At 42.8% G+C, this 143,811-nt stretch overlaps 10 protein-coding genes across 12 annotated transcripts in view; 7 read left to right on the top strand and 3 right to left on the bottom strand.

Moving 5' to 3' along the window:
* Positions 1-42,724, top strand: part of asic1b (acid-sensing (proton-gated) ion channel 1b) — a gene marked incomplete at its 5' end in the record, with an annotated part of 159,771 nt that extends 117,047 nt beyond the window's left edge. For 2 of the 3 annotated variants that reach the window (XM_084464509.1, XM_084464507.1), the window contains 9 exons: positions 10,605-10,755; positions 13,584-13,711; positions 27,690-27,840; positions 31,446-31,502; positions 33,039-33,192; positions 34,994-35,085; positions 35,470-35,549; positions 37,700-37,801; positions 39,919-42,724. In XM_084464509.1, the coding sequence (XP_084320635.1) occupies positions 10,605-10,755; positions 13,584-13,711; positions 27,690-27,840; positions 31,446-31,502; positions 33,039-33,192; positions 34,994-35,085; positions 35,470-35,549; positions 37,700-37,801; positions 39,919-40,014 (1,011 nt within the window). In that variant the 3' untranslated portion in view covers positions 40,015-42,724. Of the gene's footprint in view, positions 1-4,776; positions 5,392-10,604; positions 10,756-13,583; positions 13,712-27,689; positions 27,841-31,445; positions 31,503-33,038; positions 33,193-34,993; positions 35,086-35,469; positions 35,550-37,699; positions 37,802-39,918 lie in introns of those variants that run through there. The other variant, XM_084464508.1, reaches the window with a different exon arrangement.
* A 6,570-nt stretch (positions 42,725-49,294) lies between these two features.
* Positions 49,295-61,803, top strand: smarcd1 (SWI/SNF related BAF chromatin remodeling complex subunit D1). Its single transcript, XM_084464057.1, has 13 exons — positions 49,295-49,485; positions 52,111-52,286; positions 52,521-52,563; positions 52,911-53,033; positions 54,423-54,545; positions 54,723-54,839; positions 54,982-55,083; positions 56,858-57,019; positions 57,556-57,653; positions 58,486-58,621; positions 59,602-59,724; positions 60,364-60,465; positions 60,642-61,803. Exons 1-13 carry the CDS (start codon positions 49,303-49,305, stop codon positions 60,693-60,695), a joined length of 1,542 nt encoding a protein of 513 aa, XP_084320183.1. The 5' UTR covers positions 49,295-49,302; the 3' UTR covers positions 60,696-61,803.
* Positions 61,804-62,196: 393 nt separating this feature from the next.
* On the top strand, positions 62,197-66,187 carry LOC311338441 (glycerol-3-phosphate dehydrogenase [NAD(+)], cytoplasmic-like). Its single transcript, XM_084463713.1, has 8 exons — positions 62,197-62,316; positions 62,946-63,123; positions 63,363-63,503; positions 63,962-64,100; positions 64,245-64,357; positions 64,689-64,925; positions 65,050-65,156; positions 65,342-66,187. Exons 1-8 carry the CDS (start codon positions 62,273-62,275, stop codon positions 65,436-65,438), a joined length of 1,056 nt encoding a protein of 351 aa, XP_084319839.1. The 5' UTR covers positions 62,197-62,272; the 3' UTR covers positions 65,439-66,187.
* Positions 66,188-67,593: 1,406 nt separating this feature from the next.
* cers5 (ceramide synthase 5) lies at positions 67,594-85,591 on the top strand. Its single transcript, XM_084464444.1, has 10 exons — positions 67,594-67,845; positions 74,343-74,448; positions 76,048-76,178; positions 76,362-76,419; positions 76,578-76,628; positions 77,698-77,790; positions 79,613-79,741; positions 80,298-80,404; positions 82,165-82,321; positions 84,819-85,591. The coding sequence occupies exons 1-10, from the start codon at positions 67,673-67,675 to the stop codon at positions 84,975-84,977; spliced, it is 1,164 nt and encodes a 387-aa protein (XP_084320570.1). The 5' UTR covers positions 67,594-67,672; the 3' UTR covers positions 84,978-85,591.
* A 4-nt stretch (positions 85,592-85,595) lies between these two features.
* Positions 85,596-87,538, bottom strand: cox14 (cytochrome c oxidase assembly factor COX14). The gene is made up of 2 exons (XM_084464445.1): positions 87,457-87,538; positions 85,596-86,075 (listed from the first exon to the last, which is right to left on the bottom strand). The coding sequence occupies exon 2, from the start codon at positions 86,060-86,062 to the stop codon at positions 85,886-85,888; it is 177 nt and encodes a 58-aa protein (XP_084320571.1). The 5' UTR covers positions 86,063-86,075; positions 87,457-87,538; the 3' UTR covers positions 85,596-85,885.
* A 69-nt stretch (positions 87,539-87,607) lies between these two features.
* Positions 87,608-88,466, top strand: bcdin3d (BCDIN3 domain containing; the record flags this gene model as incomplete). Its single annotated transcript, XM_084463940.1, has 2 exons — positions 87,608-87,808; positions 87,906-88,466. 2 exons carry the CDS (start codon positions 87,608-87,610, stop codon positions 88,464-88,466), a joined length of 762 nt encoding a protein of 253 aa, XP_084320066.1.
* A 5,426-nt stretch (positions 88,467-93,892) lies between these two features.
* On the bottom strand, positions 93,893-106,332 carry ppp4r1l (protein phosphatase 4, regulatory subunit 1-like). Its single transcript, XM_084463630.1, has 20 exons — positions 106,132-106,332; positions 104,949-104,993; positions 103,953-104,091; positions 103,287-103,393; positions 102,976-103,118; positions 102,667-102,813; positions 102,445-102,552; positions 101,388-101,453; positions 100,915-101,073; positions 100,576-100,700; positions 99,925-100,445; positions 99,437-99,771; positions 99,247-99,330; positions 98,944-99,129; positions 98,591-98,752; positions 98,224-98,324; positions 97,913-98,033; positions 97,345-97,479; positions 96,331-96,472; positions 93,893-96,234 (listed from the first exon to the last, which is right to left on the bottom strand). The coding sequence occupies exons 1-20, from the start codon at positions 106,136-106,138 to the stop codon at positions 96,089-96,091; spliced, it is 2,979 nt and encodes a 992-aa protein (XP_084319756.1). The 5' UTR covers positions 106,139-106,332; the 3' UTR covers positions 93,893-96,088.
* Positions 106,325-116,463, top strand: rab22a (RAB22A, member RAS oncogene family). Its single transcript, XM_084463631.1, has 7 exons — positions 106,325-106,677; positions 107,172-107,251; positions 107,837-107,918; positions 111,751-111,822; positions 111,942-112,048; positions 112,758-112,867; positions 113,680-116,463. The coding sequence occupies exons 1-7, from the start codon at positions 106,642-106,644 to the stop codon at positions 113,775-113,777; spliced, it is 585 nt and encodes a 194-aa protein (XP_084319757.1). The 5' UTR covers positions 106,325-106,641; the 3' UTR covers positions 113,778-116,463.
* Positions 116,464-117,207: 744 nt separating this feature from the next.
* Positions 117,208-130,227, top strand: vapb (VAMP (vesicle-associated membrane protein)-associated protein B and C). Its single transcript, XM_084463667.1, has 6 exons — positions 117,208-117,427; positions 119,813-119,965; positions 123,648-123,751; positions 124,965-125,045; positions 126,071-126,250; positions 127,283-130,227. Exons 1-6 carry the CDS (start codon positions 117,370-117,372, stop codon positions 127,433-127,435), a joined length of 729 nt encoding a protein of 242 aa, XP_084319793.1. The 5' UTR covers positions 117,208-117,369; the 3' UTR covers positions 127,436-130,227.
* A 6,966-nt stretch (positions 130,228-137,193) lies between these two features.
* apcdd1l (adenomatosis polyposis coli down-regulated 1-like) overlaps positions 137,194-143,811 on the bottom strand; it is a 10,816-nt gene continuing 4,198 nt past the window's right edge. The window contains exons 2-4 of the mRNA XM_084464281.1: positions 139,352-139,535; positions 138,504-139,032; positions 137,194-138,034 (exon numbers count right to left, since the gene is read on the bottom strand). Of these exons, the coding sequence (XP_084320407.1) occupies positions 137,249-138,034; positions 138,504-139,032; positions 139,352-139,535 (1,499 nt within the window). The 3' untranslated portion in view covers positions 137,194-137,248. The remainder of the gene's footprint in view (positions 138,035-138,503; positions 139,033-139,351; positions 139,536-143,811) is intronic.

Below are 143,811 nucleotides of genomic sequence, written 5' to 3'. Positions count from 1 at the left end.
TTGAGAATTTTCGCATCAGTGACCATCTAGTTCTCCACTAGACCACAAATAGGTAATATGATATAACAGTTGCCTTATGGCATCTGAGACCATAAATAACAGTGAATATAATATAATGTGTGTTATATGGCATCAGAGACCATGTGAAACAGGTGATATGATGTAATGTGTGCACTATGGTATCAGAGACCATGTGTGTTAAAGGACGTTGCTGCTTCATGTTGAATCTACTGATGGTTTCCTGTCTCCACATAGTTTTCTAGCAATTTCAGTAGTGGAACGGAGTAAATCTAGTGTTTCTGAGTCTTATATATATATTTCTTAAATGAATTGGACTCATCCAATTTGATTCCTAGACCAAAACCAAGGTTTTCTCAGTGATAAACTGGTTGAAAACCAAAATTACCAAATATGTTGGCATCTATTGGCATATAAAGGGATGGAAAGTTTTGCGGAATACCATATTTATGATTCATATCACAAGTAAACCTAATTCAAACCAGTTGAGCCAATGCCAAAAAATATATCACATCCACATGGATCGCTTCCTTGTAAAAAATATAATCCCATATGTTCTCCACTAGCCATAATTGTTTTATCCAAATATTGTGTTTCTCACAGTTGTGGCTATAGGTGTATATTTTGTATTCATGGTGAAGAATGGTTTGTCAGTGCAACTGGTTGTTGTGTTTTATAGATTTTTATGAAAAGCTATGAAAGTCAGGTACAGGTCAGGTACAGTTCAAATGTAGCACTCTGACATCTCTCTTGTAAAATGAAAAGTCAAACACTTTCGTCACAAATGCCTTGTTAGCCATCCTGAAAGAATGTGTCCTTGTTGATATGTTCCTGCTCAAGAGTTGTTTCTTTTCAAGGCGACTTTTGCCCGAGTTTTCTCGTTATAAGTTTAGTGTTATGAAGTGCTGTCAAATCACTCAAGCGCCATGCGACTCTAAACGAAGGGTTCTATAAATAGACAGGATTTGACTGGACTTGGCTTGACTGTCAGGACCATTGTCCTGACCGACAATGTGTGAAGAAGGACAGGGGTTTTGATTTAGCGTCCCAACAACTGCAAAGTCTTCAACGACCCTTGGCTGAGGAGCTGAATGATGGCGTAGTTAACACTGTCAGCTAGCCTAGAGAAAGGGCCCACTTTGTTGTTCTGGCCCCTGGTTGATTTGTGTCTGAAGTGCATAGGTAGGTGATTGCATGTCTCTGCCACACTTTGAGACATGCTATTGCAGTAATACAAGTCATCATACTAAAAGCTCTTGAGTGAAAAAAGCCTTACCATCTTGCTTGATTGCTTACATCACTCAAGAACGGAAGGATATAACGTCAGTTCAAGCGTTGCAACTGAGATTATTGTTTGGAGATTGGGATGCAGAGAGACATATATATATATATATATTTATATATATATATATATATATATATATATTTATATATAGGTATGATGCTATGCAAATTAGAATCATACCACATCGCCACTGGTAGGTGTGTGGGTATTATGCAAGCTGTGCTTAACTCGACGACTAAGCTGCTACTGGAGGATTTACATATCTGAGTAGTCTCATATGGGTTTGTTTGATGGTCATACACACTAAAAGATTATGCATGCAACTATAATTGATTGATTGGTTGATTGATTGAGCGATTGCTTAAGGGTTGCTGACAGGTCATTTAAGACCGTAAACAATCTACTAGTGAAATGCCACTCGTGCTGTTGGTAGCTTTCCACGATTCACTGTCACTCCAACTGATCCGGTCTTTTTCTTTGGTTTGGGTCCCATTCTAAGTAAAACTATAAAATACTGGAAAGACAGCATTGTCATGCTTTTTTCTACGATGGATTTTGGTAGAGAGGCTAAATAGCTTTTTGAAATGCCTGTGCATTTTTGCACAGGCTCTTTTATAGACTCTGAGCATGTTCTATTGGAGAATACGCAGCCCTGGAAAATCAATAGGCTTTTAGTCAAAGCCTTCTTTCTCTACTTCCAGCCAATACTAATCAAGGAAATGGCTTAATTTCTGTGTCTTTATTTGTCTTTTTTCGCTCTTTATTGAATAAATAAAGAGAGTGTTGGGAATGTTGTATTCATTAGTTACCTCAGCCTTTATTCATAAGTTGTTGCCGGTCCCAGTGAAGCAGTACATAGTCCATGTTCCCCAATCCTGGAATTGCTAGGGGAAGAGCCCCTTACTAATGGCTCTCCCTGTTTTCTCCCATTCTCAGTGGGAATGAAAGCAAAGGGATGGATTAACGCAAGTCTTTAACTGGGGTTTCGTAGCACCACATAGCGGTTTATTTCATTTAATTGTAGCAGTTGCAGAGGGATTGTGTTTGAGTATAATTATCCCATTGCCCGGACAAATTAGCTTGTTGGAGCTCCCGCCTACAACGTGCTTTCAGCACAGCAGCCTTTAAGAGGGATTGAACTATTGTGATTTAAAGTTATATATAGGTTATCTATCATGGCCACATACAACAAGTATATGGGAGACATCTTATATTATATTCTTTTGCACAATTGTCCAAACATATCTCACATATCCTTGTCTCCACCACCCACATGGGTAACTATGATATCAAATATATTTCATTAATGTCAGTTTTTTTCTATACCCTATATGTAAACATTTGCTACATAAGGCTCCTCTCCAGTGGAGAAGTAATACCTTCAAAAAGTATATTTCTGTACTCCTGCCTTTGCAGTCGTGCTCTTCAGAGGCATGACCAGAGGAGTGTACTGGTTTGAATTAATTGGATTGAATGTCATCACAAACCCTAAATGTCCAGACATGTTCTACAAAAGGGAAACAGTGAAAAGGTCAGATGAGCGGCCAGATCTCTCATGTCAAAACGTGTCCGCCCAACGGGGTCTGCTCTGCACGCTGCCTGGTGACTCACTGCCGCTGGTCAGACGCCCCTCCCGGCAAACAGCCCCGAAAGAAAGGAACCATGGTGTTCAAAGGCTAAACAGTGACTCAACGCCCTGGTAAATATCCCTGCGGTAACTCCTGATGTGCTCCTAATGGGGCTTAACCGGTGCATCATACATGGGATCACGTGGAAATGGGAAAGCAGAATGGGGTAGAGGGAGTCGTATCCACCAGAGATGGGCGGGACGTGGGGGGAGAATTTCTGCTTCACATGCATGATTTTCCATGCTCTATTTGCACTGCCGACTGTGATTCCCTATGGAAAAAAAGACACAAACACACACACACACACACACACACACACACACAGCAAAGGTGTCCTCAATTGGTGCCCACCCCTTTATTCACCAACCATTTCGTTCCCTCCCTAACCCTAACCTCTACCTCACTCACATTATGCACACACACACACACACACACACACACACACACACACACACACACACACACACACATAAGCAGAAGCAGAACACACAAAGTGTAGTGTAGAAGACGGAAGCCTACCTGCAGCTCTGAGCCTCTGAGCGGGGGCATGGTATGCAGGGATGAGCCAGCGGACCACAGCCAGGCGTTACTCAGGACTAGAACTCTGCTATGCGGATGATGATGTTGATGATGATGGCCAACAGGGCATACATCTCCACTTAACCAACCTCCTGAAGGGGTTGATGTGGTGGTGGCATGTTTCTTTTTTTCATCCGGTTGGAAGCCGATTTCCCGGATGACCCAGAAAGCAGTGCAGCTGGAGGTTACAGAACCTATTTAAAATAAGTTATGCCGCAGCTGTCTCCAGGGACGTGTTAACGATGTGCGGATGCTGTATTTGCATTCGTTTACCGGAGGCACTGCATCGTTTTATTAGCACGCTTTAACATGGCATTTAGGAGACAACAACTTGCGTTGTTTATGTATGGATAATATATAGAGATCATTTAAGTGTTGGGCTTGTGGAATGTTACGCATATAGGCTACGTCTTTAACAACCTGCATTTGTGGTGTGCAGCTGCTATTAGAGACCCTCCAATCGGAGCTACAAGTAGACTACACAGCGTTTAGTTTCCAGGAAGAATGCAAATCGTGGGGCTAGGGAGGGAATATAGTGTCTGTGTATGTGTGTAGGGCGGGTGTGGAGATCCGTGTGACAGGCCAGAAAAGGAAGACAAATCGTCTGAAGCCACTGGAGGCGATGATTTCAGTCAACTACGCAGCAGACGATACTCCCAAGGAATGAGTCTTAAATGGTGTGTGACTGGGAACGAGTGAGTGAGTGAAAGGAAAAAAGTACAACTAGAATAAAAAAAAAAATTGATTGACTTGTCTTAGACACTCGTGTTTAACGATCGTTTAAACCGTTTTCACCCCTCGTCACTCAAAACGGCTTGGGGAAGATTAAAAAAACACAGCGCCCGGAGGAAATCTTCCACGGGGTAGTAGCCTACCATACCCAACTACCGCTGCAGCTGGCTGGCTGCGGTCTAAATCATTTGGAATAACTTGGCGCCCCCCGGGCAAGCTGCGGGAGGGAGCGCTCCGCTCTGCGACTAACAAAACCCCGTCACCAGCAGCAGCAGCACTCACCCCACGCGCTCTCTCAGAGCCCGCGAAGAGCGAGGCGAGCGCGCGCCCTGTGCGCTCCACTCGCGCCCTCTCCCTTCAAAATAAACCAGCGAGGAGACAGCGGCGACCATCCGGGAGACGCTTGGACTCTCCCCCCCCCCCCCCCATCCCCACCCCCTCCCCCAATTCACTGTGATCATGCTGTTAGTTCGGTAAAAGGTTCGGTAAAGGTGCTAAAGGTTTCACCTTTAGCAATCTGTTTTTGCGGCGAAAATGTGCCAGGGGGACGCTACTGGATCAAGCCCAAGACCGGGCTCCCTCGCCGAAGCCGGTAAGCTTTTTTTAAAATACACCACGCTGCACGGTCTGAGGCACGTCTTCCTCAGCGGCTCCTACCCGCGGAGGGTCGCCTGGCTGCTGGCTTTCCTTGCCGCGCTCGCGCTCCTTTTCACCTGGTCCTCGAACCGCGTGCGCTACCTGCTGTCGTCGCCCGTGCACACCAAGGCGCACATGGTTTACGCCAAGCGGCTCGTTTTCCCTGCCGTGACCATCTGCAACCAGAACCTACTGCTGCCGCGGCGGATGAAGAAGACGGACATATTCAGCGCGGGCAGGTGGCTGGGGCTCCTGGGGAAGAACTGGCAGGTGTCCGCCGCGGCGCGAGAAGCTCTGGCGCCGCGGAGCGGGGAGGGCGAAAGCCCGAGCGGCGCCGAGCCCCCCTGGTCTCCCCTCGCCAGGATCCTGGACTTCAACCACTTTCTCCCTCCGCCGCGGGAGTCCCAGCCGTCCATGAGGCAGTTGCTCGACCGCCTGGGACACCAGCTGGAGGAGATGCTGCTGTACTGCCGGTACCAAGGAGAGCTCTGCGGGCCGCGTAATTTCAGCACCGTGAGTGTGTGGACAGCGGCAAAGTTTTTTATTTTGGATGTTGGCATTCAGGCGAGGCTAGTGCGTTAAAGTTGGGTTTATCCAGGCCGTCACAGGGTGAAGCCTGCAGCTTTGGGTCTCTCGTCACCCTGCGGTGAGCGTGTACACGCGCCGTCTGTATTTATTTGGTGTTTCGTCTTTTGTGCTGAATGCTCTTTTCCGTTACATTTTCTGTTTAGCATCATCGCCCTTAAGCTCCTTCCTAGATTCTCTCCCTCTCTCTTATTCTCATTTCCTTTCTTTCTGTGTTCTCTCTCAATCGCTTTTCCTCTCTTTCTCTCTTTCCTCTCTTTCTCTCTTTCCTCTCACTCGTTATTTGTTATTCTCTATCCACACTCAAACATACTCACACATACAAACGCGAAAGAGAGGGGCAAAAATAAAGCTCATGCCGCCAGCATCGGTATGAGTGCACTAGTCCTTTCATCCGGCTCGGTTGAGTAACCCACCCTGGCCTCTCTCTCCTGGTTCATACAGTGCCCTCTTCGCGCGTCCATTACAGCTAAATCAATGTCTGTACAACCCCATGGTCTCTGGAGACCAGTCAGTGCCTAATGAAGACTTTAAATTCATTTAGCGGCGCTTTATGGCACACTCTGACACCCTGATGAAGAGCCTTAAGTGCCGGCCTCGTCGGAAAGCTCTAGCTCTACTGATTATATCTGATCACAAAGCAGGGTGAAATGGGACGCGGTTTCAGTGGATCATACTGGTGGAAAGGCAGCAATAATTAAAGTAGGACTATAAAGGGATCAGTGCATATCGCTCAATCCTTTTTATAAGCTTTTTATATTTTGAAAAAGACCCAAGCCTACTCCCAGGCCAGGGTGATTTGACAACGGCATAAAAGGAGTGTTTAAGTAGTCAAAGCATTGATGCGTATATTTGGCTGAGCCTGACATCCTAGCATGAAAGTTTAATTACTGCTACCATTAGACAGCACTATGTATATTCAGTTATTTTTGGTCGGGGTTCATAATAAGGCGGCCCTTGTATATCCATGGCTATGTGAGTGTGACAGGTCAGCATCAGCTAGTGCTACACAGCTACAGTGTAGCTGTGTAGCACTGTGGTGAGCTAAGCCACCTTTACCTTTGTCATTTTCCCTTTTCATAGCGGTGTCATCGTAGGGCAACAACAAGTGTCACTGAAACACTTCCTATGGATCTGCTCCTATATTTACTGAGGCATAGTAGATAATAATACACCCGCCTGTGTTTTTCCTTCCATGACACCTGTGGAAAGGGCCTACAGCAACCTTGTAGTCCCTGTAGCTATGTCTGTCTCGTACAGATCTACAGATACGTTTAGTACAGCCCAGAATAGTCACAGTAACTGCTGACATTTGTTTTGGACAAATTCTGGAAAGTATGTCTAAGCACTGCTTACGTTATATGTTGTTTGTTGTGTATCTCTCTTTTTCAAACGGAATAATTTGACCCTCACAAATCACCTTGGCAAATGCACAAATCAGGCAGCCAATATTGAAACCGTAATACAGAAAGATTATTCTTTGATAAAGCATGACGAATGTTGAACACTTCTTGAACATCTTTGCAGCAACAATGTTTACGGAGAATTTTCCGTAGCGTGTCTTGGCATATTTGCCGGAAAGTATTGGCCAGAACCATGAAGCTGTTAGTGTTACCACTTCAAAGCAAAAAACATGGCACAGTGTTTTGGCCTGTGTGTGTGTGTGTGTGTATGTGTGTGTGTGTGTGTGTGAGTGACCCACTTGCCTGGCCTCCAGCTAGATGAGGTAAAGCTGCTGGAGTGAATTAAACCAATGGTGTTTGTTCACAGCAGAGAACTGTGGCAGGGAGGCATAACAAGCACCTGTCCGCTGAACAATTCCTCACCAAACAACAGATGGACATTTATATGCAGGACCTCTCTCTCTCTATGTAAATTTGATCCAATGGTGACAATCTCCTCCCTTCCTCCACCCAACCCCTCACTCCGCTTTATCCCAGTCAACAGTCAACACTGAAGACAGTTTCCCTCCTGGTGTTCACCCTTGGGAGGCCTGTTGATTGCAGTTGCCCCAACCAATTTTGGTACAAAAGATTATGCTCTTCCCCCTGGTGTTTGGCTTATTGAACCACAGTTATATTTCCTTTAGCCTGTAAAAGAAAAGAGAGGTGGCAGTCTTACTGCTTCCCGTTGGGAGTCTTCATCAAAGAACAATAGATTTGTCAGCATTGGGAGGAATCGGAAATACCTCCGCTGATCAGAGGTGGCACCACATATTGAGTGGCATCAAGGATCTCCTTAACGGGAATATATCCCTTTTTAACACAGGACATTCGCCCTCAGCTCTATGCTCTCCTCAATGTGCATGCATAAATAATGTTGATAAAATCAACCCTCATTTGTTGCTTTCAAATACATAAAAGAAAATACCCCAAGTAAAAAAAAGTACCGTGAAACAATTATTTGGTCCCTTACAGCAATATCAACAAGGAGCACTTGTGGAAAGCTTTAGTTGGCAGCCAACCAACACTTGTGTGCAGTTACCCTTTAAAGTATCTAGCCTTTGAAGAATTGTGGAAATTACCTGAGTAAACATTGTGTGCACGCTCGTCTCGCTTTGAAACATCCGGACACGGTGGTTCTCCCCCCTCTGATCTCAGACTTCATCGAACGAGCGAGCGAGAGTGTGTGTTTTCCTGGCCCCGTTTTCATGGAGCAGCTTGTGAACTCTTGTCACGTCGTCATGTGAAAGATAGCCCAAGGCAGGCTCTACATTCTCTGGCTGTCCCTGGGTGAATTATTCATCTCAGATAGACAGTGACATCTCGGTACTGTGTGACAGCGGCCAAAGGTGATGTCTGAATCCCTGCTCTGTGTGATCTGTGCGTGACTTCTTTGAGGGATCGTTTCTCTGTTTAAAGGTGTGGACATTTATATAGTGGTAGTTGTAGATGGCTTACTACTACTGCAGGAGAGTAGAGGAAGCAGATACAACTCCAGTGCTGTTTTTTTGTCACCTTTTCATTAAAACTGCAAAGTTGAGTTAAATGTGTTGAATCCAAAATGAGGCACACATAATCTTCCCACCTCTTATGTCTTTGTTTGGAAGGAATGGTAATCATTATTTTTTCCCATTTACTCAACTCCTGTGTATGTTGGTGGTGGTGGTGGTGTGTGTGTGTGTGTGTGTGTGTGTGTGTGTAAGTGTGTGTGTATGTGTATGTGTGTGTGTGTGTGTGTGTGTGTGTGTGTGGGGTGAATGTGTGACTTCATGTGTGTGTGTGTGTGTGTGTGTGTATCCGTCTGTCATGTTGTGTGTGTGCGCATATGTCTGTGTGTGAGTGACGTGAGCTGTGCAAGCGGGTCCTTGCACGAGAAGGGCTATGAAGAGACAGTTGTGTCGTGGCAGAATAGATCTAGCAATGTTCGATTTAACGCCACATAATGAAGAGAGTGGCGTGCGCGTTAAGATCTTCAGAACCCAAATAATGGCTACCAGGCACTGCCGTCAACGCAAAGCCACAAAGGAAATCCAGAGCGCCCCAAGGTCACCGGCCGATTCCCCGCTCCCAGTCTGTGTCGTTCAGCACAAGCTACTGGTTACCACAGCAACGTTAACGACAATCTCCTCCCTCCTCCCCCCTACATTCATACCATTTAATCAATCTCCGCGCTTTCAAAACGCAGCCGTTGGCATGTGCATAGGCTATCGGGAGGTATGTCCGTAAACATCTTAACACACACATTAACACCCACCCACGCTCATACACAGACAGACACACCTTCTCGTCTGAAAAGTCTGAAAAGAGAATGGTTTGTAAGGATTCGATGCGCTCAGCTAATCAAGAATTTCTTAGAAAATCTTATTTAAAAGATTTTATGATAATAGCCTGTTCTTAAGTGAACCTAATCTTTTTTTCTCTTGAGTCCTACTCAGTAGATTCAGAGATGGAGTTAACTGAGTTAAAAATTGCTGGCGACCTAAAATAATGTGCAATGTATCACAAAAGCTTAGAATATCCCATTTGCCCTTTGGCCTGTATGCTTCAGTCTGCCATGAATGTGCCACAAAACCACTCACTTTCTATTGTGTTGCATTCCATTGATTTGTCTCTCCCTGTCCATTTCCCTATTGTGTGACTTTTTCATTTGTCACAAACTGCAAAGGATGGAGTCATCAGTTAACCCGAAAACATCCTTCTGCACTCAAAAGTATTGACATTGCATCCAGAAATAAATAACTGCACGAATCAGCTCAACAAATAGCTCTGCTTTAATATAATGAAGTGACCTATTCAACTATTAAACTCTGTTTCTTCATACATACTGGTTACCTTGTCCTCCCCTTGCTCTTTCAGCTAGAACATTTAATTTCTCCCTACGTCATAGTTAATGAGATGTATGTATTCATTGATTTGGTAAATACATTGTGCACCATTAAGCCTGCCCTTTCTAAGCAAGATACTTAAGCTGTTTTTCTCATCCAGTCCAAGGTCGACAGGCATGGACACAAAGGAAGAGGAAGATTTTTGGCTTTGTCCACTGCAAACAATTCTCTGATCCTAGATTTGATTACATTTCCATTAGTTCATAGCCAATCATATGTTGTTGTTCTTGTAATGTGCCCATAGGTCATTCAGTCTCATAGGCATGTTGTTCCTAATAGCTACTCACTATTGTCAGCGACATGGTGAACCCTCTAATAGGACAGGAGCTCACCAAGGGATGTCAATGGGGACAGTCACTGTTTATGGCTGAACAACTGTGTGGTTCCCCTTGTGTAAGTAAAAGGTTACATCAGGAATAATGACCGTCTCTCCGATTTATAGAAGTCTTTCAAAAGACCATTAGCACTGTTCCCCTTCTGTCATGGCACTTTTTTGATGAACAAAGGCCTGTTTTCCCCAGAAAATAACCATAGCGACATGATAGATATACTTACTTTAGTTGCTGGCATCGTTTTTTGTTATTTTTCCTTTTCTTAACCGTTATCAACCATTTTCGAAAAACAAGAAGGTCTAATGCTTAACATTGACAGGCAGAGGTGATGATGAGATGTTAATATAAATATATAAAGTTGGTATACCGTGCTAAAAAATTATATTGATGTGACAGTATGAGTTATTCATTAGAAATTGTAAAAAGCATGTATTATTGAATACCCCTTTAATGTGTCTCTTCATGTTTTTGCTATATTCCAGATATTCACACGCTACGGGAAATGCTACACCTTCAATTCAGGCCAGGATGGCCGCCCTCTAATGGTGACGATGAAGGGTGGAATGGGAAATGGCTTGGAGCTGATGCTGGACATCCAACAGGATGAGTATCTGCCAGTCTGGGGAGAGACCGGTAAGGCCCACAATGCATTGCTTACGCTTTCATTTTCCATTTGAGGTTAAATGATAGGACTCAAGAAGCAGGCTTGCATAATGCACCGGTCTCTTTGAAGTCAACGTGATTATCCCTTTCTAGCATCCCTAGTGGCAATGTAACTCATCAAAGTAAGTGAACTGTTTATTTACCGCATGCAGCTTAAAAAAAAAGAATACAAACAAATATTGAAGTATTTCTTTTTTGCTCATTGAGTTGAATATTGACATAGTGCCTTCCCCTTACCCTTCCACAAGGTTATGTCCCATTATTATCTTGTCAAAAAAGCAGAAGCCAAATGACTTATAACCAGGTAGCAAAATGGTTTTGCATATTTTTTATATCAATGCTGCATGCTTTTCATTTTGAAACAGAAACATAAAAAAACTACTTTTTGAAACAGCCAACCCGATAGACTTAGATTTGATTTGCTGAGTGGACCATGCAATAAGCAATTATGTGTATACCAACCTTACCTGACTGCCAGCCAAGTTACTCGCAAATTGGCTTGAATCTCCACAAAGTGTGACTGTCAAAGTTCAAGAAATCAGCTTTGTTGGTACTGGATGAGGCTTTTATTCACTGTATTTTCTTATCATTGAACTCCTAAATTGGCACATCATTAGCGGGATACAAATCTGCAAATATGTAAATGTATGTACAATACATGAGCTACAAGAGATCCTATCATACCTTTTATCATTATTGTAAAATGTGAGCAAGCCAGAAATGCAGAAAATACTCACTTTGCCCTTTTGAAACCCACGTCACGTCCACTATATATTAGCAACAATTTAATGTCATGACGAATGGATATTGACTTTGATACATTTGAAATGTTTTGTTCTCATATTAAACTGTGGTCTGTGTGCTTTAGTTTCCTCATCAATCAAATAATGAATCTCCACTGAGAATGGAATGGGTTTTCTGTTCTTGGTGGACCCTCCTAACACTTCTTCTTACTCCTAATCCTACTGGATACCACTTGACTTTGCTTGTGCTTTCTCAGATCAGTAAATGTGTCTTTGAAATCATTTGTTTATGTTTGGGATTTACAATGAAATAAAAGATAAACTGTGGAACTACACAGGTCTGACGCAGATGCATAATATACCGTTGTAATCTACCTACAAACAATTTGGTCAATATTGACGTGAGAGCACATAAACACACACAAGTGCACACACACACACACACACACACACACACACACACTCATTTTCTCTTACGCACACACACACACACACATACACACACAAGCTAATACAAACACATACACACACTCAGTAAAATTAATATCTACATGTTCGTATTTTTTAATGGCCTGAGTAAAGCTATTTTTTCTTGCCAGTGCTGGCCCGTTTTGAAAGGCCATTCAACTGTATATCATTAGATGTAAAATGGAGGAAGAAATGGTGGCAAACCAAAGCAACAAAGAGAGAAGGTTCTCCAGAGTGTGTCTGTTTGGCTGCACTGCTTGGTTGCACTACCTTTGTAAAATTAGAATGGAGATACAGAGAAAAGATTAATATTGCTGGGTTCATGTTAGACAGGCTTTTATTCTGCAGCCAATTACTCTAGATTAGGTTTCTAAATAACACAGCAGTGTACAGAGTGATCAGTATTAATAAGGCCATTGGAATACCAGGCCCCTCTCAGACCACCATCATTAATTTTCAGGCGTCACTGGCTGGCAACATCCTAGAATGGCAAGTGTATTTCTGTTCGATGATCCATTTGACTCAAGGTTAGGGACAAATATCATTCTAACTTTATAACACTGACAGATGGACCATGACATAAAGGAGGCCTCAGCCCATCTAAGTGGCTCTTGAGTGGTAGTTATGTATATGAGGTAATCAAAGGAATGGAAGGTCTCTTCCTGGAATAGCCATTAAAAGCTTTGTGACCGACACCACACCGTCACACTGCAACCCCTTAAGGCAAAGGAGGGAGGGAAGGAAGGAAGAAGGGATATGAGGGAGGGAAGGAGGGAGGAAGAAGGAAGGAAGAAGGGATACAGGGTGAGGGAGGAAGGCAGACCGAAGGAAAAATAAATCAACCAAGACACGAATGTGAGTCATAGTCAGAGATAGAGTGTGACGACCTGGAAGATGCTCAGAGACAAGAACAGACATTACATATGACCCTGCCTCCTCAAAGACAATCGCTCGGAGCCAGCCGCGGCATTGCTGGCACGATAAGCAGTTTGGCGATCCCCACAAACGTGATAAAAATAATGTGGGTTCTCGTTGAAGCCCTTGGCCAGAGCCGCATGTTCTTTTGTGATGTGTGCTGATCTCAGTATCAAGGAGGCCCATCTGCCACATGGGCCGTCAAATCCATAGAGCCACAGTGCTGCAGTCAAACTGTCAGTGCCATTGATTTTCCCTTTAATTCCTTTTTATAATTTGTTCATACATTTCTCCCTTTCCTCTGATTTCACCCCCATGGTAAATAAATCTCCTGGCGGCAAAATGGCACTTCAACAGGGGGTTGAATTACTCCCTCAGCTGGGTCATACCAGCTCCTTACGACAGTGTAGGACTCCTTCAGATATGTGGATGTTCTCATTTTGTAAACATTGTGTGGACCTAACATAATCCTGATATAAGCCATAAGCCTGATTTCTCATGTCATTTACCATGAAATGATATTCCACCCACAATATGTAATTTATTTTGTAGGTAATAACACATTTACGGTTCATGGATGTGGTCTATATGCATGCACACGTGTGTGGATATGTGCAGGGTTTGTCTGCTGTCTCCTGCTGCAGCCCTTGTCTCTCTGGTCTCTCTCCACAGACGAAACATCATTTGAGGCCGGTATCAAAGTTCAGATCCACACCCAGGATGAGCCTCCTTTCATTGACCAGCTGGGCTTCGGGGTGGCGCCCGGCTTCCAGACCTTTGTCTCCTGTCAGGAACAACGGGTAGGTCTCCATTCTCACACATGACTTATTTTAGGATACATGAAGCCTGATTGTCAATTCTAAACTACACTGTAAATTACTGCTGTCATAGTCAGGTTCCGCAAGAATTTCATTTTGAAAGAAGAAGATCATACAAAAGTAAATAATTCAGTAAATAAAACTAGTCAAATAAAGTTAGTAGGAAAATACACATTTCTTCAAACTAGTTGTTCAAGTTTTGGTTTGGTTCAGGGTTCCTCATTGCAAATTATTTAGTTAGTTCCTCTCTTTTGATTGATGCTCCAACATCAGTATAATATTCCTGCTACTCCTGGGAGGTTTATGCTCCATGTACATATAATTGTCAATGTCAGACCTTCTTCAGGCACGTATTTGGTTTCTGAACTGTTTAGTTTGCTGAGTCATGTTGCTGCAGTAAAAATGAAACAAAGCCAGAGACATATTTATTGAATGGTGCAGATTGCAGACTTGTAGTAATACTAGTAAGGCTCCCATTCCACTACATCTCACTGACCACCCATCCATCAACCCATCTTCCTCCATCAAGGTCACAATGGTAAGTGGGCAATCAGGAAAGGCCAAATGCCTCTTTCAATGGCAACTCCAATCGGAACCCTTGTAATGACTTGGTTTTGTGTCATTTTATGTTGTTTATTTTGTCACTTTTGGTCCAGAAACTGAAACCTTTGTCTTTGCCAACAAAGTCTGAAAAGAAAACGGGTTGATCCCAATGTAGGCCTACCAGAGTTACTCTTTTTGCTGACCAGCTTTGCCATGTTGTCATGGTAATATCAGTGTCACAGACAGGGGTTATTAATGAACATTTTTTACTCTGGCAGTAGTCTGATTAATGGTGCTTAGTGTTGCTGATCTATTGTGGTCCTGGATGAATGGCCTCAAGCTATTTTGCTGCACAGGCAAAGATTATTTAACAGGCTGAACTAGTTGTTCTGGTTTTGCTAGCATCTTCAAAGCAGACCAACACTGTGTTCCAATATGGTGTATTCAAAACGGTCAAACCGCAGAGTGTGAATTGATGCACACTTTTCGTACTCAACGGCAGCCATCTTAGCTATGTAGCGGAAGAGGCGGAGCCTGGCTGAGCCAACGTCGGCGCATTTTCCACATAGCCTGCATTAATGGAGTGATTTTGTAGCTTTTATAGCTTTCATAGCTTTTTAAAGCAACTATGCGTAAAGAGTTCACCGTTCAAAGCGGGATGTTTATTGCGGGGGAGGAGCCGCGGCGGCAGTCGCGATCGTAATTTCCAGTTAGTGCACCACAGAGTATTCAATTTGGAACGACACTGACATCTGAATATCAGCGCACTCAGTGAGAGCGGATAGTGTACTATGTTTAAGTGTACTCATGGAAGTATGGATATCGGAACACAGCACAGAACATGGTCACCCTTGTGGGACCAAGCTGGTGTTTATGTGTGTCTATGTCATCAGTGCTGGAAATGATCAATCCCAGCTGACTGTTGTCTCTGGGTGTGGATAACATCAGGTTAATCTCACAGAGCCTGCCTTTCAATAATAAAAAAAAAGTCTGGGACACGGCATTGATTAACTTTGTCAAAACAGCATAATTATCACCACGCATGATCATAACAGGCAGTACGCTCGGACAGTTTGAGAACAACAATGGCTAAGCTCTATTAAAAAAAGGATATACCAGTTTACTGAATAAACCCATGGATGTAAATACAACAATAAACTTTACCTGTGTCACGTCTGAGCTAAGTCTCCATTTATGTTGGTGATGATGTTGGCAGCCAATGAGAAGTTGAGTTTCTTCAGGACGCTGCATGGTTTAACTTGCTCTGTATCAGATGTTCTGGCCAAGTCGCATGGTGACTTATAGTGCAAATGAATAGAAGAGGCTGAGATTAACGTCAGTTCTAACGCCTACTCTGTCAGGGTGGCTAGATCCTAGGCTAATGGAGTCAAAGGCTTTCACAAAGAGTCACCATCATGGTTTCACTTGATACCCCCCACCACTAGAGCCACAATGCCAGAACCACAGTGCATTGGTAATCCGTGGCATTGCTGTAGAGCTGCAGAGAGCCGTCGGGATCTGAGCGAGAGCAGCGGATGTGGTGCTTGAAGAAATTACCATTCCTGCTGAGGCAGCTGTTGACAGTGGAGGACTGTTTAGTGTGAGGAGGGACAAGCCAAGGATTCGACTGTGAAGAGATGGCGCTACACCACGGGCGTTCGTCTGTAGAACAGAGGACGTAGTGGTGGGATAAACCTTGATTCAGATCAATTGATATTGATAGAGATGGAATGTGTGTTAGAATGCATTCATTTGCTTTTATTGCAGGGGCGCCAATTAGGTGTGGCAAGGTATGGCAGCGGCCACACCTTGACCTGGGGTGGGTCTGTATTTCTGATGTGCACATCATATCAATTAATAGGAAATATGTTATTATTTCTGTATTAGGCTGTGCTACACATTTTTACCATTCCATTTACACAAATACAATTATTAATAAAATTGGTTAAAGCGGGCTGTTGCGACGCCCACTTGTCAGGCAACGATATACGACTGCTAGTCAAATATTTTATGAAAAATTAGATGAATGCAGTCACATGCAGAAGCCCAACAGGATTAAAAAAAAGGCGGTATTTTGAATTTTTTTGAGTTAAACCGGCTTTTCACAGAGAATGAGGAACTGATGGACACAGTCAAGGTATTTGTGAATTACTCTCCCACCCTTAAAGTGATGTGTGCAGGACCCAACCTTTTGTAAAAGTGCTGGAAAAACACACAGACATTGCTTGAAGCCCAGTGTCAAACAGCAACAACATTTAAAGGAGTGATCACTTTATTCCAAACTGCTGCCACAGTGCCCAATTCCCAAAGGTTATGTGTGCAGTGTGATTGCTTAACACATAGCTTGGTGTGGTTGTCTTAACTTAAAGATCCCATGGCATGCTACTTTATGGATGCTTATATATAGGTGTTAGTGGGCCCCTAATACAGTATTTGAAGACGTTCAAGAAATTCAGCCTTGGTGCAGAATTACAGCTACTACGAGCCAGTCCCACAATGAGCTCTCCACAAACGTGCCGTTTTTCTCAACCATGGCCGAGATAACCCCCACTACGAATCTCGTTATGGAAATACCAGAGACCTCAGAGAACCCAACGCAATCTAGTTTTTTCACCAAATGGGAGCTTTATGCAAGCTTGCGTTATTGTGTTGCGTGTAGGGGTGTGAACGGTTACAAAAAATTGTAAACGGTTACACGACCCCTTTTTATTTGTGTACACGGTTAACCTATTTTTTTTTAAGTGAACCGCAGTCGCGCTATATGACCAATGGACCACCACAGGCATGTGCACACATAGGGCCATAGGGGTGCTTGAGCCCCTGCCCTTTTTGCCTCGTATTAAAAAGTGCCCTCTGAGTGTTCTTTAACAATCGCACCCGCAATAGTGCTCGTCCGCGATCGAACGCCCCCCCCGTCAACAATCGCGCCTGCAATAGCGCTCGTCCGCGATCCAACCCCCCGTTAACAATAGCGCTCGTCCGCGATCCAACCCCCCCCCCCCCCCCCGTCAACAATTCGACAATTCGGCACCTGCCCCTCAAAACTCCTGTGCACGTCCCTGGACCACCACCTCAATTATTGTGCGTCTTAGTTCATGGATTCACCTCAGACGGTTGCGTGGTTCCTCCTCAAGCATTCGCATGCACATTAACGTTGTCAAAGTGGAACATTTGTAGCTTTATTAATCTCTAAATAAATAGTATGTGTTAATTTTGATTGTTTGATTGTTTGATTGTTAATTTTGATTGACCGGTTACACGTGTACACGTGTACCCGTTCACACCCCTAGTTGCTTGTTATGCGCCATAACACCAACAGCAGAACGGTTATCCAAATAACAAAGAACACTTGCATTACAGTGTGTGTATTCACACACACACATGTGGCGCTCGCACGGTCCTAGCTCATTGTCTCATTAGCGGGCAAAATTCTCTGGGCGGGTCAAGCAGAGAAAGGGGAGGTAACCTGGCCCCATATGACGACATATGGGGCCAGGTCCCAAATCGGCGCATTTGAGCGTTCATTTTTTCAAAGACGGAGCAAGATACCTACTGCTTGTTTTACACCTAATGCAATTTTTTAAGCTACTGGGGGCCCATAGGCAGGCTAGGGGAACTCATATTAATGTTAGAAAACCTCATAAAGTGAAAATTTCATGCCATGGGACCTTTAAGTCCATTTGCTTTGTCATCTGTCCACAAAGTTCTGATGTGTTTTTGCCAAATAAACAATATAACATATACTCTTGAGGGACTTTATTTGATATCGTCTGATGATGAGTTCACATTGTTCTCAGACGCTGTGGCCACACCTTGACTTCTGATGAATTAAGGCCAATGTGTTTTATTAAAACTCTCGGTTTTCAGAACCTAATCAAGGATCTTGGGCGTTTAAACCACGCCCGTTTTAGAACTCAATGGCTCATGGGTGCTTTAAACTTTATTCTACAGACTAATCTTTAGGTCAGATTGAATATAATGGGCCAGAGATGATATGGGCTCAAGGATTTTTGTCAAAGTCAAAACACCTGGGATCATTAGGCAATTTACTGTTTTTAACTAAATTCAAAATGGCGGAAAATCTGGGAACCGGAAGTCATAGGTTCTTGAGGCATATTTATTCAGCATGTGGATATGCATGTGTGAGCAAAGTTTCATGGGTGTAGGTCAAACCGGTTACGAGATATGCTTGTGCAAAGTTTGGATTTTTGGACAGTTGGTATAGTGCCACCTTTGGGCCAATCAGTGTAATATTTGCTGTCTGCTAGTTTTGGGTCAACCTCTATAGGTCTAGTAAGTTTCATAAAAAGCGTGCAATCGGTGTAGTCTGTGTAAGTCATACACGTCGGAATAAAAACATTGAGAATTACAATAGGTTGCCTTCGCACACTTTGTGCTTGGCACCTAATTATAATGATCATATTATTAAATAGACCCACAGTTGCAGCCGCAGGACCACGTCCGCATATCATATGTGTTAAGTTGTCTTTGCCGCAATTTACATGACGACTCAGTGTTTCTGAAGTTGTAGAAGAAAACGCTATTCCATGTGTGAATTAGGCCTATTATTTTATGGCAACACATTAGTGCCATAAAGCACTAATGTGATAAAACATGCATTCGGGCATATTGTATTATTTCACACGCGTAGATATTAACTGCGAGCGCGCAAATTATCTCTGCGCGCGAGCGAGGAAAACAGCTCCTCGAGAGCATTACCTCGTTGCAAGCGAGAGGGGGAAATAACTTTGGTCGCACAAAACAGCCTCTCGCGCCTAAAACAGCCTCTCGCGAATGATGTTCTGCTCTCGCCCAAATTTAATTTTGGCACTATGGGGGAGGGAACCAAGGCAGGGCGGGCTCTCCTGTGATTGGCCGTTTCTGAAGCGAACAACAAGCGAAGCAACTAGGACGGCAAGTTTGTTTTGTAGTTTTTCATACGTGTACAATGAGTGTATTTACAGTTGAAGAACGGCGACTTGCTTACCAAAAGGTACGAAATTCAGCGCTCCATTGTTGTGTGCCAAAATGCACAAATTTGCGATACAATAGGGAAATAAAGTTTCCTTCAGTCCCTGTTGATCCCGCGGTATGGGCTGAGTGGATGGGGAAGATCCAGAGAGAAGACTTCAACCCTACCTAAAACACCTGGGTCTGTAGTAGGCATTTTAATGTCACTAATGTTGCCGTACACCAGGTTTGCGTCCTACTCACATTTCCTGGCATTTTGGAGATTGATTGAGCCTGCCGTGAACAGCAAGATGGTGAGGATTACCAGCGCCAAGACTGCCTCTGCCAGCAGCAGCACAGTTTCTCGCCCAACAACGGTATGCATCTGTCTCAGCAGAGAATGCAAACGCACTGTCAAAATATCAACTCGTCAAGTCAAATGCGCTGGCTCTTAAAGGGGATGGGAGATGGCATTCTCATTGGTTTATTGCACGTTACGCCCAAAACACACCTACAGGTTTCAGACCAACCCATTTTAGATTTGCGTCGGGCGCAAAGCTCATTTATCTTGCCATCATAATAGCAACAGCGCCATAGAACCGCCCACAAAGCTACTTGGAGAGGATGGAAATAACCTGTTAATGGTTTTCTTTCAACATTCGCTCTGTATCTCAATATGGGACACGCCCCTCGCGCTGTCTCCCAGAAGCAATTTTACACTACGCCAGTCGTGACTGGCCAACAGACGTGAAGTCTGCTTGCAGGGGAGGGACTCCCTCCTACTACATAAGTCCCGTCGTCACGTCATCTCTTCAGTCTTTAACCTCTTCTCGCTCCTAGAAGCACCTCTCACAGAAGGAAATTGTAGATGGCATAGCAAACTGCCCAAAGAGTGAGCTAACCCTTCGGTCGCCGAGAGCTAGCCTATCGCTACTTCAAGCCCCTGAAGAGAGAAAGAGACTGTAGACACAGTAGCTGCTAGTACCCATACTAGTTTGCACCCATTTGTTCTAGTTGGCCTGTTACCAAACAGCGACTGTTCATATACGGAGAACATGCAGTCGGAGTCAGTACCTACCCTAACTGAGGGCTCAGGGAAGCCTCTGACAAAGTCTGTTTGCGGGAACAAAATGTCGGGAGCGGATAGCCACTCTGTTTGCATCCACTGCCTCGGGCTGGAACATGCCAAGGCAGCCCTTGCATCCCGACTACCTGCGAACACTGCACACGTTTCTCCAATAAAACCCACAAGCGTCGGCTGAGCAAGCAGGCGAAGCTCTTCGCAGCAGATTCCGCGATGGGGGTAACCGACCCACCACTGCCAGAGCTAGCGGGAGTCTCCCGGGGACTCGGTGCCCCACCGGGCACCAGCTGGGGATCGGACGTGGACCTCACCGAAGCTTCCCAGCCCCCAGAGTTGACTCAACTCGACGCTATCGAAGCTAGCCTGCTGGCGGAGCCTGACGACGCCAAGGGCGGTTACTCCGAGTCGGGAGAAGACTCCATTAGCCTCGGCTCTGATGAGGAAGAGGAGGATGATTCCTATTCCCCCCGCACCGCATCACCTATGGTGGTGGGTGGCGCGTGCGCCAGCTCCCTGAACCCGGCAGTCAGCGTGGACCTCCACGAGGCCTGCAGGAGGGCAGCTGCGAGGCTTAACACTGAGTGGCCTGAGCCCCCGGTGGAGACCGCCATGTCTCGCTACGAGGGCAAGCGGCTCCTGAAGACGAAGGCTTCGACCAGCCTGCTGATCCCGGCCTTTCCCGAGTGCCTGGAGGAAGCGACCCAGTCCTGGAACAAGCCTCTCTTGCCCAAGACCCCTGTCCAGGGTATGGCATGGAGGAAAAGGGGTTCTAATAATATTTCAAGAAAGCAAGGACAGCACTCTCAGTTATATTCAATCAAAACTTTTTAGTCGCCAACAATGGATGTTTTGGGCCGTGCGCCCTTCTTCAGTGTATATACACTGAAGAAGGGTGCAGTCCTTGCTTTCTTGAAATATTATTATGACCTGGGGGATTCAGCACCCAGTTTAAGTTACCGGCTTATTGCATCCCAAAACGTCAGCCCCAACCGGCACACGGGGCTTGTCTGGCGCCCCCCCGGCTGGGGCCAGAACAATCCGCCGGAGCACGGAGGTGCATGGGTGCCACCCGCACCCGTGGCGCTGCCAGGAGGCCGTGCGGCCCCTCCGGTCACTCAGGGGGCCATGAAGAAGCGGCGTGCTACCTAGGGCGCTGCAGCCAGGGGGGTACGGCAGGCCCAGGCAGACACCGTCACCGTCCCCCCTAGATGTTCTGTTCCGAACCCGGTCCCAGGACGAGTCACCGAGGGCATGTTCAGGGCCCTGCAAGCGGCGTGGAGAAGCCCATTCGGTGCTCTCAGTTCACGACCGGACAAAGAGAAGAAGGGTCAGCCCAGCAGAGAGCTCGGTGGAGCCGCAGCTGTTTCCCTTGGACACATGCAAGTGCAAAAGCACACACCAGTGCCCAGAATCACACGTGTCCCCCATCTCCGCATCCAGGCTCCGAGACAGTACAGTTTCAGAATGCTGACGCACGCCGCTCTTCTACACGTGCGCCCAGGACACTGGTTCACGAGCGTAGATTTAACAGACTCTTATTTCCATATCCCCATTCATCCCCGAAATATCTCAGGTTCGCCTTCCAGGGCGTAACGTACGAGTATTTGGTCCTCCTGTTCAGCCTTTTGTTAAGTCCACGGGTGTTTGTGAAATGCACAGAGGCTGCTATCGCGCCCCTCAGGGAGAAGGGGATGCGTTTGGCGACGTACATAGATGACTGGATTCTAGCCACACGGTCACCCCAAGAGGCTCAGGCGCAGACCAGCTTGCTCGTGTCACACCTAATGTCCCTGGGTTTCACGATAACCGTGAAAAAGAGTGTTTTGGTTCCTACCCGAAACATAACGTTCATAGGCTTGTGCCTCGATTCAGTAACGTTCAAAGCACGTCTATCCGCGGAGAGGGTGGAAGCCTTTCAGGCTTGTCTGGCGCTTTTTCGCAGGGGGACGATGTTGAAGTTCAAAACGTGCCTCAGACTACTCGGTCTGATGGCTTCGGTGCTGGTAGTAGTCCTGCTTGGCCGCCTACATATGAGGCCAGTTCAGCGATGGGTTGCGTCACTCGGAAATGAACCCGATGCGCCATGGCCATCGCCGAGTGTTGGTCTCCATGGCGTGCGCCTTGGCGTAGCACGTCCTTTTTGACTACGGGCATTACCATGGGAACTGTCCTGGCGAGGGTGGTCCTCTCGACGGACGCCTCTCGAGCAGGATGGGGTGCCGTATACGAGGGCAGAGCGATAAATGGCACGTGGAGTTCACATATGCAGTTTGTTCACATAAACTGCCTGGAACTTCAGGCTGTGTCGCTGGCGCTGAAACATTTTCTTCCCTTTATGAGGGGGCGGCATGTTCTAGTCAGGACGGACAACACCACGGTGGTGGCGTATATAAACCGACAAGAGGGGCTGCGCTCTCGAGCGGATTTAATGTCCAGGGGCGACCCTCGCTACAAGAATTGGGAACTCCACGGCAAGGTTGTGAACCAGATATGGGAGAGATACGGTCGGGTGGAGATTGATCTCTTCGCATCAGAGGGGAACACTCACTGCCCTCTGTTCTATTCCCTAGCCGGTCGGGGCGTCTCAATGGGGCTGGATGCTTTGGCACACGAGTGGCCACGCGTCCTCCTGTACGCTTTCCCCCCGTTGGTACTGATCATTCCTACTCTCGCCAGAGTGCGGGTGGGGGGTCATGCTCTGATCCTTATAGCCCCCCGTTGGTCAGGGAAATATTGGTTGGCAGAAATAGTCCAGTTGCTGTGCAGCCAGCCTTGGCCTTTGCCTTTACGCAGGGATCTCCTGACGCAAGCGCACAGAGAGATCTTCCACCCTCATCCAGAGCGAATAGCTCTGTGGGCTTGGCCCGTGAGAGGATGAACCTGACGATTGCTGGACTCCCACGAAATGTCATTACGATTATCCAGGGCTCCAGGGCTTCCTCATTACACATTACACATATGATGGAAAATGGCGTGCGTTCGAGGAATGGTGCATGAAGGCTGGGGAGATGGCTTTCCAGAGTCCCATACCTGTTATTCTGATGTTTCTACAAGACTTGCTGGATAAAGGCAGGGCTTTCTCCACTGTCAAAGTGTACTTGGCCGCTATCTCGGCTTGTCACATAGGTTTTGGAGACAAGACGGCAGGCCAGCATCCTATCGTTTATGAAGGGTGCACGCCGTCTTCGGCCGGTGTCGTGGAACTGGACGGCTCCCTGGGATTTGTCTATGGTGCTTGATGCGCTGTCGCGCCCACCATTTGAGCCCCTACAACAAATAGAGCTTAGGACGCTCTTGTTTAAGACAGCTTTGTTGCTTGCGTTGGCCTCGGCTAAACACGTAAGTGACATCCATGCGCTGTCGGTGAACCAGGCGTGTATGCTGTTTTTACAGGGGAACTCAAGGGTTTGGTTAAAGCTGAATCCTGCTTTTGTTCCCAAGGTATTTGACTCTGCGTTATCATACCGCCCTATTGAGCTGTTGGCTTTCCATTCTCCTCCTTTCTGCTCCAAGGAGTAGGAGCAGGAGTGGCTGACTGCACTCTGCCCAGTACGGGCTTTACGCATCTATGTTGATAGGACAGCTGGATTCAGGAAGTCTGAGCAGCTGTTTGTATTGTGCACTACGTCACACTTGGGGAAGCCTCTTTCGAAGCAGGGTTTGTCACACTGGATCGTGGAGGCCATAGCCATGGCCTATAATAGCGAGGGTTTGGAGCCCCCTATTGGCCTGCACGCACATTCAACTCGCGGCATGGCCGCGTCCTGGGCACTGTTTCAGGGGGTTTCAGTGGGAGAGATATGTGTGGCTGCCAGCTGGGCGATGCCTCACACTTTCACTAGACTCTACAGGTTGGATGTTACTGCGCCTAATCTGTCTCACGCAGTCTTGAGCGTTGGATCAGTAACCATGCCTGTTTGACTGGTTTTTTGTGCTGATACTTCTTTGGCAATACAGGAGTTACTATATCCCATAGTGAGATAGCGAGCGAATGTTGAAAGAAAACTTAAGGTTAAGAAGTTAACCAAGGTTTTCTGATACATGAGTGAGGTATCTCACCTGACCACCCTCCTTGCCCGGAGCGAGGAAGAGGTGTTTGCCTATAGACTGAGGAGATGACGTGACGACGGGACTTACGTAGTAGGAGGGAGTCCCTCCCCTGCAAGCAGACATCACGTCTGTTGGCCAGTCACGACTGGCGTAGTGTAAAATTGCTTCTGGGGGACAGTGGGCGGGGCGTGTCCCATAGTGAGATACCTCACTCATGTATCAGAAAACCTTGGTTAACTTCTTAACTTATCTTAAGGCTTAAGCCTTAAGATATGTGCTAGCCTCAGAGAGCCAATCAAGAGCCAGCCTCAGTCAGCAGGGATGTAGCTAACTGGATTGGTGTTTGCAGCATCATAACGGCACGGAATCTATTCCGGTGGTCGTCCAGTGCAATTGATCGCAGTTAGACTAGTATTTTCCTATCTAAGTCGCCATGTAAATGCTGTGCGTATGTTAATCCTTTTTCATAGATAGTCTCCTGCAACACATATGTTTATATGCAGCTTAGTGAGCAATAATTCCCAGCCTGCAGCTGCTTTGAAAGGTACTTTAATATCTTATCTGTGGTTTCTGACAGCTCCCAACTTCATTTAGTGTGTGTGCCCCCCCCCCAAGCCCCCTGGGCCAGCACGGCACTCGCTCGCAACGTGCCCTCTATCAATCAGAATGCTCAAAGCTGCTGTCTTGTGGGAAATAAAAAGAACTGCATGTGGATTTTATCTCGACTGTAAATAATTCCTACGGGTTCAAATGGGTGAGCACATCAGCGTAACGGAAATTACTCCTCCCAACCCTATCATTTGGCTCCTGGGAATCATACATAATGAATATAGGGGCAGGAAGCGATGGAGTTAGGAGGAAAGAGCTCAGTTTCTTCTCCCCTGCAATGTGTTACACTGTGTTGGGCAGAGGCGGGGGTTATGCACACGGACAATGTCATGTTTACGGAAGACCCAATCCCCATGCATATCTGTATGCGGTCCTCTCACATTCATTCCACACCAGAATGTACGGCCTCTCTACGGGTGGACTTGTTGACTACTTTCCCCTCAACACTTTTCTCCAAAAGGGTCAATTGTATTGAATTATTTCGGCCTGATCAGCGTTGCCCACAAAAGGGGACAGTCCACAAAGGGAGGCTATTGAGGAAGCCCTGGTTGGATTTGCTTCTTGCTTTTTTTAAACAAGCTACAAGCTTAATGCAGTCTTGAACATTTTCCGAAAGCACCTGTTCCCCGCTTCAGCTTCTGCCTGCTCTGCACTCTCTCCACAGTCTGACTCGGCGGACTGCATGTTCCAGACAGGGACCTCGGGTAGGCAGGCAGTAGATGGTTTCTGGTTGAATAGAGGCAGTTTTTTCTGCGCTTTATCATGGTGAATGAGAGCTCAGACTTATGGGAGGGCCTTGGAGCGTGAGGGAACCATTAGTCAGTGGAATGGTTGTCCTCTGTCAGGGTACGCTCCACACAAAGAGCCGCACAAATACAGAGAATGTGCGCCGGTGGATGGAGCGCAGAGAGCACATTCTAGCTCTGTGGGATTTAATGGACACTTTGACTTTGGCAGGGCATCCAGAGTGTGTCAACAGAGAGAGAGAAACCCTTTTTATAATCCCGATTTGATTTTGTGATTCCTTGAGAGGGTTATGATCATTGCATACTGTAGTTGTTTGTGTGTGTGAGTCAGTGTGTGTCAGTGTGTGTGTTTACCCATGCTGAATTTAATAAGGCACAGGGTTAATGGTAGCCGAATGCTATTTGTGAGCCTCATCATTGCACTTCAATAGGAATTGAGGAATGCAAGTCCTCAAACAGCGACAGTGGCTTTTAATTTATCGCTATTCAAGCACCCAGCGATGCAATGTCTGAGGACATAGCTAAAGAGAGAGAGGCTCGCAAGATACCCACCTGCTTACCTGAAGCTTATATGAACGACTTGGTGTGTGCACCTCAGGTTGTAGAGGGTATTTATATTGTTGGAAATACATATTAAGTGTTTTCACTAAGAAATCATTGCGTCATAATCCTGCCTGTTTATTATTCCCGCCTGGTGTACACAACAAATCTGAGGGATTTTACTCTGACACAACAGCAGAATATTAGTAAAGTGACTGAAAATTAACAAGATGATGGATCCACTGTAAAACTCACTGTATTCATATTTGTAAGTATACATTTGCATGGATATTTGATTGCCCCTTTATTTTTTATTCACATAGTTTTTAATAAAAATAGTCCTGGTAGTGATGGTATCAGATTCCATTATGTAACATTAATAAGGTATCTTCCACCCCCTCCTCCTTTTACTGATAGAACACTGTTATTTGTGAGCGGTCACAAGAGTAGAAACAAGCCCTGTTTTAGCCATCCTCCCCAAACCATTCTCCCCTTCATCCCCTCCTGTCCACTCTGTCTTTGTGACGTGCTTCCTTCGCCTATGTCCGTGGGGATCCATGGTCATAGCAGGACCAAACACACACACACACACACACACTCAGCTGGACGTGCAGCTCCTGCTGGATGGTGGATCCACTGTTCACAGGCCATCTGAACTACTGCTGCGCGCAGTCCCCATCGAAGCAACATTCTTCCACTCCAGTACATGGGCAGAAATGGAATGACGGAGCAGTGCTGATATCATGAATGTTACATCATAATGGCCAGCCAGGATACTTTGGTTTCTTGGTGTCTTGTAGCTGTCGTGAGGATCTTTGACTCTGGTGTGGAGATGTATTGGTCTATGTACATTTGAACAGTGTGAGTACGAGAACAACGTTTTATTTAGGACAAGATTAACTTGAAAACAGGTACAGGGCCAAAGGAGGTAGTCAAATAATCAAAAGAAATCTCATTCAGGTGTAGGTTCAAGCAACAAGTTTGAACATAATTGCGGTCTATTGCTTTGTATTCTTTTATTCCTTGGCCATATCAGATTTTTATTTTAGTTATGTATCTCTGTAAAGTCCTCTAGAGAAGGCATTTTGTGAACATCAAACTTCTCAAAATAACAATATTCATATTTAATGAATGATGGGAAATGTGTTTGATGTCTTGAACCAGTTCAAACTGCTTGAGGATGGTGAGTTGGCCCGTGGTGGCTATATTCAGAACAGCGCTTTAGTCTTGGGTGGTCTTGTAACACTGTACATTTTGAGTAACATTGAGTATCTGTTCTCTGTCCATAATGTATAAGATATATCTGTTGATGTGTGTTGTTTCTCAATCCACACAGATCACCGGTGAACTGAAGGCATCACACTAAAAACCTTGTAATCACTCATATATAATGACACATCAATGATGGTCAAATGGTGTTCTTCTCTCCATCTCCCAGCTGACCTACCTGCCCCCACCATGGGGGGACTGCAAGGCCTCAGCCATGGACTCAGACTTCTTCAACACCTACAGCCTCACGGCCTGCCGCATAGACTGTGAGACGCGCTACCTGGTGGAGAACTGCAACTGCAGGATGGTTCATATGCCCGGTAGGCACTGTCAGACACAAACAACTTCCTGCCAACCTCTTTGGCTGTTCAATACAAACCCCTGCAGCTATGTACATATCGTATTGACTCAAGGTACTTTAAAGAGTCGGCCTCCCCGATGTACTTACTACTAAATCAACACTGGCACGTTCCCAAAGGCTGTAGAATCTAGCAATTTCAGCAGGGTGCAAGATAGTCACTGTGCTGTGTGGGCAGGTGAATTACTCTAGGAGTTCCCAACCATCCCCATTTTAGTCCCTGCTCGAATGGTCATACAGATGCATACATTACCTCACAATCTCGCACTGGTTCATGTTGAAATGGGGCGTAAAACTAGTTTGACAGATGCTGTATACTAACAGATACCAGACACTGGCATAATCATTACCATGGTATTGTGACCAGGAGGGGGGGGTCAACAATACCAAGTTGTAATAGACTATTACAACTTAACTAAGGTTGGGTATCGTCTGAAATATTTAGATTCTGGTTAGATTTTGATTCCTGTAAACCGATGCCGGTTCCTAAACGGTTCCGAAATCAATACTTTTTTCTTTTTTTATAGAAATGCCATGCCAACACTGATTTTTTGAAAAGGTACCAGTTCCTAACAGTGCCAGAACCAATATGACACCTTCTTTAAAATAAAGACCAAACAACTGATTCAATTGTTGAAATTCTTCCATTTTTAATGGTAACTTATTTGGTAAGACATGAGAAACTTATGCTTTGCGAAAAGGTATAGACCTATTTAAACAAATAAAATTGTCACTGTAGGTTATAAAAAAATAGTCGCTTTGTTTATAGTTTCATACACTGCTTTGGTGTGAAGCACTTTCTGCTTAGAGGTACCTTGGCTAACATAGTGTACTGTTACTGTGATGTAGTGATCTTGGGCCAGGCTGGTCCACCCATCACATATAATTTCAGCCTTTTTTACTAGTGCTGCGAACTCAGTATATTGTATTATATTATATTATAAGTATATTGTGTTGGGAACGTTACTTTTAAAAAGTAATTAGTTATAGTTACTCACTACTTGTTCCAAAAAGTACTAACTGAGTTAGTAACTGAATTACTTCATAATAAAAGTAACTAGTTACCAGGGAAACTAACTATTTGCGTTACTGTAAAAAAAAAAAAAAGTTGCTATATGTCAATGAAATGAAAGTAGTGCTTATATCTCCACCTTGAAAATGCCAACTTTTCATCGGATCACTCTGGACTCGCCATCTCTGCTGCTTCTTCGAATCTGTTGTGGAGTGTGTGTGTGTGTGTGGTGTGCGTGGCCTGGCTTGTGTGTAAAAACACTGACTCAGATTGGCTACCATGAAACATGACTGCCTTAGCCAATCATAATCGCTTATCTCGTTGTTAACCCACCCAGTCTCCTCACTAGCAGTTTGTGTATGGAGCCAGGGGTGCGTTCGGATTACGCAGTTTATTCAATCAATTCATAGTAACGCACCGCATTTAACGTTCAGTAACGATAACGGCGTTGTAACGACGGAAACAGTAATTAGTGCGTTATTCCAAACACTTATCAAATTGAAGGTATTTCCCCCCTTACACAAAATAGTTGTATTGCACTTACATGTGCTGCTCATTTTTTGTCATTTTTTGTTTTAGTAAAGTAAACCGAGAGCGTTTTACTTTGGACATGATGGCTGCAGCTGGGCAGCAGGAGAGGAAAGTGCTCTGCAATTTTTCCGACCACAAGAGGGCGAGAGGATCGTTGCGTCACCGAAATGAGGCACCGAAAGAAATGTAATCATTCGGTCCGGGTAGAACCGACCATGTTGCCACCGGTACCACTCGGTACTCGGTCCTCGGTACCCAACCCTAAACTTAACCCATTGTGGTGAGGGAAGCCCAATGTGCGTTTTGGTTGCAAACCAGCCATTTCGTCTGTGCCAACCCACCATTTCTATTTAGTTTGAAATATATCAGGGCCTTCACACTATAGCATTTTAAGGAACATCGCCTTCGCTGCTCAAACACACTCTCAACCTTTTGTGATTGGAACTGAGTGGGTGTGGTAGTGGTCTCTTTAGGGCCGTCCCAGAGCTGCTCTTGAGTGTTTGGATAGTGCATGCTTTCTTGCTCTTCGGTGAGGCTAACTGAATTGAGCTTCACTAAGAGGTGAGCCGTACTAAAGGGGCCATCAATTGTAATGCAGCACGGCATCTCCAGATGCCAAAATAACAAGTAATATTTTAATTGCTTTAGTAAATGAGATGGTGCATAACTAACAGCCTTGAGGCAATTATTGCTGGATTGTATTTCCAATGTCTCTAAGAACAGGCACCCATGTACTCATGTATGTTCAGCAAACAATTCCGCAAAGTGCTGAGAGACTTGTGCAGTTGTATTGTGGTGATACCTAGCATTATCACATACTGTATCTAGGAAGCATCTTAGTAACAAAGAAAGAGCCACGGTATTTTACTGCAGCAACAAAAAATAAAGTCTAATGGCCAGACAGTTTTATCCCAAAGTGCTCACATTGTTGGAAATTGGAGATCTCACACAGTTTTCCTCTGTCCACTGCCGTTTAATCAGTCTGTGGCATCTCAGGCGGTGGATTGAACATGAAAATTGGCCCAGAGGAAACGTTTTGATTGACCCCAACGTTAACCCTGCCTCATCTGTCCAATAATTGCCAAGCTATTGGCTGTCTCCTACTGGATTCAGTCTCTCTTTTTGTTTTTTTTGTGTGAATGCAACTGTGTGTGTGTGTGTGTGTGTGTGTGTGTGTGTGTGTGTGTGTGTGTGTGTGTGTGTGTGTGTGTGTGCGGCAGGCCTGTGTGTGTGTGTGTGTGTGTGTGTGTGTGTGTGTGTGTGTGTGTGTGCTGTGCTGGCAGGCCTCTGTGTGTGTGTGTGTGTGTGTGTGTGTGTGTGTGTGTGTGTGTGTGTGTGTGTGTGTGTGTGTGTGTGTGTGTGTGTGTGTGTGTGTGTGTGTGTACCCGGTCCTGTGGATAATTCAGACAAGCTGTCCGTATAATGAGTTGGATTAGCAGTTAGCTAACAGTGATCGTGGGTGTGATTAATGTGGTCCAGAGAACCCTGCCTTCCCCATGGTCGCAGGTGGAGCACTGATCCTATTAGTCCTCTCATTTGTCCCAATCATCTAGCTCACTTTGTCAAACGAATAGCCACCAGATTGCAAACGCTACCCCCCAATGAATATTTGTGGATCATGCTGTGAATGATCTGCACCTTTGAGCTAGTGTTCTCCCAGCCCATCCAGGAGAGTTAAATCACCATGGGGGGTGGGGGGTGTTGGGGGTGGGGGGTGTTGGCAGATGCGGGGAGACAGAAAAACCACTCGGTGAGACACTGAAAGCTAATAATATAATAAAAAGATAAACTCAAAGAGAAGTTAATGGATTCAATTAGGAGATGAGATCAAGCTGGGGGAGTATCTCCAGCGCTGATAAGACCTGTAATGGCAGTCTGACACCCACATTAATTACCGGTCCTTACTTGTCCTTACTTCTTCACTGACAGTGCTTAAGAAGACCCCCCCCCCCCCCCCTTCTCCCCGGCCTCTCTGCTTATAGTCACAATAACAACATGCTGTCTGTCCTCTGTCTGGTGTTCAGGAGATGCCCCCTACTGCACCCCAGAGCAGTACAAGGAGTGTGCCGATCCAGCCCTGGGTAAGAAGATGACACTGTCTGGCTTCCTGTCTGTGTCTTCCTGCCTGTCTACCTGTCTTTCCTCTGGTCTGTGTCTACTTGTCTGTCCGCCTGCCTGTCTCTCTGTGTCCCTACCTGTGTGTCTATGTCTAGCTGATGGTCTATCTGTGTCTACTTGTCTGTCTGTCTGTCTGTGTCTGTCTGTCTGTGTTTACCTGTCTTTCATGTATAAATCCATGTGCCTGTGCACGTCTTTTGACATCTTTAACCTTGTTAAATTGTTTTATTGAATTTTTTCAAGTTTGTTCTCCACCTCAAAGTGGATATGTGATCGTCTCACTTTGCATCCTGACACACTTGTTCACTCGTGTTTTGTGTGCGAAGAGAGGGAGAATCGATTAAGTAGGCGCCTTCTATCACTATATATTTAGAGACTGTTGAATCGATTCCAGTGATTCATTATGTAATTTTAAATGGCAACATCCATTATTGCTAATGGATAATGCATAGCAGTGCATAGCAGGGCCCAACAGTGGCAGGAAATTAGAAGGTGGAGTAATGTTGTGTCTGTGTGTTATGTCATACAGGCACAGTCAAACCATGATTTGTAGCCATGGCTGGTTCTAGTAATTCTCATTTGAAGGTTTATGGGCCACTGGTTTAGTGTCTGAGTGGTCTGTGCAGCCCAAACCGTCCGCAAACCTATTTTCTGATACAGATGTTTCAGGTACCTCAGCCCCAACTTTACAACCACACACCCATAACGGCTAAAATCCTCCTTCATTAGCGCTTGCTGTCGACCAATTGATGGATTACAGGAAGCACGCACAAGAGATCCATTAAAAGTTATTGCGCCAAAGCTTATTCCTGTGTCAACTTTGTTTGAAGAACTTCGTTTTCACCTTTAATGCAGAGCACAGCATCTGTCAGTGTTTTTCAGCAATGTATATTCATATATATAGAAATATATTCTTTTCATACATGTCCAGTTCTACATCATATCTAAAGTGCTGTTCTGAATATAGCCACCACAGGCCAACTCACCATCCTCATTGCTGTGTTAGTAGGTGTTTTTACCACACTCAAACAGTTACATCCCCCACACACCGAACCTGGGAATACCTGACTCTTACAACAGCCCAGCTTATCTTTCTTTCTAATCCTGTGAGACATGTATTATGAGAGCCTTCTCTCACACTCTTTTTGTGTTTGCTTTATCCTCCGTCCATCTTTCTTTCATTCCTCACGAGTCGGCCATCGCCGTCTTTGAGGGCGTCCTCTGTGTGCTTCCTAGTGTGCTGCTGTGATGTTGTCTCGCATTCATTGTTCAAGTATTATCTGGTCCGTCTTCCGTGCTCTGCTCCTGCGTGAATCTGAATCTGTGTATTCATGAATCATGCGTATTCATGAATGAGGTGTGCATGCGCATGCAGTGCAGTACAAGTCAGAGATAGAATGTGTGTGTACTCATGTGCAAGCCCCCACTCATCACGCGTTGGTTTATGATTGGTTTTTAAACCAACGTTTTTAACCTCCCTCCACCCCACCCCCATGTAGACTTCCTGGTGGAACGGGACAATGATTACTGCGTTTGCGAGACGCCATGCAACATGACGCGCTATGGTAAAGAGATGTCGTTTGTCAAGATCCCCAGCAAGGCATCAGCCAAGTACCTCGCCAAGAAATACAACAAGACGGAGCAGTACATTGCGTAAGTATCATCCTGTTTTCAAGCGGGGATCAATACAGAGGAGCGCAGCATCGCTAAATTAAGATCATCCCGATGGTGCTAGAGGGGAACGGAGCTGACAGGCCTCTAAGTGTCCCAGCTCCTTCTTAAATCCACAACACATGCCAGACCACCCAAATAAACCCATCGTTTGGTATGTCTTTGTCCAACAAACGAGGGAGATCAGAGAGATCAAGAGAGATGTACATTTTGAGTCTCGGAGCTGTCACAGAAAGTTGTCACAGACTAGAGACAGATCATCCTCTCATTCAGCCCTCACTTCTCTCTTTGAGAAGTTTGATTTTTTTTCCTTTTTAATTCCCTGTGGGCAGCGATATGAAATTCCTCAGAGAGAGCCATTTCAGCTGGCCATATGTGTGCATTTTCGCCCTGATACACACCATAAGACAGAGATATGGTTTGTCTGGCTATAGTTGTGTTTATGGGCGTGAAACTAAATCCAGAGACAAAGAGCAGACACACTTCCCCTGTCCTGGCATTGGAACAGGTGGCAAATGCAGCTGGATTATCTCTGTGTTATCCCTGTGTTTTGCACCGGTACGCTTGTCACAATATGATGTTAAGCACATGCACAACATTGTATTTATCACAAATGTAAATAAGCAGTTAAAACATAGGGGGGTTGTTGGATTTGACATTTGGAGAAAAGACACCCATGAGATGCACACACCCAAAGCCAGACAGTCTTATCTTTCCTTGGATTAAACACCATTCGAGCTGCTGCAGCAGATGATAACCTGCGCATGTGTACACATTATTCACAGTGCAGACTGGCATGCTCGACAGGTACTGCATATCAAGAGGCTCTGCCCGGATATGGGGATGGCTCTGGGGATGATAATAATATACAAATATGGTATTTGTTGCGTCTTCCTGAGTGCAAAAATATTACAAACACGGAATAGCTTGTGAATGTTACATTCACAATTCATTGAGGTAATCATTTACACTTTTCTGTACACTGAACATTTAAATAAGGATGAAAATAGGTTTTGTTTGAAGAAATGCAGTTTTTCAACGGCTCTTTTCTGATTGTCTGGAACAGGGACATTTTCTTTTTTGTGCTGGCTTACGTTTCTCTTAAAAACACACATATATAGAGTTAAATTAGGCGGGTAAAGACCAGATGTGTTTATTGTTATCATAATGTATTCCAACTTGCAAAAAAACATGCAACATTACCATTACCATGAAAAAGCCTTCAAATGTGGTCCCCTCCTCATTATCTTTATTTCCCGCATATTCGTCACACTTTTTTCCTATCTTTAGAGGAAATCTGTCATCGGGCGGAGGGAGAATGACAAAAAAAAAAAAGTAATTCACTGCTAATATCACATAAAAACATCCTCTGTGACAAATAGGCAATAATAGAGGAAAGCAACATGATATCTCAAACTTCCTCTCACTCGCGGTCACAGCCACAAAAACGTCAATGAGGCAGTAGTCAGATACATTTTCCTTGAGATGCACGAGTTGAGAGTATATATTATACGGGTCATTACTTGGCCTATCCAATAACAAACCACAAAGATTCTCTACATTCTTCCTTCAATATATAACCTCTAAATAAAAATAGAAATCATACGACAATATTGGTTCTCAAGTTGCTTTCCTGAATCGCTTGGGAGATGGAGGTGGAGGTGGTGGTGGTGGTGGTAGTGTAGGAGTGCAGCTTTCAGAATTACACAACAGCATGTCTTTGTAAAGTGGATACAGTGGAGCTGTCGATAGCTGAGAGGTTGATTTTCCTGTGTGTTCCCAGTGACAACATCCTGGTGCTGGATATCTTCTTTGAGGCTCTGAACTATGAAACCATCGAACAGAAGAAGGCGTACGAGCTGGCAGGGCTGCTGGGTAAGTCAGACCACGACGACTTATGAATAATTCATCTACGATTGTGATGGATCTTTTATTTATTTATTTTAAAGAAATACTGTGACATATTCAAACTGACATTGATGCACACAACACAATTTCCATACGAGGCCACGGAAAGCCAGCTGTCAAATTCTATAATGTCTTGTACTTTTTAATAGTTTTTACCCTATATGTATGTAAACTGTACGATTTTAATTTCACACATTATACCGGCCTACGCCTCCAATGCTGTCTGACCTGCAGTTAGTGATTTATTGAGTACGACACTCCCTCCCTCTGGGGGTCAAATGCATGGACCGATCCTATTACACTCTTAGCAGGCTTGTGATGTGACGGCACCGTTTTGATTTGTCTTTCCAGGTGACATTGGGGGTCAAATGGGCCTTTTTATCGGGGCCAGCATCCTCACCATCCTGGAGCTCTTTGACTATCTGTATGAGGTAAGGGTCTCTCTCTCTCTCTCTCTCTCTCTCTCTCTCTCTCTCTCTCTCTCTCTCTCTCTCTCTCTCTACTATCTGTCCAAGGTAAAGGTTTCTGTCTGTTGGACTCTCTCTCTCTTTACCCAAACATCTACTCCTTTTAAATTTATGGCTTCGGGAGCATTTAGATTATTGAAAAATAACTCTTGCCAAAGTGGGCTTGTAAGTTATTTTGTTTTTAAAGCAACACATCAGTATTGTTATTTATTTGCAAGTTATTTGTGCCGGCACAAAGTCAAATCCATTTCAGTCTGAACGAAAGTAAATTACAAAATGAAAAGGTTACGCAGAAGTACTGCATGGGTTGCTAAGGAAAACTTGGGAAAACTTAGGAAAACTAAAAATACTATACTACCATTTTTTCACCTGGGCCCTATTCTCGAAAAACGGGCTGCATGTAATCCTTTGGGGCAAAATAGGCCCGACAATATACATCCTCTAAAGTGTGTGTTTTTGCCACTGACGGGCTCAGACTGTGTTCTAACAGTATGGAAAGGATCCCTACAGAGAAGTACAACTTTGTTCTTTACCTATCAGTTTGTTTGATACATTGTCCAACCAAATCTTGCTAAGACAGGAAGAGAACGGTGGAAACATCAATTAGAGCCAGAGAGACAAGGGTTTGTTTTGTCGGGCAACAGAAAGCATTCCTTAGTGTTATATAAAAGGTTTGGGTGAAGGAGAGTTGACTTTAAAGACAGTGGGGAAATGTACTACGCAACAACAGGATTTCAGAGCAAGCCAAACAGACGGGATCAAGAGAAAGCCAAATAGAAACTTGTGTTTCTCTGTAGAGATCCTTTCAATTAAATGACATGCTGATGCTACCAGGTAGCATGACATGCTACCAGGTGTGATTAGCCGTTAATTAAGCCGTTTTGAAAATCTGGCTAAATGTACACTGGATAGATCAGTCTACCAGCCTACCCAGTGGACTGTAGCAAACTTTGCTCATCTATCCATCACACATCTAAGTGTGATGTCAGAAGAGCCAGATTTTCAAAACGGCTTGTAACGGCTAATCACACTCAAACCTGGTGGCATGTCATGGGACCTTTAAGTAATTCGAGCATGTGAGTGGCAAAGACAAGAACTTTAGAGTACTTACTTCAACAGGGCATTATTCACCAAAACAGATACACATTGCAGATCTTGTTCAGGTTATACTGGACCAATTCCAAATATTGTTGTCTGCATTAGTCCCTTACATCTAAAATGATCAGAAAACAGGGTTGAAAAATCCTTGAATTCGCCTTTAACTGTTTAAGGATAATTTTGCTTTGGACCCATGGGCCTATCCACAGATTGTTTAGCCTGATTCCAGTGTGTTGACATCATTATATCCACAGATTGTCTAGCATAATTGTAGTGTGTAGACACCATTATTTAGCGCAATGACAATCCACGGATGTAATTGAGTCTACACTCTAGAATCATGCTACCGTAATACTAATCTATAATCTAATAATCTACTTTTAACCAGAGGTTATTGAACAGAAAGGTGTGTGCTCTGTTCTTTGTGTTATGCTTTCTAAATTATGCATTGATAAAGGATATATTAAGATATAGAGTAAATAATGATGATAAGCTGTCTGTATACAAAAGAACTGGGCTTGAAGAAAGTGGAGTTGCTATGGAGTCCCCCACTCCAAAAACTGACACATCATTACTGCTGAATACATTAACATTTTGGATGTATTCTATTTTAGATGAATCAGGTTCTGTCAGTCCATTCTTTTGAAGGAATCTCTTTGCTGAGTTGCATGATTGTTTAACGATTAACAACGGAGATTAATTTATCCTTTGTCGGGCCTTGGTTTCAGTGGGTGTGTGCGCGTGGGCATTGGTTTGATCATGTGTGCGTGTGTATGTGTGGGTCGGTGCCCACGCGATCTCCAATCACATAATAGATCGCTAGCCTCGTATTTATAGAAGTGTGAAATCCATGTCATCCTAACCGGAGCTATGGCGAGCGGGGGCGTGTGACATTTTCGCAAAGCCGTGTGGCGGTGTGTGTTCACACACAACATTAAAACATGGCCATGTCGAGGGCTATAGGCCGATGTGAAGTCTTCACTCTCTGGTGACGCTCTGGGTGCCGTCTGTTCCAGGTGATCAAGTACAAGCTGTGCCACTGCTCGAAGAAGAAGCACAAGCGGAGCAGCAACAATGACCGGGGAGCCGTGTTGAGCCTGGATGACGTCAAGCACCATGTCAGTGAGCGAGTTCCTACCCCATCGCACGCTCCTCCGCTCCGTGCCCTGTCCCGGCACAGCCTGGCTTAAACCGGGGGGGGGGGGGGGGGGGGGAGAACAATCATAATGCGATGTCCGTTCGTTATGATTACATGTCTGGGAACAGATGCGACCGCTTTTCGCCTAGTTGTTTGAATTATGTTTGGCAATGTGTTTTCTCGTCAGTCTGGTCCACCTGGAATTCAGCATTTATTGAGAGACTTTTTGTATTATAACCACCGGCTGGTTCTTGCCTGGATTCATTTGAATTGGAAGGTGATTAGTGAAACACAAACATCAGAGACTCAGTTGGCAGTGTTTCTAATAGAAAACCAAAACAAGTTCTATCGATTTTTGGGGGAGGATTTTTCTCAATTAAATAGTAGACAGCAAAACACCTAGGAAAAGCCTGTTTTACGACACTTTAAGATTCTGGGTCTGAATCAAATCATTCCCATAGTCACATTGAAGTAGAATGAGATGCAGGTTAGGGTCGAGAGAGAGAGAGAGAGAGAGAGCTAAATTGTGAGAAAGAGAGAGTGGGAGATGAGGTGGAGAAGCAAGTGGAAGAGAATTTGATAGATTTGCCATTGAAAGAAATATTGGGCTACAGAAAATGTAGACGTATAGGTAGGAGCAGCGGCAAACAAGTGAAAATTGTTTGAATTGAATTAACGGTGTGAGGACCAGACTAGGCCATTATAGTGAGGGGGGTTGGGGCTAGGGCCTGGGAAGGTTTGACAGCTCAACTGATTACCAACCCTAAAGAAGCCGTTGCACTTTATGTCATTCAAGCTTTCGCTCGTCAACATCAACAGGGGAGCAGCTGTGCTCGTTGCTTGATCACCACAGTAACTTAGGCCTTGTCCACACTAACCCGGGTAAATATAAAAACGCACATTCGCAATGAAAACAATCTCCGTCCACACTATCGTTTTCATATAGTTTACGGAATGTTTTGCATCCACGTTCCACACTGAAATGATTTTGATAAACAGTTGTCAAAACAGTTGTCGTGGTAACGCGACTCCCGCCACGCCTCTCTGTTTAGATTACAGGCACGCGATCAGCTGATAGTTGCAGTTGATCAGCTGGCTTATCATTTTCACTTTCTCTTTCTTCAATTTCATTTTCTCACAAGCAAAAATATGGCTCAAACCAAAAGCTCAAAGGCAAAAGATTTTTTATTTTAGAAACCCCGCTCCAAGTACGGTTTGAACTGGCGTCTTTGCGTTTTTTTTCCCATCGCTTAAGCACAGCAAGTACAGTGCTCGCCTTCGGTGTTGGAGTAACGAATATGTGTGAGACAGTATGCCCAGTTGTAACTGAAGATACATAAGTACGTTGCACAGAGAAATCATCATTTCCATTTCACCTGCCATTTTTGTTTAGATGAGCGTCTCTGTCTCGAGCGCAAGCATGTGGCAGCGTCATGGCAACCGAACGTCATCGTCTCTGAAAGCCTTCGTCTACCCTGACCACACTACAACGCAAACCCAGAGTTTTCACATTTATCCACCTCAGCGATCGTTTTTGAAAAGCATTGTTTTCAGTGTCGGAATTCGCCGTTCTAATGTGGACAGAAGGGCTAAACGGATAAATATTCATGCGTTTATAGATTTACCCGGGTTAGTGTGGACAGGGCCTAAGTAATCGGTTTTCTGTAGTATTTTCTTTCATTAATTAACCCCAACCCAATTTTCTCTACCTAAAGAGTTTTTCCACCATTACTCAGATTTCCATCCCTTCTAGGCACTTATTTCTGTATTTCTTTCTCACTTTGCAACACAATGCTTGTCTGACTTATTTATTAATTGGCATCACTAATGAATGCCTTTTCTTCATGCTGCCAACCAGAACAAAAACTCTTTTTTTTTCATTTTAAATAAACAGGTAGAACAGAAAATGCTGCCATGCCATCAAAATACCAAAAACTGAAAACCTGTTAACATGCAATTAATGAACGTGTTGGAACCAACTTTCCGTACGTGGTGGTTCAAATGAAAAATGTGTTCCAGTGTGTTTAATTTCCCTCTCTCTCTGTCTCTCTATCTCCCCCCCCCCCCCCGCTTGTTGCTCGTCCTCCTCCATCTCAGGCTCCGTGTGAGAACCTGCGCACGCCATCCACGTATCCCGCCAACATGCTACCTCACCACCCTGGCCAGGGCAACTTTGAAGACTTCACATGTTGAGCGCAGCGCCCGTGCGCTCAGGGAACGAAGGCTGGCATCGTGTCAACCAAAGCCAGAACCACAGAATAACAAAAACAGACTTTAAAGTCTCGAACAAGGGAGGCCAAGATAAATGATACGAAACCATATTCAAAACAAAGACAGATTTTTTTTTTTTAAAGAACTACACAAACAAAAAAAGGAATTCAAATAAAAACTTTTTTTTTTTAAACAGAGGCTTGAAAGGGAGGGAGGACATAATTGCGACCTGACGTAGATATCTGTCATGAAAAAAACGCAGAAGGAGACAGTGTGTCGTTTGGCATCGCCCACCAACCCCCCCCCCAGGGGAACGCCCGTCTGCGTGGATGTGAAATACTGCCGATCACAGAGAAAAGCTCGTCAAAACACGGACACCCGTTTCCCACAGCAGACGACAGGCGGTGCAGTGTACTGCCGCTCCACCGTAGACGACAGCTGATGAAGAGCCACATGCCTTTATATCCCCCTGACTGTCGACAGCACCACCACCACCACCACCACCACCTCTGACTCTGTTAGAGCTGGGGATGGGGGGATGGGGGGGGGGTGTATATAAAAAATACAAAACAAAGCAAAATTGCTTATTCCATTGTACGTATGTAGCAAGATGAGTACCTGTGGCAATTGTAGGAAGAAGATTATTTAACACATGGAGGAAAAACAGGACGGACACGGTGTAGTGGGTGGCGCTTGGCTCTTGAATGTATCTGTCTGTGATTACAAGGTTCAGATCAAAGCATGAAGGGGGGACTAGCTGTTTGGGGGGCTGACAGGTTCTGGTTTAGGTCTGCAGTGGTGGTCGTAGACACATCCTCCACCGTTGAATTCGAAACATATGCTGGTGGATATTTCAGGTCTCATCTTGTAAATGCATGCTTGTATTCGTCCTGTGCATGCATTTCATTGTTTTATTATTTTTTATGTTTTTATAGATATAAATATATACATTTGCCAAATTTGCCTAAGTGATAAACCGCAACAGGAAGATGGTTTTGTGTGTGGGTGTGAGAGTGTGTGTATGCCTGTGCGCAAGCACATGTGTGTTCACGCATGCATGTGTGTTTGTGCGTGTGTGTCTTGTGTAGTGATTAGTGAATCACGTAGCCACATGCTCTTTGGTTTTATAATGTTTATTTTGATTACAGACAAACAAGCTGAAATCTATTTCAATCTGGTCTTTTCAATTCTCAATTCAATGTTTGCCCGGTGAGCCAGAAAACGTGTGAGTGTATGACTTCCTCTGCCCAACTTAATTTCCTGTTATCTCGGCTCTTGGGATAGGCTGAGATTGCCACGCTCACTGGATTGGTCTATTCCTTGGAGTACTGTTGGCCTGTTAAAAGTTCTTTATCTGTGTGTTCTAGTTGCAAACGTCTTATCAAAGCACAATACCGCCAATATGTAGAGGTAATGTAAAAGAAATGTACTCTTCTTATTGATATATTGTCATATTGTCAACATCATTATTTCTGTGTTGATCAGAAGTTTTTTTTGTTTTTTTGTATTATTTTTGCTTTTCTTTTTTTCTTTTATACAAAAACAAATGTTGCCTGATAATCAAATTTCCATTTTCCAGGTAATGGGCTATTCTATTTAGCTAACGAAACATAAATATATAAAAATCATTAATGGTATTAATGTTGATATTATCATTAACATTAATGTCAATGTTCATTTTAATGTACTGTATATACGTATCATTTTGCAAATTACTATTCTATGGAGATTTTATTCCTAAACCTCAATACACTATGAAAGATTTAATTGCAAGCTGCTGTATGATAGGTGAACAGTTGCAAAGACACTCTATTTGTATTTTTCAAATGAAGATACTGTGCAAACGTTCATTTTTAATCACATGAAGTAGCTCTAAAAAACGATTAAGAATGCTATAATTCATCCAGTACATTTTGCTTGTGTGTTTCCCCAAGTGCAACCTTATCAATTTTTTTCCCTTTAATTTACTTTCTCTGTAACAATTTTGCTAATGGCTTTGGGGGAAGGAGGCTAATCTTTTAATAAGTCAGATATTTCTTATCTTTACTTAAACAGGTTACCTGAGGTGGATATGAACAGCCTTTAGCCCCAACACTACCCATGTTGCTCTAAAATATAATTACGCTTCCAATTGATGTGCGACAAGTGGATGGATGAAAAATATCCTGTGAAGCCTTTTATCAACCTTGTCTGTCAGAAACCTACATGGTGTTAAAGCTTCCTTAATGTTCCACAGAACACCTGCCACTACCAACTGGCCCAGTTGAAATGGGAAAGTAGCTAAGTAATGCATTGAGGTATGCATGTGCTCAGACCTAGGCCTACTCCTAAAAAGCCAGCTATGCCTCCACTAATGTTGCTTGAAACAGCTTCTGGCTTGCTGCTCACAGACAGTTTATTTGGGGTTATCCAAGGACAAGGAGGGAACTTCCATTCGTCCATGAAAACTTTTATTTTAGCTGGAAATGAAACATCAACGTTTTACATCTGATGCGAGCACACATTCCCTTTCATTATTCAATATGTTAACCTCACGGTCACCATCCATTAATATGTTAGTATAAGGCAGTCCTGCAGGATAACTGCCGAGTCCTACATGCATTTTTCTCTTATGAATTTATACGACATGATTCTATCAGTGATTAGTATTTTTTTCTCTGTTGTACCTGCCAAGAAGTCAAATTAACCAAGAATAAAATATGATGCAGTTAATTTCCTGTTGTTATTACTTATTGTGTCTTTGTCTGAGTCGCAGTTGGCTGCTTTGTGGATCGATTTAAAGATTGCACCGCACAAGAGCTGCCTACCAAACATAGACAGTCCACACCCCCATTCCCTAGAGATAAAGATGTATATATATTCTGTAAATACATATATATACTTTCCTCTGTCCTGTAACTGTGGAGAATGTGCTCAATTTGGTCCAACCATGCATCATAAGACCTGTCGTCAATACAGTGCACTCACTTTTTCTTTCTACAGAATGAATCTCCAGCTAGACATATATTATATGAATAAGATCATTCTCATTGATAAGAGTAACGCAAGTATATAATCTTAGTTGTGTTGTCTCAATAGAAGAGAAACAACCACATTCAGTTCATCAGATGAATGATAACAGATTGCCACCCTCCCACTCCCACCCTTGCTGGAACGTGGCATGTGGCTCCATTTAGCTGGTGCTGCCCCCTCCTGCGGAGCCTCCCAGACCTGGCACAAGAAGCTCTGCAGCCTCAACACTTTCTTGTGTTGGTCTCCATGAGGTCGTACAGAGCCCACAGGCGAGTGTCTGGCCCGATCTTATTGATGGCACCCCTTTGGTTCCTGGGTGGCCGTTAATGGATTCCTACCGTCTGTTGCTCAGAGCCTTCTTGTTTCAAGGAAAGCCCAATTGTGGAATACCAGGAGCCAGAAATTGTGATTAACTTGAGGGGTGCCACATTGAGAATGGTTTGCTATCGTCTCCTGCAGTTTATTGCCAGTATAATGCAGATTTAGATTCAAGGCATTTTTGACCCTGACTTGGACTTGGATGAGGTTCAATAATAATGAGGGAAGGGAGCAGGTATCCTTTCTGTTTCAGACAGTGCCAATCTCAACTGGTTTCTTGAGTTTCTATTGTTATTTAATACTCCCTGGATTTGGTTTTGCCCTCCTGAACCCAATCAAAATAGCCACCGTGCCCATATACAGGTACAATACAATATTTTTATACAAATATATTTTCCTTATTTATTTGTTTATTTATTTTTGCATATATAATTAATTGTAATTAAAGACAAATGCCATATTGAACAATGCCCAATTAAGACTTCTTATTTTAAAAGCTATTGGCACGTGTTCAAACATCTCTGCGTCTCAGAGTCCATTTTTGTCCCAAGTCTAATACTGAAACTCCTTGCATTTACTAACAAAAAACACACTTAATATTTTACTTAACGCTGGTCTTGGTCTGAACAATCTTATGCAACGTTACCCCCAATTTCCATTTGGTTTTGTGCTCTCATCATTCAAGACCCCAGGGGAATAAGGGAATATATCAGACTTTAAGGCATGAAGGCGTTCTATAGTGCACCCCCACGATGGGAAGCGTCAAAGAAGAGAATGACACATAGCCTCACGTGTGCTTGTGTATTTTTCATCCCTCAATGCAATGTCAAAGATGAGAACTTTTGATTTATTTTTTCGGTCCTACTTTCAATGTGTCCTGTCACATCTCACAATGCAATTTAAAAATTATAGCCACTCGTCAAGGATGAGGCTGAACCAGAAGATTCCTGTGGGCTTGACTCAGCACGCCTCTCATTAGGAGGATTAAACAAATGTCATTCAAACTGGTGTCTCTGGGAAGCTGTGTTGTGCTTGTACTGTTGCCCCAACGGCTTCAGAGTACTTCACCATTCCCTTAATGATATTTAAGCTGTCATCACTTGGCCCTAATTGACCAATTTATGTTTTGTAGCGATGGGGGAAGACATCTGTCCAGGGAGTTTCATGAAGCATCAAGTGGATGAGATAGCATGAAAACTTGTACATGACTCTTGTACTCTCATGTACATGTGACCGCACCTTGACCGCACACACAGGTAGCGCTGGTTCATTCTAACAAGGATTTATTCATGCCTCATCATTTATTTGGTCAAACACTTAATGCAAATGTTTTATTCTGTTTTATTCTGTTTTTATAAACACATGTAGAAGATAGTAGTATCTAATTATGATACTTAGATAGATTTCCCATAACTAAGAAAAAAAATTTCGCATAAAGTTTAATAGGCTTTCTCCACACTACACAAATACGTTTTTTTATGATTCAACCATTACAAAAACAATATTGTGGGGCACCAGGCTAATCTTATGATGAATTTCCTGCGTTGATTTTCTACCTTATCCTTCATTGAATGGATCAGCAATGCAGATCAAATGGAAGAATGTGTTCATTGATGTAATTGGACTTGCTTGACTAAAGTGACTGAATTGTTTCTCTCAGTTCAATGACAACATTGACCTTAAGTTCACTCTTGCATAAAAAGTAGAAAAGTAGAAAAAATAAAGTTTTGATTTGACTTCAAGTATTATCACTTCAAGAAGGTACATTAAGTGGAAATTCAAGGTACTCATCTGAAGGTTTTTAATGTAACATTAGAGCATTTTCCAGTGTTCAATTTCCTGACGGTAAGACGTGTCATTTGTTAGAAATTACAGGTATTGTCAGGTAGGCTATTAGTGAGTGAAATGCTCTCTGAGACTATCTGTCTGGGTTGATGTCATATCTCTGTATGAGACCATTCTGATTTTCCAATCAGGACATCTCTGCCCTGACTGCATTTGCACAAATGGATCTATAGTATAAATAATGCTAACAAGGGGACAGTCAACACCTTGTAGAGAGAATCCACTCAAAACTTCCTTTAAAATGTATTTACAGCATTATATCACAACTGTGCTGCGTGCATGTTCAGATTGGCTTAGAATCGCACAATTCCATTCAAATCATTACAATATTATAAACTTTTTAAGATATTCTACTTTTAAAATATTATTCTTAACTTCAACTACTTCAGACTTTGTAACTTTAACAAATCAACACACTTGTATCTTCAATTAAATCTTAAATCTTAAAACAGAATTTCGATATGATTTATACTTTTTTCAGTTTAATTTCATACCCGCTTCAGCGTGTGACGTGTGATGTCACACGCTTGTGCTAGCTGGCTATCACAAACCTCACTATTTCGGACGTCGGGAGCCTAATTAACGTCAATATTTAAGCTAGGAACACAATGTTAAGCTTAAACAGTTACGTTATTTCTTGTTACACTGCTATTGTTCATTGTTATATATCGGGCGTTTGTCTGTGGACACACACACACACACACACACACACACACACACACACACACACACACACACACACACACACACACTGTATCACTTTAGCTATGTGCTATAACTCTTTATTTGTTTTCAACCATTTAAAATATTTTAAATGGAAGGAAATTGGAAGGAAATTATTTTTGTATTCTGAAATGTTATTGTGCTATATGTTATTGGTATATATGGTAAATTGTGGAGAACCTCAGCTCCCCCAAAGGGCTGAGGACGGACAGCGCAGGCTGGCAGGTAGAATGCAGTTGGGAAAGGTGATTGACAATCACTATTATCACTCGCAGCTGCTGCGGTCCTGGGAACAACAATCAACTCCCGGCCTACTTAAGCCTGCTGGTGGCTACCCTGATGTGAGTCGTGGTTATCATGGGTGTACGTTTGCCCCCTAAAGTCTAGATGGTTTGGCTAGTGTGAGCACGCCATCCGTACTCAAGTACAGTTAAATTCTGTGGCCTCAGTACACTTCGGAGAGGTGTTTTCAGGCCACGGTACAGATGCTAATGAGCCAACACGCGCACACACATGGATACGCAACCTATATGTACAAGAGGCAACCAGACTTAGGCCCAGGTGAGATTGCCTAGTGTGAGCACAGGCCAGCGGCACAGTGGGGGGGCAATTGTACTTTAGTACGGTACAGGGACACTTTGCTTAGTGTGAATGCACCCTAAGCACGGCCAGTGGCCTCTGGCCCTCTGGCTGAACATTTTGTATGGAAGGACCTCATTGATTAAATGAAGACTCCCAAAAGACAAGAGGAGCTAAGAAGGCTTGCTACAACTAACCAATTTTCCCTGGGTTTGCAGCTGATCTGCTCAGGTCTGCTGTCTTGAGTGTCCCCCTCCCCAGGCCCTGTCCAAGGAGTGATTCCCTGAAGTGGCGATATCCCAGTCCATGAAGAACCTTTGTTACCTTTTTATCCCCAACCCCTTTGTTCCTTTTGCAGTGGTTTCAATAAAATATGCCCCGAATTGGTTTAAGCCACAGCCGTTTCCTTGATGTTTACTGACTATCCTGTCTGGGGTGCCAGAATATGTACACATAACATTTTGTACATATATTTAAACACATGTATGATTGCTAAATAGCTGGAGGTCTCACAGAAGACAGATGGTTCGGGTTTGTCAAGTCACCATCACCTACAGAAAGGATTCAGTTCAAGTGTCTATGATCGATGATATTAAGTTGTGATTAATGAGTTATATGCTATGGGTTAAAGGATATATGTATATGTTGTGTGATGTGTTATTTAGTGTATAAAATGCAGTTGAACTGAATCCATTCCGCAGGTGATGGTGAATTGACACACCCGAACCATCTGTCTTCTGTGAGATGGTCAAAATCTATACCTCCAGCTATTGAGCATTCATACATGTGTTTACATGTTTCAGTCACTTGAAACAATGTGTGTGACTGTGTTGCAACTTTCATACTGCTTGCTATTCTGGTCTTTGTTTTCCATCATCGCCATTTTATTTAATAAGGTTGCAATGAACAATTGCAATGATTCAATAATCTGCTGGGTACGAACATGCCAAAGATAGTTGGCTGTGGATTGTGGCCTGACAGGACAGAGAGACAGCTCTTTTACAATTGTAAATGATCATCCTCGATTCCCCATGGTAACCGAACTGTGACCTCATTCTTGCAATGCTGTGATTCATGTGACTTAACTAAGTGCTGTTCTATTAATCAATACCTCCTTCAAATCATTTTAATCATAAAACCGACATGACTGTTTTGTTCGTCAAGGCTGTAAGTCAAATTAATAATTGAATACTCACTTTTCCTTTAGCATTTCTGTTGAGCTGTATGGCTAATACATATAATAGAAACCATTCAGCTGGCTGGCTCAATATGACACAGGCACAAGGAAAATGGATTATTATCAGTTAACTAGTATAATGTTTAGTGCCAGAAGAAAATAGGAGGATTTTTTTATTTTTTTACATGTGGTCATTAAGTTTGAATCCATACTTCAATCAGTGGTAAAAAAAAAGAAAGAAAAAAAAAAGCATGCTTTCCTCCCTCCCATCTCCATGGAGACGGAGCGGAGCTGCCCAGAATAACAAATGGGCGATTCCTCCACTATAAAACTCTGTTGCTATTATTTTAACTGTGAGAGTGACTTTGCTGCACCGATGTGGTTCTGACCCGAAAGGACAGAATCCAGGTAATCTTAAAAATTCTCTCCTGTGATTAAATGTTCTCCAGGTCGGACTGGTTGGAGGAAGAAAAGAAGATGAACCCAAAAATATAGAAAATGTGCCTCACATGCACGGTAGATTCCTTTGGATTATTTCATACATATATTGCATTTATCAGTTTGCTGCAAGGCTGACCTCATAAATAAAGGAATGGCTAAATCTATGTGTTGGTTGGATGTGATGACATCTACAACTAGCCTGCTGCCTTCTTATAAATAAAGTCCATATAACGGTTTAAATTGGGGCAACGCCAACAGATGATTCTCCTTGTATTAAGCAACTGTGTAGGCCTACTTGCAGTTCTGAGTGCTTGGGATATGAGATGTATTGTGAAACGTAAAATTCACATTATATCTCTTTAGTATAGGTTGCCTAGTAAACAGAAGGTTGCTAGTTCGATCCCCAGCTCCTCTTAGGTGAGTGCCCTAACTGCTCCCGACGAGCTGGCTGTCGCCTTGCATGGTTGACTCCACCGTTGAAGTGTTAATGTGTTTATGAACCGTTGTAAGTCACTTTCGATGAAAACGACCTGAACGTATAAGTGAGTACCAAGGCCACATTAGCAGCAATGGCAACCGGGATGTCAATTATGTATTGGATTCAAAATACCTGATACCACAGAATATGATTCCAGCTCACTGGCCAAGAGCACTCACTATAATTATTAACACATTCTCTTTGGAAGACAATATGACCATTTTGGTTAATTACTTAATGGGGGGCTTTATGAGAGGCTTGAAAATCAAATTATAAAAATGTGAGTAAATGTGGACAAGCCCCGTTCCTTTATTATTATCTACATTATTTACAGTATCACTTAATGTAGATACATGTAAGTAACATATGCCATAAACCAAATGTTACAATTGATTTTATGTATTTACTTTGAGTCAAAACTACATAATATGCATCTTACCTCTTAATTGAGACATTCTAAAACATACTGGCCTAAAAGGAGGTGGATTCCAGAACTTTTGTATGAGATTTATATGATGAAAGCCTTTAGCCCGTTGCTTCGTTAGATAGCTAACATGACCCACTGACTCAACATTAATTGTAATGCACATCCTATACAGCAGGGGTAGATATTGCATCACGTAAATTACTTAGCGTTCTTTACACACACTTCCTCTCGCGGTACTTCCACACCACCACAGGCGGCGGATTTCAGGAGATGGCGGCCAGAGGTGGTTTTCAGTCGGCACCGACAGGAGGTGGCGGTGGAGGAATGGGCCCTGGACCACCGGTACCGGGTGGAGGACCAGGAATGGGCCCTGGGACACCTGGAAGGATGGGACCCTCGCCAGGGGCGCAAAATCATATGTACCGTTCCCCGATGCCCGGGCCTGGATACCCGGTAAGAGTCCCACCGTCGCTGGTGCTGACGCGTTAGCGTGTCAGCTAGAACAAAGCCTTTAGCCCGTTGCTTTGTTAGATAGCTAACTGAGCTAGTTGTGTTTATGTTATCAACGCGGACACTTAACCATGTTATCATAAGGCCATGACCAAAATGTGGTTAAACTGTAGTCGCATATGTGCACGAGGTGTTGCATGCATACACCACTTTGTTGTGTGATTTGTTGTGTGAGGTAGCTAACGCGCTGCTAACAGCGGTAGCGTTAGCCACTTCTATTAGCTTTTGCTAACTTGTACGTCCGCTCATGTCAACATATGGATATCTTGACTCTACAAATATTTCTGTGTATTTGTATTCTTGTTAAAAATAAAAATTAAGTTGAAGGTATCACTTCAATAGCTAGGATACAACTAACGGTAAAGTAGTCTATTGGAGATGTCGCGCCTTGAGTTTAATTCAAACCAATAGCATCGCCCTCTTACCTCTGCGTTGCTCCAGCTGCGTCTATGTAGGTTGTGCACTGACATGACAACGTTGATGTCTCTAAATGCAACTGCTGTACTTATGATTTTGTATCCTGGTAATCTGTGGCCAATCTATGGCCGTGTGTGTGTACATATTATGAACTAAGACGAACTTTTAAGATCGATACATATCTTTCGTTGACCACTTTTTGTCTCTTGATACACCATTTTCCAATTCTTTGTTTTAGTTTGAAGTAAACGTACGTACATCTTCTACTTCTCAAATCAGTTCCATTTAACGTACCGTACAAGTATAATTTTTATATATTTCGTCAATCTGAAACGCTCTGCCGTCTGAAGGTTGGCAATATAGCTTCCAACAACCTGTAATCGGTCCAAGGCCGTGCAGCTTGCTCCTACGGTGAACAAATACATTTCCTGTGAAAGGATGCTCCACTTCTCTCCCCCCCATATCCTTGACTACACACACACACACACACACACACACACACACACACACACACACACACACACACACACACACACGCGCTTTCAGAATGTTATAAAGAACATTCAGCAGAACACTCAGAATCTGTTTGTTGAAAACCAAGGTTGCAATGATGAATGGTGATAATAGAGTGTGGAATTTCTATTCCACCCACACATTCTGATTTCAATCCTATAAGAATCTACCCTTTTGCACACTTTGTTTGTAAAAAAAAAAAAAATGTATTGGCCAATATAATGCAATGATGTGCACCATTGTGGCTGCACATCAATTAAGGGCTTATGTGTCACCTCTGTTTTTCTACATAAGATTCCAATCTTGAATGGGCTTACATTTATTTAAGTAGGTGAATCCAATCATAACATTGACTGATTTGATATTTTTGACATTAAATCAACCATCAGTCACTGGAAATGTATTGAGTAACTAAAAACTTTATTTATTATTATTATTCTTTATCTTCTTAGCAAATTCTTTAATTGCTAATATCAATATACACATTTACTTTAAGCCATTGAGATGTGCTTACAGGACAGCAGTGTTTCCCGCTTCAGGCTTAAATATAAAGCGAAGGAGATGAGGAGATTGTATCTCGCCCTGCTTGGCTCCACCCGAGTCTGTTCAGAGAGAGGGAGGGCTGTAGCATTGCTGTTGCTGGAGAGCGCTTGACAATCATAGTACTTGTAGCAGAGCTGAAAAGAGTGGGGAAAAAGAGGAGCTAGGTGACTTGTCCCTTATCCGAACGCATGCAGTCTAATACCCGGAGCCGCCTATTTGAGTTCTTATCACATGGCTTGGTGAGTCGCCAGGATATTTAGTTTCATAGTTTTTTATACATTTGGCAGGATCGCCATGTAGAGTTGCATTGAGACGCATTTCATGTTTGCTATTTGCTTTTCAATCCAGGGTAAATGTACATTTACCCTTTTAGTCAAAGCTGAATGTTATTTCTTATTCAGATCATACAAATATTTGGTTTGATCTGTTGCATCTAGTCTAAACTTAAGTTTGTTTACTGATTGCATGATATAATTATTTTGCAGAGCTTATGCATTTATAAAATATGTGTGCCAGCAAACCCTTTTGAATTCACATTTCATATTACGATTTTAATAGGCTACCTTGTGTAGAGATAGTGTGATAATCAAAAGCACTGAAGAGCTTTGATTTATTTAATTTGTCCATAACTCGTCAGCACACGCTGTCCTTGAAAATGAATTTTGCTTGACTGAATTGGAATCCTGGGCTTTTAGCATTCATTTTTGTTCTCCCTCCCACAATTACTCCACACAGATTTTTTTTTTTTTACAAAGACTGCTGAAATGTTGGGATTACACAAATGCAAGGGCTTGGTTTTTTTCCCATCATTTAGGTGCCTCCTCATCCAAAGTGAAGAGATATCCCTCATCCACTACAGTATGTCCAATATGTGACAATACAACTATGACTTTAGGGAAATGTCTTGGGTTAAGAACCAGCCAAAGAATTCTTATCACCATGACGACAAACCCTTACAGGAATTAATTGCAGGTGCTGGCTGATGGCGTTGCTAAACTCACTCCAATGCAACTGCAGTATTTTACTGTAAGCAGGATTCCATACAGACTGTATTCGCCAGTGGTGAACCAGAAACCTCTGGTCTTCCCTCCACAGAGACCTGGTATGCCCCCATCCAATCGGATGACTCCGCAGGGCCCTGCCATGGGGCCCCCAGGATATGGTAACAGTCCAGTATCGCGGCCCGGCATGCCTGGCGGCATGGACCCGTCTCGGAAACGCCCCGCTCCCCAGCAGATCCAACCAGTGCAGCAGCAGAACCGCAACCAGCAGTAAATATTACCCATGGTGGAGAGTGGTCTAGTCGCAGGCCTACATGTTTGGGATTCACACTAATGAATAAACAAGTTCACATTCTTTAATTTCATATACTTTCATATTGTAGTTTATTTACTCTGTTTATCAATCATTTACACGATTTAAACTGAAAGCCTGATCTTGCTACAAACCAATACTGGCTTACCTAATTTAACCAGAACCATTTCTTTATCTTGTTTTTAACACAGCACAAAGAAGAAGAAGATGGCTGATAAAATTCTACCTCAAAGGGTATGTATAAACAGAAAAACCACAACCTTCTGAAGGCCTGCTGCTATGGTCTAGTTAATTTGATTTGAGGCACTTGTCTAACTTCTACCAGCAATTAAATAATTTCCCTATCATAAAGATGCTAGTGCCTTGACCACCGGCCCCTTAAGCTTGTTATGAATGCAGTGCCTTTCTCTGTTGTTGCTTCCACAGGGCCATACTTCAGATACTGGGCACCTTCTAAATAAAATCACAGCATTACACAGATGCTTTATTGATGCAGTGACTGTTATCATAAGTAATTAATGCTAATTACCTCTCTGGCTCCACTAATGTCCTCCTGGTTTTTTGTGTGTGTTCTGTCTCAGATCCGAGAGCTGGTGCCAGAGTCTCAGGCCTACATGGATCTGCTTGCCTTCGAGAGGAAGCTGGACCAGACCATCATGCGTAAGAGGCTAGACATCCAGGAGGCACTCAAGAGGCCCATTAAGGTATTCCATTCAATTGATTGTACAGCATTCCATGGATGCGTCCTCAAATCTCACCCCATAGCAGACATTTAACCGAATGCTTAATTAATTTTTTTGCCATCTCTGGTATTTTATATATGTATATTTGTTATTTAGATGGCTTTACTTCACTTAAATTCTGCTCCTCTATTGTAGTTGAATGAATATGAATATCCTCTATTCAACAGCATTGTTATATACATGGTCCTGATTTGTCAAAAACATTCCAATGGTGTGTATTATAATTTGCTACAAATCCAATATTAAAAATAAAGATCAAATAGAACTAGCCTATATATGTTGCTTTACAATGCAAAAACAATATCCTCAAAGCGCTGTGGAAGAATATTGAAATTTCAGTTAATCAAAGTCGTAATGAAAAATAAATAATATAGAGCCACGCTGCTGGTTATACAAGTCATTGTAGCGGGTATGACATTGTCTAGCTGACAATGCTGTGTGTCTCCTATGCAATTAGCCTACTTCGACAAGTCTTGCTGGGGTTTAAAACTTTTGGCCCATAGAATTTTTGTACAGTTTTGTACAAATCTCAATTAATAATCTTTTTTGTGATTATCTCCAATGTACTCGTATTGAAAGTTAGTTGAACAAACCTCTATTATAATATCAATGTGTGTTACATATACACTGGTGCTCCACTGGTACTGTGGCGCTTGAGGGATACAGTTCTAAACAGCCATTTTAATGTAGCCATGAGTACCTTTTGAAATGTGGGACGTCTCCTGTATAATTGCCTTTTAGTTAGGCTATTGTTTAGCTTATCAATACTACGGTCTTCAATAATTCTGCCCCAGAGCCAGTTTAATAACGTGTTTCGGTACCCATTTCTAATAAACATAATAAAAAATGTAATTCATAAGATGTCTTAAAAAGATAAATGGAAAGAGGAGCATCTGTACTTTTGAATTTATTGAATCATACTTTGGTATTTCTGCATACCCTGATATCCCGTGATACCACCCAAGCCTTCTGGTCAGCCCGTACCTCTTTGATTTATTTTTGATGATTATCTTGATTTTAACTCCCGAAGCTAGACAACCCCCACCAATTGACTACATACTGAATTTTAATTGCTTTTTGATAAAAGGCAGGGCAAGACCAGTTGCACTGATTATCATTTGTAGACTAGATTGTTATTCAATGGTAAATTGATTTTTTTTGTAGCAATTAGTTTTGTTGGGAGCCATGACCCATATCCATAGACACTCTCAATGACGATAAAACCCCTCGAACCGTCACCACCACTTGCTTCTTTGGAACCAATTATATTTAAAGGTTCAAAGTAGAGTTCCCTTTATATTCAAATGATAGTACAGTTAACATAATGATTTACGTTTTGTCCCTTTTCAGCAAAAGAGAAAGCTGCGCATTTTCATTTCCAATACATTCAACCCTGCCAAGCCTGACGCTGAGGACGGGGAGGGCACCGTGGCCTCCTGGGAGCTACGCGTCGAGGGGCGGCTGCTGGAGGACGTAAGACGTTTCTCTTAAGTTTTCCCATTGATCTGTTCCCACTGAGCCATCCAGATGTAAACCTTTAGTTGGCTCTTTTTTTTTGCTTGCCCAAAACGCAATGTCCAGTGGGAATGCCTCAACGTACCCAGTACAGGGCGTCCCAGTGGTAAATTGTGTTTTTATCCATTTCTTCAGACGGCTGTGTCCAAGTATGAAGCCACCAAGCAGAAGAGAAAGTTCTCCTCCTTCTTCAAGTCTCTGGTCATCGAGTTGGACAAGGACCTGTATGGTCCTGATAACCACCTGGTTGAAGTAAGACCAGACCCCACCTCCATTCCATGAATGTATTGCACTTAATAAAAATACTATACATTTTCCATACATAGTATACCCATCTATAGTTAATTGTACTCAGTTCTTCATCTTCAGTGAGGTAATTGTTATGGTTTTGCAGTGGCACAGGACGGCCACCACACAGGAGACGGATGGTTTCCAGGTGAAGAGGCCAGGGGATGTGGGTGTCCGCTGCACTGTCCTGCTCATGCTGGACTACCAGGTGAGTCCCCCTGGAGCTTGTGTCATTATAGAGATTAGTTTTTTTATAACGTGTACGAGGGGTGTAGCACTTCCCGTCAATTAACAAACCCGTACGGGACGACACTATGAATGTGACGATCTAAACATTTCATGTCACGTTATCCTGGCAACAATAAAAACAATCCTCAATATGCTTAAAACTCTTAAAATGGTTCTAACACAAACTGGAATCACTTTATGTGGCAGTAATGCAGGAAAAGTCATGACTATCCTGATTCACAATAACTATAATTGATATTCATCATGATTAGCTTATTGTGAATTGAAATACTGTATGGCTGAGAGAAATATAGATGCCTGATAATATAAAGGTGGAGGATGGCGATTGGAGAAAGCTAGCTGTTTGATCAGTGGTTTCATTTAAGTCTGGTGATGAGGATTCCGTGTGAAAATATGCTATGCCAAAACTCTGCCACAGGCAACAATTTTCAACCCCTCAGATTGATTAAATTACTGGGTGTTTACAATTTTTTTAAAACCAAAACCGTGAAACTAACCAACCTTGACTTACCTGGACTGTTACACCCCTAATGTCTACTGCATCAAGATTGAACCCAATTAATTCATATTTTTGTATCAATTTATCCAGAGAACCTGCTTTGTCTGATTAGTTTTGCAGTTAAATGGTGGTGGACATTAATCAGCAATGAGGCAAAAACTAATTGTGCTTGACAATTACCGTTTGAATTCATACGTGTACCTGCAGGATGGAGAAGAGTTTGTCACGTCTAACAATGTACAGTAAAAACATTTGGCTGAGCCCTTCTTGGCTGACCCCTTATGTTTATCTGTAAATATTAGTTTTTCTCTTTGTTAATAAAGGTTCAGGTTTGAACTATAAACAAGGCCAGTATTTCTCGTGTACTGCTGTATGTTCTGCAGTACGGGCAGTAGAATGTGGAGACCAGCCTCATGGGCAAACCAGCTCAGTACAGAGCAGTCCTGGTAGAAGATGATTGCGTCTGTCAAATGTGCACCCATTGAACTGTTTGCTCTCAAGTCAATTTTATTTCTATAGCCCTTAATCACAGTTGCAGACTCAACAGTCTTTAGAGGCCGTTTATTTATGACACTAACTCAAACCCTCAAAGGGCAGTTAAAACCTCCATAATTCTCAAGTAAGAACTGTTGGGAAGGAACGCAGAGTGGGGGATCCCTCCTTCTAGGGATAATGGGGAGTGCAATGGGTGCCATCATTTACATACTAAAGCCACGTTTCCAAACCCTGGAAATCCAGAGTTCTTGCCAGAGCACAATTTGAATTTGCTCAGCGAGTCAATCTTGGAACGAGAAATACACTCACTCCCCAATTCCCCTGGATCCGAACATTAACCAATCACATCGGTGTATCTGATATAGGCAGGCCAAAAGCGTTGTTGTTTTACCGACCGGATACAGCAAGAGTCTTATCTATTGGTTAGCTCTGCTGGTCTGGATACGTCACCCCTTGTATTCTTCTGATTGGTCAGTGTTATCCAATTGCATGCAGTGATATTTTCAAATGCATGCTTGGTGCCGCCCCTCAAGTTGGGCCATTTTCATTACTCGTTGCTTTCAAACTTTTAGTCATGTATAAGTTACTAATACTGGGGTAAAGTTTATACGGTGGAAACGCGGCTATAGTAGTGAAACAAGCAAAACATTTTAAAAACCTCTTTCCAACGCTGAAATATGTGGTCAGATTTTGTTCTGGATTTTGTCTCATCTCCCTTTCTTTCTGTGTGCTCCCGCAGCCCCCACAGTTCAAGCTGGACCCCAGACTGGCTCGTATGCTGGGGATTCACACCCAGACCAGGCCCGTCATCATCCAGGCCCTCTGGCAGTACGTCAAGACCCACAAGCTCCAGGACCCCCACGAGCGCGAGTTCATCAACTGTGACAAGTACCTGCAGCAGGTCAGGAAGAATACTCTTTATATGATGCATTTATTTATATATATATATATATATATATATATATGGAGTGCAATTTAGGTAGTGTGTGGAGTGCAATTTAGGTAGTGTGTAGTCAACTGAAGCTCTGACGTGACTGCCAAAGCATGATGATCGCATGCAGTATGCTTACACAGCACACTCTTAAACTCTCACTTAACCTACAGGAATGTATTGACATTTTTTGTCATTTACTTACTTTGTCATTCCAGAGATGCTTTCAATTGTGCCCTCCAGTTGTTGCTGGCCGCTAACTGGCTGCTTTTAGTGTGAAAATAGCACAAATGTTGTGGTATTATTTTCCTATGGTTTTTTCTTGATTAGGGCATGTTCCTTTTTACTTATTACTACCTTATTCGCATGATCGCAATGGTGACATGGCAATGGTTTAAAATATGTCTTTCTTTTTCTAACACTATATTAATATTGGGTATAAAAAGATATTGCTCAGGTCCTGAAGCCCCACCCATTTGGACTTTTTTTGTTTTTGTGTCATGTAGATCTTTGAGACTCAGCGCATGAAGTTCTCTGAGATCCCGCAGCGTCTGCATGCCCTCCTGATGCCCCCAGAGCCAATCATCATCAACCATGTCATCAGGTGACTATAGCCACGTTTCTTTGAGAACCTGATGTGTGTCTATGGCAGAAGTTCGAGAAGGATTTTATTTTGCATGACAGAATGTATTGTATACCCCTATGAAATTATTTTTTCACCTGAATAGTCATTTGCTGTAACCCAACATTTACAATGAATGAACTCAAAATATTTGCAAAAATATTGTCTGTCCATTACCTTTTTAAAGCCATAGGCCTTCAAACATATTTAAATAAAATTACATCAGTGAAAGTTAGTGTTTGAACAAATATTTTCTTTTTACATTTTTGATATTGAATGGAAAATTCTTGAGATTCTTAAGAGCTTTTCAGACGGGTCTGTAGGACAAATGGGTAACGGCATGTCGCCATAGCAATGAGTCAGCAGGGACAACAGAAACCAGTTTGTATTCAGTGTTTTCACTTTATTTCACTCAAATGCAATCAACTTAATTGGAATTTAACGTGCCTGTGTGTTTTTGAAAGGCATTTATAAAATCGAGAGCTTTCGAAAGGCCCTGAATGAACCTTTTTTTCAATGGCAGAATAACCACCGGGGTACCACAAAATATGTAAACCATTAATGGTTGGTTTGTCTGATTGTTAGTAAAGGAGGCGACCCTGCCCCAGGCTGTCAGAAGTGGGACAAAACGCAACTGTGGTCAAGGTAGTGAGTGGGTGCATGAGTTAAATAGTGATGCTGCCCCAACTCCATTCTATGCTTGCCTCATTAGAGTTGAGTGCAGAGACTATATTTTTGTTCTATATTTTACAAAGTTTGGTTTTGCTGCAAAACGAAATACCAGACCTAATGTCTCATTTTGTTCCTTTCCCAGTGTCGACCCCAATGACCAAAAGAAGACTGCATGCTATGACATCGACGTGGAGGTGGATGACACGCTGAAGACTCAGATGAACTCCTTCCTGCTATCTACTGCCAGCCAGCAGGAGATAGCAGGCCTGGACAACAAGGTATGCACCGTTGACCCACCAGCAAAGCAAGAGTTCTGTATTGATAGGATGTCTTCCTTTTCAACTAATTTCAAACATGTTAAGGGAACATATGTTAACTCAATGAGATTTGCAGATTATCTTCCATTTTGTTTTTCCTTCAGAATTTTTGTGTTTCTGCCATCCACTACAGTGTTACATTGAGTACTATGGAGATCGAGGGCAGATTGTTTCTAAGCCGTTAAAGGCCAGTTACTCAGCAAGCGCAGTAGCGGTAGCGCCACACCTTGACATCAAACCTGTCAGTGGTCTGTGACACCCTCACTTTGAGGTAATGCCAACAGGCAATTTCTGCCAGGCCATCATGTCACAGTAATCTGTGTGCGCGCTCACTCCTCCTCCCATCCCTATTTGTGATGGTAAAATTGTAGCCCAGTGTTTCTTCAACGGTTTGCCAATCATGAAGTGGACCAGGGTCATGTTAACCTGGCTGCAAGCGCACTGTAATCACATTGTTGAGCCTTTGTCAGATACTCCCTGGCTGTGTAGTCTCCGCTCCCAGACAGGGGGAAAAGTAAAAAGCACTACCACTGCTTGTTTTTAGTTTAGTGGCACCTGTTGCCTTCTATGGCTCCATGCTGCCTGTTAAGATGGCAGCCAACACAACAAAATAGATTTATTTGTATGTACAATATTAAGTAATATCTGGTAATTTACCCATTATTTATTCCTCCATTTCTATAAGCTGGGAAAGCACTTCATATCCTTGTTAGTATATAGTATAAGCTATTGTAAATTTATTTGGATTTAAGCACCTAAATAAGGAAATGCAGTACAACCAAAGCCATTACCTATTGGTTCCCAACGGTCTATGTACAGTTCAACGTGTAGCAAAGCAAATTAACATTTCTCCCTGACAAGTGGTGACTAATCCCTTGCCATGGTTGAGTTGAAATGACTACATGAATTAACATTGTACACACGCCCTTCTTCCGCCTCAGATCCACGAGACCATCGAGACCATAAACCAACTGAAGACCCAGAGGGAGTTCATGCTGAGCTTCGCCAGGGACCCCCAGGGCTTCATCAATGACTGGCTGCAGTCCCAGTGCAGGGACCTCAAGGTGAGCGTTGGAGGTTGAATTATTGTGGTGCTGTTTATATTCCGTTAAGTAACTAAGGGCTCCACATGAATACGATGCCGGACAACTCTAAACGTCAAATACATTGACTGTAGTTTAAACAGAATGTAGCATTTCAGTGGAAAACGAGAAAACATGTTATCATAGTAAGTGATTTATTATGGAAAGACCACCCCACCCAAAGGAATGGGTTTGTTTTTGAAGTTTGTATGATTAAGGCTCTGTGATGCACTTAATGTGTTTCTGCAGCAGTTGTGTAAGGTTAATAATGTTAGTCTGAGCTGTGCCTTGTCATTGGGACATCGTCAACGTGACATGGGTAACAGTGAGTGTCCCGTGTTCCTCCTCCAAGGAGACATGGTCACTTTGTTACTAAATATACAGAAGCACTTGACCGATTCAAAACGGAACACGAAAATATTAAGCCATCCTCTGAAGAAGAAAATTGTCCTCCTTCCATACATACAGAGTAAATCATTTGTGGGGAAGGAAGACATCAGTCATTGAACTGTTTAGAGAAGACGCCAAAGAAGCTTACATTGGCGGGACTAGCCTAGCTTGTGTCTAGACTGCCTCTTATTATCCTTATTGTATTATGTCTTCCTCCCTGTCCCCTATCAGACCATGACGGACGTGGTGGGCAACCCAGAGGAGGAGCGGAGGGCAGAGTTCTACTTCCAGCCTTGGGCCCAGGAAGCCGTGTGCCGTTACTTCTACTCCAAGGTAAAACCGCTTTCCTCCTCCCCTCCTTTTTCCCCTGTTTACATTCCCCATGCTATCTCATGGGCTGGTGAATGGCCTCCACTTACTTGATAGATAACTCCACATAATGGAAATTCTGTGTTATTTTGTAACGGTGCCTCAGGTGACTAAAGTCCCTCTATGGTATTCTCTTCCAGGTCCAGCAGAGAAGACAGGAGCTGGAGCAGGCTCTGGGCATCAGGAACACCTAGGCTGTTGTTCTCTTGATTCAGGTTTTTCCTCCATTATGACCAGGCGTTATGAAAAGAAACATTGCTGGTCTCTCAGCGATTTGTGTGTGTGGTGCGGGGAGGGGGGAGAACTGGTGGTTACTTGGTATGTATGAATGAAAATCATGAGGTTTTTATTTTTCGGGAATTAAAACCTAGAAAGAAAATGCATCTCAGGATGGATGTTTCCATCAAATCAACCCAATGATGTAACTACTATTGATACTTGCTTGAGCCTGTCCCGGAAGCATTCCTTTATTTTATAATGGACTGTGTCCTTGTGTCGGACAACTTTTAATACACCGGTTCCCACACAAGGTATATCCAGGTACAATGACTTAGTTGTGAGGTTCCTGTGTTTTCCCTGCCATCACCCCTGTGCGAATCAGCTGTACACGCCTCTATCTAAGAACCGCCAGTTCCCAATCCTGTAGTAGTAGTGGTGGTGGATGCCTTTGTGATTGATGATGCTACTAAACTATCAGAATGTCACCTGTCATGACTAATTAACTGGTTTGTGTAGATTGTCTTTTTTTTTTCGACCCTGAATTCCCCTCTACTTTAACTTCTAATGCTTGACCACTTCCGTGAAAATTGGTTTTTGTATTGGGTATGAAAGTTACTTATTTTGTTTTTTCTTGGCTTTTTATTTTATTTTATATTGATTATATTAAATGTATTGTTAGCTAGTACACAATTATCAAACAATTAGCTTGTATACCTCTAGGCTTGTTTTGTAAAATGCAAAGCAGGAAAAAAAAAAAAGATATATAAAGTAAACTTGTTCTAGGTTTTTTTTCCAGCTGAAACATTCTTGAATCATTTAGTACTAAAGCTCCCAGATGGATATCGGTGAATCATTTGCTTTTTTGAATTAATTTTTAATCATGAGCAGAGAAACCATATAAGACAGATCTAGCCTGGCTCATTGGTCACTGATTCTGCCTGGCCTCTTTATTACATTTTCGGTTGATTTAATATCTCTGGCAGCCATTTTATGTTGTAGTGTTCATTGTATGCAACATTGTTTGCGTCACTGAAGTTTGGTCTGTGGAACCGACAAGCTGGGTCATTCTATGTTCAGAGTTGTCTAAATACACTAATGTAGTTTGGGGGGGGGGGGGGGGGATATTAAGAATGTGGGGGTACCGTTAGGGCTGAAATTATTACAGTGAGGAATCGGGACTATGACTATTTGGAAATTTAGATATTTTCATGGACCAAGCCTATTTTTCTGTATGTTATCTTATGTTATAATAAAGGATATGTGAAAGTAAGTTTGGTATTTTGTCGTCATTCAATGCTGCGCCATTTTACAATTATTAAATTATTTATTTTACCTTGATCCGATCAAATGTTCTTCCTTTACTGAAGAATGGATTTACTTAACTTGGTTACTTTCTGGGTTTGCCCCGGGCCACCATGACTGATCAACCAATGAGATGGGGCGGTCCTCAACTGTGGGGAGTCATAGCTGCGATGGTATAAATACACCATCTACAACTGGAGCCGCTCTCCGCACCCGTAGCTGAGACACCGAGACGAACGAAACCAACATAATGGCAGTGGGAAAGAAAGTATGCATCATTGGATCTGGTAACTGGTGAGTATTTAATTGGCATTTCTCTTGTTAGAACAGCGCTCGAGTTATTATGTACCTGGAACCCCTTTACCAACCTATTTAAATGGGTCAATGTCTTTCACGGTGGCTTTTCGGTAGACCGCTTAGCTATCAACTTATATGGTGAGTCGAAAGTTGAGTTGCTGAAGGTATTGTCACTCACCCGCTGCTGTGAGGCGATATTTTCCTCGGTGCCTGGCGGTTTGTGGGGACCCTCATGTGGGTTAATTTGTAGGATATGTGATATGGGAAAGACCTTGGTGGTGTCTATGAAGAATGGGTGATGGATTTTGTCAAACTGTTCGGCAATAAGTTTTTCTCTAGATCGATTTCTACGACTGAAAGCCATTGTTCCTTCCTATATAGCAATGTATTGTATCACATGTGTACTTACGGTAGATCTATATTTCCAATATATGAATAGCCAATAACGCATGGGCTATTCTTCCAATTGAATAATGTATCAAATTGTACGTAGCCCGTGTTATTGAATAAAATACATTCTACTTCGCTAACCATTTTAATATTTACACATTTAATGTTATGGTTCTCGTCGAATCAGTAGCCTTACTTTCATGAAATCATGGTAAATCGCACTGCCCTGTCTCCAGGGGGTCTGCCATCGCTAAGATAGTGGGTGCCAATGCAGCCAAGTCTGACCAGTTCGACACGACGGTGAACATGTGGGTTTTTGAGGAGATGATCGAGAACAGAAAACTCACGGAAATCATCAACATTGACCATGAAAATGTTAAATATTTGCCCGGTCACAAGATTCCCTCAAATGTGGTGAGCAGTACCTACTATAATATTTTAAAACATTTTCATACACTATTTGAATCTTGATTAATATAAGGTTTCTCGGCTATTTATAGTCCAAGAGAATGTCAAATTCACGACGATGATGAATATTTACTGTTTTAAGTAGGTTCATAAATTAATACTTAAACAAGCTCGACAATAATAGGCCTATAGCTTCACTATTATCTCCTTTTGAAAAACATTATTTTCTAATTTCCGTCTTCAAGGTGGCAGTCCCCGACTTGGCGGAGGCAGCCAAGGGAGCCGACATCCTGATCTTCGTGGTACCCCACCAGTTCATTCTCCGAGTGTGCGACACCATCAAGGACCATATCAAAAAGGAGGCCGTCGGCATGTCTCTCATCAAGGTGCAATGCCGCGCTGGGCATGGAAGTGACATCATTTCGAGTGCTTAAAAGTTTTATAAAATAATCTAAAACTCATTTGTGGCTATGAAATAAGTATTTTGAGGCCACAAATGAGTGATTCATGGCCACGACTTAATATTTCGTGGCCACAAACAATCCTCTGTCATATGCAAATATGATATTGATATTTGTTACAGAAAAAATGTGTAGAATTCCACCAAAACTAGTAGGAATTGATAAAAACAAGAAAATCACAATTCATTCAATTAGCCGTCGTCCATTTTGTTCAAAACGGTGCAGTGTAATGTCTCTAAAGCTACTGGCATCAAGTTGAACAACCTAGATGAATCAACAACATCAAGCCACTCACCTGTGTTTCTCAAAAGGCCCATAGTGATGATTCGATTTGTATTAAGTTGGTATGTTGATGTCTTCCTGTTTGTGATTGCATCTTGCAGGGTGTAGATGAGGGCCCAGAGGGACTGAAGCTGATCTCGGAGGTGATCAAAGGAAAGCTGGGCATCACAATGACTGTCCTTATGGGCGCAAACATAGCCAATGAGGTCGCTGAGGAGAAGTTCTGTGAAACCACCATTGGTACGGACCACAGATTTAATAGGAAAGTTACTCAGAAATTACGTGATTTATCTAAATTGTTCAAAGCTACATCAAGTCACGCTTTTATATCTTGAGCCCTTTGATGGACGAACTTGCCGAACAAACAGTGATGGTTTTGTTCAGGTTGCAAGGACAAAGTGAATGGACCCATTCTGAAGGAATTGATGCAGACCACTAACTTCCGTGTGACTGTGGTGGCGGAGGCGGACGTAGTGGAGATCTGTGGAGCGCTCAAGGTCAGAGGGCCTCCTTTTGTCTTAAATATAACTATTTTGGTCTGCTAGACATAACATGTCGGACCCATGCATCTGTGACTTTGATCAGATGTTAAAGACATTTGAAATACTTGGTAGCTGGGTAGCGATTGTTTTTGTACCCATTGTAATAGCATCTATAATTAATCATTCTTGTTTTTTTAACTAAACATTACATATGATATTCCTATGTGTATCTATACAGTATGCTTTACACTAATCCGTCAGTTTAAAGTGCATCAGAGCCTGAGAATATAAATATTCAGGGCTGGACCCTTGTTTCTACTTGTGTAAATCGTTGGATGAACCGTAGAACATCGTGGCGGTGGGCGCAGGCTTCTGCGACGGCCTGGGTTTCGGAGACAACACCAAGGCTGCAGTGATCCGCCTGGGCCTGATGGAGATGATCGCCTTCGCCAAGGTGTTCTGCACTGACGGGCCCGTCAGCCCCACCACCTTCCTGGAGAGCTGCGGTGTGGCCGACCTCATCACCACCTGCTACGGCGGACGCAACCGCAAGATCGGAGAGGCCTTCGCAAAAACAGGAAAGGTAGGTGTATGCCTTGTGACCTGCGATGGGAGCAGGTGTTCGAGTCGTGTTTCGTTATGGAGAAATTATTGTGTTCATTTGTGAAACCGTCTGTATCCAAAATGTGAACCGTGTGCCTGTTTAGACCATCGAGGAGCTGGAGATTGAGATGCTGAACGGACAGAAACTTCAGGGACCGGCAACTGCAGGAGAGGTCAACCGTATCCTGAAATCCAAAAACATGGTTGACAAGTGAGTTCCGTGTACACATTTGGACACAGCAATACCAACACATGTTTGTAAAATAACCTGCAACAAGACTTTAAAGTTCCCATTTAATATTGTCCTGTAGGGTTATGGTGACACTGGTATAAAGGGATCGAAAATCCCTCCTAACGTGCATGAAATGGTCAACAGTCTTCTCTTGTACTCTCCAGGTTCCCTCTGTTCAATGCGGTGTACCAGATTTGCTTTAACGGAATCCCGGTCTCAGAATTCATCAGCTGTTTGCAGAACCACCCAGAGCACATGTAACAGAACCAACCCACCACCGTAGGACACTTGAACATGTAGGCTGAAGCTAGCCAAGGTGACTACACATCGAAGACCTAGTGGCATGACAATTGTACCTCGTCTAATAAAACTGATCATCTTTTGACTTACCTGAGCTTCAACCCATAACACAAAACCCCTAGGCTTTGTTTATTATCAGTATAACTGTGTTACAACCAGATGTTACTGAAACACCCGTTACAACTGGGTACGATATTTAAGGTATTAGTAATCAAAGATCTCATGACATGCCACCAAGTGTGGTGTAATTACCCGTTACAAGCCGTTTTGAAAATCTGTCTCTTATGACATCACAGGTGGGCGTGTCCACCTAGATGTGTGCTGGATAGATCGGTCTACCAGCCTACCCAGTGGACTGTAGCAAACGTTGCTCATCTATCCGTCACACATCTTGGTGGACACGCCCACCTGTGATATCATAAGAGACTGATTTTCAAAACGGCTTGTAACGGCTAATCACACCACACCTGGTGGCATGTCATGGGACCTTTAACATTGTGACTTGAATAAATGTGTCCTTCATTTCAACGTAACTAACTGAAGTGCCTTAGCATTGCCATTTGACATGTATGCTTTGTTTTTACACCCATCTCTGATGCAAGTGACACCAGTTTCTTAACAACAGTGCAACAACTATGTCCGTTTTTTTTAAGGAATAGTACAATATATGCAACAATTTGTACTGAGCTTAATAAAGTACTTGAGGCATACACGTGTATAGTTATTTTATTTGTATTTTCACTTTAGATTGTGTTGTTTAACATGTTTAACTTTTTGAATTGGAATGATGGTGCTGGAGCTTGGTGGAAGGTCTTTAACAAAGGCATGCTCTTTTCTGCCTGACTGTAACCTGATCTGAGCCAGGCTAAACTGCTACTCTAAACGTTTCACCTTTACCATTTTCTAGACTGGCCAATTTGACCTTTCTCAAAGTTCATGGCCTGCAAAAACATGAGCCCCCTTTACACGTGGATCAAGAACGATAACGGGTCTTGCTGAGATAATGATAAATAAAGTTGGATTTGATTAATAGATAAACTCAATATTTTAAATATATGTATATATATATGTTAAATATATGTTATAGACTTGCTTTATTTACGGTTTAAGCTTCAGCATGTAAGAACTAAGCCGCACAATGTTATTTAATCAAAGACTATCTGGAAGTGTGTCAGTATCATGACCATTTTCTGTATGGTACAGTAGAATGTATGAACTTTAGTTACAACTATTATTGGATGACAATGGAGAAATAAATCCTATGGCGCAACCACAGGAAATCCTGAATCGGTGGAGAAGCACGTGACCCGTCTGTGTCTTAAGTAAGACAAACTAATGACTACTGAGCCACTGCAAATCGTATGGTCATCCTCTGACCATGACCATGCAGTTATTAATCATTCGTTTCATGGCCACCCTCCCTTGCTTAGCTACTAAGCCAAGTGCCCATTACATTTCTAATAATAACATGATGCACCAATAGACAAAGGTGCATCTATAATTAGATGGAAGAGTTAGCAGTTGAATATCATTGCAGTGGCCTTATCATAGGTAGCCTGAAGAAATCAAACATTCCTGCCCAAGATAATATCCTTGGCATTAAATGAATGTATAGACCTACATTCAAAAAAGGTTCGGCTTTCATCTTGGCACTAATTCTTTAGTCATTTTAACTCAATAATTGTATAATGCAGTTTAAATTTGGGTTGGAATTTGATTTATTTTCTGCGTCTTAATAAATGTAAATATGATTAAATTGCATGTATGTCGATATACCGTGAATGGCCACTTGATGGTGCCCTTCTCCCTTTAATCCGCACGTTACAGGTGACCTATTTGATTTCTTCCTGTTTCACCAATTGAAGCGTCGTATGTCTATAAATCCATAGTGCTGATTATTGGACTAATGTCAGTCAGTCAACATGTATAAGAAAGGGGAACGCAGGTCAATTCAAGTCACAAGTGATATGGTCATGAACAATGAAGGGTCGTCCACCCATCACTTGTTGAGTGTCTTGCTCTAACCGTCGGGAGGCGGCACCGCCTTTACTTCCTCAATCCCAATCCTCTTTAGGGCGGTGGTTGGGGGCTGGGGACTCATCTATACCGGCCCCAGGGTAGAGACGGCATTCTAGGACATTTTTTCCCCGAGAAACGAAAACAATTTGCAGGGTTTGGCGGTACGAGACTAAAGCATGGCTGCTCTTTCAGCCTGGTTTTGGAACGAACGGTTTTGGCTGCCACACAACGTGACCTGGGCGGACCTCGCAGACCCGGCTCCCGGGGTGGAGTATCCTAAAGCCCGACACTTGCTGTCCGCTCTACCCCTGGCTTTGTTGATATTGGTCGTGAGAATACTCTTCGAGAGGTTTGTATGCAACAATAATATAGTTCCCATATTCTTATAGTAACTTTCACAATCTGTTAGATGGGGACTTCGTTCACAGTTTTAGACCATATACGAGTAATAAAATGTGATTATCAGCCAGCAGCATCACTGATAGTGCTGATGTGTTGCTCCTTCGTTCTTCCTTTCATTCGGTCTCCTCCATACAGCGGAGAGATGGATGTCTGTTAGATGGCGCTGAATTGTCTTCAGACATGACGGTGGGGGAAAACTGTTTATTTACTGTGTATTGATTCACGATCAGAACGTTTGCATTACACAAAGTTTAGACTAGTTAGCATATTGTGTTTCTTGGATGGCCGTTTAATTGCAAAGAAGAGCGCGCTCACACACGATCGCGCGCGCGCAAGCACGCACACACACACACACACACACACACACACACACACACACACACACACACACACACACACACACACACACACACACACACACACACACACAGTGGGGGACGCTAGTCTGGCTATAGTTGTTTACTACTAGGCTATTAGGATAGTAGTACTACTAGGATAACTTACTGTATTCCAACGCTTCTTTCCTTTCTTCCAAAGTTGTAACAACTGGTTCATAACTGGTGGAATTAATATCTTTTAAAGGAATATGTTCATACCGAAACACACTTTTCATAGTTAACAAATCCCACTACAGAAAAAACCCATCATGAGGAGCCACACTGAAATACGCATGATTCAGGTGTGTCCTGGGATCATGCACGCCTGCCAGATTCAGCACCAGTGAGTAGGCCTAGGCCCATGGACCTATAAAGCCTAGCCCTGGTGTTTGGTTCACCATGTGATATGCCCTGTGTTACGTTTGAAGAATTCGATGAAATAAGAAAACCACTAAGCTGTCTAGTGCCGATAGCGTTTGAGAAGTGTATTGAGCCTTTGTGCTCAATGTTAAATTAGTAAGCTTCAGCCATTGAGCACCTCAAAACCTTTCACTTAGAATTATTCATGTTGTTAAAGGTTTACGCACACACACACACACACACACACACACACACACACACACACACACACTAGTGATGGATTTCATGATTCTTTTCCTTGATTCCGTTTGCGTCGGTCAGTTCACCAAGAAGAATCGTTCAGAATTGTTTGTTCGTTCAGAATGCGCGGTTCTAGTGATGGCTCATTCACGAACGAATCAGTTTGAACGAATGACTCTTTAACAAGAACGAACTGACCTGATTCCCCATTTCAGTTCGTATCGTTCGTTCACCGAGACTCGACTCCCAGCTCCACCCACTAGTCGCTGACTCGCGAGTCACTGTTCGTTCACTGACTGTGTTTAGCGGTGAAGACTCGAGGACTGAGAAGTCATCACGAGAGCCAGCCGGGCAACAACATCCCGATTCAGAACATGAAGCGCTCCTCAGCTAAAAGGAACTTAGTTAATGTTGTGTTGATTGATGACCGTTTGCACCATTGCACAATCGTGATTTGTTTGAGAATGAGAACGAGGGAGGAGCTGAGTCTGACCGACTCGGCTGAGAACTGTGCATTCGCAATTCGTTTGAACGAGAATGAGGGAGGAGCCCAGTCTGACCGACTCGGCTGAGAACTGCATTCGCGATTCGTTTGAACGAGAACGAGGGAGGAGCCACGTCTGACCGACTCAGTGACTGAGAATCATGATTCACCACTACCGGAAACGCGAACGAACGAACGACTCTTCTTGGTGAACTGACCGACGCAAACTGATTCATTCAAACGAATCATGAAATCCACCACTACACGGTTCTCAGCTGAGTCAGACTCAGCTCCTCCCTCGTTCTCAAACGATCGTGCAAACAATCATCAATCAACACAACATTACAACTCAGTTCCTTTCAGCTGAGGAGCGCTTCATGTTCGGAATCGGGATGTTGTTGCCCAGGCCAGTCCCTCTTCACCACTCTGCTAACTTAAAACAGTGAACAGCGAGTCAGCGAGTGGGAGTCGAGTCTGGGAGAATGAACAATAGAGACGAACGAGAGAATTGAAACGTGGAATCAGCTTGGTTCGTTCTTGTTAAAGAGTCGTTCCTTTGAACTGATGCGGTCGCAAACGACCCATCACTAACACACACGCACACGTCACACGCATGCACGCACACGCACACACTTTCCTTGATAGACATGCTTTAATAGTACCCTGGAAATCCAGAGTTCTCGTGAGAGCACAATTTGAATTTGCTTAGCGAGTCTCTCTGGGAACGAGCAATATACTCACTCCCCGATTCCCCTGGCCCAGAACATTAACCAATCACATCGGTGTATCTGATATAGGTGGGCCAAAAGCCGACCGGATACGGCAAGAGTCTTATCTATTGGTTAGCTCGCTGGTCTGGATACATCACCCCTTGTACTCTTCTGATGGCCGTAGTGTTATCCAATTATGTGCAGTGATATTTTCAAATGCATGCTTGGTGCCGCCCCTCGAGTTGGGCCATTTTCATTCCTCGTTGCCAGACCCTACAGCTTTCTCCAGCTTTCTCGATTTCCAGGCTACTTTAATAGCGGCACTTGATGACATTTCTACAATTGTCATCACGGCCTTATTTGTTTATATTTAGTAATTTAATCTGCTCCATAGGCATTTATATACTCAAAATTGAATTTACCTAATACATTTGATAGTACCAACATCAGAAGTAGGTTATGATGAAAGTAGTAGGAAAAACGGTCTATGCGGTTTTAACAGTACAGCTGTTTCTGTGAATATAGCCTTGCAAAAGCGTTAGTTATCACTGTATCAAAACCAATTCTTAACTATGCACATGGTAGGCACATATTTGTTTATTTATTAAATGAAAGCAGGGCGGTAGAGAGCTCAGGAGGTAGAGCAGGTTGACTTGTAACTGGAAGGTTGCTAGTTCAATCCCCGGCTCCTCCTGGTGTTGATGTGTGCCTGAGCAAGACCCTTAACCCTAACTGCTCCTGACGAGCTGGATGTCGCCTTGCATGGTTGACTCTGCTGTCGGTGTGTATTAACCGTTGTAAGTCGCTTTGGATAAAAGTGTCTGCTAAATGCCCTTGCCATTATGATCTTCCCCATGCACCTTTCATCACACCGCTTTTAAATTTGTCCACTGTAACTCTTGCCTCCTCAAAGATTCCCTTAGAAGGGACTTTAGGAGTCCGATGTCCGCACAGCAGGTAGTCCGTTAAAATGTACTATCGACTAGCCCTGTGCGTAGTTGTTACACATCAGAGAGAGTAAGAAAACACGACTGCGTTTCTAGCCATTGCATCTAGACCCGGGGAAACCGGGTTGGTCAAGGAGCAACGAGAGACAAGGTTCTGAGTGGCTGTTGCTGGGTTTGGCTCAGCGGGCCATGTCTCAGGTGCCGGGGGCTTTCTGCCGTTGCCAAGACGCCGGTGAGGCAGATGTAGGGCGAGGGGTCCCGACTCCCGAGTCGATGTTATCAGAACCCATTTACTGCTACCGCGCAAGGGTGTTGTGCAGGCCAGATCACTGGCTCATTCATTCACTCATAAGTGAGAAAGAAAAGACTGCCCAGCTTGGATTCCTTATTGCCCTTCACAAAGGATGCAAAGTCATGGACTAGTGTTGCGCGAGACACATGCATACGTTGCATGTGATGTCTCAGTCTTACTCTGTCCCACACTCTGAAACACCCACTCACAACATTCATCGTCATCAATACCAGGTGTTTACACCATGAGTACGTGTAGGCCTACTCACACGTATCCATGAGCAATGGGTAGCAAAAATGTGCTAACTATAGCTGTTTCATGGTTGAAATATTATGAGTACAAAATCATTGTCATCCTCCATGATGATAACTTGTATTATACTGAAGTTACATTCAAGTCCGTGAATAAGGAATAAGTAAGCGTATAGAAATACAAATTTGACAAGTGGTGAATCATGATCGTTTTTAATGATTCCACCAATTCCAATTCTCTTCTCATTTATATCTCCAAGCCACTTTTTAAAATTACTTCTTTCTTTTAACCAATGGCATTAGGCCTTCTTGTACGATCATATTCCTGTCACTTGGCATTGGCAATGTGTTTGTTGAAGAACAGTCAGGCTGCTTTCTCCGCTCAGGCCCCCGAGCCGCTCTAAGCCGTGTCATGGGTTGAACGGTGTTAGAACTACAAACAATGATGTGTACGGGATAACACTAAGCTGGCTTCATGAGCTTCTGTTGCTAGTCGTTGCGTTTGGCCTTGATGGCCGACCACATGGTCCAATGTCTGGCATCGCAAGCACCCAACCTGGAAGCGTTTATCTGTTGAAGGTATGTCCCCCGAGGGCGATCAATACGAATCAAGAGTCACTCTCATGAATGTGCGTTAACCAAACCCATTCACAACCACATCTGGATTCTCCTCCCTGTTGGGAACGTATCGTCATCATTTTTTTGGGGAGTTGAAGCCGAAGCTAGCATCGGGTTGTTTCAGCTGAAAGATGAGATTAGTATCGCTACGATCTGGAAGGTTTTGTGTCTGTTTTCAATGGAGAACCGGATAGTGCAGGTACATGCAGGCATAGGCAAATGATGGGCGATTCAAAGCGATGAAATAAAAATAATGCGAAGTGTGAGATTGTTTTTATATGGTGTAAGCCACAAACAGAAGACTGAAGTGTGATCATGCGTGGCTCAGGTTGTGGCGCTGCAGCCAGTGTCATATTCCCACAAGTAGAAAAAAGGTGTTGTGCCTCACAGAGACAAGGAAACACTCTGTGTGAGTCTCCCAGCTTTTGTTGCCCTTTATAGAACCTGCCCTTTCCATTGTTTTATAACTAGGCCAACACTTGACCAAGCGGGAATCTGAATTAAATCGTAATCGAATTCCTGTTCCTCAGTGGGTTCACAATTATATCTGTGATTTAGAAAAATAATCTCTATTCCTGCAGTTCTTATTGTTCATATTGTCTTCTACTGTCCTCTTTCGTCCATCACTTCCTGTTAGCTCAAGTCGTGAAACTGGTTCATACACTAGAATGCCCATCTATGAGCATTAGAAGCAGCAGGTGTCCTGGACAAGTTTCCTCCCTGTGCAGTGCCACCCCCCCCCCCCCCCCCCCACACACACACACCTCCACACCTTCTTTAGGCGGTCTTGTCTATGTCAACATGTCTCAGGAGTCACCACTAGGATGGTAGTGGCCCACGGGGAAGAGCGGGTTGTCTGGCAACTAGGAAGATGGTGTGTTCGAGATGCCACAGCTGATCCTCGGCTCCTCCTAGCTCGGTGTCGAGGTGTCCCCGAGCAAGACACCTAACCCCACCTGCTCCTGACAACCGGGCTGTTGCATTGCACGTTTGACACGGCGTCAGGTGTATGAATGTGTTGGAAATGATGTGGGGCAATAATGGTATAAAGACCTCTCAGTGGCCACATGTCTGAAAAGTGCGATGCCATGCTCGGCTGACACCACCGTCTGTGTATGAATGTGGGTTTGAATTTGAGGTGATAATTAACACTTTGAGTGGACACAGGTCTTAAAAGTGCTATCTAAATGGAGTCCCTTTTCACTGCTTCTTTTTTGCCACTGATGCCATAGGAGGTGTATCACATTACGCCTGACCTATATGAAATATTTTTGCTGCTTTTGTGCCATAGCTGTTTGGAGGGGAATTGGCTGACCTACCTTTTCTTTACAACAACTCAACAGGGAAGCAGCCCTAGCATTTCTATAGCACAATTCACAGTGCAATCTCCCATCTAATCAATATTTGTCACCCTTTACAGACAATGTCCTTTTCTTTGAAAGAAGGTTGCATTTTGGAGAAAAGTATGCTTGTTCTGAGCAAATAGACTAGAGAGAATTTGAATACCTGATGAAAATACAGCCCACTGGAATGTGTATGGTTATGTGATCCAAGCATATTATTTGCATTAGATAAATTTACCCTGGGCATGTTATATTTCACACCTAGTGTTTCATCGTTTCTTACCATGAACTGATCTATAAATGAGAGACCGTTCGTCTCAGTGGCCAATATGTAAGAATAAATGCTATATTAAGGGTATACTATATTATATAAACCAGTTTCATTCCAATGATTATTTGAGTGTAAAGAGAGACACCATGATCACTGTCTTTGACTAACATGAGCAACTTGAGACGAGACAACGTCTCCGTGTGAAAACCAAAACGACGAGGCCACAGGCGTTACAACTGCTTTCCACTCCCCTTTGTGTTCTGTTTGCCTCTGAAAGGTCATTTGGTTTGAGCGGTCCTGGATCGTATTCGGTGCAGAACCAGTGAGATGTTGACTAGGTCTTATCCACAGCTGTGATCTGATGTTGATATTTAATGAATGCCATAAACATTTCCTGCAATCAGATACTTCCTCCATCGCCACTGTCACTCACATCAAAAAGCTAAGAACAAGCTTCACAAGGGCTAACTTTGTGTATATGGATATCAGTTGATACCCTAGCATAAGATTGACTGACTTGACCTGTTTTCTTTCTTCCATCACTGTGACAGATATGTAGCCAGCACCTGTGCCCGGAGTCTCCACCTCCAGGCAGAGATCAGCCGGAGAGCCCAGCCCAACACTGTACTGGAGAAGGTGTACATGTCCATCACAAAGGTAGAATGTTCTCACTGTGGCTCGCCACTTCATTCAACAACTCTGTGTTTTCTGCTTTTGATGGGTTGAGAACTGCAGCAGGGATAACATTCGCTTCCATGCGTGGTGATTTGCAAAGGCATAAAGAGGACCTTTTTGGTCAGTGCGACCATGTGTAGGACCTATTTGTCCCGGCGTCTTGCATTGCATTGTGTGTGTGTGGTTTGTGGTCCTTCGTTCAGCTGGTTCAGGCAGAACAGAAGGATGGAGGAAACTATGCATTTGTTGAAGTGACAGGGCTTTAATGGATTACATGTGTGATTTGACAGTCATGCCTTCACTTCTCATTAGGTGAAGTGAAGTACAATGAATCCCAAACGAGAGTGACATTGGTGGACACCGCCAACCAAAGGACATTATTTGGGTCACAAAAGTTGCATACTGATCTGTGCCCTGGGAAACATGCCGGCTCCCCGTTCACAATGTCCACTTTTATTGGCCTGTCACACCTGCTCCAGCTACCTGTTCTTGTGCCACCCGCGGTCCACACATGGTAAAGCAGAGCAAACAAAGGGAAGGGTTACGATTGGCTGTGCTGCATTGCGAGGAGCTTTAACAACATAAGGCATTCTGTAAATTTGTTTTAATCAGTGGCTTTAAGCTTTGCTAACTGGTCGGAGGAGAAGTAGAGGAGTCCCACTCCTCCCTTTTCATCTCTCCCTCGTGCAGGTTTAAGAGATACATGTGGGGAACTCGATTTGATCGTGGTTTTGTAAAAAGCAAGGGTGAAACCTAATTGACAGCATGGTGTGCTCCAAAGCTTAATACTTAAGTTACAAGTGGTCCTGCCGATGGCTCTCTCCTATCTCACTTAAGCACATAAGGATCCTTCTTAAGGAAGTTCTATAACTGAATAAACACAGACAAATAAATGGTGTAGTTGAACTAAGGCAGTAGTTAACAATATTTAAGCTTTGGTTCTGGCCGTGGTACAGAGTCTGCAGTTTCAGTTTTTCTTGCCTAACAGCAATTTGCGCCAGAAGGAACTGTGAAGGAATGTTGACATGTCATGTGATTCTGGCAGCCAGAACCACACAATTAAAAAAGGGGAATAAATCAAGGAAAATGATCTTCTCCGCTTTCATCAATCTCAACAATCTATTTGTTGCTTTTATGACTTCTTATTTACAGCAAATTGAGTTCAAGAAGTGACCTTTATAAATGAAACCCACTATCAACAAGATTCTCATGAATATTGAGTCACATGGTATGGACGGTTGAATGTGGAGCAATTTCAGGGAATCGTGAGAACAGGACAGTCCTGAACATGAACAGGCATGGAGAAACATTCACTCAGTTATCTTTTATATCAACCTGCATTTGAATAACCGTTTGATAATAGTTTCAGTTTGAATTCTCATGGCTTTTCTTTATAGTTTTTCAAGATTTTGCACGTTTCGGAAAGGTTTGATTTTGGGGTCCTTTTTTATTAACATTCTTGAAACACTGATCAACCCCTGTAGCTCCCCACTGTAGCTTCCCGTACAGATTGTGTCTTATTGTTTTTTAGCTGACTTGTTTCTATTCACCCCCTCGGCTCATTCCGGTTAAACTCAACAGAGCCCAGACTCGCGCCACCTGGATGGCCTCTCCAAGCAGCTGGACTGGCAGGTGAGGAAGGTCCAGCGATGGTTCAGACGCCGCAGGAACCAGGACAAGCCCAGCACGCACACCAAGTTCTGTGAGAGCATGTGAGTGCTTCTATGCTCAGTTTTGTCTCAGGGAGCTTGGTTTGTTGGTAGTTTGGTTTTGTTAGGGCAGTCAGGTAGTCGTGAGGGACTTTGCAGGGGTGTTTGAATAAATGCGGATGATCTTTTTCATGTTTGCATAGATTGCTTCACTAAGAGCCTCATTGTCTGTTTTTTCATCATTAGGTGGCGGTTAACATTTTATCTTTGTATATTTACCTATGGAATCCAGTTTCTTTGGCGGGTAAGTAAGCCAGTCCATGGGTCAAGTGTGTACTTGGGGAAAATTATTTGTTTGCTTTGACTTGCTTTTCAACCGCAAAGGGTTCTTGTTTGTTGAGCCTCTTAGTTCATCTGTTTGATGAACTAATGAGTTTGCTCCTCTCTGTGTTTCTGGACCAGTGCCCCTGGATGTGGGATACGAGGCACTGCTGGTACAACTATCCTTATCAGGTGAGATGCAGTCCCCTTAACCCATCCTCTGTCTATTTACTCCAGCCATGGAAGGAAGTTGGAACTTCCAGGTTCAGAAAGTATAACTAAATAGTTTCATACCAGTACACTATTTTGGATTGGGGTTGAATGGTAGAAACACCACTGGTGCTATGCTAGATAACAGATTAAGATGTTACTGGGCTTTTACTTTCTCAACTTTGAAAACCTAAACCTTCCAACACTGCACAAACAATACTTCCATAGATTTGTTTTGAAAATAACATTGTCGTAGAACATTGTCAATTTAATAACTAATAAGAACTTTACACTTCTTGGAGCTACAATGTTATGTGGTGTTACTAATTTGATGGCGTGATGTGTGAGTCTTTTGATTTCCTGGTTTACTAGGGGTAGAGGAGGAAGTTCACGGATTTATTAAAAATGTCCAACAAGTCGGGCAGGTTTTTTATCTTTTGGGGTGGGTCATCTGACATGCCATTAATTGGCTGACTGTAAAGGATGCAAAAATAAATAGTTGACCTTCTATTTATCCCAAGGGTGAGTTACAGATTTTCATGTTTGTGAGTTGCTAACATCTTATCTTCAATTTCCATCTGGCCAACTTTCAGTCGCAGTACAAACATACTATGTAATAAATGTAATAACATTGGTCCAGTTTTGAGGGTAAATCATATTACACTCATGGGTTCCTCCTGTGTACCTCATGGAACACTGATCCATATCTTGCTGACATTCTTTCTATTGTTGCCATCCATTTCCTTCCCTTTAGCATGCGTACGCTGCTTGTGTAAAACCTATTTAAATCCCTCCCCGAGCAGTAGAGTTAATGTGCACCCTACGTGGGTCTGAGCCCTCCATCCGGACGGCCATATCACCTGGTGAGAGGCTTTCTGACCCCCTGAAGTTGAACCTAACTGTCTTTGCTCTGCTATAGATAATCATCCAGGTGCCAAACAGCCTATAGAAAGGGACAGGTTGGGATGAGATAAATCCTATGATGGATTAAGGATCTGGCTTTGGGTTGATGAGGCTTATATGTTGTGTTGTTTTAACTGTCTCCACATAGGTCCTGACTCCAGGGCTGTACCACTACTATGTGATGGAGCTGGCCTTCTATTGGTCGCTCATGTTCTCCCAGTTTACTGACATTAAAAGGAAGGTAAGAGCTGTGCGTTTGTGTGTACGTGAACGTGTGTGTGTGTGTGTGTGTGTGTGTGCATGCGTGCGTGCGTGCGTGCGTGTGTTAGTGTGTGTGGGCATTTTAATGTATGTGTGTTTATGTTTGTGTGTGTGTACATTGTGTACATACGTTTATGCATATGTGCATGTATTTGTGTGCATGTGTGCATCACTGGGGGAGGTCACAAGCTGTAAGCATATGACGAAGTCTGACTGGGAATTTACACCGTAGGCGAGAGAGAGACGTGAGCGCAACATAGGCGTATCAATTCACACCACCGCCATTTATTTTGCTATATTTTCAAGATTCATCAGATAATAGGTCTGCACATCATAACCGACACGTTTCAGAAACGGTTGAAACTAGAAGTGAAGCGTAAAGTTAAGCTTTGGTCGGCCGTGAGACAGGCGTAGAACGCTGCCGGTGAAAATCAGTGCACTAGTTTGAATGGAATTCTATCTCTAGCTGAAATCGGACGTCTGACGGCCGACTAAAAAACGCGTCTTAAACGGCTCTGGTGTAAATTGGCCTTGAGCCTGACACTCCGATTGAGAGAGAGCATTATTATATACTAAATGTTTTACTGAATGAAAACCTGAAAGTGAACAGACTTTTCATCAGAGCTTGTTATTAAGTTGTTGAAAGCTTGGAATATGAATTCAGGACATAGAAAGAGCTATAAGCGTTTGAATGATGGTATACATCCAAAAGTATACATACAAACATATGCTTACATTAGTATATTTGTGTCGGTAAGACCACAAGGGTGAGCTTTGAAGTTATTGGAATTGAGCCAGCACTTTTCCATGATTTGACCTCTGTGTAACCTCTGGTACTCCCACCGTCATGACAGTCTTTGTTCTAAGATACTTTAACCAAACCATCATTTACGTTGGCATTTACGAGGCCTGGGTCAACTGTTGTTGGTCAAGTTAATTGTTTAGATAGGAGTCCTAGGCCAGTCCTATAGTCCTTCAGTCTGTTGTGGTATCTGGTATCTGTTTGTTGTCTGGTTACTTTTATATGAAAATAATATATTATTCCTATTTTTATTTATTTATACAAATGCAGTTTTAAGATGTCATTCTATTATCTTAAGCAAAAGGTGTTTGAATCATAACATGCAGCAGACTGTTGTGAATACTGGGAAGAGAGACACACCCCAAATGTTCTATTACCCAACTAAGTTGGTAGTATCAGTATAAAGTATGTAAGCAAAGACTCAGAGCAGGAAATAGTTTGAACAACAATAAACCTGTTTTTGACAAAAACCTTTGTCAAAAACAGCTGTCATTAATTATGGGTCTGCCCCTTTTATGTTAGTCGCTGTAGACACAACAACTGCTGAATAAATGTAATGTAAAATGAACCAGGGCACGGGCAGTACACTAAACTAGTGAAGATATCAAACATTGAAAATCACTGGTGCCACCCAATGTTCATTTTGGGGGCTTCTCCTGTCTTAATAAATGCTGTGCCCTTCACAACATGTACATGTTAATGTTTGAAAGCTATGTGTTAATGTATTTATTTTATGTAGCTTTGTATCTGTCAATTAGTAGCTGATATTTTAACATAGTACAGTAATAGTACAGAAAAAACTGAACCATATATAGAGTATACTCTATATATGGTTCAGTTTTTTCTGTTTTCTTGAAAACATGACTTGAAAATATGACTTAGGCCATTACTTTAAGAGGGTGACGATATGCAAGACATGATCAGTGACACACAGACACACATACACACATACAACATGCATGCATGTTGACATGCATTTGTCCCCCTGTTTCGTGCGCAGGACTTCGTGGTCATGTTCATCCACCACATGGCCACGGTGAGCCTCATCAGCTTCTCCTACGCCAACAACATGCTGCGCGTGGGCAGCCTGGTCATGAGCGTCCACGACGCCTCCGACTTCCTGCTAGAGGTCAGTCTGCTGTCCCTACGTCCGCCGGCCAATGACAAAGGGCCTAATTGTTGTTGAACTTTTGAAGGAAAAGTCACCACTGCTTTAAGTTAGAGAGCCGGCACTCTGTTCACCAAAACAAAAGTCATAACCGTTTAGCTGACACAAAAGGCTTTCATTTAGAGAACCGGTACTTTGTAAACTGAAACTAAACCAAAACACCAACAAACTCGTAACAGAAACTAAAAGGTCAGCCAGACGATCAGACAATGCACATTCTTTTAATGGGGGCTCTCTTTTAAGGATCAATCATATTCGAACATTCTGACATCCGAAAGCAAACTAACTGTGTCCATGGTGATACTAATGAAAACATTATGCTGACATTTAACTTCAGGAGCGCTTCTGGAGGTAGGAGGTAGGCTGTCAGGAGGCTGCCGCATATCTGAAGGTCTTTTGGGATTTTTGGAAGTAATTGTAGTTTGCTGCCTGCAACTGGATCAATTTCAGGAGTGAGGTTCTCCATAAGCTGCTGAGGTGTCCCAATGTGTTGCTTATTGCTGCCCTTCTCCTACAGGCAGCCAAGCTGGCCAACTACGCCAAGTACCAGCGTCTCTGTGACGTCTTGTTCATCCTCTTCAGTGTTGCATTCTTCCTCACACGCCTCGTCATATTTCCATTATGGTAAGTGTCGTGAGTGACAGAAACATTGTAACATGGACACATAATCATCCTACTTCCGTTTCATGTTCGTTTCCGTCTATTATCACAAAAATAAACCGCCATCAACGCCGTCCTACATTGGAGATGAGAAGCCAGGCGACTCGTGAACATGTTTTGATTCTGTGTCGGGTTTACGTCGGGTTAGCGAACCAATCATAGCTCTGTGGACACAAGGAGGGTGTGCAAGGACATAATGGGTCCGTAAACCTGCTTGCGTTGCGTTGACGTAAAACCATAACTAAGCCTTTATTTACAACCACTCTCTGACAAGCTGGTGTAACTCTATTGGGCAGTACAGTGTTATACAATTAACACTACATCCACAAATCAATGGGCATGTCCATGGAGAGTATGGTGGTGGGGGGGGGGGGGGGGGGGGTCAATCCCACAGAGAGAGGCTACAGCTGCAGAGCTGATCTGCTACAGCCACGGGGCCAGGAGGGAACATGTTTTTGACACAGGTAACCCGAGCAGCCGTATTGGGTGTCGTGGTGCTGGAGATTGGGAGGGGGATGGGGGTGGATAATAACGTCACATTGGAATGGAAATGCACACTCTGCCCGGGGGTGTAAGCGGTGGAAAGGTGCAAACCGCTAATCTCACTGCTGTTGTTGGGGGAAGGGGGTTCATTTGAAGGCCAGCCTGCAGATAGGCGCCCAATTTTTTGGACAATTTAAAAAAAAAAAAGGCAAACTTAAAAGATACAATGGAGGGGACAAGGGTCAGGGATGTGCGGTTACTGCAGGACAGGTAGTGGTCTTGTCTCAGTCGTGGGGTGAGATCCAGTGGGGAAACCCAAACTCTTTAAAGCAGGACTGTGTAGGATGAGAGTGTTGCGCATCACAGTGTCATGTCATTGTACACGGTGAGTGCACAAAGAGTTAACTGCAGTACATGTTTCAACAGCCCTTAGGTCAAATCCTGCCATGATAGCCTTTTGTTTTTCAAGCAAGCCTGTCTTGCAGTGGTATTGTAACCTGAGGAAGTGGGCCAGGCATATATCAATATTTAACTTTATTATTGCCCTTGCTTATTTCCCCTATGCTTGCTGTTGAGGGCATGAAAAAATATATCAACAACCTTTACTGGTTTTATTATACTGTCAACCTTTACTGACAGTATAAATAGAATCTCATTCAAAGAAAATCTCAGGAAATGCTTCCCCTAAAAGCGAAAGTGTGTGTTTTTTAGTTTTTTAGTTCACCCTTAAATGTAAACATTTCAGAGTTAGCTTAGAGACTAATTTACATCTGTAGTCCCTGCAAACAACAAAACAATGACAATACAGTTGAAAAAAATCAAACAAATAAAAAACGGAACTTTATGTTACGAAACATTCAAAGTACGGCGCCATTAAAAATAATCAGTAAATGCAATGTCCACACTTGATTAGATGGAGGTGGTACACACAGGAGCTGGAGAATGAGATATGGGCACAGCTCCGGTGTGCTTGGAGACCGCTTTTCAATGTTTTCTTAACAGTCAGGGGTAGTTCAGGTGCATTTGTGGGCAGGGGAATCCAGTGTTGTGTGGCTCAGACAGACAAGGCTGAACGTCCAAAAGTACTCGGAACAAGTCCCCTCTGAGTGGGTACCTTGTGGGTCTAGTTAGTAGGAATTAGGTCAACCAATCAAACCACATGACTCATATGCTCTGTATGGTACTTTAATTGAAGACGTGTATATTATTCCCTACTGTACTTAGTTTGTCTTTCCTTCCAGGATCCTGAACACCACTCTGTTTGAGAGCTGGGCCATCATCGGCCCGTACCCGTCCTGGTGGCTCTTCAACTCCTTGCTGCTGGTGCTGCAAGTGCTCCATGTCATCTGGTCCTACCTGATAGCACGCATAGCCCTCAAAGCTATGCTCCGCGGCAAGGTAAGCCACATCCCAGAGCGGGCCACTGATCTAAACTACAAGAAAGCATGTCGATGAGTGTAACCACTGTGACCACTAGAGAGTTAAGTTGTGATCAGTGAACGAAATACCTTTTTACTTTATATTTCCTATGCTTAAATCATCCAGAATTCAATTTCGTTCCTTGAAATCTATTTGTAATTTATTCAATTAATTAATTGTTAATTACTCAGAATTAAAAAATGTCCTCAGATTAAATCTTAAAGGGGACATATTATACCGCCAGGTGTGAGTGTGATTTGCCATTACAAGCCGTTTTTAAAATGTGCCGCTTCTGACATCACAGGTGGGCGTGTCCACCTAGATTTGTGCTGGATAGATGAGCAACGTTTGCTACAGTCCACTGGGTAGGCTGGTAGACTGTAGCTCATTGGATGTGATGAAATATATTGTGCAGTCACTTACTGTGTATTGACCACATACTCATTCAATAGAAGAAAATTAGCAAATTACTTTCACCATTTTGGTCACCAAAGATGCCTGCATATTGCACTGCGTTGTCAGCATATATTATATAAAAAATATATATATCTTTAACACATAGTCCATCCCAATTGGTTTGTGATAGATGCCGTGTTCACATCGCTGGGAAAACCTTTTCGCGTAGTCGGAAAGTTCTCGTGAACGACACCTCATGACGCTCTGCCTTAATTTGTTTGTGATTTGTTTGTGATGGACATAGTCTGTGACGGCTATATCGACATGTTATTTATAGTTATGTATTTCTTTTTATTATTTATAGTTAATAGCTCTTAAAGGGGTAGTTCAGGATTTTGGACATCGGGTCTCATTTCCAAGTGAGCCAGTGTGTTATTTATCATTGGAGACCGTTTTCAACACTTTTCATTCAGTCCTTCTAGTTGCAGAAATCGCTGGTGCTAGGCTAGCGCAAGTCGAGGGGAACTGCTAGCTTGCCAATAAAAACAGTTTTACCCACTCCTGAGGCAAACCAATTATAATACCAGACTATCGATGTAAATGTCTGTGTTGATAGAATAGTGTTAGAAATAAACTTACCCTTGCATCGCATTGCATTTAGTTTATAATCCCTGTAGTTGGAAGCAAGCTACGGCAGCGGCGGATTGATATTACATGGAGTGCGCTTCTCTGTTTACCTTCTGCTGTAGTGAATTGGTTGCTACACCGGAGCAAAGTGAAATTCCGCCGCTGCTGAGAAAGTAGTCCCCCAAAATGTAATGTGATCATTGCGATACAAGGATAGTTTTATTTCTAATATTATTCTATCAACACAGACATTTACATCGATAGTCGGGCATTATAATTGGTTTGCATCGGGTGTACTTTGGAGTGGGTAAAACTGTTTTTATTGGCAGGCTAGCAGTTCCCTTCGACTTGCACTAGCCTAGCACCAGCGATTTCTGCAACTAGAAGGACTGAATGAAAAGTGTTGAAAACGGTCTCCAATGATAAATAACACACTGGCTCACTTGGAAATGAGACCCGATGTCCAAAATCCTGAACTACCCCTTTAAGAATTTATCTTTGAAATGTAGATCTTATTCTGAAACGGCTGCCACAAAGCTTGATTTAAAATAAATAAAATAAATAAAATGAAATAAAATACAAAGGAAAGTGATGCACATTGGTGTAGTGTAGCTGGGTAAAGATATTTCACACTACAATAACCTTGCTGTGAAAATGTATGTAACGGCATGCTTTCAATCTCTTTTAAAACTGTTGTTGCTCATTTCTCATTCCTCCTGCAGAGTCTGTTTCCTCTGGGATCAGAGATCATGTCTATTTCTTTGTCTAAATCCGGTGAACCCTGCTCGTCTTATCTCTGCTTCTCTTCCTGCACTCTTGTCTGCTTGACAACATTTTACCTTCTTTGTGCTGTAAGTTTCCCTTTCATTCCATCTGTGGGGGCTCCCTTGCCATATATTTATTTATAATGTATTAATATGTGGCGCCATACTGCCATCTTGTGATTAAAATAGGCACACTACATATGAGCAGCAATTTCTTCGATTTTGGATTGCAGGCTAGTACAATGGAGAAACTCCCAGGGTCCGCGCCAATGGGGCGTTGGGGGCCAGTGGTAAAGTCTGTGGTAGTTGGAAGTAGAGTTGTGCATGTTCCTCCAACTGGAAGGAAATAATACTCCTTTGCCTCTATATAAATATTAAATATAAATAATTATGCAACGTGATATTTACATAATTGGTTGGAAAGATGTAAAGTTTGTCTCATGTGGGCCAGGTCCCTATTCCCCCTTGAGCATCAAATTCGAGACCCAATGCCCTCCAAGAATATCAATATATCGACATTGGAGCGACCCTGGAAATTCACCAGTACCTTACTCAATTGAATGACGGAAAAAGCAATTTATCGTAGCAATGCAACAATGTCCTTATAAACAACATGGGATGGAAAGCACTTAACCGCCCTGTCGTCAGGGGCATGGCTAACGCGTTGCTTCCTCCTTTTCGCCTGCCAGGTGAGCAAGGACGTGCGCAGCGACATCGAGAGCAGCTCGGAGGAGGAGGGGGACGTGTCCAGGGCCTCCGTGCCCCAGGTCCCACGCTCTCCCAAGGCCGAGAACGGCATCAACGGCCACTGCACCACTTCTAAGCACATGAACCACAGTGGCTGGTGACACCCTGACTGGAGCGGTCCTTTCTGCAACCAACTATTTCCCACGAGCCCCTCCCCTCAGCCACCTCACCCACTCATGCATGGCAACAACAGCCACACTAACATGCTGCCATGGAACAGCAGAAGGACCGTGAGGGGTTCTAAAAAAAAAACACTGGGTTATAAAAATCCCATAACATTGAACTTAATTACTTTATAGTGAGAGAGTCAGGGAGGGTAGGAAGCGGTAGGTCAACGGAAGATTAAAATCTGTTGAAAAGAGTGATTTGTGTATCCTGTTATTGTGGCATTTGATTAGAGTTGTGTTTGTCTTAATGGCAAGTTCTGCTGCAATTGCTTGCTTCTGGGTTATCTTCCAGTTTTATTGGTCAGATGAACTTGGGTTGTTTTGTTATACACACATATAGATAGATAACTTTGTTTATGATGTTAATTATGTATAATATTGTGGTCACTGCCTTCTGAAATATCCAGGTGTGAGAAATGTACATTTACAGTATCATATACTCCATTAAGTGCCTTGTAAAAAAAACAAAACTAATTGTATTTCAATATGTGTTACATTGATTGACTTAACTGTGTATATGTTTCATTCCTCCAAAGAATAGACATGTTTATTGCTTGACAATTATAATTTATTTTACAACCAATCATATCATCTTGCAATTATTGAGGACAACTGGTGTTCAAACAGATATGATTGGCAATATTGTCACCACTGGTACATTTGTTTAAACAGTTTTATGTTCATAGTTACAATAATTTTGTATGCAACAGAAACAATTCAGCTACCTTGGGCATGGCCATTACCATGACAGTAGATTTGCGTCCATAGATAAATCTTCAAGACTATGTAATGGTCAAACCAAACATGGATATCAATTTCGATGAAAACTGAAAGTAGTCCATCTAGTCTTTCATCACTTCTGTGTCCTGGTTTTCAGCTGCGATTTGGAGCTGTTTCTGTTTCTGCATATAGCGGTATCCTCGCATTACACACAGGTAACCACCATAGACTGTCAGCAGCATCATTGATCCAGAAAAGGCCCGATATCCATAATCAGCCAGGCGCTTTCCAAAAGCCATGGTGATACCAATCCTGATGGAATTAAACACAAACTTAATTACAGGTTACACTTTCATGCATTAAAATAAGGTAAACAATTGCCAGACATACTGCAAGAAAAACACTTCAGATTCAATTAATAATGTAAAAAGACATTTCATGTACTTTCTGCCTCTAGGTGTCTCTGAATCAGAACAATATCAAGATACGTCAGTGGACATTGTGAAGTAGTTTGGGAATATGGGAGTTGTTATGTCTTCTATCTGACTTCTAGGCAGAAATCATGTTTACAGAGGACGATATTGATGATAAAGATATTTGACATTCAACAGATTCACGTTCTGAATAACAGCGATGTGACAGGCTGTAATTCTAAATTCTACAATTCTGACTAAAGACGTGATCACCGGTATGAGCCCAGTGTGTCTAGCGTGTATACCTGCCAAGGAAATGGGCATTGTTTTATCAATATTTAATCAAAATAGGTGATGGCCAAAGAACCCTTCCTTAAAGGGGTAATATTATGCCACCAGTTGTGAGTATTATTAACCATTAAGAGCCGTTTGGAAATTTGCATTTTCCTGTGTTAGTGACATCACAAGTGGGAGTGTCCACCTAGATGTACGCTGGATGGATCAGTCTAACCAGTGCGCTGTAGCAAATGTTGCTTTTCTATCCATCATACATCTAGGTGGACACTCCCACTTGTGTTGTATCTAAAACACATGGCTGACTGCACTCACACCTGGTTACCAATACGTTGTCAACGTATTGGTAAAAAAAAAGGGAGCGCGAATAAATGTGTTGGGCGCAGCTTTACGATTAGATATGATTTTAACCATTTAAAAGAAAAAATAAATTATTCCAAAAGGATACTTTACTTTATTTTTAATGACCATCAGAAGTAAAAATGTATGTGTTGGAAACACTGCATTTGCTTAGTGGCTGGCACGCAACATGCCGTTACCGTGAATAAAACAAACGAGTTTGAATGGGGTTTGAACATTGTTGGAAACAATTGGGATAATGCAAGTACACAAAACAACAAAATCTATAACATAGGGCTAGTCGTTCTAAGATATGTAACATTTGAATGACAAACACCTGACACACGGATCCGACTTCACAGCAAAGCCATAAAATAGCTTCTTTTTTTTTTGATAGAATAAACATTCAGCTGCAGGCATTAGTTTGGACACTTATTTGAGTTCATTGGAGAAAATAGTCTCTAGAAAGGATAGAAAATACATCACATTCCCTCCAACGCCACTGAAGCTAGCTTACACAACAGCATCTTCAGTATACTTTCACTATACATTCTCACAACAGGCCACGCAAATAGTCAAATGTATACTGCACAATATTATGCATTGTTATCTGCCATAATAAAGACACACTGAAAGTCGTCACTTACCTTTGTGTTTATACAACTAATAACTGAAAGCGTCTTCACCTTCAAACCAACAGACACGCACGTCGACAACTACGGGAGCACACGAAGGACAAAATAGGAGAGCTCCAGGTGGGTGTTTCTAGTCGGACGTGTTTAGAATGCGCACACTACAATGGCAGCATACGAGAAGGATAAAATGGACAATGATATAAATGACCCTGGTGCTGCTCCGTATGGCAACTTTATAAACTATTACACATTTAATCCACCTGAGAACCGTTTAAATCTACTGCCTAATACACTCTTTCAAGATTTAGGATATAGCGACATTCACCAAACTATGCTGATGCTCGACGTAGGATGTAATTCTGGGGTATGTGGCACATGGCTCTATTAAGTTGATATGCAAGTAACTGTCAGGTCAAGTTCGTGAAAATCCAAAACATTTACTTTCTATTTTTCCATTTCAGGATCTGAGTGTAGCTCTGTATAAACACTTTGTGCTGACACCAGAGAGGTACGAAAGCTCAAAACCCAGGGCAGCTCACGTCCTGGGTTTCGATTTGGACGAGAGCCTCATTCAGCGAGCTCAAGAGACCAACCCGCTTCCGGAAAACATTTCCTTTATTCCACTAGATATCGCCATGGATCCCTCAAGCCAGGATCCACTGCAGGACTACCTCAAACGCCATGGGTGTACCCATTTCCATGTGTGTTTCTGTTTTGCCGTCACCATGTGGATCCACTTGAACCACGGAGACGTAGCTCTGTTGAAGTTCCTCTCTCGGCTTGCATCACTAAGCCAGCATATCGTTCTGGAGGCTCAGCCCTGGAAGTGCTATCGCTCTGCGGCCCGTCGGCTACGGAAGCTTGGCCGCTCCGACTTTGACCACTTCAAGAGTCTGAAGATCAACGGGGATGTGGCGGACCACGCTAGGAAACATTTGGAGACACAATGCAGCATGGAGCTTATACAGAGCTTTGGCAGCACTGCCTGGGATAGAAAGTTGCTTCTCTTCAAACGAAAATAAAGAATCTATATCTCCTGCATGATGATGTGCTTGTGAGGCTGTAGTTTTGTCAAATATGATATTGTAAGAAAAGCAAACCCGTTAGTTATCAGGCATGCAAACTAGTCACCTTTAAACAAAATTGGCCACTTGTGTGATTCGTGGATATCCATTGAGAAAACATTGGGGGGGGGGGGGGGGTCTAGTAGGCCTACTGATCGTCCCGCCCGGCAGGTCAACTAGCAGGCACTTGCTGCGGCAAGCAAGTGTCCCTTTGTAAACAGTTTGGCGCAACAATCACCGGTTAAAACACAACCAACTTGAAGTCATTGGCAGACGAGTCATCCCAAAATTCTAATGTTTTATAAAGAAAGCTATATTTGTGGGAAAGCCGTGCACGCAACAGATAGCCACGGTTACATACAGTAATGTTCTTATGACGGGAGAAAGGAGCAGAAATATAGTATAGAGCAGTGGTTCTCAAACGGTGGTACGCGAGCGTTCTCTAGTGGTACGCGGAGTATGAACGATTTTTTTTTTTTTTTTAAGTTGAAGCAGAGCTGGGTTCACCGTAACTCTCACGGGTTCACCGTGTGACACACGCTTTTGCCTGCTTAGACACACGCCACACATCCAACAACAATAACAATCCTGATCGCCCCCCCCCCCCCATCGCATTGTTGACGGTTCATATATTACATAAATGAACTGGCTACAACAATGAAACAATAAATTATTTACAATGTGTGATGGCCGTGCAGTGTTTCCCACACATAGGCCAATGTGTGGCGCTGCGCCACAGATTGAACAACGAGCGCCACAAATTGATTCCGCTTTTCTTATTTATTTTTACTTGAACGCGTTTTTTAAATGTAACTCCGCCAGCCCGTAATCGCGCCCCCGTAATGCTGCCAGTCCGACATGTTCCCATTCCGACAGTCCTGTGCGCGTATGCAAATTAGCCATGTGCGCCAAACAGAAGAAGGGCCCTATCTGACTTTCTACACCGACGCATGTGTCGTTGCTAGTTTGCACCCGGCGCAAAGCTGATTTTCCCCCGCAGCAACCAGGCACCACTACACTTGCATGTTTAATATTATGATGTCAAAGATTATGCATACGTGTGAAACTGCATAGAAATAGCGTGTGGATTGTGGAAACATTTTTTTTTCCATAGGGTTGCATGAATGAACATGAATGAAGTATAGTAAGCTATGCCATGCGTTAAAATAATAATAATAATAGGCTAATAACAATAATACATTCGAGAAAGTATATTCCAGGCTTCCAAAACAAAATCTAGTTTTAGGGTAGGCCTAAATGATTGGTTAAATGATCACAGCTGATACAGCGGTAAATTGTAGGCCTACTTTTAAATCAATGCATCTGCAAACACCGTAGGCTACAGCAAACACATATGTTCTTGACAAAGACATCGTGTACAAGCCCATTACTTTCAGGATTGATGAGTATTTGATCGTGAGAAAACATAGTTTTACCGCGAGTGAGTGTTTAAAATAATGAATGAATGCGAGTGATGCTTGGTGCGCGTGTGTGTGCACGCCCATCTGTCTAAACACACGCAAATTAAACACGTAAGTGTATGAGAAGGACATCGAGTCAGTCGACCTGCGATAAGCAGCTGATTCTGAACGAACTCGTCTTCGAGATGGACGTGTTCTAACGCATTTTTAATCAATGAAATGTTAACACAACAGTATATATCTGACCATTTAATTTTCGGGGAATTTTAGGGGAAGCCGAGCTTCCCTTGCAGTCGAGAAGTCGCCACTACGAAAGAATGCAATGTATCCAACTAGCAGGATCTAAACAAACTAAGCTCCAGCGAATTAGGCCTACTACAATGCAGAAGTAGTGGAGAATGGCGAAACACAGCAACTCTAGCCTACTCTCAACCAAAATAAAACTAATCGCAAACCTAAGTTAGGTTACTTTTTAGCAGGATGGAAGTGATGCTGATGCGGCTCTCAGCTGTGCCAGAGCGTTCACAGTTGCTAGGGAGACCACCTGCCGTCGCCGCCCGGTGCAGCAGTGTGAACTGCCCCGTTTTTAGAACGTCTCAGCCCGTCTCGCCGCAGGGAGTCGCAAGGAGTTGCGAGTTGCAAGCAGTTGCGTCGCGAATCTTTGGTCTGAACTGGGCTTAAATGTTGACTGTGGGGGGGGGGGGGATCGTGATTGTTGAGGGGGGGACGGACGGACCGACGATCGGGATTGAGGGGGGGGGGAGGGGACGCGTGTTTTTAGTTTTTTTGGCCGTGAGAAATTGGATGTGTGGCGTGTGTAAGCAGGCAAAAACGTGTGTCACACGGTGCACCGTGCAAGTTGGCAGCTCTGAAATGTATAAATCGAATTACGTGGGAGCCAGAGGGAACCAAGCTCCCAAAAAGGCAACAAAGTCAAAAAACTGAGGGGGTCTCTCATATATCTGAAGGTGTCTGCCATATTTGGCATTGTAATTTCATCTTAAACAACGCTCATTATCCATCCCCGTGCGGTCTTACCTATTATTAAATAATAAAAAAATAATAATTATAAAAAAATATATAAATATATATAAAAACAGATTTAAAAAAAGATAAAAAAAATCTGAAAAAAAAATTATGAAATAAAAAAATTATATAAAAAAATTATAAAAAAAAAATTATATACATTTTTTTTTATTTAAAAAAAATTATATAAAAAAATATATTTTTAAAAAAATGTATATAAAAAAAATATTTTAAAAAAAATGTATATAAAAAAATGTATTTTTAAAAAAAATTATAAAAAAAAAAAATTATATAAAAAAAATTATCAATGCGCACGCGCATCTTTTTTTGGACCTGCGCACAAATGTTTTTTTTTGGACCTGCGCGCGCATCTTTTTTTTGGGATCTGCGCGCGCATCTTTTTTTTGGACATGCGCACGCGCATCTTTTATTGGACCTGCGTGCGCATGTCCAAAAAAAAGATGCGCGCGCAGATCCAAAAAAAAGATGCGCGCGCAGGTCCAAAAAAAGATGCGCGTGCGCATGTCCAAAAAAAGATGCGCGCGCAGATCCAAAAAAAGATGCGCGTGCGCATGTCCAAAAAAAGATGCGCGCGCAGATCCAAAAAAAAACATTTGTGCGCAGGTCCTATTTTTTTTTTAAAATATTTTTAATTTATAAAAAAAGAAATTGATTTTTTTTTTATAATTTTTTTTTTTATAATTTTTTTTTTATAATTTTTTTTTTTTATAATTTTTTTTTTATATATAATTTTTTTTTATAATTTTTTTTTCAGATTATTTTTTAATATAATCTTTTTAGATCATTTTTTTTTATAATTATTATTTTTTTATTATTATTTTTTAACTGTCTTCTAAATTAAGGAAATGATACAGGGAAACGAATAAATCATTACACGCCACGAGTGAACTTAATAAGCGATCGAAATACTTTTTTCAACCACCGCCTCTTTCCCTTGACATTTAGTTTTCACCTGACAAATGCGACCGATGTAATTAAGGCAACCCGGTCTCACAGGAATCCGTGAAATGAGTCAGTCTACGTGACGTATAGTAGGCTAGCCTATATTTTAATCTAACATCTTTAATGGTAAGAGACTGCACGGGGATGGATGAGTGTTGTTTAAGATGAAATTACAATGCCAAATATGGCAGACACCTTCAGATATGAGACCCCTCAGTTTTTTGACTTTGCCTTTTTGGAAGATCGGTTCCCTCTGGCTCCCACGTAATTCGAACACTGATTTATACATTTGCAGGGCATGTTAAATAAGTGCGGTGTAAAACCAAAGATAATACCGTTAGCATCTACAACTTGTATTTAATAAGCCTAAATTGTTGTGCTGTGTCGTGATTAGCTGAAGAGAAATAGCCACATCGTTGCGTTCTAAAACTGGACCTGGCGATTTCACATGTTCAATCTTTGGGGACTCCTTGCAACGGCATCAGCCGCCTTGCGACGACCAGTTCACACTGCTGCAACTTTTCCCCTGCGACGTCCCAAAAGAGTCTCGTTGCGTCGCGAATCTTTGGTCTGAACTGGTCTTAGGAGACCATCTATGTGGTATCAATGATGAATTTACCTTAACATGTTCGCTGTAACTGTTGTAATTAGAATAGTTGGTTGAATAATGGACTAGGCCAACATGGACGCAAGATAACCTATGTGCTATGATGATATTGCTTTTGATAAGGGTGATGTGTACCTTTTTCTAAATATTGTTATGTTTTATATATATTTTTTAAATTTAAATTTAAATATGGTATCACTATTAAAATGTGACTATATGTTTCTGTATACAAATGTTATATCTCCCGTACATGTTTGTATATAATCGTGATATTATAGTAGGCCCTACCTGTGGTGTAACTTTGATGATTTGGATACACTGTGACCCCAAACACACTCATTACTGTTAACAGTAGGGCCTACTATTCTTAATTTTCAATTTGTGCCGGAGTAGGCTACATTCTCCTTCAAACCTAAACATTATATTCTGACCTGTTGTTAGTATTATCTCGTTGCAAGTGTTTAAATACAATAGGCCTACATGAGTTTACATAGTCTACAGTTGGTTGTTCAGTCAAGTAAAGTTATGTGAATAATAAATCATATTATTAATATTAATGCCTTCTTTGTAAACTTTATTTTAATTCCGGTGGTACTTGGAGAGCCAAATAATTTCTAAGGTGGTACTCATGGTAAAAAGCTATTGTGTGTGCTGTGTGTGCGCGTATGTTTGAGTGAGAGACGGGAGTGAATGAGAGACAGAAAAATCGGACCCCCCTCCATTCTACCTCACAGGTACAGAAGGCCTCCGACAAGGATGGGCCACTTGCTTGTGTTTTAACCGGTGATTGTTGCGCCAAACTGTTTACAAAGGGACACTTGCTTGCGACGCAGCAAGCGCCTGGTAGTTGACCTGCCGGGCGGGACGATCAGTACTTCCCCACATAAAGAGCTTAGTTCTGATTGGATCGCTTCCTAAATCGTCCCGCTTACATTTTCGTCTCGTTTTTATTCGTTCAAATCAAATTTAGTTTTTATTTAGTTATCGTCTCGTTTTCGTCAGACTGTAGACCCCCCCCCACTCCCAATGTTTTCTCAATGGATCTCCACGAATCACACAAGTGGCCAATTTTGTTTAAAAAAAAAACGGCGAATTTCGCCGAAAGGTGACTAGTTTGCATGCCTGGTTTTCCTTGGCTCACGTATCATTCTCACCTTTTTCACCCCAAACCAGTTTGCATGCCTGCAGTTATTAAATATTCCAGTACAGGTTTTGTTTACACTAAATTAGCCTACTGCGTTGTAGGCATACCGGTATTGGAACCGTTTCTTTATACATCCCACTTGGTGCCGTCTTTAATTGTCCAATGGTCCAAACTTGATTGGTGTATATTCACTTACATTAAACACTAGGACACAACCTAATTTCTTCATTTTAATTACAGAATGCTAAAAATAACATTACATAAAATGTCCTTTTAAAAGAAACCATTGAATATTACAAAGGTTGTAGATTTTGCAAAGTTAGGATATAAAATCTTTGAACAGTGGTGCATAATTGAAAAGAAAAATAATTTTCATAAAATGCATATATTAACAGTTCTACCACATAAAAAATGAGATGGGCACAAAATGTTTGCTGACAGATGAGATGAGTATAGACGATGCACAGCCACACAGTTAACTCTCCTTCCAAACACAAGAAGTACTTGGGGATGCGCAGTGCGCTCCACACATCAGTTGAGACTTCAAGTCATGGTCAGTGGCTGATTTACACACTACGCCGGCTGGGGGGGGTGTCAAAGAACTGAAGACTCAGAAAGTGACTTGGTGACTGCTCCCATCATATTCACACGTCATTGTAAAAATAAAAAGATGACTGGCCATTGTTTAAGAAACACATTGTTTCCACAGGTTTAAGCTATACAATGTTCCAAATAGCTAAGGGTTTTAGAAACCTCATACTTTATGCATTCAACCCATACAAGGGCCAATAATAACACCGCTTTCTCTTTACATCTATTCACCAACCTCCTGATTGAATCGCCCAACACACTCAACTGTGATTTGCGTCATTCAGAATTTGGTACTGTACAACTTGGTCAGTCAGATCCACTGAAACGCTACCATGGTCACATATGTGGTCAACTTAAAAAAGGGAGCTAGGGATAGACTGTACAACAGGAGGAAGGGAAAACGGAAGGCTTGACATGCATAATACAAATGAAATAAAAGAATAGTGTGCTTGAGTTGCCACTGTCCTTTGCGCTGAGGTTTAATAATCGAACCGTGCCACTTCATCGTGAGCCCTTGTTAGAATTAAGTGTTTCTTAACCATGTGAAAGGTGCTCCCCGGGAGAGCAGTTCCACACAAGAGGACATTCAGTCTGTTCAAACCCTGGACCCCTTTTCTCTAGACAACACACACAGGCCAGAGCCGCATCCTGACAGAGAGGTATTCCATTTGCTCTCCTGCAATCTTGGGAGAGGTGCTGTGTCACATTATTTGCACGCACACACACACACACACACACACACACACACACACACACACACCTACCAATAGTCCATTAAGGCATTCATTCAGACATGAGATATGGTGTTTACATCAAGGGCTGTAACGCGGAGGCAGTCCTTGGTTCTCCTGTGTGACAGCCATCGTCGTAGTGGTAGCATCATCGGCCCATGAACACGACGCAGAATGGGGTGAGAAACAAGTGAAAATGGAAAGGAATGGGAAAGCGTGAAGAGCCCAGTGGAAGTGAGGAACACAACAGGTTGTTGTGGCAAGGGAGACCCAGCAGCAGAGCTACCGGGTGGGTTTTGAAGCTGGTCCAGAACTAACTTATTAAACCACCGGGAGTTCCATCAGCTGGGACGTGGTGAGCCGCTACTCAGGCCTAGCTGGTAGTAGCAGGTCAGAGCTAACGCTTCAAGGTCTGGATCAGTCCCCCCTGAGTTGGTGCTTGCGTCCGACCACGCAGACTTCCTTAGCGTGCTTGTTCGTTTAGTGATCCAAAAATAAAAATAAAATAATAGGAACGGGAAGGAAAAAACAAAATCGACTTTATGATTAGCTTTGGAGAACAAGCTCTTAGCCCGCTCGTTGATTGGCGAAGCAGGGTCTTAGCAGGTTATTGGTATAACCGAGGAAGAGGAGGACAAGCAGAGTGATGAGGAGACACGGCTGCTACCAAAGAAGGGTCAGACTAATCTCTTGAGTCCAGCTCACTATTGTTAGGTATTCTTTTCTGATTGGGGAGCTTTCTTGGCAAGGAGAGATCAAAAACATCCCGCTTTGCTTGAAAAAATGTCTATTATGTGTTGTATAGTGTGCATTATGCAGGTCTCATCGCAATAAAAAAAAAACAATACAGCTCTGTTGTTTTTTTTGTTTTACAAGAGCATGCATGATTTAGGTCGGTATATATGCTGTAGTCTGTACAAATCTGTAGGGTGTGGCTGGTGCAGGACAGTTCTGCAGGTGGTGGGGTCTGGTGGTCAGGTGCTGGTGACGGCAGTTAGACGCTGACTGTGCCTCAGTCAGACAGACAGGTAGATAGACAGGCAGGCGGAGGGGGTTAAGGGGGAGTGGGGGGGGGGGGGGGGAGGCAGGGATGGCGGCTAGATTAAAGGGGCCGTGTCCATCAGGGCCTTGTTGGGATCCAGAGTGGCAAAGAAGCGCACGTCGCGATCCTTGTCCGTCTGCAGCGCCATCACCGTCTCCTCCAGCTCGTCCGAGAAGGGGCAGCCGGGCTCCTTGAAGTAGACTGCAGGGCATCACCCACAATGACAGAAAATCAGTACAACAGACAAAACTGGTATGTAAAGAAGCACTATCACAAAAAAGACAGCACATTGCCCACCTTTCTCCATGACGCTCTGTCGCAGGGCCTTGGCAACGAGAACACGCACATTGGCCACCGAGTCCGAAGAGAGGCTCAGCAGACTGGGCAGGAGATGCTGGGCAAACTGATCCATGGGCATGCAGTCCTCCTCTACTACAGCCTGCACACACACACACACACACCTTTAAAGCCACCTTTCCATACACACTTCCCGAGACCACTCTCCTGGGAGAGGGATATTTTGCCGTGGCGGGTGATGACTTTTGACACGAGGCATCACTCCCCCCACCACACACACCAACACAGACTAGCTGTGCGGATTTAACATTAAGCAACGCAAATTATCAATGAAATAATTGCGTTGCGTTACTTTTCCAGTAGCACATGCATTGTATTTTTCCTACTTGTGCGTTAAAAAAGTATCCTTCAGCCAAACCAGATATAGAACTTAGTATAAAATAACCGTTGTAATGTGATATTTAAATAAGGAGTAGTTGTGATGGTCAGCGCTTTGGGTAGGCTACTAGTGTGAAACTGTATCTTATGTTTTATTCAGCTGAATCACTAGGGGGCAATGTTGCGCTGTGTCACGTGACCTAAAAGCTAAGGCGAATTCAGCATTATTCTGAACACAGAACCTTTATAGAACTAGGCTACAGAAGGTAGGCAGCAGCCCTAAAACCTGCCATTATTTATTTACATTTAAAATCTGTGAAATGGCCTGGTTTAAATAAATACTTTATTGTTCAATGTAACTAGATTTTAATTTCCTCTTTTTGCCTTTTTAAAAGTGACACAACTAATGAATATAAACAAGTTTTAATGTAGACATACATTGAAGGGACTACTAAAATCATCATAGTGGTGTGCTTGAATGCATCAAAGGGTTAAATCAAGCATTAAGAGGAGATTTCAAAACATCAAGATGCATATTGTGTATCGGGATATAGCCCAAAATCATTGCAATATGATTTATATGCCTCATGGCCCAGGAGTTCTTGTAGTGGTAGGTAGCACATGAGATTCACTGACCTGGCAGATGAATGCAAAGGCTTGCCGTCCCACCCACTTGTTACAATGGCAGAATCGGACTATGAGCTCGTTGATAAAGTTCAGGCCTAGGTCATTAGCTCCACTTGCATACAGCTTCTGGAGGATCTCCACCACCTAAGACAACATGACACAAAGCATAAACATGTCTCAGTTAATGTATAACACCACAGGGTTTGACTGGGCTTTGATGAATGAATGATCGAAACAAGCCTTTCTTGTAGCTTTAGTTGTAGCTTTAGTTGTAGCACGTCACACCCAACAATAAAGATTAAGGGAATGTGCCAAGTCATTTACGGTGAGCAACACCCTTGATGTTGACAGGCCCATAGAAATAGACATGGCAATATCTCTGTACATTAGCTTTTGGAAAGAGCTACATTAAGCCCATGCAATGTAGATCTGCCCATGCAAAGCATTGTTTATGTTGTTTGTTGACTTCATTTAAAGCGATGCTATTATCAAGCAAACACATAAGGTAATAAGGCACCGGTAATGAGGCAACTGATTTCAAAATGGTTGTTGAGAGGATGAAGGTCAAGGTTCTCACCAGTTTGTAGGAGATCCACCGGACTTGGGAGACCTTGTCTGAGCAGAGTGTGAGAGCAATCTGTCTTAGGTAGTCATACACGTCGTAGTGGCTGTACAACTCTATGATCAGGATCAACTGCCTGGATAACAGAGACATGCAGGGATTTAGAAAACAATGCCAACGATTATGTTACCGTGTGTACCACAAAATGAAGTATGCCTGGACATAGGGTCACTCGTTAAAAAACGTTTAGATTCCAGCTTCCACGCAAGAAGCCACTGGACTGTATTGGAGTGTCTAGTGTGAATAGCCCAGAGGAGGACACTTACTCGGCCAGCTCGTATCTGAACCTCCAGTTGCGACTGTTGTCGGTCACCATGAACTCCTGCAGCTGGTAAAGATACTCTCTCCTCTTCTCTGCATGCAGCAGCTGTCAAACCATATGTATATGTGAGACTAATTATGGTTGGTGATGTAAATGGACTGTAGAATATGATTGGCCTACAGATGAATACGATTTGAGCAGAGCAAAACATTTATGTAAAATACGTTGATGCTTGGTTGGTAGATTAAATAATAGCTTCATAATGAAAAGAAAAAGAGCCTTGCTGCATGGCTCTTCAGAATGCAAATAGTAGCACTTGTACACATGACAGGGAACACATTCACCGCACGGTTTGGGGGCGCAGGTCTGACCTTGAGGAAGTCGAACAGGTGTTTGAGGACACCGATGCGAACCTCGTCCAGGTCCTTGAGGAAGCCATTGAAGATGGGCACCAGGTCGGCTGCCGTCAGCTGGTCGCCCAGGATCACTGCCAGCTCATGGATGGAGAAGGCCAGCGTTCGACGCACCTTCCACTAAGCAAGACACAATGTTACAAGTATACCCCAATGTTACAAGTTGCAAAATCATTCATATTGGAAAATGGTTAACTGTTAAACATTCCAAATTATACAATCTAAAGAAGTGTGAATCAACCGGCTTTAAGGTATGCAAGAATTTTGACACTTTTAATGTAGGCCCTTGGACTGTTCATCTGGCCCCCTACCTGAACATCAGTGGCCAGTGTCTCATATGTGTCCTTGAGGCAGTGCCAGTTCTGGCGGCCAAGTGTGAGGGCCACCCCAGGCAGGCTGAAGGCACAGTGTTTGGCTATCTCCGTGTCCACCGTCTGGGCCCTGTCTGGGTCCGTCATGGACAGGTACTGATCCAACAGCTGCTGGGGTATGACATTCTGGACAAGGAGCAAAGAGGCAACATAATGAAAACGTTACCCAGAACACCAGAGAAAATTGTACCATTTAATGTGACCAATGGGAAACATTCCGTCATGGGAAAACAACCACCCAACCTGGATCTTAGGCTTTTCCTCAGGCACTGGACTTGGGGCAGAGTCCTCTTTCTCCTCCTCCACACTTTCAATTAGTTCAGATTCCTTGAAAAATTGTAATTAAATAAAAACATTATTACAGTTATGTACAAAACTACAAAATGATTAACATGATGTACTAAAAACGTTCTGGACCATTAAAATGACTAACCACGCTGCTGTGATCAGAGTCGTCCCGCACCAAGACAGGGGAACTGGGAGGAGAGTCTTCTTGGCCCTCCTGGGGCTCAGTCTGGGTCTCCATCTCGCCCTGTTCCTGGATGGGGCATGACTCCGGGACTGGGGGAGGCTCCACAGTTTTCTCCTCTTCTGTGGTACTCTGCTCGCTCTCCACTTGGACCTCACCCATTTCGGTCTCTGGTGGTGGGCTATCGCTGTCGCCGTCGCCTTGAATTGGACTCGATGGCTGGTCTTCGGTTGGGCTGCCATCAGTCGGGCTGTCAAGCTGGGCCACCTTGAGGGCTGCTGACAACACCTGGACTTGGGCTGAATTAACATATGCAGATACCATGAGCTGGCAGATAATGAGATGGATTTATATGAATGAAAAATGTATGTCCCATCACAGCAATTTTAACTGACGAGTTAACCTGGGCTGTAACTTCAACAAAATTAACGAAAAGTTAATATTATACTGACCCTGTACATCGGGGTCATCCATATGGGGCTGCAAGCAGTCCAGGACTTTCTGGATCTGGTCGCTGGTGGCTTTAGCTGGGTTGTATTTTGACGCAGGACATTCCTCTATGACCTCCTCATCCTCTTCCTCTCCTTCCATTTCCTCCCCTGTGGTTGGGCTAGTGAGCATCTCCAGCTCCCCGCTGATGTCCGGTAACGGAGGCCTCCAGTAGTTAAAAGAGTTGAAGTTCTCGTCGGCCTGCTCCATGTCCTTTTGGTTCTTGTCGTTCTCTGTTGCCGTGGGGTCATTGTTGTTGTTTGTGTTGTTGTAAGGGCCAACGGAAGTGGGGTTTCCTTGCGTCTCTGAGGCAGCGGTCGTAGAGTTGTTGCCGAAAGCATGTGCATACTCGAGGTCAGCCATCAGAGAGCGCTCGGGGGAAGGTGTGGCGCGGCCGTCCTGGTTGGCAGGGGTGTGGGTGATGGTCCTTTGTGTGGGGCAGCCCCCCATTTCAGAGCACTTCAGAGGGTTGATGGAGCATTCACTGCAATGGAGAGCCAAAAAGCAGATTCCTTCACATAATATCTTCAAAAGTGCAATATGAAAGGACACCAGTTAAAAAAAAAAGGGCATACTGATGACAGCAAGGACTAGCCCCATAGAGGATATTCTACCTTTCTAAAGTACACCTGGGCAGCGCAAGTAAGGTGCCGTCCTCCCGGAAGTGGAGGCCAGTGCCAGAGGGGTTAGCGAAGGTGGAAATGAAGCGGCCAAGAGACTGGAAGGCTCCCTGGCGCACCTGAAAATAACAAAAAGGAGACCTTCTAGTCAAAACATCAACTCTCGAGCTAATCATGGCAATGTTTGCGTGTGGTAAACTGATCACAGCCAAACAAATGTAGTCACCATCCTTCCAATAACATCAATGCAATGGTATCATCCAACGCGTCATTCATTGTCGTACATCAGCTACAACTTGTATAAATCTTGACGGTACTTTTAAAATGCCTTACCCAGCGTGACTGGTCACTTATGAGGTTGATGAAGAGGGGCGACAGTTTTGTCCGTCGCACCTCTGGGGATGTGCAGTTTGAGACGACCATGAAACACTCTGCGCAGGCTTTCCTGATGCCCCACAGGCTGTCTGAGCACAGGTCAAAGAACTTGGGCATCTGTGAAAGCACAGTAATTTGTTTATTGACCGACCTTTGTTATCAGTTTATGAACATGAGCCAATGGCTATGACTAATGAAAGCAAATTTCCTGGACAAAAAAATTAAGGAACAACAAGCTTGCCAATTTGCAGTACAAAGCACATGGTTTAATGGACCCGATCTATGCAACGCAAACAATATTTTCCCAATAAAGATGCAGCCGAATATAGAATAGCATTGCATATCATGTAGATCCTTACTTGTTTGGCTAGAATAAATACAATGATAAGTTGTTCATAGGGTTTTGGGGGATTACAGTCAATGCTTCTTACCAGCAGCTTTTCCGTTGCCTCCTGGCCTACAATGGAACAGAACTCCCCGAAATTGGCAGCACAGACCTGATGACAAGACAATGAAGCAAAATGACGCGACAATCCTTTCTTTGACAAAAAGGGACACACACACCGAGGTATGGCTCTTCTGTTTACAAGGAAACAATCGGGCACCAAGCGTTATGTTTGGCAAAACAAAAGTACACGTTTTAACTGATATGTTATTTACTCCTGAATAGCCATCCCAGCTTGCACCAGTTATGCAGGGAATTAACATTCCACCAACAGAACAACAGCAGAGTGTTGGCAGCGCTGTCGACTACAACAGGGTTAATGTTGACTCTTAATGAAGACTAACATTTTACCGGTGGCACCAACTTTTTCACTTGGTGGCACCATTACAAATTTGGTGGCACCCCTTTTTTGCAGTATTGGCATGCCCATTGTCATGTACCATTCATCTGTGTACTTCTAGTTAAAAAATATTACCCACTTGAAATAAATTGTTAAATGTTTTAAATGCATATTTCCTAACAAACTGACTTTTTGGCCTCACAAACTCTACTACATGACGCTGCCAATGCAGTGCTCCATAGCTCATCTTGTGTGAGCCTCGCTTTATGTTTAAGCTCTGCTGTAACCGTGGAACAAGAGTGGATCCGAGAGCCACTGACTGCCTCCACACCCATCATATTAAACAAAGATTTTCTAGCTCTTGATTTTGTAGTTCAACATTGTGACCACCCTGACTGAAAATGTTACATGGTGCAGGAAGGAGCATGGTGGCGCATGGACACTATTACATTGTCTATGGAGAATCTTGATCTATTTATATTTTTTATAGAAAAAAAAAAAGGCTTCTCGCATCAGCATAAGGATCACATTCTTGAGCCCTGCATTACCAGTCTAGGTTCAGCTCCCAATTCAGAAACATTTCCAGAATACAATGGAGTAAGATGTATAAGTAAAAGGCTGCTTTACATGTTGTAGGTGACAATTCGGAGGAACAATAGGAAAAGCAGAAGTGAAGAAATTGAAAGGGTTTGCAGATGGTTACCTTTCGGACTTGGAAAAGTCTGGCATCACTGCACAGCTCACAGAAGCGCATCAACAGCAGCCGCTCTACGGTGTCTTTGCTCAACATGGTGACCAGTTTGCACATGATCTGAAATTACACAAAGGTGTTATTGTTTGTTTAGGGAAATAATTGAAAAAGAATAAAAGTTTCATGTCCAAAGCCAGTAGGTATTATGCAATAGAAAGGAGGGACTGCTCTTACAGCAACGGCCTCTGATTTGTAATCATCGTCACTGCTTGGCTCTGTGAGTTCTAGCAGAACGGGGCAGACTTTGGTCTCCATGTCGGCCTTACAGATGAGGCCTTGCTCCAGCAAAACAAGCAAGGCTGCCTGGCTAGTCTTCCGCACCTATAGAGAAAAATATACATAATGTAGCGGTCAAACAAGTGAGGCTCAACAATGCCCTGAAAAAGATTTAAAACAAAAAACAAGGCCCTCTTTTTAAGAATGACACAATTGTTAGTAATAGCTGTTGGATTCGAGCAAATTGTTTGCCAACTAAAAACCTACCTGATTATTTGGATCGGTGAGATACAGGACCACGATAGGTACCAAGTATCTGGAGAAAGCTGCTGGGAAGTTGGGTCGGCTCTCATGCAAGAACATGGCGATGTTTGGGATCTGTTCCATGAGCTCAGCCCGCACTGTTGGCTCTGGGAACATGCCGTGACAAACATGAGCATATGCACACTATACAAATACAAATCTGTAGGTGTTAGAGGAAAGCTCATATCCAACTGGAGTGAATCTCAAACTACAGTTGCACATATCCAAAGTACGAATGAATCAAATTAAATGCAGACCAACAAAATATAATCTACCTCCATCTTCTGACATTCTGGCAACTGTCTCCATGACACTGATAAAGTCATTTTCATTGTCACTGAACTCTCGAAGCACATCTAGCAGCCCACGTGCCACGATCTCCCTGGGAAGCAACAGAGCCTCTGGGTTAGTTACCTGCCAATAGCTAAGACGTGCACACTGGGTAAAAGCAGCACAGCCCAAGCTGACAAGTACAACCTCCCGTTGATGTACTTTGTAGTAATTGTACATTACTGCGGAGCATGAAAACTGTGAGAAGAGTACAAGAAGCATGAGAACAAAAACATCCACTTTAAGAAATCATTGGTAGTGTCTGGCAGACTGTGATATTTAGATCAAACCACATTAGCGTGAGACGCAGATCAACAAAAGGGTATTCCCAGAATTGCAGACTTTTCAGGACCTAAAACTGTAAAAAGGCCACAAACAACCATAGCCATTCTTCAAATCATGCATGTTCCAGTAAGACCTGTGGCATGGCTCCACCACAGTGTTGGCCCAGGTAAGAGCCTTCCAAACAGATTGGAATGTGGACAGTCTGTAAAGATGGTCTAGGGCATGCCTTTGTTCTGGCTGTCAGAGGTTATCCAATAGTCGAGGTTATCCAATATTGTGTTGTTGTCTACTTTGGGGCTAGGGTTAGCTCCTGGGCAAGTTCTTACCTGTTGAAAAGGTTCTCGCTGAAGGCATACTTCTCAAGCCTCCCTAAAGGAGTGAGGTTGTCTTGTCCTGCATCTAGGAAAGCTGTGATCCGTATTCCTTCACACTCTGAGCCATAGTTTTCAAATCCAACTGTGTGGACTGAGGGGGGAGAAGGGGCAATAGTTAATGCATGTTTACATACAAACATAATTAGGTAACGTAACTTAGGTAACTTAACTTAACACAAATATGAAAGAAAATACCAAAACATTTAAAATAAAATTTGCGTAGTGTCAGCAGAGATCAAACTGTTGCATAGCGCATGTTTATGTTTTTGGTCTTTGAGGGAAAGTTCATCACCATGCTCAATGAAGAGCACAGAGATTGGATAGTCCATATAGCTTCTAATAATAGTAACGGGTGAATCCCCAGGAGGATTTCTCCAGTGTTATGTTGGGGATGGATTGACGGCTTCAACATTCCCAAGGTCAAGCATCTGTCATTTTCACACATACTAAAAAGGGGACTGCATGGTATTTCACACTTTTCTGACCACCAGAACTAAGATTTCCCAACTATATTAATGTATTAATTACTGTTGACCAGTCCATTGATGTCCTCATACAGCAAGTAACACACTACCTAATCACATCTTATTACTTATACAGCATTTCCTGTGGCTTTCGCTTATTCAAGAACCCCACCATTTCAACAAACTTATTTAAAGTCACATGTATTCATGAAACTACTGCTATCAGATCAGTCTTTCAACACAGGTTATTTTCACAGATACTAATGTATGTTTACTGGTTACTGGTTACGCAGCCTTGCTAAGATGACCCCATATTAGCCAGATTTCAGGCACAGCTGAAAAATTATCCAGAATGTATACTGTCAATGTGTCAGTAGAGTTATGAGGAGGGTACATCCTGCTTCCCAAGGACCTCAAGCATTTCTGTAAAAAGGCTATTTGCTTAATATGAACTGTACATGAAAATGAAAATCCGGAAACTTACAGTCATCCATATCATCGTGGCCATCTTCAAAATATAAAGACAGTCCTGAAATAATGGAGAGGAAATAAGACACAAGAGGAAAGACATGATGGGAAAGATTAGATGGATTACAAACTTGCAATGAGATCTAAACCTTTCAGTAAGGGCATTGCTGTTACACCTGTCTTGACTCTAAATAATAGGGTTATCATGCATGTGACAAGTGAACAAAGAATCATGTGAAAGGAAATTAGTGAATAGCAATACAATAAAAACATCCAAGACACAGTACAATGCAATGCACAGTGCAGTCAAACTCACAAAGACGAAATTATAGATTTTAGATTGGCTAAATTGTCATGTAGAGATGTAACACTTAAAAATGAATTTCATGACATGCATCATATTTTTTTCATTCTAACATCATTAGTCGACTTATGGAAGAAGACGAGTTTCCGTGCTACCAAAATACACATATAAATCATAAAGGATCGATCACTTCACAATAACGACGGAACCCATTATCTTTGTTAAACAATATCAGAATAACAGATCATAACGGTTTGATAATATAGGAGATTTCATGTCAATGTTTACAACTGAATAATCAAGGGAACCCGCCCCAATATGTACATAATAGCAGCGTTGGTACAGAGACTGTTTAGTGTTTGCTGCGTCAATAGGGTCCGATACATTGATTAGTTCTGTATAATAATTCACTGAAACGTTTTTTAGAAGCTATCCCTTTGTTATGGTACGGTGCTGGATGTAGTCCCCTTATGGTTGCAAATGACGTTAGCAAAAAGGCTAACGTTAGCTAAGCTAGGTCAACTCGTCACGCTGACAACAATTCGATGTTGTACAGGGTTAAGACAGATAAAGTAGGGCCAAACTATTAAAGACTGTGAGACATTACACGATAATTTTGAGCATCTATCATAAACACTTTGAAAAGTGGTGTTAACCTAATAAACTTGTATTATTAGCTTGCTTTCGACAGTAAAGTAGCTCGCTAGCTATGCTAGCCGACACGGCTCGTCCAGCCCTTCTGGTTTCCTGGCCGTAGGGCTCGCTTTGATTCGCCCCATAAACCAGAAATCGATATTGAAACCTCAGGGAGGTAAATTCACAACTAGACATGTTATCCCAAAGAAGAAAAGTATGTTTAACCATCGAATACATTCCATTAAGAAAGTGCCTTTACCTGCCATCTTGATTCTGTGGTGCTCCGCCGTGTGGGCTGTCACTACCACAGCTGTCACTCAACCAAGGAGAAGAACTACTTCCTCAAACCACTTCCTGATGCAACTTTTCCCAGATAATTGATCCAAACTAACAATTAATCAGACGCCGATTCTTAAGCCATGTATACATGTGGATGAAGTAATCAACATCGCTGACCCTCGGCTTCGTGTTTTTCCAACAAAAAAAAGCCGATGCGGTCACGTGACCCGCTGGAGTTCAAGATGGAGACGCTGCGAGGAGGTTAGCTCGGTGTTTACATCACCTACATATTGCAACTCATGCAGTAAACCAAGCGTCGGCCAAACCATAACGTTTCAGCCACTTCGAAATGTATACATGGTTTCTGACAGAAGTCAGGTAACCTTGTTTTCAAAGACTGACACTCTGAAACATTAACAGGTAGAAAAGAGTGAATGTGTCCAAGTGACTGGAATGTTGATCACAAACTAGTTGTGTTGAAGAGATCGATATGGCACTGAGAGAGTTGAAAGTGTGTCTTCTTGGGGTAAGTTAAGAATGATTGGATCTTGCTGTATTTGCATTATCCATGGCTAGTTATGTGTATTATTAGTGCTAGTAGAATAGATTCCCAGCTAGTGTAGCCAATGCACTTCGTTCTAGGGATGTCATAACTATTTTGATTAGGGAGGCATGTTGTTGATTTAACTGTTTATACCGCATTCATTTTGCCATCTAATAATTTTTCCAGTAAGACGAGCACAAATCCGACTGAAAAATATTGTATGCTGCAACGACTGGTCCATAAAATATTTTATCTTTTCAACATGCACTCATCTTACAATTATTAAAGTGTATCAGAATACTGCGGTTAGATGCTTTCTATAGCTATCTAAAATATTCTCATATATAAAGGAAATGATTGTATGCGTGTCCATCCCATTCCCGAGTTACGTCTACAATTTACAAATTGATTTGTCGCCAAACAAGAGGGCTATTATGTCTATTATGTGAATGCTTGGTAACAATTTACTTTTTCAGGACACTGGGGTTGGAAAGTCCAGTATTGTTTGGCGGTTTGTGGAAGACAGTTTTGACCCAAACATCAATCCAACAATTGGGTATGGTAATATACATCCGTTGTAAAATTGAAAATGTGTAGATTTGGACTAACTGAAAACACCATTGTAGGTGTTTATGTAGGTATTTATAATGAGTCCAATGTAGAAGTTCTGGAAAACCTGTAGGCCTACTGGAAATTAAATGAAATGCTAATGTAGATTACCTCCTATTTGTATTTATCTCTGGTAATTGTTGTCGACCCAAATTGTGTGTTGAAGGTTGGTATCATGATTATGAACATGAAAATGTATTTATTATTACATTATGCCCCATCATTTAGATTCTGTCATGGTTCCAGGCATATTGTTTACCACTATCTGGAACAGGCAGTGAGCAGTAGTTGATGTATAGTCATTTGAAAATACATTCCATTTAAATGTCAATGGAACTGTTATGAGATTGGAAAGAAGCCAACATATGAAATGACAGGGAGCCTATGTTCATTGTGAAAGGAGTATGAGGAGCAACCAACATAACAAGGCGGCCCCTTGTCTGGGAAAAAAATGCTTATCAGCATAGGCTGAGATTTTTCACTTTTTTTTTGTAGTTGTAAATGTATGCATGTTCTCGGTTCACTTTTCCAGGGCATCTTTTATGACCAAGACAGTGCAATACCAAAATGAGCTTCACAAGTTCCTGATCTGGGATACAGCAGGACAGGAGCGGGTCAGTATACTTGGCTAGCACAAGCTTTATTTCTGTTGAGCCTTATTAATGCTTTACAGTGATCAAACAAACCTGATTATGTGCAGTGACTGCTATGTGTACGGTGAAAAAGAAAAAAGTGTATACTTTGTTCGGCATTCCGTCATTTACATTGGAGTGATGGGGTAATATGGGCTAAAATCACAAATGTTAATATAGCATAAACTGATGGGAACTGATGGATAGTGAGTGCAGTTATTGCTTTATATCTGGTAGGGGGCGATATTTACCTCTTCATAGAGTCTAGGACGGTGCCCTAAAAGCGGGATCAGGTAGGCTAGCTAGCTGGTAATGTCTCTTGTTTTGTATTTCTTTGTAAAGCAGATTTTAACTTGTTTTTGACAGTTAAATAAAATATAAATACAAATTAATAATACAAAAATAGAAAGAGGAGTGTCAAGCTTCATTGAATGAACCATTGTATAGTTAGTTTGTTTATTGTCCCCAGGGGTCAATTATTTTCCAAAAAACTGTACATCACAAGGAGAAAACAACAATATCCTTTTCACACATCATCACACAACACCAGTCAGTAACAATACATAATATACAAATATAACACCTCAGCATACAATAATGACAGGCCAAAACAATATAGCCTGAGAACAAGCCTCAAAGTTCCCTCAGACTTGTGTCCAAGCGAGCCCTTCTGCCCCTCAGGGTTCTGTACCTGTACAGAGGGCAGTATTAGAGTGGCAATTGAGAGGCTGTGTGATGTCCTTTGCTATTGCATTTGCAAAGCGTGTGATGGCCGTACAGTTGAGCTCTGAGAGGCTGGGGAGTGGGGAGACCATTTATCTTGGCAGCAATGTTAGTCATGCGTGTACGTTTGACCCGGTTTATGACAGAGAGCACGTTGGAGAAACAGGTGCGAGGTAGAGCCGGATGGGTTTGAAAATACTTGCCAGCAGTACGAGATTGTGGGTGACATTGAGTGTTTGATTGCTCCTTTTTTCTTTCTTATGTGTGCTGAGCCTGGTCGAGGTTCGGTTCATTATCCAATGTGGGGGGTCGGATCATTTGTGACTGGGTAGCAATTACTTTTCTGTATGCCGTAATATTTTCTAAATATTTACTATTGTGTTTACTCCCTCCCTACGAATATCAAACTGATATTTTCAACAAATGTAGGAAAGAAAAATAACAGTTTAGTGGAAATTGTGTTCTACGAGCCCTTCACTCATTTAAACTCTCATCTCTCTTTTCACTGCATGAGTAATCCATGTTATTTCCCCTTTTCCTCTCCCTGCATGCATGCGCACACATGAATCGCCTTCATAATTCTGTGTGATCTCAGAAGTTAGTGTTAGTTCCCTTCTCTTTACTCACTCCAGACTGGGGATAAGAAAGGGGGGGGGGAGGGGGGCTGGCTAGTCCACAAGTCCACACCTTCCATTGGGCCTGCGTTGCTTTGTGGCCTTGAGAGTGCCCGAACGGATCTCCGTTTAAGATAAGATGACAGAGTGAAACCCAAGCTGTCTGCCCACTGCTGCTTGCCACTAAAGGCTCCTATCCAATACTATCTCTGTAAATAGTGACCGCCATGGATTCTTTTTCCGTCAAAATCAATTTTTCATATGATTTTCATGTGCACATTGTACAATATTTTCTTCTGATATAATTATTTATCTGTTAGCTTTCATGGTCAATTTATTCACATATTTTATTTTCATTAGGGTTTTTTTTATTCTGTGGTCCATTAAGTGGTTTGAATGTCTTTGTCAAAATATAATTTATTGTCATCTTGTTGGCATTGTGTGTGTCTGGGTGTCATTGTGGTCTTCATACTAAACTGTGGAATTTAAAACCTTTTTCTTCCTCCGTCGAGTTTTGGCAGATCTAGGTGTAGAAAGGGAAGAGACCGAGCCAGTCAGCAGCATGATAAGGAATATCTATAAAGATAATTTGGATAGGGGGATGTTAATATGTACTTTAATATGAATTCCTATCTCAGCCTAACACATGAGTACACGCCATCCCGTCTGTCAACACCTTAGCCAATCCTTACTGTCCACTTCTTCTCCCTAAAAAGCAAAGTTGAACTTCATACTGCCGCCACACCATGTCTTTTGAATCTGTGCCACGCACATGGTTTCAGTAATTAATCTGCATAAGCCAAGCATTGTCGGGACTATTTTTTTAAGGCAGCCCTGTGGCCAGATGTCTGGTCTGGCCTCGCCGTGTATGCTCCTCGGGGTGAAGGCTATAGGCGAGACCACACAGGACTGTGCGGTGGTAGTTAAGCTAGCAGCCTAGTGGTAGCCAGCGAGACAGACAGCATTCGCCTCACCGGCGCTGCCAAGTATCCCAAGTTGGACTCCCTTTGGTGGACTTTGGGCCAGTAACAACCATAATTATGTGGAATGTGTGCTTTCCTGAGGTAACTGTGTCACTCCAAGACAGATAGTTTATTCCATCCTGGTGGGAAAGGCAGAGGCCTTCCAAGTGAATGTCTACTAGAGGATTGTGGTTTGTTTGAGATTAACACAAAACATCTGATAATGAGACCATTCATTTCCTAAAACAAGCAAGTCAGATGTCCAGTGAATTACAATTGGACAATTAAAGGGTGTTTTCACATGGGAACAAGAGGGATCATCTAGAACTTGGGAATGAAAAATATCTGGTTAATTTGAGCTCACAATATACAGTAAATCAATATTGTGACTCAATAAGACGGCAAAAATGTGTTGCTCCACTCAAAAAATACAAAAATACTGTCCAAATTGGTATAAATCAGCCTCCTAGACTCTTGGTAATGTCAAACATTAATTTTAAGGCCTGTTCAAAACCAAAAATGGAATGAAATGTATCTCTTAGGATTCAAGAAGTATAGAAAAAAGTGTATACCACCTCTCAGTTAACCAGGTGTAATGAAGATATTACATCAGCAAGACTGAGATCTGAAAAAAAAAAAAAAAAGTCAACAGCATTATTAATTCATAATTTTCTGCAGGAACTAAGCCAGATAATAACGGGTCAAATTATGCTTTTTACAATTTAGCAATTGTCTCACTGGAAACATTTAAACAAATAAAATGTGTATGACTGTGTGTGGGTGTGGGTGGGTGTGTGTGTGTGTTGCTGGACCAGACAGTGCTTTTGTGATATTTGGTTAAGACCAAATGCATAGTTAGGCCAAAGACTATAGAGATGCTAACATCTTTTGAAACATTTTGCTCATCCTTCTCCTGATGGCTGCCACATGTTAGATTCCATGGTGGAAATACTTGCCATACATCCATTTCAATAAAGCCATTTGTCTTTGGCACTTTAGGAAAGCAGTTGCCTGTAGGTTTGTGCAAACAGGGCGGCCTTTCTTTGTATCGCACCATTTATACCGTGTGCGTTATTCAGTCTAGTGAAGCTAAAGCACACAGTGATGTCATCACTGCACTCGTTTTTTTCTATGTAGAATCAGACATAACATATCAAGTCTAGACACGGTTATAGTGTGAAATGTGTCAGTTTTTCACGCCACAGGCCAAACAGTTACATTAAAAAAATTTTTAAATGTACTTTGAAACCCATTTAGGCATTCAAAATGCCTATATTCCAGAAATCTGTGCTCTTCTGTGTATGTGCATTTTCAGAAATGATACCAAGGTTTCACAGAATTTAAGTTTGTTTAAGTTCCCAAATACCTCAGAAGTGGTAGTGGCATAACCCAACTGGAGATTTAATACAACTAACCCCCTTTCACTCCATCTGTTTCTCCCCATGAGGAGTGATTTAAAGACATTGCTGTCCCCTGTTTATCACATCCTAATTTTCCCCTGTCTGTCTCCCGTAGTTCCGTGCTCTGGCGCCAATGTACTACAGAGGCTCAGCGGCAGCCATTATTGTTTACGACATCACAAAAGAGGTAAAAAAAAATAAAACAAAGAATGTTTTCTATAACGGCAACAAATGTGGCTGTTGTTTTTTGTGCATATTATTATTATTTTTGATTTGTGTCAAATTTGGTAATGCCTCTCTCACCAGGAGTCCTTCCAAACACTGAAGAACTGGGTGAAGGAGCTGCGGCAGCACGGCCCTCCCAACATCGTGGTGGCCATCGCGGGAAACAAGAGTGACCTCTCTGATGCCAGGTAGGATCCTGTTATCACTCGTCCTAACGTAACAGATTCTTCCTGAATAAAATAACCTTGTTTTTGTAGTAACCCCTTAGGTTATCACTATAAATATAGTAAAGTACTATAGTAATGGAAATTAATCATATTTTTTGAGGACGAGGCAGGGAAAGGCAAACCAACAGATGGGCAGGCATAAAGAAAGGGAGATGGTATTGGTTTAAAAAGGTTTGTTTATGGTTTAAAGGCCATGTCCATTTATTCCATTTAATAGTCCATTTAATAAGCCATCATCCATATTTCCCATTTAATTATACAAAGTTGATATGGAATCTTGAGTTTGTTCCTAATTAATATTCTATGAATAGACTGTTGAGTTATATCAGCTCGCCTATCCGTCTCTCATTTCACTTCTGGGCCAATGTGGTGCAACTTGATGATCATTATGGGGATTAAATGGCAGTAGGACTGCATTATAGACGCTATGATCGTTCATAGTACACTATACACACCCGTTTCAAAGCTTTGTGAAATGTACGTTTTGGTTTGTAGAATGTCCTTTAGCAAGTCACTCTTCTGGAAATGAAATGCTAATCCTGGACATTAAAACATGAAAATATGTACGAAGATTGTCATTGAGGAAAAAAAAACTGCATGCAGCAGTTTATACACTTTAGTAGGGAATATCATCCATGATCCATCCTTCATACTGTGTTTTATTTAACAGGGAAGTCTCTGAGAAGGATGCCAAGGACTATGCCGATTCTATTCATGCAATCTTTGTTGAAACCAGTGCCAAGAATGCCATTAATATCAACGAGGTCTTCAGAGAGATCAGTGAGTGTGTGTCTTAAGAATTTGGTTTTCGATGTCATCTTTATCAGGCAAGAAATTGGGTGGAATTTTTGTCTTATCATAATTGCCATTGTTTATCTTTGTATTTAATATTGTTTCCATGTGCATTTTAAAGCAGGTGTACAGTATTTAACTTTTTATTTAAAAAAACCTAATTTCCTAATAAGCATCAGTTGTTGCTCGTTGTTTTATAACTAAAACCTTCAACCTTTTTAAGGATAAAGTTTAAATGAGCCTGGCCATCCTGTATTATCGGGGGCCGGGGTCCTGATAGTCGCATGCATAGCAGCTTAAGTCTGGTTAAAAATGCGCCCTATTACACAAAAAGGTTAAGATTGTCCTGGAAAATAAACCGCATTTAAATCAGATTTAAAGGTCCAGACTCCAGAGTGTAACATTTTGTAGCATCTAGGTTTAAGATTGCAACCAACTGAATCCTACCCCTTACTTGTCCCTTTCCAATGACTACAGCGGCCTGTACTAGCCTGTGAGGTACTTCACAGGTACCAAAATTATGTCATCATCTATGACAGCATCACGTAGCCAAGTTTAACCCTGATTATCGGTTTTGCGAAAAAGCAACATTAATTTGACGCGCACTAAGGTCGATTTTGACGACTTAAGACTGTAAAAAAAATTTTAAAAACAATTTAACAACAGAGGTAACAGCCTATTTAAATTCTGACACAGTTCTCTTCCATCCATAATGGTAAACTAAACCGTATTAATACAAAAATCTTTAAATCTCTTTTGAAACAATGTTTTATGTTTGCGTCTGTGCATCCCTTGAAAAGGTCAGCGCATCCCTGTCCTAGAAGCTGCGGGAGCAACTTCAGGGAGAGGTTTCCAACTTGGACGCCAGGCCTCAGAGTCACGTAAAACCTGCTGCTGATGATGGCTGCAGCTTCTGGCCCGAAAGTGACACCTCTCTGTGATGGCTTTTATGTCCCATCAAGCCAAAGACAACCATATTCCTTATAACTAACCCCCTGATGCCACAGTTTATTTACTTGCAACACAAAAGCACAATACATCACCAGGGGACATTTTGTCTATTTTGAGTGACAGGATGGGGTTCCATACATTTACACTAAATTGGCTTCATTACTATGCAATATCTTTTGCATTTTCTCTCAAATGTAAACATTAATGATAACGTGTTAAGCAGTTATAATGCAACGTTTAATAATTGAATCACTGAATTCCCCCCTCCAATCTATATCGCTGAATTAAACTCATATGTGTATATGCATACAAAATGCACATCCCAGCGAAGCCTGAAATTTTCCCTTTAAGGATATCTAACTCTGGACTTATTTGTTGCCAATTGAACTCAGACGGGGTAAAACAGGAGTCCTCATAAATAAGACATTTTTTAGATGACTTTAAGTATCTGCCTTATTGTTGTATCAGTGAGGTAACTTTAACTGATGGACTTCTGAATTGTGTTCCCCACTTTTTTGTTTTTATATTGTCTACCCTTTGGTTAGCGGATGAAGTGCTTTCTGCCCTTTTAAGTTTCCTATCACACTATAAGAGGGTTCTTCTCTACTATGAAACATGTTGGTAGTCTTGTATGCATGTGGCTGGAAATGGATAACGATAATGGTTCTGATGAAAGTACAGGTGTCTTATGAACACCACTATTGTATTTTAAGTTTTTCAATTTGCTCTAAACTTGTGCTTCGGACCAAACATTGCATACACAACCACGTGCAGCATGGTTGCCTTACTACTCAATTGAAATGCTCAACATCAATGCTTTAGGCTGCCGGCACCACTATGTTTATTGTTCTGTGGAAGTAGCGACTCTTTTGGGGATTTGCATGGTACTTACTTCCACATGTCACTGGGAACAGACCAGTGCTCCCACAAGGTCTCTACTCTAAAATGAAGGAAACATATTGAGTGTTGCTGTCAGCATTGCCCAGGGATGGTGTTAGTCATTTTATAATACTGAACTGGCAGGTTCCAAGTGTACCATATAACAATTTTCAATTGCCGACCATTTCTGCATTACGCTTGTTATAGGGGAATCTGTCACCAGAATGCTGTATCAGAAAGACCCCGCAGAGCTAGGAGAGTACTGCCAGTTGATTTACAGTTTTAAACTAGCGTTGGTTTTTCTGGAACATCATGTTAACTATTTGTGATTTCTGGCCTGCCATGCCGGCCTCAATCTTTTTCTATTATGTTAAAATGCAGCTCACTAAATGGAAAAATGATTGCCAAATTCTTTAATTGTACCATTCACATGTTTAGTTTACAGAATATATAGTGTCCAACACTCCAATATAGTTTTACTACCTGACCTATGATACATGGAATATTATCAAGAAATCTGGAATATTAAGTGGGGACGAGCAGCTTTCTCATGTGTTCTTTTTATTTTGATATCATGCTTCTGAACACATTTTGTGTAAAGGGTGGACGATGAATTACAATAACTTGCCCATACAACCTAGACTTGGTAATGTACCTTGCAGGTTGTCTCTTCTGTCTCTTATTATTCACTATTTTATATCTAAAATGTTTTTTGATGTGCTGTATAATAAGGAAGGCTACCTTTTTGTACAGGACGTTTTTCCTTTCTATTACAATGTGCAATAGTTGTCATTATCCCAGGTTCTGGTCAAAATGTGACCAGAACCTGGGTACTACAAATCCATTACAGTATATAAGTGTGATATATGATCATGAAATAACCATTTACAATGGAAAAAAGACAGAAGCCTTTACGACGATCTCCTTTTGTAATTCAATTGTATGAAATGCAATGATGCATAGATGTTAAAGTGCAACATGTTACAGACACTTGAGAAAGGCGTTCCAAATAATAGTAATTTGTTGCTCTGTTTCCGCACTATTTCATATTGTCAATGTCTCTGTCTTTAGCTTCAGCTTTATATCTTAAAGGGAATAACTCTGGTACTGTGGCTTGATTGATTGAAATGATTGATTGAAAAAAATGAAAGCCAGTGAAGTATTTTACTTTAATGTGTTTTATTTTGTAGTAGACAAAAGTTGGCATGTGAACACAGTTGACATGTCTAACCAGATTTGGAAATTGCTTTGTGGAATCTTTCTACAAACAAAGATATTTTCTGCCTGTTATTTTGAATGATAACCAACTGCTTGTCAGTTGCCATATTGTTGTTGCACATTGTACATCATCAAAGCCATTTCCCCCATCAAGCTTTATTTTATTTTCCTTGTCGATGTAATGTATTAATTTAAAGTGGTGTAACAAAATATCTTGTCAGATGGTTGCAAATTGTTTCTGTGACTAAAAGAATTGCATGAACGATATGATGGAATATACCAACAGTCTTGGGCTGGCCCGAGGCATGTAAATTATCTTTGGTATACAGTTTTTCATTGTAGACATGTCATCCAATTAAACACAGGTCATTATTAAGATTGCAGTTAACAACAGTCATGCTATCTGCACTGTAGTTTACATATTACGCTTTATATTCTTTTTCATAATGATTGTAAACAAAAATGCCTAAAATCTATGTTGGCAGTGAATTTGTGAATGTCCAAAAAGGGAATTCTCAACCTTTTTTTTTTTTAAATTAAAAAAAATATGTGGAGAAATACAGTTTCTATTTAATTCAGAGAATATTAAAGAGCTGTTTCATGCTCTACACTTGTGGTGTAGTTGCCAAGTTGCTGGATCTTTATTAACTTGCTTGAGCCTTGAGGATACAGTAACAATGTTGTTAGTACTTGGTCATGTTACTCCACCGGCCCCTATCCCTTGACGATATATATATAAATATGACATTTGAGATATGTCCGCGTGGAAGAGGGCCGGGACAGCATATCATTCACTTAACAAACTCTTGACACCATGACTTCACCTATTCCCAGTGGGGTTGTAGCTATGTAGATACTGTAGACAATTTTGGTGGTCATATTAATTATTTGAATGATGCAGTTAGGGTTAGGCCTACAATGCGTTATTAATAAAAATGTAAATTATGATGACTATTAGTAGGCTACTATTACTACTATATTCTGCTGAACTCTTGTGAGATGTAAAATGTAATAGGTTGTTGTATGCCCCCTTTTAACCAAAAATATATTTATTATATTATGTATCTATAATAACACAACAGGCTTTCGAAGGAATTCATTGAGAATAAGATCTAGGGATGAGGGGCTTATTTTATTCCCCCTTGGTTAATGGCCTTTACCTCAGCCTTCACTCTCGCATCAACCCTTTCACACACTCCCTGTTGAGTGGCTATGCAAGTATGCAGGGGCAATGACGTCGCACAAGCCTCTCTCTCACTCCCTTCCTGCTGCATCACAACAGCCGCTAGTAGCTCGAGTAGCACCAGTGACCGGGGGCAGTGTAACCAAGGCTAATTATCATATAGAATAATTCTAGACGTAGAAATACTTTAAAAAACTGTAATACGACTCACCTGCACGAACTGCTTGCATTGCGATAATCTCGTTTGAGTGGTTGGGATATGGCCAGGCCAGAACAGGTTCTGCTCTTGGAGCCTCAGCACGAACTGAAATTCCGAGGTAAGAGGGGAGGGCCCAGCTTGGACATCAAGGGGGGTGGGGGTGGGTTTCTGCAACCAGGGTATGGAGTACTGGCCAACGTTATGGTTACCAAATCGAGGGTAACCTGCAGTACATGATGCGACAATGTGTCCGGTTAATATTTTTGAAAAGCACGTTATAAGGACGAACGCCAGGTCAGCTGCTAGCTCGAGCAATGGACATGACAGCTAGCTAGTTAGCTGGATTAGCTTACGCTGCTAGCCAGGCCTTATTAGACATTTCTCGTGTAGCAACAGTCACCAAGCAGTGTGAAAATGAAAACAAATGTAAATGTTACAATATGGACCAAATATGAAATAAATAATGACAACTGTCATTCAAATATATACAGTGTAGTGATCAGTGGCGGCTATATCCTTAGTAGGTTTAGCTAACAAGCATTAGCCTGGTCTCTGATTGGCTGTGTCTATCAGATTGCCACCCAGCTGGGAGCTGTCAACTAAAATGGAAAAAACAGGCCAACCCTTGTTTCTTCATACACTGGATTGTCAGCTGAAGAGTTGTCAGTTGTAAACGCAACATTGCCAGTCAAACCCTGCTAGTGTTAAACCGTGCACGATCATTGGTACTGGAAACGATAGGGTAGTTTAAAAAATAGTGTTTTTCTTTTCATTTGCTTTAAACGTAACCTAAGACTTACAGCTGAACGAGAATTGTTGGGTTTCAATGTGTCCACGGAAGCAATTCTCGTTCTCCTTTTACACGTTGTTTCAACGTAATGTCAGTAGGGTAGCAGGTATATCATCAGGTTGGCAGACTTTGCTTGGATCACTTAAACCACGTGACCTAAAGATAGGGAGCATCATAACATAATTGTCGGCAGTTTGATTCCAAGTTTGTTTAAGGAAGAATTTAAATTCATTATATCATAATATAAATATGTCCACGAATCACTATTCCACTTTCTGTTGACTTTTTTTTTTTTTTTACTAAAATAATTAAATTATGTGTTTGATATACAGTATTTGCAACATAAGATAAATGCATAAATTACGGTCTCTTGCACCATAATCATCACCAGACAGAATAGATTAACTTCCTTCTGACAATCATGTTGTGATCATTGTACTCAGGCCTATACCTACAAAGAATAGCAAAAGCTTAACATCAGATGTAGACCTACAGCAGTAGTAAATTGGTTCCTCCTAGAAATTGAGCCAGGTTTATGTCATACTTGAATCAACAGCAACAATCTGCAACACATGTTTTACAATGACATTAACATTGATTGTCAGCTAAAATGTTTTTTGATTCAATTTTTATGTGTATAAAATAACATAACATATATTACCCACCCTAATTTCCTGTCCAGGATTAGGCTAATAGAGTATGTCCTATTTTCAGTCAGTTCAGTTCATCTTTATTTTCCCGCAAGGCAAACTCACTTTAGAGCAGAGCACGATAGTACAATCAACAGAGTACGACTAAAAGTCACTATGACACAAAATGCTTCATACAATGCTATAAATACAATTCATACAATTAACCTCAATATCAGAGTTGCCATATTTATCTCTTGTTATGTGCTATTTTATCAGTAGATAGTAGAAAGAAAATAGGGATATCATGATGGCATAAATAATATTGTGGGCAGTTCCAGTTTTACTACTAATTGACAATTTTTGCAATTGTTTTGATAAATGTTTATCACATCTTCAGTTTGATTGCCCACATTTTTATTAGTACTACCAAAAATACTCTTTGACCTTGCCACATAGGCCAGTAATTATGACATAATAACTACTACACCACAATTACAATGAGGCTTATTGTTCGCTTGGTCAACATATACCAATGGACAATCAATCAATGTTTACCTACCCATTAAAGACAGCTAAGGAGATGGGTTATGTTTGTAAATGTCTAACCATATGACTATGATGGGGTTAACGTAGTTAAATATTTTCCTCTGGGGAAAGCCAAGGATTTAGTTGACAGGTCTTTCATACCCATCATCAGAGATATGGTCTGTTGTGCTTTAATACAAGATCTGCTCAACTAATATAATAATGATGCAGTATGCAGTGCAGTCTTCCTTTCATCAATGCCCAACCAATAAATAAACAATTTTAAACTGAGGAGGACAACTAATTGGGTCTCTAACCCAATAAGCCAAATAATTGCACAGAGAGATGTTGATGTTGCTTTTATGACTTTCTTGGTAAAAAAAACGTAAAAATACAAAAAAGTAAAGAGCATGCTATTTAAGGATGGAAAAAATATATAGAGAAGATTGCCCTCAAAAGTGCTGATCTGTTATTCCCTCTTTATGCCCTTTTTCCCCGCCGTTGGACTGTCTTTCAATCCAACTTTCCTCACTTCTGCTCATGTTTACCCACACAGGTCCGTTTTCAGACGTGGTCACCACGACTCTCAAGCTCTCAAACCCTACAGACCGGAATGTGTGTTTCAAGGTGAAGACGACAGCCCCTCGCCGGTATTGCGTCCGGCCAAACAGCGGTATCATCGACGCAGGCACTTCGATCAATGTCTCCGGTAATGAGCCAAAGAGTGGCACGGCAGAGATAAAGACCATGGCAGTTTACACTGCTCTTGGTTCTTTAAAGCCCGGGCCGCCTATCCTTATCTCCTATTGTTTTGAGTACGATATGGTCAGAGTGTCTTGAGGTAGAGGTATTGTGTAAAGTGTTACAAGTCCCAATTATTCGTCTTACAATGCCCAGAAAACAGGAGCACATACAGGTAGTATCGAGCATAGGTACAAGATACTCCTTGTCCCCCTCACCCCCTTGCTCTCCCCCTAACAGACATTTTACACAATCGTGCTAGGTGAAGGAGACGGATACCTTCTCGGGTGTCAATGCTTCACCACTTCTGCTATTTACATGCAAAGACTCCTTTTACAACCCAGCATATCTGGTATCACTTTCAACTTGTGATGGTAGTCACCAGTGGCTTACAATTCTGCACCATCCGATTTGTTTGCCGTTGACATTTATCCACCTGATTAGTCCAATTCAAGACATTGCTTTTAGTCCCATGACAGTAAGCCAAGTCAACCTTGCTTGTCTCATTTCAGTCAAAGTCACAGGGCTCCTATAGGATGTCTTAGGGTGTCTGGTTAAAGTTTCAGGTGATGTATATCAAAATTGCAAACAGCCATGGACCTTAGAGAAACCCTGCAGTATTTGCAGGGGTTTGTTAGAATTTGTGTAATGTGGTCCTATGCCAACTCCTACTGTAAGCTTCTACTTCGTAGTTCCAACCAAATACAACCAGCTCCTGGCCAAACAGCTATGTATCATCCAACACCCATTTCAAACCCAATGCATTGATGCAGTTATGCAGGTACTATTGAAGTTATTTTGCAATAAAGTGTATCAAGCCTATAAACACAAAACAAGTATCCAATTCAAATATTGAGAGCAAGCCATAACACTATTGTCATTGTATGCACATTGTATCCATGTCCTGCTGTGTTCATTCACAAATATAACATGAAGATAAAATACAAAATAGTCCCCTATCCATTAAGAATTTGAACTGAAATGACAGGGTTATTTAAACCCAATATCCAGGCTTAAATTAAGTAACAATCAGCTCTACGACTGCAGCAGATCTCTCACACCCCCTGAAATATGCCCTGCAGTTGAGTCTCCGACTTCTTACTCTCAGCAAAGCAGTATAAATAGCAGTGTCGAAATTTCCTTCTGTCAAAATGAAAAAAGGCACCGCTCTGCCACTGGATACCTACAAATCTTTAATGTGTCATGTGCTGGCTCGGTGGTGGAAGCTTAATTGTTGTTATGCAGTGGAAAAATGATGCGGTATGAACATCTCCACAACCCTTATGTCAACCAATATTGATCCGTTCGTTGGTAAAACTTCAGAAATTCTTGTACATGGAATGTTTGTCCCACAGGGCATCTTAACACTCTCAGTCAGAAAGCCGGGTAACTTTTATTTAAATCATCCTCATTAACATGTCAACGCAGCAGCCATAGTTTCCACGGAGCTCAGTTAAAGTGTGTCCGCACTATGACAGCACAGGAAACGTGTCAGCACAGGAAATGTGTCATTTGCAACAGATTTAGGCTAATACCTATCACCAATTACATGCATTATTTACATTATTATGACATGTCAGAATAACGGGGAAGGATACTTAGTTAATGTTTATTTTTGCCATTCTGCCAGAACAGCTGGTTTCATCATTGAATGGGATTGTATTAATGGAGTATGACTTCTTAATGATGGATGGTAACCCACCAGAATCCCTGGCGGAGATGACAAAACCTACCAGCACCCCTCAAAACTTACCAGCATTGGCTTTGTGGCTGGTGGTTGCTTCCCACAGCGGAATAGATTTGTTATGTTTTTTGATATTTTTTTCTTCTTGCTAATGAATTTTATTGAATGAGATGGACCCATGAGAACACAATCAGAAGTCTGACAGCAGAAGTCCAGGGCTGAAATGCATAATTGGGGAAAAAAAAGCCTCATGGGCATGGCCTATATGGGGTGTTTTACCCCCCGAAGGCCTATGTCTTAACAACTCGTATGTTGATTTTAGTATAGTTTACACTCTCAATTTCTCAGTATGCTGATCTTTGACCACTTTTTCCTTATGAATAGTGATGTACCAGGACGACTTGCAGGGCATGGGTCAAACTTCCCTTTCACGTGCTGTACCATCTGTTCTCTTGGGACACCATTAATTACTTGCTAAAAGGAAACTTCCCATTACCTTCCTTCCCTTTCCCTCTTCATCGCACAATTCATCAAAAACAAACAGCCAGAAAAACATGTCTTGGCTGTGCATGCTGACTACAATTAGCAACTATGACGTTAATGAATGATTGCACTCTGAAGTAAGAATATGAAATACCATCATTAGCATAAGAACCCCTTTTCCGTCGCCTGTTTAAAGTCTTTAGATCAAAGAAAAAAATAATTTCCAGCTTTTTGTTTTCTGGTTTTTCCATTTGACCAAATTCAGACCCTTTTATGCTATTCCGAGTTTTTTTTTCTCAAATAACTAACAAGGCTTCCTGCCTCCATTCCCCAGCATTGTCCCCTCGGACCCAAGGTGGATGGCTGTGCAAATTGGGTCAGACTGCAACAGGACATTCTCAATCTGTTCTTGCCGTCTGTTTCTGGTTTGCAATATTGAACTGCTTTGATTGCTGTAATGGGGCACTGCAACGCAGAGGTTTTCTACTCCAGGGAGAATTGGCACGTACCATATATATGGGAACCGTCCTGGTGGCCACATCTGAGAACTCCAACTCTGACTTTGAAATTAAGAGGTCATTTGTTTCTAATGAAAGCCAAATAGTCACGCACGCATTGCACATTGGGGCTGGCATTGATGTCAAACTGTGCCTATTGAGTTCCAATCTCACTCCTCTTTAACAACAGTAATAAAGGGCAGAAGGGAAAAAAAGAGATCACCGATCAAGAGGCATTTTGGTTCCCTCTTGACAGCGTGGCCGAGACACTCGACATGAGAAAGTGATCATCGTAAATCATCATTACAGCCATAAAATGCCTCTTTGGCCCCTGGATTGACATCAAATAACACACAAGTGACTGAGTGAATTGATGTGGTGATGGATTTAAGTAGTATTCCAACCAAAATGCCTGCTTTCCGTTAGAGCAATGTGTAACATTTGAGATGAGAAGCAACAGGCTTGGATGCTGGCAGAGCCATCACCTCCCTCCCCCACACACACACACACACACACACAAACATCCCTCCCTGTGATATTTGGGGATCCATCACTGTTTTTCCTGTCATGTTAGCATGCACATGGAAGTGAATGATCTCTGCCGTATTTCCCAACAAACGGGGGCGTTTAAGTAGAAGTCCATCCTAGAATCGTTAAGCCTAGTTTTCTGTTTGACAAATCTGCGGGCATTCGATACTCGCTAATTCCTCTTTAGTGTGGAAAGCTGATGTGGAACCGCTGAGGACAGAAAGGATTGTAACTGTAGAAGAGCTCGCTGGGCCTACCGGTAATCACCAGCATTCCTCAAGTATTGGCATTCTGCAGGTTTTCAGTTTTTTCATTCACTAAAACCGATTCTTTCGTAGTCCCCCTGATTGTACCAAATGTGTAAGGAAATGAAAAAGAATATGATAAATAGTGAAAGGAAGCAAGAACAATTTCGGAATGCTGAGATGTCAACTTTTGTATTTCTTTTTTTTTTTCAGTTATGCTGCAACCTTTCGAGTATGATCCGAATGAGAAAAGCAAACATAAGTTCATGGTCCAGTCCATGCTGGCACCACCAGACATGATCGATATGGAGGGAGTGGTAAGTTTTCTCTTTCTTCTCACCTTGTATAACCATTGTCTCTTTTCTCCAGGTATAGCTTTAAAAGTGTTTGCAAGGCATAGGTGATGTGTTGCTAAAATTGTCCAGATGAAATTGCCACATCTTGACCAAAATTTGTTTCCAAGAGCAATAAGCAAATATCTGAACTACAAGGGTACTTTTTAGTACTATATCATAAAAAAATACATTAAACTTAATACACAGAAACAGAATTTGGGCTCTCACTCTTTTACGCCCTTTTTCAAAAGCTGTGATGCAGCTGTAAAAGTATGAATTGACTCAAAAGGAAAAACAAAGAAACAGTGACATTGAGATACTATCTGTGCATGTTTTTGTAAATGAACCTCCACACAAAGTGCAATTAAAAGGGGAGTAAACATTAATTGTGGGTGTGTGTTGGTGGTCCTTCCCTGGCAGAATCGATCATTTAATGTTATGTTTAATGCAATTCAATTATCTGGCTGACAAGTGTGTTGAGGATATGGAAGGGAATCGAGATAAGGGAGTTAGACAACATTAACACATTGCAGGCATAGGGTGTAGTGGTGTGACACTGTTGTGAGGGTCTGGGCCTGTGTGCGGAGGAGAAGGAGCGGTGGTGATAGCAGTACAATGCATAGTACTGAATGCATAGTACCACCCAGTCATAAATCTCTGCTCATTTCTGTTCCACAAGAGATGCAGACCTAGAGAACAACAGGAATGTCCAAAAGCTGTGGTAATTGGCACTTGTTGAATATGATGGTTTCTTTTTGTATATATTACTGGCCCGTTGACATGAAGCGTTTTAACACCAAGAGGCCGTGAGAGGAATGTTGCCCTCATTCGGCAAGGAATCTCATCTTACCTTGGCTCAGCCTTGTGCTGTCGGAAATCTAACAATTTCTTAACTTTTTCCAAGAAACGGTACAGAAATCCTAGTCCATAAGCAGTCGATTTTAATTTCAAATGTGATCATTTATCAACACGTTATTCACTGTTGGACATCCAGGCAGAAATGACTCTAATCATGACCTCTGGGAATGATGTCATTTTAAGAAACAGTGTGAGGTTATTGCAGTGCGAAACAAACATGAAGCTTTACAGATGTTTCAGTTTAGGTTTAATTGAGAGCTGTTGATGTGAGAGCCGTTGAGTTGACCTGTTATCATGCCTGTTGTCATAACGAATCTCCATTTGATGTGTCTCACAGTGGAAGGAGGCCAAGCCAGACGAGCTGATGGACTCCAAGTTGAGGTGTGTGTTTGAGCTTCCAGCGGAAAACGATAAAACGGTAAGCACATGTGCTCCCCTGCTCTCCCTGCTTCATCCGTCGCTCCCATTATTCATCTCTCTCCACCAGGAGCCGGCACGTCACACCGTGGACCGGCTTCACCTTAACCCCTCTGCTGCCAGCGTCCATCGCCTACTCACATTGTTCACCTGTTTTCACTTCGTCCATCGTTCTATTATCACTTCTTCCTTTCCCTCCCTATTGCCAGTGAGACATGAAAGCTAAATAATATTCAATTGAAAATAAATTAAATGCCCACTACGGTGTTCAAAAATAGTTATTCAATACCTTGTCTGAAGGATACCTAACCTAAAACCGTATTTACATTCAATTAAATGACACAGTAAGTGGTTAAAGGAATGACTCTCCGCTCTCTGTCTGTCTGTGTCTGTCTCCGTCTACCTCATCTCTCCATTGAGAGCCCTTCCTCTGTTTATTTACCACACCATGAGGTGTCCATTTGGTTCTACTCAAACCGTAGCTATAGAGACACTAGATCCAAGAGTACAGGCCTTCTTCATCATGGCTACCCACTGTATGCTGGGTGTCATGTGCCTGATAGATATATATATATATATATATATATATATATATATATATATATCCTGGCTGTTCCTAAAGGAGGTCTTTTTCCTCTTGTGTGGCATTCTTTTAAAATAAGAATTTGTTTTCAATTAACATGCTTGCTAAAATACATGTTGATGATGATGATGAATATGCATGTGTTCCATATCCAGAATGAGGAAGTTCAGTGGACATGGTAGCCAATTGTAAATTGAAAAAGTGCATGCCTTGTGAAAAGAAATAGGTTCTCCACATTTATCTTTGACCTATATGCTGTACCTACCTGTACATGTTACTGCAGCATTGTTTGTGTGTACATGCTACCCTTTACCTTGGACAATGGGGAAATGAATACCCCACTCTTTTCAATCAGGAATCACCATGAAGGCATTAACCTGTGACATTATGTCTGTTTTTAACGTCTCTCCCTCCCTCTCTCCCACTCCTTCTCCCTCTCCCAGCATGACATGGAGTCCAACAAGGTGATGTCATCCGGCCTATTGAAGTCCGAGTCCTCCACTCTGTCCATGAAGTCCATGAGCTCCACCCTGGACGACGGGGAGGTGAAGAAGGTGATGGAGGAGTGCAAGCGGCTGCAGATGGAGGCTCAGAGGCTACGGGAAGAGAACAAACAGATCAGGGTGCGTTCTGTTCACCATACGTTCATTTAGCCCCCGCCAAGCTTGTGGAAGGATGTGCAAGATGTTAGACGGTCAGATGTTCTGATAATGGGCCTCATTTATACATTTTTATCTTACAAAAATATTCACAAAGCTCAGAGTTGAATACCTCAAACATTACATAATCCAGGGTATTTACGCAGTCTGCAGATGGAGTCAAAGACTTGTGTCAGTAGCTTTAACAAGTCTTTACATCATACGTCATAACATTCAATATTTGGGTTTATTGTTATTATTGTAGTTACAGTTGGGATGGAATCGACTATGGGATGCTTGACTGACACAAGTTCAGATGCACTAAATAATATTAATGTACTCCCCCATGCCCCTTTGCTGTTAGACTGTAGTAAAGACTGCCAAGCTATAACCAGCCGCAGATCCCTGGGTCTTAAAGCCATAATGCAATTTTTTTGCCCATCGATGAGTACGCCATCAATCACAATCGCCAAAGTTGGGTTTAGTACAGGGCCTTTGGAGTTTGCTGGCGATGAATCACACACGTATATACACACACCCTGCACATGCACACCACAGACAGCCAAGTAAGAGCCCCCCCCCCGACTCCCAGCAGCCCCTTGGACACCCTATCCCCCCCCCCCCTTTCCTCCTCCCATTTAAGTATTGCCAGAGGCAGAATGACTGAGTCTGGGCTTGAACTAACAGAGAACCCCCCCCCCCGGCCCGCGCGCGCGCTTACCCCCACCCTAATCTACAACCCTCCCTCACCGGCCACACATCCACCCAGCACAGCCTCACCCGCTGGTGGGAAGTGAAGTGTGTAAAGTCTTGGCGCCTTTCACTGTCTTTGGGGAGTGAGTGTGTTGGAGATTGAAACAGATCCTGTTTCCTGCTGGATTCTCCAACGTGTCAGTGGCCTTATCTCTTCAACCGGTTAACACTCTCTCCCTCCCTTCCTCCCTTCCTCCCTCTCTCACTCCATTGCCTTTATTTTTTTATTCACTTGTTTTTTATTTCCCCCCCCCCCCCCGTTAGGAGGACGATGGCCTGCGGATGAGGAAGAGCAACATGATGTCGTCCCAGCACTCCTCCATGGTGGTGAAGGAGGAGGGGCTGAGTGTGCGCAGCATGGCCCTCATCGTTCTCTTCTTCGTGGTGGGCGTCATCGTGGGCAAACTGGTCTTGTAGAGCGCCGTGTGGCTCAGACGGCCCCCCTGGGGCCCCCCGGCCAGCAGCATGCATTCTGGAGGGGGTGGGGGTGGGGGTGGGTGGTTGGGGAAAGGGTGGCAAAGGAAAAACCGACAACGGATTAGGGATTTTTGGATCAGAAATGCCATATCAGTGGGTGGGAGGGGCAGAGGGAGGTGTACCAGTTTTCATTCTCATTTATGTATAAAACACACACACACACACACACACACACACACACACACACGCACACACAATTCAAGAAATAGGAGTCATGTCATGAGCAAACAAACCCACCAGGTCTTGCCTCTATGTAGTCGCTACATAATCATTTTGGCTCCCTTCCAAGTTCAGACATACTGGTGATGGTTCCGGGGGTGGGTGTGTTGCCGGGGCTGTGGGGGGGAGGGGGTTCTTTGCGTTGTGAAATTGTAATTTTAATGCCGGTGAGTCAGACCAAGGGAGATTCTAACACTGGCACGGTTGTGGTGGCAGAGACGGAGGAGACAGTCAGCGGGGGTTATTTGCATTGAGTGAATGTTATCAAAGCGCACCACTGTTTCTTTTGCTAAGCAACGGGAGGCCACAGAGCCTGCATACACATAATCCATCCCCCTTACAACTGTACAGTATTTCCAGTGTTCCTTCCTGCTTAACTCTCTTTAAGGAAGGAATTTAGACATTAAAATTCCAGAGCGATGGTAGGGCTTATACATAGGGCTATTGTCAATCAAACTGACTCCTCCAATCAGAGGCTTTGTAAAGACTGGCTCATTTTTGATTGGAGAACAACCTTGCTAAATCTCTCTCTCTCTCTCTCTATATATATATATCTATATCTATATCTATATCTATATCTATATATATAGATATATCTATATATATATATAGATATAGATATATATAGATATATCTATATATATCTCTATCATAATATAAATTATTTATGTTTTATTTTTCTGGCCTATTTCTTTCTTGAACTTAAACTTCTGTTCCCCTCATTCAATGCTCTCCAAGTCCTCGTTTGGAAAAGATTCTTGATTGCATGCATCCACAGTGTTTGATGTGGATTTCTGAAGCTAAATGGGTTATTTTTTATCATTGTGATAACAATGTCTTTCACTGTAGGTTTGCACATCTCAATCCTAATTATTTTATTTTGTTCTGCATTCTTTATTTTTCATAATGTCTGTTGCTCGGATCAAGGCATTTAAGAACACTGCAGCTAACCAAATAAGGGGCTCTTGATTGGTACATTTTAAATAATTTATTTAAGTATTAGGTTGATATAAGTTATCATTCTTGTGACCATTGGTTACTAGGATGTTTGAAGTGGCAGTGTTGTGTGTGTGTGTGTGTGTGTGTGTGTGTGTGTGTGTGTGTGTGTGTGTGTGTGTGTGTGTGTGTGTGTGTGTGTGTGTGTGTGTGTGTGTGTGTGTGTGTGTGTGTGTGTGTGTGTGTTTAAGCCACAATCGCAGTCTGTATCCAAGGCTTTATTCGCCGAACTACTCTTGACCTGGACACTTTTTTTTGTCATGTTTGTTAGTTTTTTCCTCCCGAGCCATGCATCTGTCATGATACTGTTGAGTATGGGCCGTGTGACACGGTATCCATGGTGTTGGGGCGTGCCCAGCGAACTGTATGAGTGCTCCTGCTTACCATGCAGCACTTCATTCACCGTGACGGTTTCATCCACCACTGCAGTTGAGGTCTGTTTAATTTAAGATGTATTGAGGTTGAAATACTTGTCTTTTATTTGAAGTGATTTTATTTGGGGGTGGGGGATTTTAGAGGGACCATCTTGGGACATTTACCTCTCAAATGTCAAAGAATATATATATATAAATATACATATATATATACAAATTTGTTCTAATTTGCATAACAATGTGCATAACACCAGGAAAGATTGAGAAGAAGGTGGCAGTTTAGAGCCCAGAAATGGTGTTCCATTCTGCATTATTTAAGTGAAAAAGAAAAGTTTAAAGTATGTTGTCCCATCACCTAAGCTTGACACAAAAAGATGGTTAAAACCAGAAAGGGTGACGATGTCTTCTGTCTAAATAAAATAAATAAAAAAGATCTGCGGTTTAGGTTCGTACATGTATGAGGGTGTGTGGGGGAGGATGCAAAAATAGACAGATTTGTTTCTCCTGTATCTGTGAAGGGGTTTTATTTTCTAATCACTATGAGGATGTCTTCCTGCTTGGACGTGGAGGGCATGAGCAGTACATTACCTACGTTTTTTTGAATGTGAACAGATGCCAGTCAAATAGGAGCTGTCTTTAATTCAAATTCTGATTAAGTTTGTTTAGGTTTTTACCTTTGGGACAGGGCCTACCAGATGGTTAGGTTTTGCCACATAAGGCATTGCCAAGGAAAGTTTTAAGCATTCATGGACATGATTTGAATGTCACATCCCTGTGATTACCAAACTAAATTATCCAATACTTTCTTAATTATCCCCCCCCCCTTCCCCAATACTGTAACATATTGATTTGGTACTCCACAGTTAACAATTAAGGGCAGTTACTAGCTGATTTGGATGCTTATTTGGGTGTATAAAAAAATAACACTACACTGGCCTATCCTGGACTCTCAGACCATCACCGTGATCACCATAAGCAGTCGGGCAACTGTTTTGTATGTAAGTAAATAAATAAATATGTCTATCTGAGAAGAAGAATATTCCTAGTCAAGTTGTCTCTGGTGTATAAAAAAATCTACCCAACCTTGTTGGACTATGTAGCATCTAAATAAATTAAGTAAATAAAGCCCCATACATGACCTTGTACGTTCTTATTTCCGTTTGGTTTATGAGTCTGTCAACGCATGGCCGGGTCCAGCAGCCACAGAGGTAATGAGGTTGGGTCAGGGCTACCATTGTCTGAATAACTACCTGTCTGTTGGGGAAGGGTCTCCAAATATGCAGAACAAAATCCTGTTATCAATGGCTTCTATCCCAGTTACTCTCATGCCATTTGGCTAAGCCCACAAAAATGTGAGCTCTTTCTATAAAGATTGTGTGAATGGAAAATTTGACACAGTCACATTTTCAAACAAAGCATAGTTGAGGCCCTCCTGGGGAAGATAAACCATAGCTAGATCCCTCCTTGTAGAGATGGACGGAAGCGGGCCCTCTTGGTGAAGATGGACCCTAGCTAAAGGGCTGTCCCTCCTGAAAAGAGGGGCCGGAGCTAGGGCCCTTCTGGTAAAGAGTGGCCGTAGCTAGGGCCCTCCTGGTAAAGATGGGCCATAGCTAGGGCCCTTATGGTAAAGATGGGCCGTAGCTAGGGCCCTCCTGGTAAAGATGGGCCGTAGCTAGGGCCCTCCTGGTAAAGATGGGTCGTAGCTAGGGCCCTCCTGGTAAAGATGGGCTGTAGCTAGGGCCCTCCTGGTAAAGATGGGCTGTAGCTAGGGCCCTTATGGTAAAGATGGGCTGTAGCTAAGGCCCTCCTGCCTAATGACCAATGGTGTGGTATGTGCCCTCATGTATCCATAATATAGCCATGAGTCAACCACACAGCCCTGTGCATACACACACATGTGCTATAATCATCTGAAGATAGCATGGAAACCTGAGAATCGTCACCACCGCTTTTGTGAGACAGTCATGTCTGTATCACAGTCTTCAATTTCACACAATTTCCTATCACTGCCAGACCCAAACCTCAACCCTAATCCACTTTGTTCACAAGCTCAAGGAGGGAGCTTTAACAAGGCAGTAGTCACTTATGAAAGCTCTCGCCTTGTGCTTGAGTTGGCAGCCGTACCGTTTTCGACAGGATTAAACTGTTACTAGCGGGTAATGAATTGTACCTTTTGGCTTTTTACATCTGCAGCTGTGTTGTCGTATAAAAATGTACTTGATTCATTTAGTGTTGGTGTATCTGTAACAACCAGTGACGGTTGCTGTCTGCACCTCGCAGCAGTGGAAGAGGCTCTGGACGAGGTTCTGTTGGTGGGTCTGTTGGCCCCCCCCGGGCTTCACCTGGACCCGGTATGTACGCTGCTCAGAGTTAGCTGTTTGGCTTGGCCAAGGTGGGACACAGCTGGATATTCAACCATGGAAACAGCCCAATATTCATTGAAATGTTTGTAATCTGCTGGGACATGACTCGTGTCCAAGGTAGATCGCAAAGGAATGTCGCAAAGCGGGGCCTTCTGAGGATGAAGCTACAGGGCTTGGGGGTTCCGACTCTTGCCTGAAGAAAGTTCAGGAACCAGGAGGGAGGTTGGTTCAAAAAACGTTTGTTTTATGTATTCAATTCAAGCTCACTGAGGTAAAACGGTGTGCCCAAGGGAGCAGTTGGCTGGCTGGCTATTAGCTTACTGCATTGCCTCATCATCTTTTAGAAAATAGTAGGTTTTCTCCAATAAGGTTGACCACACTTGCCGCCAGACTCTAGGCCAGGGAATTTGTAATATCTGGAGCGAGTCAGAAAGCCTACTTAATGAATTCATATTATTTCACACCATTTGCATGAGCTGCACAAAGTGTACTACAGGAACTTCACTATAGTGAACTGGCAAACACCCCCCCCCCATTCCTCTCCACCACAATGGTCTACACTGAGTAAGATTAAAAAAAATAACATTCTGCATCCCTTGTCACAGTAGTATACATCCAGAAACCATTTTCATCACATTTGCCTTTGGAGACGGACTGATATTATATTCATATTTTGATGAAATAGCCTTTGGGTAAAGCTTCTCAGAACAAGTGTTCCACTGGACTCATTTAGCACCTAGATAAGTCAAATATCTCACAGATTTTCTCCTCCGCCCACAAGCCTCTGGTGGCCTGTGGAAGAACTCTTGATAGGCCAACCTCTAAGTCCGGGGCTGACTGAATTGCTCTTGCGGCAAGCCAGAAGGTTTGGAGGGACGTCAGCTGGAGAGATGACAACTGGCAGACACGCATGAAGTGTGGGAGGAAAGCCCCGCAGCAACTCTCTGCAGCCATAAGCTTCTCAATCATTTGTGTGATCGTAACCTCAGAAGAGATACTTTGGAGTGGACCATCTGATTTGAGACGAACCGAATCTAATAGATATTGCTTTCACGATAGTCATTCCGTCAGGGGCACCTTGTATTTTCAATAGGGTGATGGGGGAATATAATAGATGATATAAAACGTTTAATATACTGAAATATGGAATGTAGTTGAACAGGTTTTGTATAAAACTTGAGTTATAAGTAAGTTAAGTAAATCAGTCTCAGTAATTACTAGAATGGCTCCTTTGCACCAACCTGGTATCACGCGATTTCGTGCTCATGCTCAAGAACGTTAATCTATTGAATCACGTCCCAGAGGCATGATTGTCTGACAATGTCTCTCTCTCTCTCTCTCTCTCTCTCTCTCTCTCTCTCTCTCTCTCTCTCTCTCTCTCTCTCTCTCTCTCTCTCTCTCTCTCTCTCTCTCTCTCTCTCTCTCTCTCTCTCTCTCTCTCTGTTTCGTTTAGTCCAGCACAAATAAGTCTGCATGGGTCAAAATGCATGGGTTTACATTTTGTTCCGTGTAGCACGAAAAAAGTCGGACAATCGTGCTCTGGGACACGATTCAATAGATTAATGTTTGTGCACATGAGCACAAAATCGCGTGATACCGGGTTGTTTGCACATAGGCCCCGACTTTGAGTATTTCTATGAGGTAGTTATTCAAATTAGTGTTGGACAGCTCAAACCTCATTAAAGTTGACTTTGCACTAGCACTAATGTAATAAGTATTGTCCACTGACCTATCTATCACCTGACTACCTTCACATGCTTTTCATATGTCACAATCTGGCATGGTTTACCGTATTCGAACCCATCCGGCCACCAGAAAGAAAACTATCCGGGGGTCTGGCTGGCCATCAAATGAACGAGGAGTCCATTTGTAGCCCATCCCTAGAGCTTGCACTGAGTCAGGCAAGAAGACGTTCATGTGCTCTGCCCCCCTCTGCCTGGATTAGCCTGCAGAAAGAGCATGAGCTACATGACAACTAATCATCAATCAATATGAATTTAAAGAGACGGGAACACTAACTATTCACAATTGCCAGTGTTCAAACTAATACTATTTTTTTGGTGTGTCTTCAATCTTGTGTTTTGTCTATGTTGTAACTACCAGGACGGCTGCCTTCCTTAGCCAAGTCTCTTGAAAAATTGATTGTTAATCTCAAGGGCTCAAGGACTGACATGGTAAAACATGGGTAAAAAAAAAAGAAATATGAAATAATGGGCTCAGTTGGGCTCGAATGTGGGAGAAGGCTGAGCACAACATTGTGTCGCGTGCGTCCAGATGAGAATGAGGTCACCCCGATATAAGGTTTGCGTGCTGGGGTTTGGCCCCACATCAAACTTGCCTGTATGCTAACCCTGCGCCGCCATAACACACCGCTTTGCCCAATTAAATTCATAGCCAAGAAGAACGGACAATTTTAATACCAATTACTTTATCCAAGACCACCAGATGTATGGCTGATGTGATCTTATATCAGGCCACTGTAGCTAATAGTCTTATATTGGTCTTTTTCTCAAAAGGTCTTCAAATAAGAACGAGTGAGAAAGGGAGGCAATTTTTAAAACTGTTACTACTAGACTAATATTATTCACATAACATTGTTGTGTGCGTGTGTGTGGAAGAACTGCATGTTAAAGCAGGATATTGGAGGGAAATTGAATTGATGATGTAGAGAAAAACAAAACTCTGTTCTCTGTTGAGCTTTGGTCCAAAAGCACCAAGAGCCTTTCTTTACCAGAACATTTGTCAGACTAGCCCACCGAAAAACTGTTTGTGGTTTTGGAAAACTTTGATTTGCCTGAAAGGAAACTTGTATAGGCTTGTTTGGTTTTCTTTCTTTTATTTTCAATCTATAGGCACTTTCTTCTCACAAGTTGTGGTGAAACAAATTAAGATTAGCAAGATTCCTTTATGAGAGCGCTGATGTCGTTCATTAAATTCAGATACTTCAAAGGGTGAAGCTTTGAAAAACACCACATTAACATTGTACTTCAATTCAGCATTCCCCCAAGGTTTTTCCTGAGGAGCATTTGTAATGTCTTTGAATTGTCTTTTTGAACAGCTCTTTTGTTTGCATACCACTGATCATAACCTTGTGTCCTTCCTGGTATTTGGGGCTGATGGAGAAAATGGGCCTACTCTTTCTCAAACTCTCTGTTTGCACCACACCATTTTTTTGTTTCATAGCAATAACCGTCTCTTAGCAATGACACAACGTTAGCACTTTGCCATGAGAGAACATAACAAGCACTTTTTCGAGTGCTTTTCTGCCAGGTATGTCCTGTTCCAAGACCCGGGAGATACTGTTAAGGACTTTCAACTTTTTGGCTTGTCACGAAAGTCATGCAAAGTCTCAAACCATGGCTGCAGATTATCTCTAGTTAGATTTTGAATTAATCCTGCCTGGGAATTGGAATGAGAATAAGCACGCTGGCTTTGGGCGTAAACACGTTTACTCCTGCTTTTCACTGCTTCACATTTCACACATACTGAAATTTGTAGATAAGTAGCACATTTGTGTAAACAACAATCATGTACTGGAAGCAGTCCTCCTTGTTATTTCTTCTCCCTCGTTATTTCATTGAATTGGAACAACGTTGTCTAATGTTCTGATGAAGGTCTGCATGATTGCAAACAGGTTGGTCTTTCTTGGGCTTCTCTTCTGCCAGACAGTGTATATTTGAATGTGGAGTGAACAGAAACCACAAACAGACCACAAAAACCGTTACATCACCTGAGTCATCAACATCTCCCGACCAACTCCACCACCGTGCAACCTGGCTGGAGCCATGTTTTCCTACCCGAGATTTAAAATACATACATGTTAGGTTAATACTCCTCTGGCAGTTGACTTGGCAGTAGACTCGAAGTTGGTCCCCAGGTGCCAAACTGGCTGGGTTGCCAAGTTACCAACTGCTCCTAGAGATGGGTTAAATGCAGAGATTCAATTTTTCCAAGGGTAAACGTTGTATCGTTTTGCTGAAACTTTTAATTATTTTGCCATTGGATTGATTCCTTTGCCTCATATTAGAGTTACCCGCCGTCATCCATGTTCATACTTCTTTAACCCGGTGTTATGTTCGACATCCAAGTGTATAGAAGCTAGCCCAAACCCAAGCAATGACCTCACGAGGCCCACAGCTGCCATCGCCATTTGTACAGCAGTTAATAGGAACAGTATGTAGCCCCTGGAAAGGACGCACAACCCTAACTCACTTTTGCCCTCCCACGCATTTCATCCCAGGAAGTTTAATGCTACAAAGTCAATTCAGTACATTTGGCCTGTTTTGTCATAGATTTTTTGTCTTTGAAATTCCTATTTTCTTTTTATTTCCTATCTTTATAATGCACTAGCTTGAGTGGATAAAATGTTAATTGAAAAAGTTTCAAACAAAGTTATCATTTGAATAATGATAATAGTCCATCTATTCTTAGTAAAATAACTCAGTAAAAAGTACTGAGCTCGTCAGCAAATTGAACCATATAAGAACTACAGTCGTAGCGCTCCAAGCTCTGCCTGTCTGCCCTGTGCTCATCTGGACGCGTTTATCATTCATGCAACTGTGTGACACATTTTGTTCGCTAACTGTTGTTTATTCTATATGTCCAATCAGATATGCCTTTGTGTGTGTGCTCAGCAGTATTCAGAGCCATCTTGGAATAGCGTAGGTAATGTGTGAACCATATGACAGTTATTTATTCAACGGCAGTAAATGTATCCACGTTCTGTGATTTTAATCTCGCCACACATGAGAGAAGGAGCCAGAATCCAGTCCTTCTTTTCTCTGCTATATATTATACCAAAGTATCCATTTAATCTTTCACTAAGGGAAAATTTAATGAATCAAGTTTTATAAGTCTATTTCTTAGTAATGCAAGGCAAAGTGTTTGAAATACATTTTAATTATCATATATAAAGACAATTTTGACATAAATGGTAAATCTACAAACCTCCATCTACAGTAAAATATGACTTATATTTTCCATAATAATGTAAATAGATGGAATAAATACTTATTTTCATTTAATGGGCTGTTAATAGACAACAGAGTAATTAAATGTAATCTATGATAAGTAAAAAAATATGTACATTTTTGTGAGAGAATAAAGCAAATATTTACTCTACCAAAACATTGTATGTTGCACTGGCATTGAAGCGATGAAAGAGAGAGTTCTTCAAGTTGTGTTGGTTCTGTACTTTGTGGGGTGGACGTGTGTATACCGAGGATAGATAACCCTTTGTTTACAGAACTCCAAACGTAAACGCTTCTCTCCCGGTTGTCCGAGGTGAAACGTGGGATCCTCCGGAATGTCCATGGTTTGCTTTGAGATGATGAATGATCGTGTCCTCGCTCCAACCATCACAACCTTCTTAGGGAATTGCATTAGCAAGGAGGAAAATGTACAGCACTTGTCATTCGAGCATGAAAAAGGAACTGTGCAGGTTTTAGCGTACCGGTAGACATAAACAAATGGTTATCTTACATATTGGATCTTATATTTATTTGTTGTATATATACAGTTAGAACAGTTAACAGAAATACAATATGCACCATATGTCATAGAAGCCATCCACTACAGTCAGCATGATAAATCGATGGTATGGCCACTTGGCGCTTCGCCTAGGTGGGGGAAATCTGCTGCAGGTTCACCCCTCACTGTGTCACTCGTCTTCTGGACAATAACTCTCACAATAAGAAGTAGATGAGGAGCAAACAATAAAAGCTGCCGAAAAAAAATGTACAAAGGCCGGCACCTCCTCTGTGGAACCATCTCTGCCTGTATGTTCAAAGCATGGCTCCTCCTCACTGCAGCCAAAACCAACTGCACCCAGCAGCACCCAGGGCCAGTAGCCCCAGCCCAGCCAGCCTCACTGACCCACTGGCTGCAAACTGAATCTGCTGGCTGTTGGAGCCGGCGCCATCGGGGACGCTGTGACGTGTGGGCGACGCCTTGCCTCTGCCGCAGAGCACCATGGGAGGCTGGAAGGAGGTGGGCCTCCTCTGGGGCTTGTCGGGGCTCAAGCCGTCGGTGGGCCTCTCTCCGGTGAACAGCAGCGGGTGTTTCCAGGGGTCCAGCTCCGTCTTGAGGAGCTCATACTCCTTGTGCGGCAGCTTGATGCCCAGCGCGGAGCATCCGGCCGTCGGGGTCACGTCCCGCTCCACCCCCGCCTCCCAGCGCCCCGACGGTGTGCCGCAGTGACCGGGCCGGGTCCCGTTCAGCAGCCTCACCGAGGACTCGTCCCAAGGCGTGAGCTTCACCCGGGTCACCTTGAAGGCCAGCTCGGTGGCCCCCGGGAGCCGGTCGGAGGGGCCGCCCAGGGCATAGTGCCCCGAGGCCCTGAGCGTGAACGTGGCCCGGGAGCAGCCCGGGTCCGAGTAGTGGTGGTAGACCCCCTCCCAGGCGTGGCGCTCGGGGTGGAAGGTGAAGTCTCGGGTGAGAAAGAGGACGGACGGTCGGGCCTCGCAGCGGCCGCTGACCCAGCGGCCCTCCAGGGCCAGGGCGGCCGCGGGGGCCCGGGGAAGCACTGGGGGGCGCTGTTGTGTGGAGCGATACACCAGGGCGCACACTGGGCAGGGGTGGACGTGGTGCTGTGGGGGGCGGGGGGGATAGACATGTAATGAGGATTCGTGCCTTATGAAGGTTGAGTTAAGTTGGAGCAGAAGGGAAATTGAGGCCATTTTTAACGGGATGGCCCTGAGAACACACAACATACTGTATATCTGTCAGTCATAGTTGCGTTTGTAGAATAATCCTGCTATTCTGTTTTACTCAGCCATTTTAAGTTCTCTATGTGCAAGGCCGTAAACCCTTAAGCTAACCACTAGCCGGTGTACTCAGCTGTTGGCCAACAGTAGAAGACTGCCATATTTCTGCTCGGCATGTCTGAAAATCTCTTGTTTCAGCCGCCAGAAACCCAGACCAAACCCCTGACGCATGACTAATCCTTTGACTAAGTGTAGGGGTCGAGCAAAAGAAAATCCCATTACTGTCGTACTTTGCATAGCCGAGCTGCGCAGGCATGCATTCTAAAAGCATCCCTTAAAAACCAGGTCTCACCATGGCGTTCTGCAGGGGCTGCTGGTACCCGCTGGGTCTGTGGTTGGTCCTCTGCGTCCACTCTGTGTGGATATCCCCCAGGAACAGCTCCTGGATCTTCCTGCCCCCGTGGACGCCGTGGTGCAGCTGGGTCTCCACCCGCAACAGACCCATCTCCGCCATGGAGAAGCCCAGGGCGGCCAGGCAGGACCGCCCTGCCCGCGTGTTGTACAGATCGTAGACCCGTCCCGCCACCATCCCGCCCAGTGCGGGGCCCACGCAGGCGGGGGCCAGGCGGTCGGCCAGCTTCTGCACGGCGGCGGGGTTGTGGACCGCCACGGCGACCCTGGTGAGGTGGTGTTCTGCCTCTGTGGCGCCCCGGGTGATCCAGGAGGCCTGGCGCAGGCGCAGCTTCCCCCGGACGCTGAGGGTGTAGGTGGGCCGCTCGCAGCCGCCGTCACTGTAGTAGTGCTGGAGCACGCTGAACTGCCGGCTGGCGTGGAAGGTGTAGGAGCGGGTCAAGAACTCTGGGCCAGGCCGTACCTCGCACCTATCACAGCAGCAGCAGCAGCACAGGGGAGAGAATAGGCCTGTTATTAGGAGGAGTTCCATTTTACCTTCAGGATGTTGATTGGATTTGCATTGTATTATTTTTTGCACATATTTATTTTGAGTTGATTTGTTGCAGTGAAATAGTGTGGTATGGTACTAGTATGATAATGTCAGGACCATTATTTCTAATCATTAATCCCATGATAACTTTCCAAACAAAGCATTCTTCAACTCTAGTTATCAAGGCATTATGAATGTTAAATAGATCTAATTTGGTGTTTGGATAGAATGGATAGAAGAAGGATAGAATATTGAACCTTGTGGACACCCAAGTGCCCTCCAGCCTCGGGGGCGTGTCTGCTGTGATCCTCACCCCCCCCTGAAGGGAGCGGTGATGACAGGAGGGCTCCCACTGTACACTCTCACTGAAGTTGGAGGAAGTGCTGAACGGGGAAGCAGGGACCTCCCATGCTTTACTTCCTGTCCCGACGACCAGCACAGCTGCAGGAAAAATCAATAAATGACGTTAATTCTAGGAAGACCTTTGTTACAATCAATTTATATTTAAAGGGTAACTCAAGTGTTAAAGCCAAAGCAAAGGAACAGCATCATCTCTGGGGAGACGGTGGAACTTCTATCTTAAACGCCGCTCTTTCCGATTGGCTGAAATGGCACCAGGTGACGTCGCTTGCTCCACAAACTAATATTCTATCGATTGTGAAATGTATTGTTCGGTCCTGTCCCTGAGGTTTCATTTTATTGTTCGGTTTGACGTTTGACTTTAGCCTCATGGTAGAGAGATTATATTCAGGCAGTTGGGAGAGAAAAAGTTTGGGTCGGCTGTGGAAAGTGTGAGTGTTGGCAATTAAACTTTTTTTCCATGTAATTAGTAGTGTATGGCTGCTATGGAAACCATACCTAGTCTTCCTGAATCAGGTCACTGCAATGTGATGATAGCATTGACTTGTCACTGTACTTGTCAAGATATCGCTGGGGGTTTATGAGTCTCTGTGTGTGTGTGTGTGTGTGTGTGTGTGTGTGTTTGTGTGCGTGTGCGTGTTTGTGTGTGTGTGTGTGTGTGTGAGAAAGAGAAAGAGAGAACTGTGTCAATAGGTCACTGACAGCAGCAGATCATGCTAGCCAAAACATCTGTTGATAATCTGATTCAAAAAGCACAAGTGGAGTTAGTAAGTTAGTCAGAATAAACCCACCATTCAGTGTACTGCGTATTGATCTGACTCATTCACATATTCAATCTTTCTGGCTGTCACTAGACTGATATAGGATGGTGATTCTGATGGATCCTCTAGCTCAAGCAAAGATTAATGTTCTATCTCTGGTAGCCCACAAAGCCAAGCTCTGTGATCTGGTTTCCGCACAGACCAAAGACATTGATTCCTCACATTGCACCACGAGGGCTGGAACATTAGCAGAGCCATCCTGTTCTTGGCTGTATGTGTGTGTGTGTGTGTGTGTGTGTGTGTGTGTATGTGTGTGTATGGGAGGCCGTGTAGGCGTGTTTGTGTGTGTGTGTGTGTGTGTGTGTGTGTGTGTGTGTGTGTGTGTGTGTGTGTGTATGGGGGGCCGTGTATGTGTGTATACGTTTGTGATATGGGTGCAGGTCTGTGTGTGTGTGTGTGTGTATGGGGGATCGTGTGTATGTGTATGTGTGATATGCATGCCGGGCTGTGTGTGTGTGTGGGGGGATGTGTTTGTACTGAGGTTGCACTATTTTTATTTGAGGACGTTTGGTAGACGGCCTTCTATGTGCTCGGGGGGCCTGCTTCAGATGCTTCCTGACTCAAGCTCACTTTGAACTCACTTTGTGGCTTTGTGAAATATAGTTTAGGAAATATGAGCTGTTGCTTTCTTGTTAACGATGCGGTTGTCATTTTTTTTAAGGAGTGGTAAGGTATATAAGTAAACATTAACTTATAGCCTAACTTATAGTCATAGAGACATTGTTTTGGAAAAATAAATGTCACATGTATTATAAACATATTCTCATGTCCTGGTTATTATTGAAAACCCCTTGGAAACCGATTAAATGACACCCGATTTACCCGCCCTGAATGTGATTTATCATTCACAGGGTGGGCGTTCGGACCCGAGTGGGCGCTGTGATCTCGCTGGGTAACCTAAGGAAAGCTACGTCAACATCCCCTTTTGAAGGGCCTGCAGTGTACATCCACTGACAAACTGTCAGCATCCGCCATCCATCTGTTTCTAAATGCTGCTCACCTGACCGCTCAGCCCACACGGCAGCAAGATGTGAAAAACAGAAGTACACAGTGAAGATAAATCCAAGCTCTAAGCCGGTCCATATTTCTCCTCTGCGCCATTCAGATTCATACCATATCGGCGGACATGTGTGCAGCAGCGATTGACCAAGACATGGAGACTCGTTAGAGAGACTCGTGTTGCCCTGCCCCCCCATGAGTGTTGACTCGGGGGCTCTTTCTCAGAGAAGCAGAACTGAGCTGGACCCCAACCAGGAACCAACATACGTTCTATGTGAAAGTGCTCTGAAACGTCATATCGCCTGTTGCCAAAACAGTGACTCATGAGCCACGCAGCGAGTGGACAACGCTATACCGTATGTGACGTGAATCATTGGCTTGTTTCATCTGATTTTCTGCTTGAGGTTTCTCAAAGCATTTCCATGGAGGGTTTCTTGAGGTCAGCCGTCATTCTTGCCCTTTCCCTCTTTGAATCATATTCCAATTGAGCATATGGTTGTATTTACATACAAAACGGTTTAACTTGTTCCTCCACGGCACGTAAGAGACTATGCCAGGTCCACTTGTGCAAGTGATGATATTCAACAGACAGGCGTTGCACATTGAAGTCAGAGGAGGACGTATTTGGGTGATGCACTGTTGGCATAGGATGTCAGAGGTTATTGCAGTACAGAATGATTTCCAAGTGTTCCTGTTTTCCTTTTCATTAAGGACATGGACTCTGCATGGTGGTTGAAGCCGATGACTACAGAGCAATAATATAGCTCTACCACAAGGGGGCACTGCAGTGGTCTATGGGTGTGTGTCTGCGTTTGTGTATGCATGTGCGTGCGTGTGTGCATGCGTGCGTGCTAGTGCGTGCCTATGCATGTGCGTGCTTGTGTGTGCACGTGTGTGTGTGTGTGTGCACGTGTGTGTGCATGTGATGGTGGTGTGTGAGGTCGAGATGTTTGGCCTGGACAGCCCTGTAGCCTGTAGCCCTAGTTACCACAGTACATCACTTGAGCTAGCTCACTGGTGTGACTGAGGACTAGCCAAAGCAATCCCCCTGCTGCCCAGCCCTCGTCTCTCCAAGCGTTGAAAAGGTTGGGCCGCTTCAACATAAACACACACTTACATGTGTGCAACCCACGTTCACCGTGGCAACCTCCATCCCGTACACTAGAGACATTGACTTATAGAAGGGATGCCATTTATGAAGGACCTCCGAGCTATTTGTTTGTTTGTTTGCGTCGGCGATTAACGGTTTGGCAGGGCTCACGCTCATCTGCCGTCCTGTCGTCCATGGTTGGAGGTTTTTTTTTTTTGTTTTTTTGAAGTGCTTCTGGATTTGTGAGCTGTCCTGTGCAAACAAGATCTAGATCCAGCCACTTCTGAGGAACAGCCCACATCTTGTGAGGGAAGTCATGCGCTTAGAGCTGTGACTGCTCCTACAGTGTGTATTGGAGAGACCTTCTTGTTCGTCTCTTTCTTTGTCTAGATAGCAACCCATCACAATTAAGGAGAGGAAATGAATTGAGGAAACATATTTTAATCCAGATCCATCAACGTATGCACATGGCTAACCTAATACCAAACAAATGACACAAAATACTTGAAATGATGAATGAACAGAAAGGGTTCTTAAAGATGACTTCCTTGAGCACCTTATCCTGTATCCAATTTCAGTGCTTCCCTGTGTCGTGTACAGACCCTGTCCGTCCGTCTGTGCATAGATGTAGGGACACTCTCCGTCTGTCTTCATTTTCCCAGTACCTTTCCCTACATGAACGCCACGGAACAAATACCCACAAAACTGTCCACAAATCCCTCCCTCGCCACCACACACACACATGCACACATGCACACACGCACACACGCACACACACACACACACACACACACACACACACACACACACACACACACACACACACACTGCTCCAGGTGCTACCCCACCTTTCCTCCAAATCATCACTCCCTCCCCCCATTGATGGGAAAAAAAACATGATGTCCCCACCTCATTGCACCTGGGTTGATTTCAGCTCCCCACCCACCCTTTACCCCTCACCCCTGGGGGAGGATGCAGGCTGGATGCGGGGTGCACTTAGTTGAATTTGGATGGAGAGTCTGGGTGGTTTAAGCTTCCCCATCTCTTGAAATTCATTCATAGGGGCACAGCCTAGGGGTTGGTGACAGAGATGGATGTGGTAGGATTGTTGTGGTGGTGGTGTGTGTGTGTGTGTGTGTGTCTGGAGTGTGTATCTGGGGATACGTAGGTATTGTGTGTGTGAAGTATGTGTGAAAAAGTAATAAATGGTACTGTAACTGTGCTCTATCTGTTCCATATGTGCAGCTCGCCGCTAAACCTCTACTACTCCCAGCTGCACTTCAACACACCCTGGCTGAATCTGTCCTCCAGATTCCAATGGCCGATACAAGGAAATCTGGATTGCGTTCATATTGGGAAAGAGCTCGCAGCCCACGTAACAAGGGATATAAATGATTTCAGGTGAACGCTGTGAAGAGAAACAGCCCCCTAAATCAAGTGTGTTTTT

Source organism: Micromesistius poutassou (genome assembly GCF_964030765.1).
Source record: "Micromesistius poutassou genome assembly, chromosome: 2".
Lineage (NCBI taxonomy): Eukaryota > Metazoa > Chordata > Actinopteri > Gadiformes > Gadidae > Micromesistius > Micromesistius poutassou.
The sequence above is the reverse complement of the archived record's forward strand: the minus strand, read 5'-3'. Positions and strand labels throughout refer to the sequence as shown.

Bases quoted from the DNA above. Each gene is read 5' to 3' on its own strand.
- ppp4r1l (XM_084463630.1), bottom strand. The intron at 103,119-103,286 runs GTAGATTATATT...GCATGTTCCCAG, and splicing joins CAGAATGTCAGAAGATGGAG to AGCCAACAGTGCGGGCTGAG. The intron at 101,454-102,444 runs GTAACCATCTGC...TCTTGTCATCAG, and splicing joins GACTTTTCCAAGTCCGAAAG to GTCTGTGCTGCCAATTTCGG.
- smarcd1 (XM_084464057.1), top strand. From the start codon at position 49,303: ATGGCGGCCAGAGGTGGTTTTCAGTCGGCACCGACAGGAGGTGGCGGT. The intron at 53,034-54,422 runs GTATTCCATTCA...GTCCCTTTTCAG, and splicing joins CACTCAAGAGGCCCATTAAG to CAAAAGAGAAAGCTGCGCAT. The intron at 54,546-54,722 runs GTAAGACGTTTC...CCATTTCTTCAG, and splicing joins AGGGGCGGCTGCTGGAGGAC to ACGGCTGTGTCCAAGTATGA.
- LOC311338441 (XM_084463713.1), top strand. From the start codon at position 62,273: ATGGCAGTGGGAAAGAAAGTATGCATCATTGGATCTGGTAACTG. The intron at 64,358-64,688 runs GTCAGAGGGCCT...GATGAACCGTAG, and splicing joins AGATCTGTGGAGCGCTCAAG to AACATCGTGGCGGTGGGCGC. The intron at 65,157-65,341 runs GTGAGTTCCGTG...TGTACTCTCCAG, and splicing joins TCCAAAAACATGGTTGACAA to GTTCCCTCTGTTCAATGCGG.
- rab22a (XM_084463631.1), top strand. From the start codon at position 106,642: ATGGCACTGAGAGAGTTGAAAGTGTGTCTTCTTGGG. The intron at 107,252-107,836 runs GTATGGTAATAT...TCACTTTTCCAG, and splicing joins AACATCAATCCAACAATTGG to GGCATCTTTTATGACCAAGA. The intron at 112,049-112,757 runs GTAGGATCCTGT...TTTATTTAACAG, and splicing joins AGTGACCTCTCTGATGCCAG to GGAAGTCTCTGAGAAGGATG.
- vapb (XM_084463667.1), top strand. From the start codon at position 117,370: ATGGCCAGGCCAGAACAGGTTCTGCTCTTGGAGCCTCAGCACGAACTG. The intron at 117,428-119,812 runs GTAAGAGGGGAG...TTACCCACACAG, and splicing joins GCACGAACTGAAATTCCGAG to GTCCGTTTTCAGACGTGGTC. The intron at 119,966-123,647 runs GTAATGAGCCAA...TTTTTTTTTCAG, and splicing joins CACTTCGATCAATGTCTCCG to TTATGCTGCAACCTTTCGAG.
- cox14 (XM_084464445.1), bottom strand. From the start codon at position 86,062: ATGGCTTTTGGAAAGCGCCTGGCTGATTATGGATATCGGGCCTTTTCT.
- cers5 (XM_084464444.1), top strand. From the start codon at position 67,673: ATGGCTGCTCTTTCAGCCTGGTTTTGGAACGAACGGTTTTGGCTGCCA. The intron at 76,420-76,577 runs GTAAGTAAGCCA...TTTCTGGACCAG, and splicing joins GAATCCAGTTTCTTTGGCGG to TGCCCCTGGATGTGGGATAC. The intron at 80,405-82,164 runs GTAAGTGTCGTG...CTTTCCTTCCAG, and splicing joins CTCGTCATATTTCCATTATG to GATCCTGAACACCACTCTGT.